The 121,896-nt window shown below is 43.2% G+C and overlaps 1 protein-coding gene across 6 annotated transcripts; it reads right to left on the reverse strand.

Annotated features, from left to right (window-relative positions):
- Positions 1 to 8,187: 8,187 nt before the first annotated feature.
- LOC115154714 (kelch-like protein 13) lies at positions 8,188 to 115,364 on the reverse strand. Of its 6 annotated transcripts, none has more exons than XM_029701218.1 (9): positions 85,864 to 85,923; positions 57,161 to 57,232; positions 54,060 to 54,105; positions 53,767 to 53,908; positions 48,231 to 48,363; positions 33,404 to 33,600; positions 31,476 to 32,271; positions 16,012 to 16,125; positions 8,188 to 9,271 (listed from the first exon to the last, which is right to left on the reverse strand). In XM_029701218.1, exons 4-9 carry the CDS (start codon positions 53,878 to 53,880, stop codon positions 8,784 to 8,786), a joined length of 1,842 nt encoding a protein of 613 aa, XP_029557078.1. In that variant the 5' UTR covers positions 53,881 to 53,908; positions 54,060 to 54,105; positions 57,161 to 57,232; positions 85,864 to 85,923; the 3' UTR covers positions 8,188 to 8,783. The 6 variants fall into 6 exon arrangements, with proteins under 6 accessions (XP_029557078.1, XP_029557075.1, XP_029557079.1 ...); XM_029701219.1 differs by lacking the exon at positions 57,161 to 57,232 and adding an exon at positions 115,275 to 115,292 and having other exon boundaries at positions 8,784 to 9,271; positions 85,864 to 85,949; XM_029701217.1 differs by lacking the exons at positions 54,060 to 54,105; positions 57,161 to 57,232 and adding an exon at positions 115,275 to 115,364 and having other exon boundaries at positions 8,784 to 9,271; positions 85,876 to 85,949.
- Positions 115,365 to 121,896: the final 6,532 nt, after the last annotated feature.

Below are 121,896 nucleotides of genomic sequence, written 5' to 3' on the forward strand. Positions count from 1 at the left end.
ACAAAGCATTGTGTCATAGAAAGAGAGACAAAAAGCACTCTCTGACCCTTTTTCCCATACAATCTTGGGTCATTTAGTGATTCTGAGCCTCATTACATCCCTGTGCCCTCATCTGCTTTAGCTGATCAATAACATAGTCAACCTTTTACTGTAGTCTTCAGTGTAATGTGGAACTGTGCAGGTGCTTGTGGCTTTTACCGGTTACAATGCTCATCAACCTCATGCCCAGTTAACCATTGAATAATTAACCACAATTTTGTCACGGAAGAGGGTTGGCAGCCAAGAGCCGGGTGGCCCAGAGGAAGGAGTCACGGCAACGTTTTATTCTGAGAAGTGTTGACTAACTGCACTGCCCTAGATCCACAGCTGAACACAGCGAGACAGGTCCAGGAGGCTGTGCTGCACTGCACCCAGGCTGCCACAGTTTACTCCCAGGGCTAGGGAGCAGTGAAACAGGTCTGAGTGGGCCCCGGCACGGTCCAAGTCATGTCAAAGAGATTTCAACACTAAATATTAAACTCTGAATATTTAGCATGTAGTTCTCCTGACTCTTGTTATTGTCTAAAACATAATTAAGTGATAATGCCAGAACAAACCCTGCTAATATCCTCCAAACATCGGCTTTGAGGGCATTATCACTTTTATGCAATGGGTTACCAGCATATTCAAATAATGATTGGGGTATTTTCATTAACAAAATGTTGGCTGAATTTATTCATACTATTTCATCCTTCCACGAGATATAGGCCGAGACAAATCTAGGGTTGCTACCCAAGCCGGCTGGTTGTTCGTTCTATCGGTTCGGTTGCCAGAGACGCGACCCAGTCGTTCAGTCTTTTTGTTCTGTATCTATGGACGCGACCCAGTCGTTTGTTCTAAATGTTCTATTGCCGTACTGGCTGGCAACGTTCTTATCCGTTGCTTGCTAGCTAGCCAACTACGGCCAACTTAAAGATTTCACCTGGCATAGAAAATGTGCTCTCTCGTCAGGACACTGTTGTTCAGAGAAGCTAGCCAACAACACAGCTAACACAACCGCTTCAAACTGAAGCTAGAAAGACTGACATCTGCAACATTGTTTCAATATTGAAATTGGATCTCCAGCTGTCCCATAGTAATGAACGTGTAGGAGTCGGTACGAGACAGACAAAATCATGAATCGGCATCCTTTTTATGGACATATACAAGAAAACAGGTAAAACGAAGCGAAATGCAGACAGCAAGGTTTATACAAAGCTCTGCTGTTGAAAACCACATGCTAGTCTCAAAGAAATGGGAGATAATGTCTAGATGCTTTTTATAGTGGAGATCAAATTCATTAATGTTCTGGCTGGGCTGATGAGACAGTGGACTGCACAGTGAGATGGAACAGAGTAAATAGGCATTTCGACGTTATAGCTTTAGCCGGTGGTAACTTGTGGAATAGACACCGCCTTGAATGCGGTTTTAACCAATCAGCGTCCAGGATTGGACTCACCCGTTGTGTAACTTCTTATAAATCATATGCCGGACGCATTTTCCGATTGGAACAAAATGGAAGGAAGAGATAGAACTGTGTCAGATGGGTCTTTGAAATATGATGGAATGAGACAAAAACTGCTTTTGACTGAACAGAGATGCCAGTTGGAGAGGTAGAAAATCATGACATATGGAGAAATGTGGGTGACACTTGTCAGAATGATTGAAAATCACAAGAAACCCCATTTGATTTTGTCATAACATTAGCGCAGCAGGGAAAATGGTCCCAATGGTTGATGAAAATGTCAAGCAGAGTAATCATCCAGAAATCATGGATTGCAGTCGATCGTCCTACATGCCCTTTTTTCCCCCAGGTACAAGAACGATTAAGCAATACAGACGTGGCATTGAACTGTCACTGTAAGACCCCTGCTGGTTCCTGTGATTCAAATAATTGTCCAAATAGCTACCAGCATGAGCTGTGTTGTCTGTCAGGGGTACCGCTTACTGGCTGACCCAGAGTGAGGTATCATTGTCAATAACAGTCTCTCTGTAAATATATAGTTAACCCCTGGTTGTTTATTTAGTTATTCAGACACTGTTCTGCAATCGTCAACTAGCGATCATTGCCACGTTTGCACACATTACTAAACTCATATAGTCACACTGTATGGGTTGGTGAGTGTACAAAGGCTCATTACATGGTGTGACGTGAGTGTCGTGATGTGGGTACTGTACTGGGACTCAGTGATGGGGATGATAAATGACTTGGAATAGGTGTTGTACAGCAGGGAGAGACAGTGCTGACGTGTGCAGTAGCTCAGGTTGCTGCTGAAACAGACATGACACAGACAGTGGTGGGTACAGACTACAGACAGCGCTGATAGGGGAGGTAGTGTGAGTGGATGCGGACGGATGTGGACGGATGCGGACGCGGGGGTGGGTTGTACTCTAGGTCGGACTTGGAACCGTGTCCGAGGCAACCCTGTTCCAGGCTTAATCACCACTCAGCTGCAGTGCTGCCTCCCTCCCCCAGGTGCTCTGGCCTTACGGTCCACTAGTCTAGAACACAGATGAGCCAAAATGATATACACAAGACCACACTGGCCTTTTCCCTGAGCATGTCTGGGTCTCTTAAAGAGAGAAGAGAACTTCCATCAATTGGCAAGTCATAACACTTTTATGCTTTATACATGAGTGAACTATTTAGTGAAAACATAATTGAGGCATTGTGTTATTTCTGTTTTGTATTATGCATGATAAAATTGTGAAAACATTTGTTTTTGAGCAAATTCAAGGTCATTGTGTAGACTGCAGTGAAAAATAATGAAGACGTTCGGGTTTAGATATTAACATGCATTCATTTCTGTCCAAGAGGAACATTCCATTAGCATAGCAGCAGTGCAGTGCACAACTTGCTTTGAAGTTTCAGTGCAAGTGGACTTTTTATTGATTAAGCATATTATATTGGGAATGAATTGCTACAAGTTCATTTTGTGTGTTTGTCCAAGAGCAGTACGTGTAAATGCACTCAAAGTCCATAACTACTTCTCAAGATTAGAATCAAATGAGGAAAAAGTCTTGTGCTTTGTCTCATAGGCCTGGAATAACATCCAAACTAGCCCACACTCTCATGTATAAAAATGATTCTAGGTAACAACTTCTATAGGAATGATTTTTGTACTGTTTGTAAATTGTCATTTAAACTGCCTTGTCCAGAAATTCTCTTTCTCATGAAGACCTTAGTGAAATACATCCAGCCAAGACTACAATATTTAAGGAACATTTTTGCCTCAATCCGTTTATTTCACATCAAGTGTACGTGTGATTAATCCATGAGTCTGCAGCCTGGTCTCTGCTGTAAAATAAAGCCTGAACAGTATGTACCCCTGAGATATGAGTTCACAGAGCGACTAAGTTTTCACTGAGTTATCCCAGTGTTCTCGCTCCTTTGTTGCCCAGGCAGGGTGGCTTCTTCTCATGCCAGGAGACAGTAGATATGAGATTAATCAGATGCTTCCTTTGAGGTGACAGAGAGGAGTCTCGTAGGTTAAAACAAAAAGAGCAAAGCCACTGAGGGAAACAGAACAGCCCTGTGTGTGCGTTGGTTTGCTTAGCCAATAGCCACAGGGGTCTGCTCCTCTCACAGCAGCACCTCCACCTGGCCCAGTGTCACACTATACACCAGTGGAGGCTGGTGGGTGGAGCTGTAGGAGGACATGCTTATTGTAATGGCTTGAATGGAATAATTGGAACAGCATGGAAACCACGTTTGACTTCGTTCCATTTATTCCACTCCAGTCATACAATGAGCCTGTCCTCCTACAGCTCCACCCACCAGCCTCCTCTGCTATACACCCTCTGGGGGTTCTCTGATACATTAGCATGGCGACCTCAGAGGACAGCGACATCATACCCCAGCCCCCATCCTACCCATGGGCGGGAAACCCTCCCCTGGACAATTGTCATGCAAACAGGAACAAAACCACTCTAATACGAGATAACCAGAAATCTGACAGAGCAGAGTAGTAGGGATTGGAGTGCTGCAGAAGATTTGTGCATGGCTAAAACCCATTTCAGGAGTATTCAGGCTATAAGTGCACAAGGCGAGACCCAAATGCAGACACAGGAGGCGGATGGTTGAGCGCCGATATTTATTATAACAAAAAGGGTAGGGAAAAGGCAGGTCGGGGACAGGCGAGAGTTCATAAACCAGGTCAGAGTCCAAACAGTACCAGGCGATAGGCAGGCTCGAGGTCAGGACAGGCAGAGTGGTCAGTGATCAGGTCCGAGTCCAAACAATACAAGGGGATAGGCAGGCTCGAGGTCAGAACAGGCAGAGTGGTCTGGCAGGCGGATTCGGCGTCAGGACAGGCAAGGGTCAAAACCAGGAGGGCTAGGGAAAAAACAGGGACTGGGAAAAATAGGAGCTAGGAAAACCGCTGATGAACTGGCACAGAGAGACAGGAAACACAGGGATAAATACACCGGGGACTAATGGGGAAAACAGGTGACACCTGGAGGTGGAACAGATCAGGGACACAGGCTAAGATATTGAGAGAAATATTTCCCCACATGTATGAAACGGCATGGTATGAGGAAACTGATAAATGAAACACGTTTTCCAATAATATATAATAATTGGAGGATGTGGCAGGAATACAGACAAGAAAATCCACTGAAATACTGTTTATATCCAACTAGATGTGGTAAGGAACTCCGTACTTGTTTTGGGTCTGTTGAGTTACATGGTTGGGGTTAATTATTTTGGCGCTGGTATCGCTGTGCACTTTATCACAAATGGCATAGCTGCGTCAAGCAAAGACACAAAACTGAATTGAAATAAACAGTCTTTGTTCAGATTAAATGAAATTGGTCAGATAATTGAAAATTATTCATAATGGGGTGTATTCCAAGTGTGTGTGTGTGTGTGTAAATTGGCTTGTGTGTGTCATGGAATCTGTGTAAAAGACCGTGCCCTTTGATTTAGTACCAGAAAAAAAGCATTCAGCTCAACATTGAAATGGCCTTGGAGTCAATCACCATCAGGAGGAGTGTACTGATGTGTTAAGAGTATTAATGTGACAGTAGAGTGCTGGGCCCTTCATCACATTACTACAGCTATCAACACAGACCCCCAGGATCAATGTTTATTCCCATTTCCTCCACACCTCCCAGTCAGCTGGCTGAGGCTGCTGCTAGCTACAGTATGTGATACGCTCCCTTTTCAGTTAGACAAAGGAAGGAGAACTGTCAGCTTTAAAGTCAAGATTCCACGAGAAACCCCCCCAACCTCCTTTACTTAATCCAACACAAGCAATATTTTGACATACACTGTAAAAAAAAAAAAAAATACATTCTTAATATTGAGTTGCTTAAAAATCCTTCGTTAACTTGTCTACTCCCCATCTACACTGATTAAAGTGGATTTAACAAGTGACATCAATAAGGGATCATAGCTTTCACTTTGTCAGCCTATGTCATGGAAACAGCAGGTGTACTTAACGTTTTGCAGATATGAAAGCTGTGCTGTAAAAACGTATACACTTCCCTCCATCTCCTCTTAAAGGGAGTGAACATGCTGACAGTGGTGTTGAAATGACTGCAAGAGAGGTGAGTATAAAAAGCTGAGGGATAAATGGGAGAAACTGGCAGTGTAATTTCCAACTCCGAGGCACTCCACTTCTCGTTGCGTTTTGTTCCCTTAACGTGGGATTAGCATTTGGGGCACAGCAGCACTCATTAACAAACCAAAGCTACAGAGTGAAGGATGTGTCTAGCCAGGCTCTAGATGCTGTTGCATTGACTGACTAATAAGAAGCTCAAGATAACGTGACTCTAATTATACTGTGATAACGAGATCTAATATCTCACATTGGAGATTGATATGTTGAAATCACATACACCCCATTTACCTTTCCATGTAACTCTAAAGTAAGCAGCCTTTCTGATCCTGTCTGTTGTACCCGCAGATACAAAGTAGGGAAGGCAGCACTGAGGGTTTGGGGAGTCAGAACACATCTCCCAACAGCCGCTCCCTGCTCCACTCCTCCTTCCCGCTCTCCATGACACCGTGGCAACAGCTCATCACGGTCGAACTCTTTTGAACTTTTCACAATCAGTTGTTTAAGAACACTGAGTATACAGGGATAATGGAGGGAGACAGATGACAGCTGTAATGGATTAGAGACCCTGGCTGGCTTGGCATACAGGAGGGTCATTTTCACCGGGCTGGATGGACAAACCGGGAGCTATTGACAAAGACAAAGGAGAACAAGACTGAAAGATTTCCACTAAAGCGCTGTAATTTCATTGTTTAATTTATGGAAAAAATGTTTACGTTAGCATATCATTAATACTGTATTTAACTTTGCCTATTCTCCTTGGAGTAGGATAAATAGCCCCGAAACAATTATATTAATCTCAGCTTAATTCTTATCACTGCAAAAAAACATCTCCGCTCGCAGCCACTCATAATCAATTAAGGCATTACCATATCCAGGTCCGCAGAGAATACAAAAGTATAATGCTCAAGCCTGCCTGGCCTCCTCTCTGTCACCTTGGCCCATTTTAACACCATGCAGGGGGGGGGGGGGGGGGGGCAAAGCAAAGAAACAGCCACAAATAACCAGGATGAGCAAACATTAATACATACAACATTACCATCGGATGACACACCTACATGCTGCTGTTGCAAAAGTGAAGTAGGCCTCCTGGAGCAGCCCTCAAGGAAACACTCTGAACAGAACAAATTGGAGACATAGCTGATCTTAAAGATACAGTTAAATGAATACAAACAATGGGCTTCCTCTCTCCTCTTGGTTGACATTATGAATACATTTTCCCATTCATGAAGGTCACATCTCATCACACTATGTAACAGTAAAACAAGGCCAGAGCATGTTACCATACAGCTGCTAAGTGATGGGTTAGGATTTTTATTGTTCATCTCAAATATAATGAAAGGATCAAACGAATTTCACAGTCAAGTGAGAGAGTCAAGTGAGTCTTCTCTCGCAGGGACCTCTGTGCCCCTCATATTAGTGACAGATGAACATTGCCGTTAAGGGTAGGTCATTCAAGCGTAGTGTAATAGAGCACATAATTCCTGAGTAAAGACGACAGGCAATGGCCCTATCGACATCTCTCAGTGAACAACTGCCGGCGCTTCAGCTCGAAGAGTCCCATATGAGTATTCAGAGTGCAGCTGTCGATAAGCGGAAACAACATCTATCAGGAAGGCCAATCCCTCCAGTCCCCCCATCACTTTCCCTCAGACCTCCTTCCCATCTCTCCTCGTCCCCGGCAGCACCAGCACCTTGCCCTGGTCCCCCAGGGCTCCCAGTCGCCTGCCCTTGAACTGGATGTTGTGTTAAAACATCCGCGCACACTACTGGCTTGGAGGTTCAGGAGATGGAGGAGACATGAGTGAACAGGACGAGGGTAGGTGGTTGAGATGGAGCACATCCACTGGAGGCTGCTGCTCAGATGCACAGCCTGAGGCACCACTGGATCTTACAGCACTGACATGTTCTCAGTCATACATTTCTACATGAACAATGGTTTTGTATGATTCTGTGCCCAATCATGAATCCTTACACGCTCCATCATAAACAAAAAACACCCACTCACCTGAAATTACATTTCATTGCCTTCATTTTCTTGCTCCAGCTTGTAGCCGATTTGTTTGTGTCGCACACCATATGCTGCCACTGAGGTTTTAAATGGGCCAGACGCAGGTGGCCAGGTTGTGGGTGACCTTACCGTCTGTCTGTGTGCCAGGTGAGAGGAGCCAGTGGAAGTGGACAACAGTGTGCCCTGAAGCACTGGGCACAGCGGGCAGGAGTCAGCTCAGTGTAGATTAGAATACTGGTTATGATTAGGACTGAGACAGCAGGACACTGCGTTTTAACTTTGTGTGTACACCTACAGTTCATCCCATGCCTCTTGAGAACAATAAAAGCTTTTCTATTTAAATCAGAACATAGAAAATGGTTCATTCTGAGGACAACAATAGCTCAGAGGGAGGTCTGAGTTTACAGCTGCTACTAAAGCAGCATAATACATGATGTGAGAGATTACTTTCAACCAGTAAAAGAGAGAAATCAACTAAGTGTTTTTTTCATATGGAAAAGACACTTTGCAGGAGGTTCTAAAACAGATATTTATACCTCACGTCAGTTGACATTAAGCTCGATATGAAGAGAATGCATCAACCATGTGAACAAGTAAATAGCAAGATACTTTGGAAAAACTATTCTTTTTTCCAAAACCTTGTTTATTAAATTTAGAAAACACAATTTTGTTAACGGTTTCATAGCAATAGCAGGAAAGAACTGAAACTGAAAGAAGAGAGGGGGTGAAGGGCTGACCCCTGAGTTTAAATCCATATCTGTGTGGAGCTCAGCTGCCCCTATCTTGCCCCTCTGCGGGGTCAACTGCCCCTAACCTGGCACAGACTAAGAGCGTCAGTATGGTCATCAACAGCATGGTTTTTACCCGGTAACACATCTAAAGAAACAGGACATAGTAAAACTCCAAAGACATCAGGTAGAAAAGTTGAATTGCAAAGTCACTCTTCAAGTCAAGGTATTTCCTGCCAAAATATACCGAATATGCAACATTAACATTTAATTAGGTTGCCAAACCATATCGGTATGTGGATTTCATCACTAGGGAGGAGGGTTCTGCACAGCTTTGGGGGAGGAAGGGGCGTATCGGGATGCAGTACAGATGTAGTCCAAAAGTGCAAACAATGTCTATGTAGTGTGGGGGGTTGTGGGGGTGTGAGCGGAGCGGGGTGGGCTCCCCCCCACCCCCATTCTTCAAGGTGCTGAGAGGGGTGACTCTCTGGAGGGGGAGCCCATCATGTCCTCTGGAGGAAACACGGTCAGTGTGCAGGCTCGGATCCCGCCCAGCGACTCAGGCAGGTCAAACACTTTGTGCCACTCGTCCTTCTCCGGGTCGTACTTCTGCACTATCTCCACCATGCAGCGGTTGTTCCATGAGTAGCCACCCACCACGTAGATCTTGTTCTCGAACACGGCCACGCCCACGTCGCTCTGGCCCCGCAGCATGGCGGCGATGGGCGTCCACAGGTCCAGGGCCGGGGAGTAGTACTCACAGCTTAACACGTCATCGTAGTCGCTGGTGCCCCGGAAGTGATTCCCCCCGATGACGTAGAGGCGGTCGCCCACCGTGCACATACAGTGCAGGCCACGCACCGTGGTCATGGGCGCTTTCTGAGTCCACTTGTCTGCATCCGGGTCAAAGCACATCAGCTCTTTCTGAAACGTGTCGTGAGTGATTCCCCCTGCAACACAGAACAAAACAGGACCATGTTAAATAAGGTTGAAAACAGCCCTGGGGTCTAATCAAAAGCATTTAACGGACTGATCCAATGGTACTGTACCTAATGGTAACCCAACCTCGACCTACATTCTAGCCCTGCCACGTTGGGGAGCATGGAGGTGTCGGGTCGGCCTTGACCAGACCCTGTTCTGTCCTGACAGTCTCATGACCAGACCACAGCACTGCGACTGGCCACGCAGAGCATGTTGTAATCCTGAACCCCCAGTTCACTCCCCCCAACCCATCCTCAGAAACATCAGCCTGCTCTGCCCAGCAACACACAATTATCCCCATGCTTAGCACCACTAATATAACGGGCACACATTTTCTCAGCCACATACTTGCAATATAAGATAGATGCGATTATTTGTAACATAAATTCAAAACACTATTGCAGTGCATGTGTACACACATAGGTACTGTATTGGTAGAAAAAGAGAAATAGACAGGACACACAAAGCTGAGGAAAAGTGGGGAGAAAAAAAAAAAAAAACAGGACATGTCCACAGGGAAGGCTCAAAATAAAGAGGAACACAATCCCAGCATGCATCTGGGTGGGAGCCAGGCAGCCCACCCCTCCCTATGCTGTGCAGAGTGGCTGGGAGTGTACGCAGCGCAGTGAGGATCTGAAGTACATGCCAAATGGCGCCCGAATCCCTCCACAGCTTCTGCTGCTGCCCACTGATCCCGCTCGCTCTCTCTTTACCCATTTCTTTCTTTTTCGTTCTACCTCCCTCCCTCATTAATCTACACCGGGCTATTTTTAAATCAGTGGCCCAGACTAATCAGAAGTCTATAACATCAACCTCCTCCTCCTCGACCAAAAGATTAAACTCTGAGATAGACAAAGTTAGGTGCATTATCTTTATTCAAGTATGTGTGTGCGTGTGAGTCATTAAAACAATCTCTGAGACAAGAAAGACATATCAAACCCACTGATAGAATAGCAGCTTGATATGGGGTGTGGTTATTTTCTTGTTGAGCTGCATCTCACTGCCCAAGGTTAGTAGCATCTTAGAGTAACTGATGTCTCTGGCCAGCAACCTCCAGGGCTTATAATGGCTGAAGGATTGGTGTACTGCAGATACATATTTGCAGTGGTGGAAAAAGTACCCAATTGTCGTACTTGAGTAAAGGTAAAGATACCTTAATAGAAAATGACTCAAGTAAAAGTGAAAATCACCCAGTAAAATACTACTTGAGTAAAAGTAAAGATATCTTAATAGAAAATGACTCAAGTAAAAGTCACCCAGTAAAAATGACTTGAGTAAAATTCTAAAAGTATTTGTTTTGAAATATACTTAAGTATCAAAAGTAAATTATATTGCTAAAATATACTTAAGTATCAAAGTATAAATCATTTCAAATTCCGAATATTAAGCAAACCGGATGGCACCATTTTCTTGTTTTTTAAATTTACGGATGGATAGCTAGGGGCACGCTCCAACACTCAGACTTCATTTACAAATGAAGCATGTGTTTAGTGAGTCCGCCAGATCAGAGGAAGTAGGGATGACCAGGGATGTTCTCTTGATAAGTGTGCGAATTAGACCATTTTCCTAGGTAAGCATTCAAATTGTAACGAGTACTTTTGGGTGTCAGGGAAAATATACGGAGTAAAAAGTACATAATTTCCTTTAGGAATGTAGTGAAAAAAAAAAGTTAAGTACAGATACCTCAAAAAACTACTTAAGTAGTACTTTCAAGTATTTTTACTTAATTACTTTACACAACTGCATATTTGTACAGCAAATGTGGAGAGAGGGTAGATTTTGTTTCCATAGACGGGTTGGTTGTTGAGCCACAAAACCGACACGTGCGCAACTATGGGGCAAAACAGACGGGGTTGGCTTAGATTGTTAACAACAGATTTTTTTGTTGTTGCCATATTAGCATTGACATGAAATCAGTCCAAACACCTCAGAACAAGACATGGTATCAAGAACAAGATGAAACTAGCTGAATCGAGTCACTTACGTTTCCCCACATGGCAGTTTCTTGTCATTATTGGTAGCCATCTGGCCACCCAGAATCACAACAACTAACGGACTTCTGCCCCATTGAAGCGTGCGCATTGTTGGTGACGTTGTCAGCTAACCCATCTATACATTTGCCAAAAGACTCAGAGACAATGTTCCGTTTCTTTTCTTTCTTTTTTAGGGTGAAGATCAGCTTTAAAATTGCAGATAGATTGTAGCTTCCATCAATGTAATTGTCTTTGTTATAATTAAACATTTATCATTACAATTAATTACTGCCGTCAATTAAGTTACTCTTATGATCTCAGTTTAACGATAGTAGCTTTAATTTAGAACAAAGACAAAAGAGTTGTCAAAAGACAATTGCAAGCATTTTGAGAGACTTTAAAATATACTTTTTTGTATCTCGAAGACAGTAAATGGTTGTCCTTTCAGAGACCCTTTCAGAGCTCATTGGTCGCGCTGCCTGGCCCGCTAGATAATATCTCACATGATTGCCATACACTGGCACATTTATCGATCAATTTGTGGAGATAAAATTGTGCCGGGGCTTTGACTCGTCGTAAAAATGTATGACCTGTTTAGAGGAAGCACAGTGCTGGCACAAATGAGACCCAAACAACCGAGGCAGGGGAACACAGAGGAGCTAGACAAAACCAAGGGGTCAGCAAGTTCCAAAAATGATGATAAATAGAAAGGATGGCCAGATGTGAGCTTTAATGTCATTCCCCGGAAGATCTAGCCCTGGTCTTTGAACAAGGGCTGGGTGATATGGTCCAAATATCTTATCATGATATTTTTTAAAACTGGATGGTATTTTATGTTTTGGATAATAAAAGGTTTGACATGTGCTTTATGAGTTGTGAGACCCTAGGGTGGCAAATCATACATTCTAAGTGATTTCAATGGGTCTTTCTCCATTCTGATGGTTTTATACTGTTCAAATTCAACTCAAAATAATTTTTAGCCTTTTCATAAATGTCTGCATTTCTTGCACTTCTTTGAGATCATCTCCACGTAGGGCTGGGCAAACAATCTAGGCCTTATTTTTAACCAAATGTTGCAATTGCGATTTCACTTGTGATTTAGAGTGAAACACTTGGAAATAGAATGATTATTCTATAGTTAGAATATAATAGTGGGCACTTTGAATACAGTGTTTGACATGAAAATATGCAGTGGTTAGAGCATTAGACTAGTAACTGAAAGGTTGCAAGATCGAATCCCCGAGCTGACAAGGTAAAAATCTGTTGTTCTGCCCCTGAACAAGGCAGTTAACCCACTGTTCCTAGGCCGTCATTGAAAACAAGATTTAGGCCCAACATGGTAAGACAAACTAGCTATTTGCAGATGTAAGAAACACAAACTAATAGTGTAATTATAGAACGCTAGTTGATTTATATTAAGAAGCAAAGTGAGAACTGCATCGGTGTCATCAACATTGTTGCACGTGCTGCATTGACCATGCAGACTGAACGCAAGTTGTCTTGTGGTTGAGGAACAAAAAAAGCGCTCCTTGAGTAACAGGCGGGACTAGGTCTTTGTGGAAAGCGGCATGGAGAGAGACAGAGCGGAGAGAGATGACTCAAGTATCTAAGTAAACTAGAACAATGGACATTACACACGGCGTATCACATTTAACAAACCAAACATTCAAATATTGTTAAAGAAGGTAAAGCAAAAACCCAAACCGGTCCGTGCATCAATAGCGGTATATCGTAAAATACGGTACTACGCCCAGCACTACTTTGAACACGCCAGTACAGTAGGTTCTGGGCAGTATACCGTATAAGGGTATTTATTGTTTGATTTGTTAAATGTGATATTCCGTGTGTAACGTCCATTTTTAGAGTTTACACCGCTACTTGAGTCATCCCTCTCTAGGCTCTCTCGCCCTCTCTCCATGCCACTTTCCACACAGACAAAACCCCGCCACGTCACTCAAGGAGCGCATTTGTTGTTGCTTGACCATGAGATACTTGCGTTCAGTCAACATGGTTGTGTGACAGTAGTGGTAGTGTGAAGTGGGTGGCTGGGTGTCTGAGCCCCACTCTGGGAGTGGGAGCAGAGCTGTGATGGCCTGTGGCTTGACTCAATGTGTCAGCTCCATTCACCTGACAGGATGCCTTCAGACAACACGGCAGCACAGCCACCGCCAAGCACCTGATCTGGAATGACAGCAAGACACGGCCTGCATCCCCACGTGGACCACCTTGCACAGTGAGGTCGTGACCCCTGAGACATGGGGTGGAGCAGGAGGGCCGCTCCTCAACAGAGACATGCTGGCTGATGATGTTTCCGCTCCACCTGACTTCCATCACTAGTGAGAGTTTATAAAACATGCGGGCTGTCATGAAAGCTAATCTCGGCATGTGTCCAGTTTCCTTGTAGGAATGCAGCTTGCCCCGATGCTTGAGGGGAGCTTGTTTAATTAATAAGCTCTACAGTACAGACCTCTATCTGGAATGGTGGAGATACACTACATTCGGAAATTGATTAAATAAAAAAAATCCTCATCAATCTACACACAATAATGACAAAACGAAAACAGGTTTTTAGACATGTTAGCAAATGTATTACAAATTAAAAACAGAAATACCCAATTTACATAAGTATTCAGACCCTTTGCTATGAGACTCGAAATTGAGCTCAGGTGCATCCTGTTTCCATTGATCATCCTTGAGATGTTTATACAACTTGATTGGAATCCACCTGTGGTAAATTCAATTGATTGGACATGATTTGGAAAGGCACACACCTGTCTATATAAGGTCCCACAGTTGACAGCGCATGTCAGAGCAAAAACCAAGCCATGAGGTCGAAGGAATTGTCCTTAGAGCTCAGAGACAGGATTGTGTCAAGGCACAGATCTGGGGAAGGATACCAACATTCTTTTGCAGCATTGAAGGCCCCCAAGAACACAGTAGGCTCCATCCTTCTTAAATGGAAGAAGTTTGGAACCAAAGACTCTTCCTAGAGCTGGCAACCAGGCCAAACTGAGCAATCGGGGAAGAAGGGCCTTGGTCGGGGAGGTGACCAAGAAACGGATGGTCACTCTGACAGAGCTCCATAGTTCCTCTGTGGATATGGGAGAACCTTCCAGAAGGACAACCATTCTCTGCAGCACCTCACCAATCAGACCTTTGTGGCCAGACAGAAGTCACTCCTCAGTAAAAGGCACATGACAGCCCGCTTAGAGTTTGTCAAAAGGCACCTAAAGGACTCTGACCATTCTCTGGTCTGATGAAACCAAGATGTCTTTAGCCTCAATGCCAAGCGTCACCTCTGGAGGAATCCTGGCACCATCCCTACGGTGAAGCATGGTGGTGGCAGCATCATGCTGTGGGGATGTTTTTCAGCGGCAGGGACTGGGAGACTAGTCAGGATTGAGGGAAAGATGAACGGAGATGAACGCTCCAGAGCGCTCAGGACCTCAGATTGTTGCGAAGGTTTACATTATGGGGTATTGAGCGTAGATTTGATGAGGGAAAAAACTATTTAATCAATTATAGAACAAGGCTGTAATGTAACAAAATGTGGAAAAAGTCAAGGGGTCTGAATAATTTCCGAATGCACTGTATCTAAGCCTAACCATTGCCCAGTGCCTCCAGGCAGACTCTTGCCATTTTAGACAGGTGCATGTGCAGTGAAGCCTCCTCATTCCACTCAGGATGACACTAAGAGATGCTCCATCACAAGGAGGGAAGTTGACCTTTTAGTGTGATAATTGTTCAAACACACCATGTAAAGGAAAGGAACCCAGAAGTGCCAGTCTGACCATAAGCCACATGCCAACCATGGACAGAAATACATAAAGGTTGAGGCAGTAAGCACCATCAGCCGGGAAGCTAAAATGCCAAAGCTAGAGCCACCAGGCCCATGTTGTTCCTCTACTGGAGTCTGAGGCTGGATCAGAGCAGGTGAGGTGCCACTGGGTGAAGGAGGGTTACGATGTTAGTAGTAGGCTATGAGGTGTCTGGGTTATGCTTATTACCACTGTGCCCAGAGGCTGGGGGAGATTAACATAACCTCACCTGTGTGTTGGAGCTCCACCTCCTGCACAGTCATCAACCCCTCCCTCTTTTCCTCTCACTCCCTCCCTCTCTTTCTCTCTGTACAGCATCACTTTGTATTAGTCACACATTGGGAAACTGGGGCTCATCTCCATAAGGCAGGATTTGTTTTCAATCCTATGAAGTGAACAAGCACTGGGCTGACTCCTACAGAGAGACAGGGGATTAGTCGCACCCAAGTCTACCACACAATCACTACTTCCAGCCATCTTTACAATACCCCCCCGAAATAGCACAGAGAACTGGACCCCACTGATGTGGGAGGGAGGGAGGGGTGAGAAGAAGCAGGGTCTGCAGGATTCCACTGTATGACCTTGTAATGAAGGATGCTTTACTGACATCACAGCCCGCTGTTTGGCGAAGGATGGATGGCCCACTCTCTGCTCCATCTTATGGCTAATGTGGGACTGAAACGATTAGGAAGCGTGACTGTCAAACATGTGAGGCTTTAGTCACCCACAGAAAACCCACACATCTATCTTGTAGGATACCAGTCACTCTCTCAAAGAGAGCACTGCCATCTGGTACAGTCAGTGGCTCTAAAATATAAGTACAGTCAAATGGGAAAAGAGCCTCCCTCCAAGCCCTGGATCTAATAGGACTAAACTACCCACTGGCATTAGTAACTTGATTTGGAGCCACGTACGTACCCGAAATATACATGTAACCGCCGTACACCGTCCCTGCGTGGCCGTAGTGTGGCTCGTTCATTTTGGCAACGTACGTCCACTCGTTTGTCCTCGGGTTGTAGCACTCCACCGTGGCTGCATGGGGGAGAAAGAGATAGCAGAAAAAAAAACGGAGTATTAGAGGAGAAAGTAGGTCAAGAGAGAACTAAGGAAAACAAACAGCTGCAAATGAGGCCTTGGAGGGTCTCAGCGTGGGAGCTGCTGAACTAGAGACTTAAATAGAGATCCCCCCCACCAACCACCACTCCATTCCCAAGCCCTTCAGTGTTCACTGCAGTAACTCTAGTCTACACACAGACTAGAGAGGTTGTGGGGCATATTCACTCCCCATTACACAATTAAGGCCTATACTGTACCAATAGTTTTGTATTATGGATCCCCATTAGCTCTTCCAGGGATCCAGCAAGAACTAGTAGTAACATAAGGCAGTAATACACAATATTCAAACGTTTGGACACACCTACTCATTCAAGGGCTTTTCTTTATTTTTACTATTTTCTACATTGCAGAAAACAATGAAATAACACATATGGAATCATGTAGTAACCAAAAATGGTTAAACAACTCAAAATATATTTTATATTTGAGATTCTTCAAAGTAGCCACCCTTTGCCTCGATGACAGCTTTGCACACTCATGGCATTCTCTCAACCAGCTTCATGAAGTAGTCACCTGGAATGCAATTTTCACTAATGCTCTTGTGGCTGAATGGAAACAACTACCCACAGCAATGTTCCAACATCTAGTGGAAAGCCTTCCCAGAAGAGTGGAGGCTGTTATAGCAGCAAAGGGGGGACCAACTCCATATTAATGCCCATGATTTTGACGAGCAGGTGTCCACATACTTTTAGCCATGCAGTGTATCTATATACACTGCTCAAAAAAATAAAGGGAACACTTAAACAACACAATGTAACTCCAAGTCAATCACACTTCTGTGAAATCAAACTGTCCACTTAGGAAGCAACACTGATTGACAATAAATTTCACATGCTGTTGTGCAAATGGAATAGACAACAGGTGGAAATTATAAGCAATTAGCAAGACACCCCCAATAAAGGAGTGGTTCTGCAGGTGGGGACCACAGACCACTTCTCAGTTCCTATGCTTCCTGGCTGATGTTTTGGTCACTTTTGAATGCTGGTGGTGCTTTCACTCTAGTGGTAGCATGAGACGGAGTCTACAACCCACACAAGTGGCTCAGGTAGTGCAGCTCATCCAGGATGGCACATCAATGCGAGCTGTGGCAAGAAGGTTTGCTGTGTCTGTCAGCGTAGTGTCCAGAGCATGGAGGCGCTACCAGGAGACAGGCCAGTACATCAGGAGACGTGGAGGAGGCCGTAGGAGGGCAACAACCCAGCAGCAGGACCGCTACCTCCGCCTTTGTGCAAGGAGGAGCAGGAGAAGCACTGCCAGAGCCCTGCAAAATGACCTCCAGCAGGCCACAAATGTGCATGTGTCTGCTCAAACGGTCAGAAACAGACTCCATGAGGGTGGTATGAGGGCCCGACGTCCACAGATGGGGGTTGTGCTTACAGCCCAACACCGTGCAGGACGTTTGGCATTTGCCAGAGAACACCAAGATTGGCAAATTCGCCACTGGCGCCCTGTGCTCTTCACAGATGAAAGCAGGTTCACACTGAGCACATGTGACAGACGTGACAGAGTCTGGAGACGCCGTGGAGAACGTTCTGCTGCTTGCAACATCCTCCAGCATGACCAGTTTGGCGGTGGGTCAGTCATGGTGTGGGGTGGCATTTCTTTGGGGGGCCGCACAGACTTCCATGTGCTCGCCAGAGGTAGCCTGACTGCCATTAGGTACCGAGATGAGATCCTCAGACCCCTTGTGAGACCATATGCTGGTGCGGTTGGCCCTGGGTTCCTCCTAATGCAAGACAATGCTAGACCTCATGTGGCTGGAGTGTGTCAGCAGTTCCTGCAAGAGGAAGGCATTGATGCTATGGACTGGACCGCCCGTTCCCCAGACCTGAATCCAATTGAGCACATCTGGGACATCATGTCTTGCCCCATCCACCAACGCCACGTTGCACCACAGACCATCCGCCACCTCATCAGGAGCATGCCCAGGCGTTGTAGGGAGGTCATACAGGCACGTGGAGGCCACACACACTTATTTTTGTGTGATTTTGTTGTCAGCACATTCAACTATGTAAAGAAAAAAGTATTTCATAAGATTATTTCATTCATTCAGATCTAGGATGTGTTATTTTAGTGTTCCCTTTATTTTTTTGAGCAGTGTATATATATATACATTTTTTAATCTGATTTTACTGCTTGCGTGAGCTACTTGATGGGTAATAGTTCCATGTAGCCATGGCTCTGTGTAGTACTGTGCACCTCCCATAGTCTATTCTGGACTGTGAAGAGACCTCTGGTGGCATGTCTTGTGGGGTATACATGGGTGTTCGAGCTGTGTGCTAGTAGTTTAAACAGACAGCTCGGGCATTCAACGTCAATACTTACAAAAACAAATAGTGTTGAAGTCAATTTCTCCTCTACTTTGAGCCATGAGAGATTGGCATGCATATGATTAATGTTAGCTCTACGCAAACATTTAAGGGCCAGCCGTGGTCTGGGCCAGTTGTAATTTTCCCAAATCCATCTGTGTGGCATCTGACCACACGTCTGGGCAGTAGTCTAGGTGCGACAAAACTAGAGCCTGCAGGACGTGCCTTGTTGATATTGTTGTTAAGGCAGAGCAGCGCTTTATTATGGACAGACCTCTCCCCATCTTAGCTACTGATACATCAATATGTTTTGACCATAACAGTTTACAATCCAGGGTTACTCCAAACAGTTTAGGCTCCTCAATTTCCACATTATTCATTACAGGATTTAGTTGAGGTTTAGGGTTTAGTGTATGATTTGTCCCAAATGGTTTAGTTTTTGAAATATTTAGAACTAATATTTCTTGCCACCCATTCTGAAACTGACTGCAGCTCTTTGTTAAGTGTTGCAGTGGTTTCACTCGGTGTAGTAGCTGATGTGTATAGTGTTGAGTCATCCTCACACATAGACACACAGGCTTTCCTCAGAGCCAGGTCATTAGTAAAGATTGAAAGAACTAAGGTGCCTAGATAGCTACCCAGGGGAATTCCTGATTCTGTTGTAGAGGCTACCATTAAAGAATACCCTCTGTTTTCTGTTAGACAGGTAATCCACAACATAGCAGTGGGTATAAAGCCATAACATCTACGTTTTTCAAGCAGCATACTATAAATTGATAATGTCAAAATCCGCACTGAAGTCTAACAAAACAGCTCCCACAATCTTTATATAATCAATTTCTCTCAGCCAATCATCAGTCATTTGTGTAAGTATCGTGCATGTTTAATGCCCTTCTCTATAAGCGTGCTGAAAGTTTGTTGTTAATTTATTTACTGTAAAATAGCATTGTATCTGGTCAAACACAATTTTTCCCAAATGTTTACTAATGGTTGGTAACAGGCTGATTGGTCGGCTATTTGAGCCAGTAAAGGGCGCTGTACTATTCTTGCGGAACGTAATGACTTGCTTCTCTCCAGGCTTAAGGGCACGCTTCTTTGTAAGATTAAATTGAAGAGGTGGCAATATCGTCCGCTATCATCCTCAGTCATTTTACATCCAAGTTGTCAGAACCAGGTGGCTTGTCATTGTTGATAGACAACTATTTTTACATTACGGAATTCAAAATTACAATGCTTTTGTTTCATAATTTGGTCAATTATACTTGGATGTGTAGGTTTGGCATTTCTTGCTGGCATGTCATGACAAAGTTTGCTAATCTTGCCAGTGAACAAAATCATTAAAGTAGTTGGCAATATCAGTGGGTTTTGTGATGAATGAGCCATTAATGAACGATGGAGCTGAGTTTGCCTTTTTGCCCAAAATTTAATATAAGGTGCTCTAAAGATTTTTACTATCATTCTTTATATAATGTATCTTTGTTTCATTCTTCCTTTTGTTCTGTTTAGTCACATGATTTCTCAATTGGCAGTAGGTTTGCCAATCAATTATGCAGCCAGACGTATTTGCCATACCTTTTGCCTCATCCCTCTCGACCATAACATTTTTCAATTCCTCATTAATCTACAGGAATTCAACAGTTTTTACAGTCATTTTCTTAATGGGTGCATCCTTATTAGTAACTGGAATAAGCAATATCATAAACTTGTCAAGTGCAGCTACTGGTTGTTCCTCATTACACACCACAAACCATCAAATATGCTTTACATCAACAACATAGGAATCACTACAAAACCTCTTGTAGGACCTCTTATATACAATATTAGGTCCAGCCTTGGGAACTTGGGTTTTCCAAGATATGTCTACCATATTGTGATCATTACAGGATGGAGCCGACAGAGATGGTCACCTCGCTTCGGGTCCTATGCAGTAATTTGTTTTTTTTATGTATTATTTCTTACATTGTTAACCCAGAAAATCTCAAGTCTTATTACATATAGCCGGGAAGAACTATTGGATATAAAAGCGATGTCAACTTAACAACATTACGACCAGGAATACGTCTGCCCCGAAGCGGATCCTTTGTTCAAGACCGCCACCCTAGACATGAGATCTTATCCCAGAGGCCGACTCAAAACAACGCGGTCGCCGCAGGAGAGGCAGACGTAGCAGCCTACTGGTAAGACTCAGAAGGCGAGCACACCATCCACCACTTCCGAGCATATTACTCGCCAATGTCCAATCTCTAGATAACAAGGTGGACGAAATTAGGGCATGAATTTCCTTCCAGAGAGACGACAGAGATTGTAACATTCTCTGTTTCACGGAAACATGACTCACTCTGGATATGTTGTCAGAGTCGGTACAGCCACCCGGTTTCTTCACGCATCGCGCCGACAGAAACAAACATCTCTCTGGTAAGAAGAAGGGGCTGTATGCCTTATGATTAACGACTCATGGTGTAATCACAACAACATACAGGAACTCAAGTCCTTATGGTCACCTGACCTAGAATTCCTTACACCCAAATGCCGACCGCATTATCTTCCAAGAGAATTCTCTTCGATTATAGTCACACCCGTGTATATCCCTCCCAAGCAGATACCTCGTCGGCCCTGAAAGAACTTCACTGGACTCTTTGTAAACTGGAAACCATACATCCTGAGGCTGCATTTATTGTAGCTGGGGATTTTAACAAAGCTAACCTGAGAACAAGTCTTCCTAAATTCTATCAGCATATTGAATGCGCGACACGAGCTGGTTGCATTCTGGATCATTGCTACTCTAACTTCCGTGATGCATACAAAGCCCTCCCCCGCCCTGCTTCGGCAAATCTGACCATGACTCCATTTTGTTGCTTCCAGCCTATAGACGGAAACTAAAATAGGAAACGCCTGTGCTCAGGACTATTCAACGCTGATCTGACCAATTGGATTCCACGCTTCAAGATTGCTTTGATCACGTGGACTAGGATATGTTCCAGATAGCCTCAGACAACAACGATGTATACGCTGACTCGTGAGCGAGTTTATTAGCAAGTGCATCGGAGATGTCGTACCCACTGTGACTATTAAAACCTTTCCTAACCAGAATCCATGGGTTGATGGCAGCATTCGTGCAAAAATGAAAGCGCAAACCACCACTTTTAATCATGGCAAGGTGACTGGAAACATGACCGAATACAAACAGTGCAGCTATTCCCTCTGCAAGGCAATCAAACAAGCAAAGCGTCAGTATAGAGACAAAGTAGTCGCAATTCAACGGCTGAAACACGAGATGTATGTGGCAGAGTCTACAGTCAATCACGGATTACAAAAAAAACAGACCCGTCGCGGACATAGACATCCTGCTCCCAGACAAATTAAACAACTTCTTTGCTCGCTTTGAGGACAATACAATGCCACCGACAAGGCCCCCTACCAAAGCCTGTGGGCTCTCCTCCTCCGTGGCCAACATGAGTAAAACATTTAAACATGTTAACCCTCGCAAGGCTGCCGCGTCCTCAGAGAATGAGCAGACCAGCTGGCTGGTGTGTTTACGGACATATTCAATCAATCCCTATCCCAGTCTGCTGTCCCTACATGCTTCAAGATGGCCACCTTGGGTCTCGACCCCGCTCTGTGCAACTGGGTCCTGGACTTTCTGACGGGCCACCCCAGGTGGTGAAGGTAGGAAACAACATCTCCAACCCGCTGATCCTCAACACTGGGGCCCCACAAGGGTGCGTTCTCAGCCCTCTCCTGTACTCCCTGTTCACCCATGACTGCGTGGCCATGCACGCTTCCAATTCAATCATCAAGTTTGCAGACGACACTACAGTGGTAGGCTTGATTACCAACAATGACAAGACGGCCTACAGGGAGGAGGTGAGGGCCCTCAGAGTGTGGTGTCAGGAAAATAACCTCTCACTCAACGTCAACAAAACACAGGAGATGATCGTGGACTTCAGGAAACAGTAGAGGGAGCACCCCCCCATCCACATCGACGGGACAGTAGTGGAGAAGGTGGAAAGTTTTAAGTTCCTCTGCGTACACATCACGGATAAACTGAAATGGTCCACCCACACAGACAGCAACCTCAGGAGGCTGAAGAAATTTGGCTTGTCACCAAAAACACTCAAACTTTTACAGACGCACAATCGAGAGCATCCTGTCGGGCTGTATCACCGCCTGGTACGGCAACGGCACCTCCCTCAACCGCAAGACTCTCCAGAGGGTAGTGTGGTCCACACAACACATCCCCGAGGGCAAACTACTTGCCCTCCAGGACACCTACAACACCCGATGTCACAGGAAGGCCAAAAAGATCATTAAGGATAACCACCACCCGAGCCACTGCCCGTTCACCCCACTATCATCCAGAAGGCAAGGATAGTACAGGTGCATCAAAGCTGGAACCGAGAGACTGAAAAACAGCTTCTATCTCAAGGCCATCAGACTGTTAAACAGTCATCCCTAACATAGAGAGGATGCTGCCAACATAGACTCAAATCTCTAGCCACTTTAATAAATTGACTTAATGGTATCACTAGTCACTTTAAATAACACCACTTTAAATGTTTACATATCCTACATTATTCATCTCATATGTATATACGGCCAACGCCCATACATATATTTATATGTACATATTCTTATTCATCCGTTTACATGTGTGTATAAGGTAGCTGTTGTGAATTTGTTAGATTACTTGTTAGATATTACTGCATTGTCGGAACTAGAAGCACAAGCATTTCGCTACAGTCGCATTAGCAGATGTTAACCATGTGTATGTGATCAATAACATTTGATTTGATTTACATCCAATGGATTTGGATATCGCTTTAAAGCAGATTTCAGCAGCGTTAGTAAAGATGTGCTCAGTACATGTGGATGATTTCATTCCTGTGCTGTTTGTAAATTCCCTGGTAGATTGACTGATAACCTAAAGCAGGTTGCAGGAACTGGTTACAGTTTGAAGCTTTTTCATGAGTGAGCAGCTTGATGAAAGCCAGTCAATATTTAGGTCACCCAGAAAATATACCTCTCAGTTGATATCACATACATTATCCAGATACTGACTGTTAGCACTCGGTGGTCTATAGCAGCTTCCTACAAGAATGGGCTTTAGGTGAGGCAGATTAACCTGTAGCCATATTACTTCAACAGTATTCAACGTACAAGAGATCCTCTCGAAGATTTACTGGAATGTGGCTCTGAATATAAACCGGAACACCACCCCCATTGGCATTTCTGTCTTTTCTGTAGATGTTATAACAATGCATTGTGTCATGACGTTGCCCTCTTTGGGTACAACAAGCACAGTTGTGCACCAGCCTTTTCTATGTACCATCCCCCTACCTCTGTCTCCCACACCCAGGCTGCCGTGGTCAGAAGAGGTCGTAAATTCCTATGAGGAGACCCTCTCACAGTATATAGAGAGAGTGAGTTTCATAGAGAACACAAAGGAGTTCTTCCACCTCACAGAACTGGAGAACCAAACAACATTTATGTTCTGGAGAAGGTATAAAAGATCGGTGAAGAATCCAGCTACGAACTGGTCCTTTTGGTACAATTTTGTGAAACTCATGAGAGACAATACGGCCACATTACCATAATCATGTTTATACAATAGCCTCAGCTATGAGACTTACATCTAATGGTTGTATAAAATGAATGAATAAGGATGAAACTGTTTGTGAAATTGTGTAATGTGATTTTGGACTGTTTAATGAAGGAAACTCCCATTCCCTTTGGAGTCTTAACTAAATCAGAGGACCGCCCATGAGCACAGTTATGGTCTGGCGTCATGGGACAGGCCCTTTTCTGCTCTTCCGAATAAAACCCCCAACCTAGGTTTCCTATCACCAGACCGAGCTTACCTCAATTACGAGATGGCTAAAGGTTGGAGACCAGCTTACCTCGATAACGAGAGGGCCAAGGTTTGACCATGCATTTCTCTTGATGAACTTTTAACCATACCACGTGGTTAAACTCTTAGACTATCGATACCGACAGAATAAGAACAAGTCTTTGATATTAATTACTAGTCTGCTGCTAGGAATTCGGTATCATTGAACGCGAAGACTGACAACCGCCGAAACATCTGTCCTCTAACGACATTAATGAATGTCACTCTGAACTACCCATTCTAACCACGACAGAGAGAGAGAGGGCGGACAGACTCTCCACCAGAAACAAACTTTTCAACAGAGATCCCGACGACACACTGAGCGTAAATATATATATTGATTGCAATTGTTCCCGAATGAGTGAGCGTTCATGTGCAAAGGATTAGTATTTCAATTGTTATAATTATCAACTCTGTAGTGCCTTCTAAGCTGACCCCCCCACTCCCCTTTTGTCTAACAAGCCGCCATGCCGGTTTAGCCCACTAGGGCACATTCCCTTATCATTTCTTTGTAACAATATCTACTGTTTGTTATGCATTTCTGTGAATTACCTAGTTAGTAAATAAATGATTTTAAGACAATTGATGTATGGATGACTCATAGTGAAGACTGGGTTCGTGCAGATAACCAACAATTTACGACGTTTGGAATGAGACTGACGTGAGGTAAAGAATACGTCATTAATCAGAAGACCAAGTGATCAGATATTAAAATATCTGAAAGTTATATTAGGAAAATTATAACTTTGTAATCTGAATATTTTCCTTGGTGCCCCGACTTTCTAGTTAATTACAGTTACACGATTAATCAGTTTAATCGCGTAATAATAATTAGAGAGTTATTTGATAAATATGTCTTCAGTTTTAATGATGCCAAAGACACGACAATAGCTACCACTATATCATCAACGATATTATCTAAGTGAGCTTCAGAGATCAGTCAGGCTATTTTTAACACTTTTCTGGGATGGTTGACTGTTTTGATTGTATTACTGAGCAGCTTATCAGAAGTAGACATGACAGTGATAATTATGTTTGAGCTGATAGTGTAGGGTGAGCAGCACACAGCAAACTTCCTATTAGGGCACACCGCCTCAGCACTTAAAATTGGGGGCAAAAGGCACTTAAAATTATTCAGTGGTGGTGTAGGCTAGCCTGAGGGCCAGACTGGGATGTTCACTCTACACCGTCTGGGCACTCAATTATGCAGTGATTTGTTAGGTCAGAAAAAGATTTGTCCAATCAAGTTTCCAGACAGAGTGCAAAGCTGATTTCTCAAGCTGGCTGGCACACAGGAAGACTGGTAGAGGAGTCTCCATATGTCAGTTAGAAGTAGGATACCATCATGTAGCCTAAAGGAGAAACTGGGCTGTCCAGGCGATGAGGTCAAACACTCAATCCTCCTGTTTCTTGGTCACAAGATGCAATAACCTTGACCTCGCAGTATTGATCGGTTGGCCCAGTTAGTGAGTGTGTTCCTGCCTGTGGGAAATGGCCCATCTTTCGTGAGGGCCCCAGGTCTAAGACAAACACAGGTCTCCATAGGTGATCTCATAATGCTCTGATTATATCATAGTCAAGAGGATCTTCCTGGACCCTCCACTCTCTTTACTGATGTGCTTTGTGTGCCGAATGTGAGAGTAAACAGATCCCAAGAGTCAAATCAGCACCATTTTGGCACAAATAGACAAATTCCTGGCTGAGACTCAATATGGGCTTACTTTGGGTCTAATCCAGGCCCAAATAGAAAGAGCTCTGGCTACAGCTCTGACATAGAAGTCCCAGTGAACCAAATGGATGTACTCCAATTCAAAGCATCACTAACGTAGGGCCACAGCGGTCACACTCACATTAGACCTACATCACGTTTCATCGTTCTCACGTCACAGATATTTGATATGAGAACTTGTCAAAGGGGAGGCAACCTAGGCCTTATTAACAGTCCAAATCATTCTAAGAAGAATACATATATTTGAAGAAATTTTACTGGGAGACTACAATAGCAGCAGCAGGCATTAGTGATTCATTAGAACAACAGTAATTAGTCTTCTGTTCTTTCTCTATCCCCCACTAAACAATAACTGATGATTTGCAAGAATGCATTCTGAAAAATATCCAAACCTAATAAATTAAATAATAGGTCTGTCTCGCTACCAAGTACATTTACACTCGTCTCCAGAGTGCTTGGTGCTTTAAGGTATAAATGCAAATGAGTGCTCAAGAGCTTTGGTTGCATGCTGCTATATTTACAAGAGCTTCCTACATTATTGAAACAGAGATAGCAGTGCTGTCATTGTTCCTCCAATGTTTGTACTCTGGCTGTCCTAGTAGATTGGATTAATATGACAAGCTTCCACATGGAAAGTTATGGAGAGTGGCCATAGAGGTATAAACAGGATGGTTGGCCCGTAAACCTGCAAATATAACCATGTCATCCATCATAACTTAGGTTTAACACATCTGTTTGTGTGTGTGTCACAGCACTGACCGAGAGGAGCCTTTCATGTTCTTTAAATCTTTTCAAATAAGATGACAGAACCTGTCGCAAATCAAGGTTTCAAAACCCTCCCTCCTCCGCATGGTTACATCATAAGGATGTACAAAAGGCTGAAATCTGGGCTGCGTCTGAAACAATTGATAGAATGTCTGAGTGCCAGACTGGCTTCCTGAGGATAACAGGCAGTGACCAGCACAGGACACTGGTGCTGCTTTTCACTAGTACACACCCCTGGGAAATGAGTGTTTCATAGGTAGACATTGAGGACTTGTGAAGAGCAGAATCAACAACCTCTACATAATCAAAACTGTTGCTTTGTGAGATGTTAACCATCGAAGACGTAAACCCGTGTTCACAGTTAGTCATTGTTATGTAAGTGCAACCCTAAAAGTAGGTTAACCGATAAATCGGTCAGGTTCTACCAAAAAGCCCCAGCGGTCTTACTTTGACGCCAAGTCAGAGCAGGTCCACTGAGGCTATGACACAGTGAGTCCCAGGAGCCAGGCCGTGGAGGTGGACACACTAAACTCTGAGGATTTTTGGTAAAGCACCGGTGTAAATCCTCAAGGAAATGGGGCATGGGTGAGTTCTACCCATTCAGAGTGAACTAGTGCACATACACACACACAGGAGGGCCATGACCATGAGAAGCCTCGCCCACTGTGGTAATTATAGACCAGAGCCCAGAGGACAAGAACGGATAGCATGACCTGGCCAGCCTGCCCCATGGGCTCTACAATTAGAGGGTGGCACCACTCTGTGGTCTGCACTCTGCAATTAGGTGCTGACTAGGTGCTGGGCTGGGCACTGACATCAGCTCAGTGTTCTGGAATGCTACTTACAAACATTCCACTTGGCCGTCTCCCTGGCTCTGACCACCTCCTTTCTCCTCTCCTCTCCCTGTTGTTGCGTCTGCTGCTGTTGTTCACAGGGTCTGGCTGCAGCTGGTCCTCCCTCATCTCATACTACACTCTGGTTCAGGGCTATAATCATAATCACACAGCCATGCTATATGTGCACCTGTGCTACACCATTATGCTGTGAATTGGTTGGCATCTATGCTGATACAATGCTACATTGTTACAGTGTGCACCTTGTGCTTGCCTTTGACCATTTCCCATGAAATGTCCTTTCCGAACATATCCAGATACCTATACAAAAATATGTGGACACGCCTACAAATTAGTGGATATGGCTATTTCAGCCACAACCGTTGCTGACAGGTGTATAAAATCTAGCACACAGCCATGCAATCTCCATAGACAAAAATTGCCAGAAGAATGGGCTTATTGAAGAGCTCAGTGACTTTCAATGTGGCACTGTCATAGGATACCACCTTTCAACAAGTCAGTTTGTCAAATTTCTGCCCTGCTAGAGCTGCCCCGGTCAACTGTAAGTGCTGTTATTGTGAAGTGGAAACATCTAGGAGCAACAATGGCTCAGGTAGGCCAAACAAGCTCACAGAACGGGACCACCGAGTGCTAAAGCGTGTAATGTGTAAAAATTGTCTGTCCTCGGTTGCAACCTCACTATCGAGTTCCAAACTGCCTCTGGAAGCAACGTCAGCACAAGAACTATTAGTCGGAGCTTCATGAAATGGGTTTCCATGGATGAGCAGCCGCACACAAGTCTAAGATCACAATGCGCAATGCCAAGTGTTGGCTGGAGTGCTGTAAAGCTCGCCGTCATTGGACTCCGGAGCAGTGGAAACACCTTCTCTGTAGTGATGAATCACGCTTCACCATCTGGCATTCCAACGGACTAATCTGGGTTGGGTGGATGCCAGGAGCAGTGGCGGTTCTAGCTTGTATGGCTCCCTGGGCGAACCCCCCTTCAGCGACCCCCCCCAAAAAAGCCCCATTCCGCACTAACTGTAATTTTTATTCAGACATTTGGAACAACACAAATAAATAATCATAACACATAAAACTATTTAACTACAAAAATAAACTCAGCAAAAAGGAAACATACCTTTTTCAGAACCCTGTCTTTCAAAGATAATTCGTAAAAATCCAAATAACTTCACAGATCTTCATTGTAAAGGGTTTAAACACTGTTTCCCATGCTTGTTCTATGAACCATAAACAATTGGGGCGGCAGGGTAGCCTAGTGGTTAGAGCTTTGGACTAGTAACCGAAAGGTTGCAAGTTCGAATCCCCGAGCTGACAAGGTACAAATCTGTCGTTCTGCCCCTGAACAGGCAGTTAAACCACTGTTCCTAGGCCGTCATTGAAAATAAGAATTTGTTCTTAACTGACTTGCCTAGTTAAATAAAGGTCACAGTTATGAAAACTCTGAAAAACATCTGTGTGAACGTGCCTTAGGCATGCTGCAAGGAGGCATGAGGACTGCAGATATGGCCAGGGCAATAAATTGCAATGTCCGTACTGTGAGACACCTAAGACAGGGAGACAGGACAGACAGCTGATCGTCCTTGCAGTGGCAGACCACGTGTAACACCTGCACAGGATCGGTACATCCGAACATCACACCTGCGGGACAGATACAAGATAGCAACAACAACTGCCCAAGTTACACCAGGAACGCACAATCCCTCCATCAGTGCTCAGACGGTCCATATTAGGCTGAGAGAGGCTGGACTAAGGGCTTGTAGGCCTGTTAGGCAGACATCACAGGCAACAACGTCGCCTATGGGCACAAACCCACTGTCGCTGGACCAGGACAGGCAAAAAGTGCTGAGAGGGTGACGAGTCACAGTTTTGTCTCACCAGGGGTGATGGTCGGATTCGCGTTTATCAAAGGAATGAGCGTTACACCAAGGCCTGGGCTCATCCTGACATGACCCTCCAGCATGACAATACCACCAGCCATACCGCTCATTCTATGCGTGATTTTCTGCAATCAGGAATGTCAGTGTTCTGCCATGGCCAGCGAAGAGCCTGGATCTCAATCCCATTGAGCACATCTGGGACCTGTTGGATGAGAGGGTGAGGGCTAGGGCCATTCCCCCCAGAAATGTCCACGAACTTGTAGGTGCCTTGGTGGAAGAGTGGGGTAACATCTCACAGCAAGAACGGGCAAATCTGGTGCAGTCCATGAGGAGGAGATGTACTGCAGTACTTAATGCAGCTGGTGGCCACACCAGATACCGACTGTTACTTTTGATTTTGACCCACCCTTTGTTCAGGGACACATTATTCCACTTCTGTTAGTCACATGTCTGTGGAACTTGTTCAGTGTATGTCTCAGTTGTTGAATCGTGTTATGTTCATACAAATGTTAAGTTTGCTGAAATTAAGTTTGCTGAGTTTATATACAAAAATAAGACTCAGAAATATCAAAAATAATTTGGCACTCGAGAATTTAGCACTCGAGCATCAATACATTACTCATCCCCCAACACTGTCAACCAAGAGTCAAGACTAAACCAATTCACCTTGGTGGTGTGCAGACTGCTTTTATATTATTCTTAACGATTTCGCACAAACCAGAAAAAAATGCAACAATATGTCTGTGAAATTATATCTTCACAGTATTACAAATTAACTGTGGTTTATTTGGTAGCATTTCGTAGTGTGACTGATTTTACTAATTGCAATAGTACTGTACAAAGTTAGGGGTGCGCTATTTGATAGATTCCCCCAACTCTACCCTACCTCGGGCTTCCAGTGGGGAGACCTGTGGTCAACCTACTCCCGCCTCCCTCCTTATCTCGTACTTCTGAGTGGGAGACCTTCCCAGGCAGTAGCCTGCCTAGCTCACAAACTAGAATCAGGGTGTCCACTCCAACAAGGTTAATTGACCCACAGTCCCACAAGGTGACATGACGTGCAAATGAGCAATAGAAAATCGATCGCACAAATGTCACCATTACTAATTTTTTTGTGCAGGCGTCCCGTGCCGCCCTTGGCAAGATGCCGCCCTGGGCAGCTGCCCATGTCGCCTATACCCAAATCCGCCACTGGCCAGGAGAACGCAACATCCCCGAATGCATAGTGCCAACTGTAAAGTTTGGTGGAGGAGGAATAATTGTCTGGGGCTGTTTTTCATTGTTCGGGCTAGGCCCCTTCATTCCAGGGAAGGGAAATCTTAACGCTACAGCATATAATGACCTTCTAAATGATTCTGTGCTTCCAACTTTGTGGCAACAGTTTGGGGAAGGCATTTTCCTGTTTCAGCATGACAATGCCCAGCATGCACAAAGCAAGGTCCATACAGAAATGGTTTATCGAGATCGGTGAGGAAGAACTTGACTGGCCTGCACAAAGCCCTGTCCTCAACTCCCTCAAACACCTTTGGGATGAATTGGAACCCTGACTGTGAGCCAGGCCTAATCGCCCAACATCAATGCCCAACCTCACTAATGCTCTTTTGGCTGAATGGAAGCAAGTCCCCGCAGCAATGTTCCAGCATCTAGTGGAAAGCCTTCCCAGAAGAGTGGAGGCTGTTACAGCAGCGAAGGGAGGATCACTTCCATATTAATGCCCATGATTTTGGAATGAGATGTTCGAACAGCAGTTGTCCACATACTTTTAGCCATGTAGTGTATGTTGCAGCATTAGAGCAGGACTAAAAGCAGAGTAATAAGCTGTGCGTAATTAATTAAACTCACCCAGCTCTCCCGCAGCGTTGCGGCCGCCCACAGCGTAGAGGTGTCCTTTGAGAGCGCTGAGGTGGAAGAAGGTGCGTTTCTCGTTAAGGCACGCCACCTGCATCCACTTATTGTAGCGCGGATCGTACCGGAACACCGTGTCCACCGCCGTCTTGCCTTTGGTGTCATAGTTGCTCTGGCCTCCCACCACGTAGAGGAAGTTTCCGATGACGGCAATTCCGTGCTGGTAGCGCGGGGCGTCCATGGGTGCCAGCGCCTTCCACTCGTGGGCCTTCTCGTCAAACAGACGCAGCTCCTTACTGACCACCAGCTGCTGGCGCAGGACGCCGCCCAGGGTGACCAGGTGGCCGCTGTCTGAGCGGATGGCCGTCCTCTCTGACTGCATGACTGGCTGCATGTAGGGCATCATCTGGTAGTTACTGGCCTCCAAGAGGAGGTTGACGCATGTGTTGTCGGTGCGCATAAAGTCCACAGTCTGCACGTGGTTGATGAGCTCCTGCGGGTTCATGAGGGGGAAGCGGATGTTCTTCATAAGCTTGGGGGCATGGTCCATGCGTCCGTCCTCATAGCGGAGCCAGCGGCATGCAGCCTTGAACAGGTCCAGCTCGCTGCAGTGCTTCAGACTGTTACTGGACAGAACGAAGGCCAGCCGCTCAAAGGGCAGCTTGACAAAGTCCCCCGTGCCCAGCAACGAGGGGAAGTTCTTGAGGATGAAGTTGTTGACGTATTTGTCTACCTCAGTGAGGTTGTATGCGTTAGCGATGCGCCCCACCTCCACACAGTTATCCAGGGACACCTGCAGCCAAGAAAGGGAAAGCAGTGAGAAGCAACCACTTGTAATCACACACAAACTTTTGCTTTGACCCATGGTTTTTACCTGTGGTCTAAAATGGCTAGCAGCTAGCTTTTCTCAAAGGCCAACCTGGCACAATTAGCCTTGATACTGAGGACTACCAGCGGAGCACATAATTCTATCTGGTAACAGAATCAACCTATCAGAGACCTTACACGGCAGAGCCACCATCCAATCACATTTGTTAAACTGGTCAACTTGGCCACCAGAGTGATACTAGGGCTGGGTAATTGCTAGGGACCTCACAAATCCAATTCGGGGTACTTTTTTTTTTAAGGAGAAAAAGCTCCACTGCAGGTCCCCACAAGCGAAATAGGGCAAATGTGACAAAGTAGCAGATTATAAAAATGCATCTAAAACCTTTTTTAGGTGTACACGTTCATTTATGCTAACAATATGCAATATATGATTATTAGTACATAGCAGTGTGTTTGTGGACAAGACTGAAAAGTTGCTCCTTATTGAATTAATTCTTAATCTTTATTGTCAATGTGTTGACTGTACTTCCCTTCTCAACACACTAACCCAATTAATATTTAGAATGAAAACATGTTTTTACATCCAACGGGGGATTCAAACCTACGCTGCAAGTTATGTAAATTGTCAGGAACTAGGCACTCTACAACGACAACTATTTGCCCAGACACATTTCCATACGTGATCTACTATGATCATCAGAACGTGTCGGTGGACTTCTGGTACGGGCGCTTTCCTGAAAACCTGTTGGATCAAGTCCAACTACATCTAAGAATTGAATTGGCTGATATGGAATCTGTTACAGGATATAATTATGTGCTCAGATGGTCATCCTCAGCATCGTGGATTATGCTAGGTTGGCCTATGAGAAAAGCTAGCCACTAGCCATTTTAGACCAGGTATAATAAATCTCAGGTCTAACAAAAGTTCACGAGTGTGGTCCCAGTGCATTTATCCCAATGCAAGTCCAAATGTAGACATTAAAGAAAGCAGTTGAGTACAGTAGCCGGGGGCATCTTAAACTGCTGTGTATAATTCCCCTGGCTGGTTCTGGGGGGGCTGAGCAGGCTGTATGAGCAGGCTGTGTTAGGCTCCTTACCCCAGATATGAGAAAGACCTTGCAGAAGTCGAGCACGGGGAGGATCTGGAGGAAGCTGGCAGCCTCCAGAGTGTCCTGCAGGTTCTCCATGTTGAGAGACAGCTTGGCCGTGTAGATGAAGTCTATGATCTTCTTCAGGCCTATTCGGTTGACACCATGAAGTTTGATGCACATTAAATCCTGTTCCTTCATTCCACCTGCGTGATGAGAGAAAAGACTTAACATATTACATAAAGTAGGGATGTGCATCTATCCCTTTCAAGATGATTTGATACGTATCTAGATGCATGGGCTCCGATACAGGAATGATACGTTATAGTTTGAAATTATTAGGTGCGATTTGATTTGTTGCATAAACACATTCATTTTCCCATTCTAAATTCGAGCTCATGAGCTGGGCCTCTCTGAGGTGGATGTGTCTGAGCCGACTTCTCTGTGTGCGTGTTTAAATGATGTATGTCTATGGTGTATACTATGTAGGCACATGATCTGAGCTGTAAGGGAGGCTAGGCATCTACCACCCCACTACCACTATCAGATTGGGGTGCCTACAATTCAAATGACAGTTATCTCCGGTAGCTTACTTTTATTCCGGTAAAGCACCGTTTTTAACAGTGCATACAGTGCCTTCAGAAAGCACTCACACCCCTTGCCTTTTTACACATTTTGTTGTGTTACAGCCTGAATTGAAACTTTATTAAATGTAGATGTTTAGTCACTATACCCCATAATGTCAAAGTGGAATTGTTTTTTGAAATGTTTACAAATTAATACAAAAATTAAAGCTGAAATGTCTTGAGTCAGTAAGTATTCAACCCCTTTGTTATGGCAAGCCTAAATGAGTTCAGGAGTAAATATGTGCTTAACAAGTCACAATAAGTTGCATGGACTCTGTGTGCAATAACAGTGTTTAACATGATTTTTGAATGACTACCTCGTCTCTGTACCACACACATACAATTATCTCTGTAAGCTGCATTAGTTGAGCAGTGAATTTTAAAAACAACCCTCGCAAAGAAGGGCAACTACTGGTAGATGGGTAAAAGTGAAATAAAAAGCAGACATTGAATATCCCTTTGAGCATGGTGAAGTTATTAATTACACTTTGGACGGTGTATCAATACACCCAGTCACTACAAAGACACAGGCGTCCTTCCTAATTCAGTTGCTGGAGAGGAAGGAAACTGCTCAGGGATTTCACCATGTCTTTAACGACTACAAGCATACCCATAACATGATGCAGCCACCACTACGCTTGAAAATATGGAGACTGGTACTCAGTCATGTGTTGTATTGGATTTGCCTTGTTGCTCCAAGATGGCGTAGCAGTTCAGACGTCCTGTCGTGTCCCGTGTATATATATATATATTTACATATTTTTTTCTTCACTTATCTTTTTACATTTTTTTATTCTAAATACTCAACCTCAAAGCACTCTCCTGCAACCCGCCTCATCAATTTAAAAAAAAAAAAGAAAGTATTATTTACCTCATCTGAATTCCACGACAGAAGCTAGCCAGAGGTTAGCCATTTTCACTGGCTAACGTTGAAGTTCAGCTAGCTACGGTTAGCTGTCCTCAGCTATCCATTAGCTCGAAAAGCTATCGCCAGTTTTTGTACAGCGCGACTCAGACCAGAGCATATCGGACCTATTCTCTCTCCTTTCCTCGATTTCTACCGCAGGCTCTGGACATTTACACCTGGATCTTGCAGCTAACTAGCTGCTACCTGAGTGACTATTGGCAACGTCGGTCTCGGAATTAACACACACTATTACGGAGCTAGCTAGCTAGCCAGCTGAAGAATTCCGTCAGCCACTCGTGGGCTACTCCTGAGCTAGCCAGCTGAAGTGTCTCCTGGGCTACAACTCACCTATCCTGACCCGTTTTACTGCCGATGCGGAGCCCCATTGGGTCTTCACGACTGGATCACCGACGTTATCTGCCCGAGGGAGTTGTCCAACTGGCCCCTCCGTCGCGACGTAACCTGATCGCCCATCTGCGGCCAGCTAATCGTTAGCTGTCTTTTCGGCTGCGATCTGAATAGGTCTGTCGGACACTTTTCTTGGGCCACTATAACTAACTATCTTGCCAACTTGGACAGGTCCCCCCTTCCACACGGAACCCCACTAACCCACAGACGGAAACGCACGAGGCGGCTAAAAACAGACCTCCCTCCCATCTTCCACCAGCTTGCTACCTATGGCCCGGCTAGCTGTCTGATTCTCACTGGACCCTCTGATCACTCGGCTAAGCATGCCTCTCCTTAATGTCAATATGCCTTGTCCATTGCTGTTCTGGTTAGTGTTTATTGGCTTATTTCACTGTAGAGCCTCTAGCCCTGCTCATTATACCTTATCCAACCTCTCAGTTCCTCCACCCACACATGCTATGACATCTTCTGGTTTCAATGATATTTCTAGAGACAATATCTCTCTCATAATCACTAAATGCCTAGGTTTACCTCCTCTGTACTCACATCCCACCATACCTTTGTCTGTACATTATACCTTGAAGCTATTTTATCGCCCCCAGATACCTGCTCCTTTTTCTCTCTATTCTGGACGTCACAGACGACCAATTCTTATAGCTTTTAGCCGTACCCTCATACTTATCCTTCTCTGCTCCGCTGGGGATGTAGAGGTGAATCCAGGCCCTTCAGTGCCTGGCTCCACACCTACTCCCCAGGCGCTCTCTTTTGATGACTTCTGTAACCGTAATAGCCTTGGTTTCATGCATGTTAACATTAGAAGCCTCCTCCCTAAGTTTGTTTTATTCACTGCTTTAGCACACTCTGCCAACCCGGATGTCCTAGCTGTGTCTGAATCTTGGCTTAGGAAGTCCACCAAAAACTGTGAAATCTTCATCCCTAACTACAACGTTTTCAGACAAGATAGAACGACCAAAGGGGGCGGTGTTGCAATCTACTGCAGAGATAGCTTGCAGAGTTCTGTCCTGCTATCCAGGTCTGTACCCAAACAATTTGAACTTCTACTTTTAAAAATCCACCTCTCCAAAAACAAGTCTCTCACCGTTGCCGCCTGCTATAGACCCCCCTCGGCCCCTAGCTGTGCTCTGGACACCATATGTGAACTGATTGCCCCCCATCTATCTTTAGAGCTCGTGCTACTAGGCGACCTAAACTGGGACATGCTTAACACCCCAGCCATTCTACAATCCAAGCTTGATGCCCTCAATCTCACACAAATTATTAATGAACCCACCAGGTACAACCCCAAAGCCGCAAACACTGGCACCCTCATAGATATCATCCTAACCAATGTGCCCTCTAATTACACCTCTGCTGTTTTCAACCAAGATCTCAGCGATCACTGCCTCATTGCCTGCACCCGTAATGGGTCAGCGGTCAAACGACCTCCACTCATCACTGTCAAACGCTCCCTGAAACATTTCAACGAGCAAGCCTTTCTAATCGACCTGGCCCTGGTATCCTGGAAGGATATTGACCTCATCCCGTCAGTAGAGGATGCCTGGTTATTTTAAATAAGCATGCCCCTTTCAAGAAATTTAGAACCAGGAACAGATATAGCCCTTGGTTCTCCCCAGACCTGACTGCCCTTAACCAACACAAAAATATCCTGTGGCGTTCTGCATTAGCATCGAACTGCCCCCGCGATATGCAACTTTTTAGGGAAGTTAGAAACCAATACACACAGGCAGTTAGAAACGCCAAGGCTAGCTTTTTCAAACAGAAATTTGCTTCGTGCAACTCCAACTCTAAAAAGTTCTGGGACATTGTAAAGTCCATGGAGAATAAGAACACCTCCTCCCAACTGCCCACTGCACTGAGGATAGGAAACTCTGTCACCACCGATAAGCCCACTATAATTGAGAATTTCAATAAGCATTTTTCTACGGCTGGCCATGCTTTCCACCTAACTACCCCTACTGCATTCAACAGCACTGCACCCCCCACAGCTACTCGCCCAAGCCTCCCCCATTTCTCCTTCTCCCAAATCCATTCAGCTGATGTCCTGAAAGAGCTGCAAAATCTGGACCCCTACAAATCAGCTGGGCTTGACAATCTGGACCCTTTCTTTCTAAAATTATCTGCCGAAATTATTGCAACCCCTATTACTAGCCTGTTCAACCTCTCTTTCGTGTCGTCTGAGATTCCCATAGATTGGAAAGCAGCTGCTGTCATCCCCCTCTTCAAAGGAGGTGACACTCTTGACCCAAGTTGCTACAGACCTATATCCATCCTACCCTGCCTTTCTAAGGTCTTCGAAAGCCAAGTCAACAAACAGATTACCGACTATTTTGAATCCCACCGCACCCTCTCCGCTATGCAATCTGGTTTCAGAGCTGGTCATGGGTGCACCTCAGCCACGCTCAAGGTCCTAAACGACATCGTAACCGCCATCGATAAGAAACATTACTGTGCTGCCGTATTCATTGACCTGGCCAAAGCTTTTGACTCTGTTAATCACCACATCCTCATCGGCAGACTTAGTAGCCTTGGTTTCTCAAACGATTGCGTCGCCTGGTTCACCAACTACTTCTCTGACAGAGTTCAGTGTGTCAAATCGGAGGGCCTACTGTCTGGACCTCTGGCAGTCTCTATGGGGGTACCACAGGGTTCAATTCTTGGGCCAACTCTTTTCTCTGTATACATAAATGATGTCGCTCTTGCTGCTGGTGAATCTCTGATCCACCTCTACGCAGACGACACCATTCTGTATACTTCTGGCCCTTCTTTGGACACTGTGTTAACAACCCTCCAGACGAGCTTCAATGCCATTCAACTCTCCTTCCGTGGTCTCCAACTGCTCCTAAACACAAGTAAAACTAAATGCATGCTCTTCAACCGATCGCTGCCTGCACCTGCCCGCCCATCCAGCATAACTTCTCTGGACGGTTCTAACTTAGAATTTGTGGACAACTACAAATACCTAGGTGTCTGGTTAGACTGTAAACTCTCCTTCCAGACTCACATCAATCATCTCCAATCCAAAGTGAAATCTAGAATTGGCTTCCTATTTCGCAACAAAGCATCCTTCACTCATGCTGCCAAACATACCCTCGTAAAACTGACCATCCTACCAATCCTCGACTTTGGCGATGTCATTTACAAAATAGCCTCCAATACCCTACTCAGCAAGCTGGATGCAGTCTATCACAGTGCCATCCGTTTTGTCACCAAAGCCCCATATACAACCCACCACTGTGACCTATATGCTCTCGTTGGCTGGCCTTCACTTCATCATCGTCGCCAAACACATTGGCTCCAGGTCATCTACAAGACCCTGCTAGGTAAAGTCCCCCCTTATCTCCGCTCACTGGTCACCATAGCAGCACCCACCTGTAGCACGCGCTCCAGCAGGTATATCTCTCTGGTCACCCCTAAAGCCAACTCCTCCTTTGGTCGTCTCTCCTTCCAGTTCTCAGCTGCCAATGATTGGAATGAACTACAAAAATCTCTAAAACTGGAAACACTTATCTCCCTCACTAGCTTTAAGCACCAGCTGTCAGAGCAGCTCACAGATCTCTGCACCTGTACATAGCCCATCTTTAATTGAGCCCAAACTACTACCTTTTCCCCTACTGTATTTATTTATTTTATTTATTTTGCTCCTTTGCACCATATTATTTATATTTTAACTTTTAACTTTCTTCAAACTACAAATCTACCATTCCAGTGTTTTTTCTTGCCATACTTTATTTACTTTGCCACCATGGCATTTTTTTGCCTTTACCTCCATTATCTCACATCATTTGCTCACATTGTATATAGTCTTATTTTTTTCTACTGCATCATTGATTGTATGTTGTTTTACTCCATGTGTAACTCTGTGTTTTTGTATGTTGTCGAACTGCTTTGCTTTATCTTGGCCAGGTCGCAATTGTAAATGAGAACTTGTTCTCAACTTGCCTACCTGGTTAAATAAAGGTGAAATAAATAAATAAATAAAAAATAACAGGATGCATTTTATTCTGTACAGGCTTCCTTTTCACTTTGAAACAGTTACAGAGTTTAATGGCTGTGATAGGCGAAAACTGAAGATGGATCAACAACATTGTAGGTACTCCACAATACTAACCTAATTAACAAAGTGAAATGAAGGAAGCCTGTACAGAATAAAAATGCATCCTGTTTGCAACAAGGCACTAATGTAATACTGCAAGAATTGTGGCAAAGCAATTCACTTTTTGTCTTGAATACAAAGTGTAATGTTTGGGGCAAATCCAATACATCACATGACTGAGTACCAGTCTCCATATTTTTAAGCATAGTGGTGGCTGCATCATGTTATGGGTATGCTTGTAATCGATAAGGACTGGGGAGTTTTCAGGATAAAAAAGAAACTGAAAGGAGCTAAGCACAGGCAAAATCTTAGAGGAAAACCTGATTCAGTCTGCTTTCCACCAGACACTGGGAGAATTCACCTTTCAGCAGGACAGTAACCTAAAACACAAGGTCAAATCTACACTGGAGTTGCTTACCAAGAAGATGTACATACCCCAACCAGAAGCCATGGATTACAGGCAACATTCGCACTGAGCTAAAGGGTAGAGCTGACGCTTTCAAGGTGCGGGACTCTAACCCGGAAGCTTACAAGAAATCCCGCTATACACTGCGACGAACCATCAAACAGGCAAAGCGTCAATACAGGGCTAAGATTGAATCGTACTACACCGGCTCCGACGCACGTCGGATGTGGCAGGGCTTGCAAACTATTACAGACTACAAAGAGAAGCACAGCCGCGAGCTGCCCAGTGACACGAGTCTACCAGACGAGCTAAATCCCTTCTATTCTCGCTTCGAGGCAAGCAACACTGAGGCATGCATGAGAGCATCAGCTGTTCCGGACGACTGTGTGATCACGCTCTCCGTAGCCGACGTGAGTAAACGTTTAAACAGGTCAACATTCACAAGGCTGCGGGGCCAGACGGATTACCAGGACGTGTGCTCCGGGCATGTGCTGACCAACTGGCAGGCGTCTTCACTGACATTTTCAACATGTCCCTGATTGAGTCTGTAATACCAACATGCTTCAAGCAGACCACCATAGTCCCTGTACCAAAGAACACAAAGGCAACCTGCCTAAATGACTACAGACCCTTAGCACTCATGTCCGTAGCCATGAAGTGCTTTGAAAGGCTGGTAATGGCTCACATCAACACCATTATCGCAGAAACCCTAGACCCACTCCAATTTGCATACCGCCCAAACAGATCCACAGATGATGCAATCTCTATTGCACTCCACACTGCCCTTTCCCACCTGGACAAAAGGAACACTTATGTGAGAATGCTATTCATTGACTACAGCTCAGCATTCAACACCATAGTACCCTCAAAGCTCATCACTAAGCTAAGGAACCTGGGTCTAAACACCTCCCTCTGCAACTGTATCCTGGACTTCCTGATGGGTCGCCCCCAGGTGGTGAGGGTAGGTAGCAACACATCTGCCACACTGATCCTCAACACTGGAGCTCCCCAGGGGTGCGTGCTCAGTCCCCTCCTGTACTCCCTGTTCACCCACGCCTGCATGGCCAGGCACGAGTCCAACACTATCATTAAGTTTGCAAACGACACAACAGTGGTAGGTAGGCCTGATCACCGACAACGACGAGACAGCCTATAGGGAGGTCAGAGACCTGGCCGGGAGGTGCCAGAATAACAACCTGTCCCTCAACGTAACCAAGACTAAGGAGATGATTGTGGACTACAGGAAAAGGAGCACCGAGCACGTCCCCATTCTCATCGACGGGGCTGCAGTGGAGCAGGTTGAGAGCTTCAAATTCCTTGGTGTCCACATCAAAAACAAACTAGAATGGTCCAAAGACAGTCGTGAAGAGGGCACGACAAAGCCTATTCTGGGTCCTGAGATCCTCAAAAGGTTCTACAGCTGCAACATCGAGAGCATCCTGACCAGTTGCATCACTGCCTGGTACGGCAATTGCTCGGCCTCTGACCGCAAGGCACTTCAGAGGGTAGTGCGTACGGCCCAATACATCACTGGGGCAAAGCTGCCTGCCATCCAGGACCTCTACACCAGGCGGTGTCAGAGGAAGGCCCTAAAAATTGTCAAAGACCCCAGCCACCCAAGTCATAGACTGTTCTCTTTACTACCGCATGGCAAGCGGTACCGGAGTGCCAAGTCTAGGACAAAAAGGCTTCTCAACAGTTTTTACCCCCAAGCCATAAGACTTCTGAACAGGTAACCAATGGTTACCCAGACTATTTGCATTGTGTGCCCCCCCAACCCCTCTTTTACGCTGCTGCTACTCTCTGTTTATCTTATATGCATAGTCACTTTAACCATACATCCATGTACATACTACCTCAATTGGCCACGCCAACCAGTGCTCCTGCACATTGGCTAACTGGGCTATCTGCATTGTGTCCCACCTCCCGCCAACCCCTCCTTTTACGCTACTGCTACTCTCTGTTCATCATATATGCATAGTCACTTTAACCATACCTACATACTACCTCAATAAGCCTGACTAACCGGTGTCTGTATATAGCCTTGCTACTCTTATTTTCAAATGTATTTTTTACTGTTGTTTTATTTCTTTACACACACACACACACACACACACACACACACACACACACACACACACACACACACACACACACACACACACACACACACACACACACACACACCTACCTTTTTTTCACACTATTGGTTAGAGCCTGTAAGTAAGCATTTCACCTGTTGTATTCGGCGATTGAATGTTCCTGAGTGGCCAAGTCACCATTTTGACTTCAATCTACTTGAAAATCTGTGGCAAGACCTGAAAATTGTTGTCTAGCAATGATTAAGAACCAGTTTGACAGCTTGAAGAATTTTGAAAATAATCAATGCTAAACAATCCAGGTGTGGAAAGCTCTTAGAGACTTACAGGTACAATCACTGCCAAAGGTGATTCTAGCATGTATTGAACTCAAGGGTGTGAATACTTATGTAAATTGATTATGTCCGTTTCATTTTCAATACATATGCAGACATTTCTAAAAACATGTTTTCACTGTCATTATGGGGTATTGTGTCAATTTAATTATTTTTGAATTCAGGCTGGAACACAACAAAATGTGGAATAAGTTAAGGGGTATTAATACTTTTTGAAGGCACCGTAGATAACATTAACCTAACAAATTACATCAACTTTAAAACCCCAGTATCATGCAAGCCATTTTAGCATGCTGAAGGTGCCGCACAGATGTGCAAAATCAGGAACAACGCGCCAAGCTGTGGACAGTGCGCACTTTGACTAGGCTACTGATATTCCATAGGGTTGTTCGGCATGCAAAATGACTTGTGAATCAGTGACTGTCAACACAGTTACATACTTAGTTCAACACGGAAGGAGAGGACGCATCAGTTGTCACTATAGAGGTATTTTCAGAAGGTAGAAAGAAAGTAATATGAGTAGAAATAAAATGTGGATCGGCAATTCGTAACGTTTGAATACATTTTCTGACCGTTGCATGCTACATTTGGATCAGTTTGGGATCCGCGAACCGATGCAGTCGTGTCTAAAACATCAAATCACATTTTATTTGTCACATACACATGGTTAGCAGATGTTAGTTAATGCGAGTGTAGCGAAATGCTTGTGCTTCTACTTCCGACAACGCAGTAATATCTAACAAGTAATCTACCCTAACAATTTCACAACAATTATCTTATACACACAAGTGTAAAGGAATGAATAAGAATATGTACATTAAAAATATATATGAACATTTGAATCGGGGAACGATGTGTATTGGTGAAATGTTTACGTCCTTAATATAAAGGCACCAGTCAGATAAAAATGTAATAGCATTCCATAACGGAATGAACAGACACCATTCCACTGAGCTTTCACATACCTACCCTTATGGCTGCATGTAAAGGAAATGTATTCACCAAAGCCTGGAGACTATTGTATAATTTAACCAGAGAGGGCTGTGGGTTGCAGTGAAAAGCCTTTGCTCAGCATCTGCAGTAGAACATTATTACCGGCTTAAAACAGTGACCTCACTTCCCTCTTAATAAGGCTAGGGGGCACTATTTTCCCGTCTGGATGAAAAGTGTGCCCAAAGTAAACTGCCTGCTACTCAGGCCCAGAAGCTAGGGTATGGATATAATTTGTAGATTTGGATAGAAAACACTCTAAAGTTTCTAAAACTGTTTGAATAATGTCTGAGTATAACAGAACTGATTTGGCATGCGAAACCCCGAGCACAATCCATCCAGGGAATTTTTTTTGTTGAGGTCAATCTGTTTTCCATTGGTTTTCTATGGTAAGCCCGTTTTAATAGAAATATGCTTGCAGTTCCTATAGCTTTCACTAGATGTCAACAGTCTTTAGAAATTGGTTGATGTTTTTCTTTAGAGAAATGAAAAAGTACGGTTATTCAGAACGAGGGTCCAGCCTAGTGCACTCTAATGTTTTGTGTGCGCGACCTGGAACGTGCTTCACTTTGTTTTCATCCGGTATTGAACGCAGTTTATCCCATCTTAAATTGTATCGATTATTTACATTTTAAAATACCTAAAGTTGGATTAGGAAAGTTGTTTGAAATGTTTGGATCAAGATTACAGGTAACTTAAATACAGGTAACTTAAGACCCTAAGGATTGATTGTAAACATCGTTTGACATGTTTCTATGAACGGTAATGGAACTATTTGACTTTTTGTCTCTGGTTCTGCGCTCTTGCGTTATGCCTTTGGATTAGTGACCTGAACGCGCGAACAAAACGGAGGTATTTGGACATAAATATGGAGGATTTCGAACAAAAATAACATTTCTTGTGGAAGTGGGAGAAGTGGGAGACCTGGGAGTGCATTCCGACGAAGATCAGCAAAGGTAAGGGAAGATTTATAATACTAATTCTGAGTTCAGTTGACTCCAGAACTTGGCGGGTAACTGTATAGCTTGCTTTGATGGCTGAGCTCTGTACTCAGAATATTGAAAAATGTGCTTTTGCCAAAAAGCTATTTTAAAATCTGACACAGTGGTTGCATTAAGGAGTAGTATATCTATAATTATTTCAATAACTGTTGTAAAGTTTATCAACGTTTATGATGAGTATTTTTGTAAATTGATGTGCTCATTCACCGTGAGTTTTGGTGGGAAAACATTTTCTGAACATCACGCGCCAATGTAAAATGGGGTTTATGGATATAAATATTAACTTTATCGAACAAAACATACATGTATTTTGTAACATTGAGTCCTGGGAGTGTCATCTGATGAAGATCATCAAAGGTTAGTGATTCATTTTAGCTGTCTTTCTGCTTTTTGTGACGCCTCTCCTTGCTTGGAAAATGGCTGTGTGGTTTTGGTGTCACTACAGACCCCGGTTCGATTCCAGGCTGTATCACAACCGGCCATGATTGGGAGTCCCATAGGGCGGCGCAGAATTGGCCCAGCGTCGTCTAGGTTTGGGTTTGGCCGTTGTAGGCCGTCATTGTAAATAAGAATTTGTTCTTAAATGACTTGCCTAGTTAAATAAAGGTTAAATAAATAAAACATTTAAACCAAAAGTGCATCTGGGTTGAATAAATCACAATTAAAGCAGATATCTGAATTGGAAATGTTAACTGCGTTAGAGCGTTCTCAACAAACACTCTTCAGACCAGGTAGCTATTACTCTTTCCAAAGTCAAGACAGAACTTAAGTTATTGATAAGACAGAGAGCAGAGTTTGCCATCCATCAAATTAGACTCAACCATTACTTCCATAGTAATTGCCCCAGTTGTTTATTGGCCAACAAGATACGCAGTAATGTTCAATTAGCTGACATAGCGACTATTGAATATGAAACAGGGGAATTACAATCAGAACCCATAGTAATCAAAGATTCTCCCGCTTCTATAAAGAGCTGTACACCTCTGATTGTAAATCCACACCATGCCAGACTAAGCCCTTTCTAAAATATTAAGAAATCCTCTTTTCTCAACAGAGAGAGCGAGAGCGAGAGCGAGAGAGAGAGAGAGAGAGAGAGAGAGAGAGAGAGAGAGAGAGAGAGAGAGAGAGAGAGAGAGAGAGAGAGAGAGAGAGAGAGAGATTACACACATACATAAAAAATATATTTTTGACTTTCTTTGCTTTCAGGCCCACGAGGGAGGGGTTGTATGTGGAGGGTTTTCTTTGGCCGTCGGGAGGCTAGCAGGACGGTGGGGGGTTTGGATGACTGAAAAGCAACCCAAGTTACTATGGGGGTGGGAAGGGGTGTAAAACATGGTTTCTTGGAGTTGGGGGGGTTGGATGGAGACATGTTGGCTGGGTGGGGTTGGGGGAATGGGATGGGAGGTTAAACAGAATTGCTTTAGTTTTTATTTTGAGTGACAGTCCATGGGTACATGTTATTTAAACTGAATATATTAATTGAAATGGTTAATTTTCATGAACTGAAGTTTAATTTCAATAGGCGAACAACAAGTGGCAACCTAGCTAATACTTACTCACAAGGATTCCTAAATCATTGCTAAGAATAATGAAAATGACTGCAGTTTCTACTGGTCATTGTTTTCAGGCTGGTTGTATTGGTGATAGCTAGGTACCAAGCTAAAGCTAGCTACCCCAGAAGTTGCGGTTGAACAAATTATGCTTTATTACCAACGCGGTATTGTAAACACCTTGTTCGTGGCCGGTATTTGCTCGTTTGCAGACTTTTTGTACAGCTTTGACAGTGCTACTGTATCTTTTTTGTCACGCAAAGACCCAAACGGCGTTCCATAGTATGTATGTCGTGAAGCTATTAATGTTTAACTCCGGTAGGGCAACCTCTGAAAAATAGCACACTTGGTAGTGTGTACCGGTGCTCGACCAGTCAGCAAAAGCCAACATCACCCACGACAGAGAACGATTGATTGTCAAGGGCAATGAATTCCATTATCTTGGTTTTAACGGATGTTGTCTCGCTGAAACGTTCTTACTCTTTCAAATGACTGCTCGATCCACACAGCAGACATTGTGGGCTAGGTTAGGAATGCTGTGTTGCACGTGTAGTGCAACATTTTACGTGGCGTCATTGCGTCATATATAGATATGCACGGTAGCTTTGACATCGGTTTTTAACATCGGCATTAAACTAGACATCGGGCCGATACCGATGTTGGCATTTTTAGCTAATATCGTCCGATTCCGATATGTTCACCGATATATCGTGCATCCCTACTTTACACACTCGTACCTGTACACGGGCTGAAAATTGCAGAATCGGACACTAATAAATGCTTAAATTGGAACGCAGCGGCTGTACAGTAACATGCTATACATGACGTCAGAGCTCAGTGGCTGTACAGTAACATGCTATACATGACGTCAGAGCTCAGTGGCTGTACAGTAACATGCTATACATGACGTCAGAGCTCAGTGGCTGTACAGTAACATGCTATACATGACGTCAGAGCTCAGTGGCTGTACAGTAACATGCTATACATGACGTCAGAGCTCAGTGGCTGTACAGTAACATGCTATACATGACGTCAGAGCTCAGTGGCTGTACAGTAACATGCTATACATGACGTCAGAGCTCTCGCTCTGCGCTCCACAGCGCTGTATGGGTTTTGACTGACGGCCGTTTGAACTTGAGCACCACACGCGACAAGAAATTTCCCGCATCCCTCCCGCTAATTGGGCAAGTTTAGCTAATTGTTTTTTGTCCCTTTCAATTGCTACCATGATTATGCATACACTTTTCATATTTCTTCTGTAAGAAACATTTCAATTTAGCCCTATACATTTAGGCCAATTCCCACGAGTGTAAAAGGTTAAATCAACCATAAATCCCCCTGTGACGGGGAATGGAAGCTTGTTGTGTGCAACAGGGAATGGCAATTGAACCCAAGCTTCACCCCAAAAAATGTACTGCTAAAACATTTCTTTATCCATGGGTAACAGGGTTTACGTGTTATGCTTGACCCGCTCAGTTTTCCACCACAAAGCACTACAAAATGTTCCAAAAGAGTAGAACCAGCTTTTCACTTAGCTGTTGAATCTTCCCAGAAGTGACACAGGGTTGATGGTGGGACATGTCAAAATGCTGATTTATTGAATTCTCTATGTTGTCTATATTAAAGGGCACTTCATTTAATATAACAGGCTTTTATTAAAATTCAATATTCGTGCAGAATTTCTCTTAAAATATAAAAGGGTCGCAAAAGGCACTCTTTTCGTGGAACGACCCATCCATTTAATCTCAACAACACATCTGAACCTCCCAGATAGGCTACATGCTAGTGGAATATTTGTTTAATAACCACTTACAGGCATTGAGGCTGTCCTATTTTAGATTGTTAAGAAGAGGACATATGAAACTGCCTAACAGTTGAAGGATATTTACCCTCACTGCATCTATCCAAGTCGTTTCTATTTGCATCAGGCAGTTACTAAGCAACAACAAGATGAAATACAGAAATGCATTCTGGGAATAAAAAAAGCATAGTTGTGATGTCTTATGAAAAACAAAACTTATTTTTTTTTTTAAATGTAAAAGCACAAGGCAAATCAAAACCTTAACCCCTTGGGAAAATGACCATGTCTAATTCAAGTTATGGTAGCTTATCAGAATGTAGAGATGACAGGGAAAGTAAAAAGCAGCATCTCAAATCATGGAGGATTCACGCTGTGCTTCAAGAAAAGGAGCACTTTGGGAGAAGACAACCAGACAACACAATGCTATCAGCTGCAGAGCCACAGAGTAGAGATTGATTGATGGACGCGTGACAAGCAGGCTAATCCTCTGATTACTCAGTCTGTTAATCAACATTAAACACAGTATGCGGACGTCTCATATGGGATGCTGCTGTGGGTCAGTGAGAGGTGGTGAGAGAGATGGAGGCATAACAGCTTACCTGTGAACATGGCTTTGAAGTAGTCGCTGGAGGAGGCCATCATGGCGCGATGCACTGGGAAGGCTTCGTCTCCGTCCCCCGCCACCAGCGTGACATCACACAGTAATCCCTCTATCCTCAGCTGGTCAAATCCCTGGGAGGGGGAGAGAGAGAAAGAGGAGAGACCAGCCTGTTAGAGAGCTGCTCTGTGAGGCCTCCCGAGTGGCGCAGCGGTCTAAGGCACATATGGGAGGGTTTGGCCAGACGGGACTTCCTTGTCCCATCCTGCTCTAGCGATTCCTTGTGGCGGGCCGGGCGACTGCAAGCTGACTTCGGTCGCCAGCTGGATGGTGTTTCCTCCAACACATTGATGCAGCTGGCTTCCGGAAGCAGTGCGGCTTGGCAGGGTCGTGTTTCAGAGGACGCGTGGCTTTCGACCTTCACCTCTCCCGAGTCCATAGGGGAGTTGCAGCGATGGGACAAGACTGTAAACTTCTAATTGGATTCGTACGAAATTGGGGAGAAAAAGGGGTAAAAAAAGAGAAAAATATACAAATATAAAATAACAAAATAAATGTTTTAAAGAGAGCTGCTCTGTATACTGTGTGGAGAGACCATGTCTGTCCTGAACCAGATTGGTATAAGGCCTGCCCAGACTGGTACACTGAGTGAGAGGTCAAAAATGTATACCAAAAAGTAATTATTTGTCTATCTTTATACAAAGAAAAATGTATACCCCAAAATGTTTTTTTTTTGGTGTCTATCTTTATACAGAGAATGTTACAATATGTTTAAGTTCATATTCTGGTTTAATAAAAATAATTGGTAGAATAATTTTGGGTAAAACCAGCCAAATACATACATCTTAAATTAATTTCCCGCAGAACTATAATGCTCACCAGCCTTAAAAGCAATATGTAGCAATGCTATTACATTTTCCACTTGTGTTTTTAAGCCCAGTGTTCAGTCACAGACTGAGGTCCCTATAAAGAACACAGTGGAGTCCAACAATGGCATCACTTTATGTGCATTGACGACCCTCACTGCTTAATTAGCATTCACTTAAAATGGTCAACAGTCGGTGTTTCCCACACATTTGAATGATGTTTTGCTCCCATGCAGCAACCGCCCGATGAGCATGTTAGCAGATGTAGCACTGAAAGTTGAGTCTTCTCTTGGCAAAATCATTTGTAGAATCCTATCCAGGCGTAGTTACAATATGTCCAGAGAACAACAGAAAATAGATGGGCTATAATAGATGACCGCTAACAAGGGATAGCAAGATGTGCTTTTTTCTAATGATCCAACAAGCTTTCAAATCATAACTTTGAATTTACCTCAGTGATAGTTGTTGTTAAACTCTGAAAATGTTCAGCCACGGACAGTTGGTAGCAAGCCGACAGCTGTCAATGTTGTCAATCGATAGAGAAACCTTGCAGCGACGACAGAGATTGTGCCAATCCTATTTTCTGACTTGAGCAATGTGCTGAATCACACCTATACACCCACCCAGTGCTGTGTTCCTAAAAACAAAATTCAATACACTCTTCAACAGCAGGTATAAAAACTATTCACCAGTTAAAAGGCTATTACACTGTTGAATCAAGACCTTAGAAGCACTCTGCCTAACAACACGTCCACACAACACACCTCCATCATACTAACAGGTTGTGGAGTACACACAGTGTGAACAGGTCGCACATTGATGAGTCCTGTAGCTTTCTGCCAGCTCCTGCCTGGCAGCCCCCATCTCTGTGACGACCTTCACGTGTGGACAGAGACTGGCATGGGCCAAGCAGGCCAGGCAGGGCACGGAGCCTGACTCACTGGTGCTGATGCTTCATCAAACAGCTGGAGCCCAACATGCTGAGCCACTGTCTGTCTGCACTGAAGGAGTCACTACCATCGCTCTGTCATCCCCTTCAAAATCACAGCTAACTAGCCTACATAAATAATAAGGGATTTCATCTCCATTTCAATTGTCATCACATTTTCTTTTTATCTTCTTATATGCCGAAGACATCTTGTTCTATGCTTGCGATGAAAAAAGTAGGCCATTTCAACTAGAGGGAACAACAGTCATTTCCAATATTTTCATTCAACTTCATGAAAGATATCCGTTTGACAACTCTTTGTCGAGAACATAACAGTTTTCAATGTTCTTAGAACATAATTATCTTCCTCCGCAGTGAATCAATTGAATAATTCACTGATCATTTTCCTCAACAAATGCAGCGGATAGGTTTGAAAGACAAGTCTTATCTCTTAGACAGCTTGCACACACGACCCTGATTCATTTCACTGTTTACGTGCTTTGCCCTCCACGCGCATCGCATCCTGACTTTAGATGTGCCAGTGATTAGAGTGGGAGAGACCTTAATTTTTATAACATTGGTTGGTTTTTAAATGGGATAGTGAAGGCTAAAGCCTGATGTGCTTATAACAAGTTAGACATTAGTTGTAAGAATTCCATAATATTAGGTAGAGCAAAGGAAGAAATGTGTGCAGTGTTTGAAGATTGCAAGTGAGAAGGAGAAACGAGTTGCACACAATAGCCTAGACGAGATTGTTTGAGACAGATGCGCATGACTGGTGCTGCACATCGTTGAAGATCTGCACAGGAACAACTTTTATGTGTTTTAAAATAGAATTTTGAACAGAAAACCTGATTGAAACAAAAGCAGGGTAATTTGTGTAATTTTTTTGTTGTGTTCAGAAATGTCTAGATATTTTTTTGAGTTGGGTACAGGCCCTTAGTATCTTTGTCTGGCAAAGTTTCAGACGCCCTACAGACATATTCAGGTCCATAATTATCAGATGAGCAAAAATGACTGCATAAAATAAATACAACTACTGAGCTATATTATATGCAAATTATTTTATACTAATACAATTGCTCAGAGAAAGCAATTTTGTTTAACAAGTAATTTTAGAAAAATCGAAAAAAGATAGAGGTCAAAATTATTGGCACCCCTATCTTCATTACTCTAGCACCCTTCCATTGCGAGGAGAATGCCCTCTTCAAACCACAGGTTTCAATGGGGTTCAAAGTCTGGACACAGAGATGCATTATTTTTTGTTGTTGTCAATTAACCATTTCTTGGTGGATTTTGATGTGCGCTTGGGGTTATTGTCTTGCTGGAAGATCCACTTGCGGCCAAGTGTCAGCCTCCTGGTTATCTTGTCTAGTGTCAGCAACAAACGCTGACACTAGACATCCAAGTATATCGGACCAAATTATGAAAGACAAGAATTGTACTTTTGAAGTCAGCGTGGAAGAGGTGAAAAAATTAATGTCTATCAACAATGACAAGCCACCGGGGTCTAACAATCTGGATGGAAAATTACTGAGGATAATAGCAGACGATATTGCCACTCCTATTTGCCACATTTTCAATTTAAGCCTACAAAAGAGCGTGTGTCCTCAGGCCTGGAGGGAAGCTAAAGTCATTCCGCTACCAAAGAATAGTAAAGCACCCTTTACTGGCTCAAATAGCCGACCAATCAGCCTGTTACCAACCCTTACTAAACGTCATGGAAAAAACTGTGTTTGACCAGATACAATGCTATTTCACAGTAAACAGAATTTCAGCATGCTTATAGGGAAGGACACTCAAAAAGCACAGCACTTACACAAATGACTGATGATTGGCTGAGAGAAATTGATGTTATGGCTTTACACTCACTGCTATAATGTGGATAAAGCGTTACGTGTCTAACAGAACACAGAGGGTGTTCTTTAATGGAAGCCTCTCAAATATAATCCAGTTAGAATCAGGAATTCCCCAGGGTAGCTGTTTAGGGTCTTTGCTTTTTTACTAATGACTTTGAGTAAAGCCAGAGTTTCTATGTATGCGGATGACTCAACACTATACACGTCAGCTTCTACAGCAACTGAAATGACTGCAACACTCAACAAAGAGCTGCTGTTAGTTTCAGAGTGGGTGGCAAGGAATAAGTTAGCCCTAAATATTTCTAAAACTAAAAGCATTGTATTTGGAACAAAACACTCACTAAACCTTAAACCTCAACTAAATCTTGTAATAAATAATGTGGAAATTGAGCAAGTTGAGATGACTAAACTGCTTGGAGTAACACTAGATTGTAAACTGTCATGGTCAAAACATATTGATGCAGTAGTAGCTAAGATGGGGAGAAGTTTGTCTATAATAAAGCGATTCTCTGCCTTCTTAACACTATCAACAAGGCAGGTCCTACAGGCCCTAGTTTTGTCACACCTGTTCAGTAGTGTGGTCAGGTGCCACAAAAAAGGACTTAGGAAAATTGCACAGCTGGCCCTTGGATGTACACAGAGAGCTAATATAAATAATTTCTCCTCGCTGAAAGTGGAGGAGAGATTGACTTCATCACTACTTTTATTTATGAGAGGTATTGACATGTTGAATGCACTGAGCTGTCCGTCTCAACTACTGGCACACAGCTCGGACACCCATGCATACCCCACAAGACATGCCACAAGAGGTCTCTTCACAGTCCCCAAGTCCAGAACAGACTATGGGAGGCACACAGTACTACATAGAGCCATGACTACATGGAACTCTATTCCACATGAAGTAACTCATGCCAGCAGTAAAATTAGATTTAAAAAAAAAAACAGATAAAAAAACACCTTATGGAACAGTGGGGACTGTGAAGCAACACAAACATTGGCACAGACACACACACACACAATAACATACGCACTATACATACACATGGATTTAGTACTGGAGTAGGGGCCTGAGGGCACACAGTGTGTTGTGAAATCTGTGAATGTATTGTAATGTTTTTAAAATTGTATCAACTGCTTTAATTGCTGGACCCCAGGAAGAGTAATGGGGATCCATAATAAATACAAATTCAGGTGGAATTGTATGAATTTTTTTATTGTTTTAATGTAAAACGGATTTAAACATTAAGACATTCTTCCCATAAAATTTGGACAAATCCCTAGTCATTAACTTTACCCAGTAACAGGACATTTTAGCCAAAAACCTGGTTGCAAATGCCAGGAGGCTGACACTTGGCCGCAAGTGGATCTTCCAGCAAGACAATTGCCCCAAGCATTAAAAATAAACATTTTGCAATGGCCATCTCAGTCTTCGGACTTGAACACCATTGAAAATCTGTAGTTTGAATTGAAGAGTGCAGTCCATAAGAGGAGACAAATGATATCAAGGACCAAGAAAGATTTTGTATCTCATAAAACATTTTAGAAAAAGGTGCCAATAATTCTGACCCCTCTCTTTGAGATTTTGTTTTCTTACTTGTTAATAAAATCTTTCACTGAGCAATTGTAATAGTATAAAATAATAATATATCTATAATTTACAACTCAGTATTTTAATTACTTTATTCAGGCTTTTTTGCCCATTTTTATAAAGGCTGACAATATTTATGGACCTGCCTGTATAGCTATCATTTCAATCAATCACAGGACCTCTGAAGGCATATTAAAAATACCCTGGCATATTTCATTATGGCTTTTAAGAGGTTCATCAATCTGTCCATCCTTCCCAGCAGCACCATCTCTCAGTCTCTCTCCACTACTACTCACCTGAAGGACCACTGAGCTGTGCGTGTTGCTCGTAAAGAAGCGAGTGTTTCCGGTTTTTGAAGCCTGTAGGTGGGCAGAGATGCCCATGTCACCACACCCCAGCGACACTTTCATGTGAGGGTCGTCGTCCTCCACGAGGGATCTTTAGGGGAGGCAGAGGGAGGGGAAAAGAGAAAGGGGAAAAGAGGGAGAGGGGAAAACGGACGTTTAGCTTACAATCATGCAGTACAAGCACGGATATACATTAAAATCAACTCATTGAGTGTGTTTTGTATGCAGATTCACTAGCCTACATGATGAGAGAATCTTGAGATTTTCCTGATGATTCATGCACAGCGGCTGAGGAAAGGGGTTTTAGGAAAAAGGTCAATAAATACACAGCACAACAAGGGGAGAGCTTAGCTAAGACATTTGCATTCTCCTAATCAGGCACATAGAACATGAATTAAAATGTCTACATTAACACCAAACAATACACATGTATGCTCACACACACCTGAAAATGGTGCTTATATACAGGGATGTAAGGACAGGCAGTCACACTACAAGGCAAAGGTAACTACGAACTAAGAGTAAACATCCCCAGCCGGGCCCCTCCCTGCAGCAGACCTCATCATGCTCTCATTGGGACTGTGAGAGAATGACACGACTCAGGCCAATCATAGCAGTGTTCTCACCTCCTCCTCTGCCACATTACACTGGTGCTCTATGACAGGGGTTCCCAAACTCTTTTTAATTTGGGACCTACCAATTGAGGTGTCTTGAGTCGCGACCCACAATAAGGTTTGAGCGGTGAAAAAAACATACACAGACCAAAGAATAAGTAAACAATATCATCATGGCACCAGAGAGAAGGTTTTGTAGTTTTAAAGCACATCTTTCTACAATTCTATACATTTTGCAGTGGCTAATACTGTGTTTTTATGCATAAATATTATAAAATCAATAGGGGCCTCATTGTCTAGCTTTTTTGTTGTTGATTGTAAGTTCTCAAAGAGCTATAGCTAAGCTATTATAAAAATATATATATATTATAAGTATTTATTTAACTAGGCAAGCCAGTTAAGAACAAATTCTTATTAACAATGACAGCCTATATATAGGTCCATTATCATTTCTACATACTTTAGATTTGGTTTTAGTTCTAAGTTTACACTGAAAATGTTTTTTTCCCTCCCGAAAATGTGTGTGTGTGTGATATATACACACACACACACACTACCAGTACCAGTACCAGTCAAAAGTTTGGACACATATTCAAGGGTTTTTCTTTATTTTTACTATTTTTTACATTGTAGAATAATAGTGAAGACATCAAAACTATGAAATAACACATAGAATCTTGAAGTAAAAAAAAAGTGTTAAACAAAATATATTTTATATTTGAGATTCTTCAAAGTAGCCACCCTTTGCCTTGATGACAGCTTTGCAAACTCTTGGCATTCTCTCAACCAGTTTGGCCAAATTGAGCAATCGGGAGAGAACAGCCTTAGTCAAGGAGGTGACCAATAACCCGATGGTCACTCTGACAGAGCTCTAGCGTTCCTCTGTGGAGATGGGAGAACCTTCCAGAAGGACAACCATCTCCGCACCAATCAGGCTTTTATGGTAGAGTGGCCAGACGGAAGCCACTCCTCAGTAAAAGGCACATGATGTCCCGCTTACAGTTTGCCAAAAAGAGTTTGCACCTAAAAGACTCTCAGACTATAAAACACAAGATTCTCTGGTCTGATGAAACCAAGATTGAACTCTTTGGCCTGAATGCCAAGTGTCACGTCTGGAGAAAACCTGGCACGATCTCTATGGTGAATCATGGTGGTGGCAGCATCATGCTGTGGGGATGTTTTTCAGTGGTAGGGACTGGGAGACTAGTCAGGATCGAGGGAAAGCTGAACGGAGCAGAGTACAGAAAGATCCTTGATGAAAATCTGCTCCAGAATGCTCAGGACCTCAGAATGGGGTGAAGGTTCACCTTCCAACAGGACAAAGACCCTAAGCACGGACGCACACGCACACAGTGCATTCAGAAAGTATTCAGACAACTTGAAAATGTTTATATATTTTTTTATGCATACAAAAAAGTCATCCCGCGACACACCTGGACACCTGCCATAACCTACAAGTGGGCCCGTCCCACAGATTGGGAACTATTGCTCTATGCAACACCAACGCAACATCTTGTTAACTACAGCAACTTTAATTAAGCCTACAATTACTGGAGACCAGTGTTTTCCACTGGTTATTAGGGTACGGCTGCTAACTGACCATGAGGGTCATATTAACTTCAGAGTTAAGGCAGAGTTGCAAAGAAAAAGCCATCTCTCACACTGCCAATAAAAGGAAAAGATTAAGATGGGCAAAAGAACACAGACACTGGACAGAGGAAGTCTGCCTTGAAGGCCAGCATCCCGGAGTTGCCTCTTCACTGTTGACGTTGAGACTGGTGTTTGCGGGTACTATTTTGTGAAGCTGCCAGTTGAGGACTTGTGAGGCGTCTGTTTCTCAAATTAGACACTTATGTACTTGTCCTCATGCTCAGTTGTGCACCGGGGCCTCCCACTCCTCTTTCTATTCTGGTTAGAGTCAGTATGCACTGTTCTGTGAAGGGAGTAGTACACAGCGTTGTACGAGATCTTCAGTTTCTTGGCAATTTCTCACATGGAATAGCCTTCATTTCTCAGAACAAGAATAGACTGATGAGTTTCAGAAGAAAGGTCTTTCTTTCTGGCCATTTCGAGCCTCTAACCGAACCCACAAATGCTGATGCTCCAGATACTCAACTAGTCTAAATAAGGCCAGTTTTATTGCTTCTTTAATCAGAACAGTTTTCAGCTGTGCTAACAATTGCAAAAGGGTTTTCTAATGATCAATTAGCCTTTTAAAATTATAAACTTGAATTAGCTAACACAACGTGACATTGGAACACAGGAGTGATGGTTGCTGATAATGGGCCTCTGTATGCCTACATAGATATTCCATAAAAAAATAAATCTGTGGTTTCCAGCTACAATAGTCATTTACAGCATTAACTGTCTACACTGTATTTCTGATCAATTTGATGTTATTTTAATGGACAGAAAATGTGATTCTCTTTCAAAAACAAGAACATTTCTAAGTGACCCCAAACCTTTGAACAGTAGTGTAAAAAAATATATATATACACGTGAAAAAAGTGATGTAATCAACAGCCAATGTTTACTTTTTTAATGTGGGCTATGAAAGTCTACAGTAGTTTTGACAGCAGTGGCAGCCACTGATTGGCTGATGGATGGCCTAGTGGGCTCTAGATAGCGGTTGTTCAGGGTCAACACCACCACAACTAGATGTGGAGGAGTATTCATGGCTACAGGATCAGGAGCAATCACACTGACACACAGCGTACTGGTACATTTACCCTGTCAGGTGGTAAGTCGGAGAGGGAGCGAGGAGAGAGTGGGTTGTCCAAACCACAAAGGAGTGTTGGTGGCTGCCGGAACGAAACAAAGAGAACAGATAGAGCAACCCAGTCATAAAATACATAACTCGGACTCCAACCAACAGCACGAAACAAACACAGACGTCATCGGAAGTTTCATCCATCAACAGCAGATTTGTAGTGAAAACACCAAAACACACACACACTGACACACTATGCTACAAACACGTCTGTATGTGACTACAAATATGCACTGACTAGGCTACACACATTTTTCACACAAATAAATACACAAAAGTCAGTTAGGCCTATATCAAATCTTCTGCTGTGTGTGTGGGTGGTGGATGGCAGTTTTCTTTTTTATTAACAAGATGCTTGAACATGCCAAGAATCATATGCTTTATGGAATGGAGACCGTGAACCATTTCTTAGTAATACATCAGGGAATAATTAATTCAATTGGTTAAATTGGATGGGGGTAGGCGTGCGATGCGTCTTAATTGCTTTTGTAAATTGGTTGATGACTATAATGAAAACTTGCATCTTAAAAGCCCAATGCAGAATGTTTTTATCTCAATAGTTAATCATTTCTGGGTAACAATTAAGTACCTTAACGTGATAGTTTTCAATTAAAATGATCAAAAGTAAAGAAAAATTGCTTCTTAGCAAGAGCAATTTCTCAAGTGAGAATTCTGCTAGGACTGTCTGAGCATGGTCTGAGTGGGGAGAGGGAAACTGAAAACTAGCTGTTATTGGCAAAGTGGTTTGGAACTCTTTCTTATTGGCCTATTAACTCATTTGTCACCAGGCAGGTAAAACCTCTATCCCAAGCCTCCCGAGTAGTGTAGCGGTCTAAGGCACTGCATCGCAGTGCCAGAGGCATCACTACAGATCTGGGTTTGATCACTGGCTGTGACGCAGCCGGCTGCGACTGGGAGACCCATGAGGCGGCGCACAATTGGTCCAGCGTCATCCGGGTTAGGCTGGCTGGGTTGTCCTTCACGCTCTATCTTACCAAAACAGGCTGAAATTTCGGGCAGTCTTTTCAAACAGCTCTTACACTACAAGGGCATTATCATTTTCACAGTATTATTCCAACCTCAGTGTGCTTAGAAAGATGGAAATCTGCACACTGGTGAAAATTGGAAATATCCAAAACCTCAGTGTGGAAAGTATATATAAAAACACAGGACAGCCATTTTAATCAAATGGCTGTTAGTAAACAGTGTCTATTTCCTCTCATTCACGCATCTGTTTGAGGGATACATTTTTTAGAAGTGGGATAGTATTGGATTAAAACTAAACCTACAGGAACAATGGCAGGGAAACAGAAAGTTGTCAAACTATAACTACTTAATGGGAATCTCCATCTACAATGAGGAAATAAAACAAATTGACAGACGCTCATTCATCAAACTGAATGTTTGGTAGGCCATTTCTACACTTCCTGTTGGTGAGACAATCATTAGAATTAAGAGCCTCTTCACACTTACTACACTTCTCGTAAAAATACCGTCGGCTACACATATTACTGAAATGTAAACATGAGTACTTGCTACGTGTCGACACTCGGACAACAGTCGCCCCCCTTGAGACAGGGCAGTGTAAACAGAATAATCTCGTTGAGCCAACACTCCTACAGTATAAATGCTAATAGCAGAGCAATGTTTTTAAAACAACTTAAATGTTTAGACATTTTCCTAATATTTGAGACTCCTTTTATTGAGTTTATACCTGAAATTGCAGTAACAGGCTGTTACATTCTGAAAATGTCGCAGTAGCTGCCAGCTGCACTGAGCCACATACAACTATGGAAGCCCATCTCCACAAACAAAAACTAAAAACATGTCAAATGCAGATCATACAAATAGATGTCTTTTCACTTGTAACATTGTGTGGTGACTTCAGAGGTGGCACCACAGGTCTCAGAGTGGTGGGTGGGTAATTGTTTTCCGGGGGGCACCAGAGTTTTCCTGGTCTGGTAGTAGGCTAACCTAACCAACTCCGGACCCTAGTTGTAGCGTATGACATAGTAATAAATCACTGTAAAATAAAATGATATGGGCTATGATGGGACCAGATTCTTTGTCTAATCAGGTCATATGTTTTTTTTTTTTTAACTCCTGGCCCTACTGAGGAAGAAAACATTAAAACCCTTTAATTTTATTTTTAACTAGGTAAGTCAGTTAAGAACACATTCTTATTTACAATGACGGCCTAGGAACAGTGGGTTAACTGCCTTGTTCAGGGGCAGAACAACAGACATTTTGCCTTGTCAGCTCGGGGATTCAATCTAGCAACCTTTCGGTCACTGGCTCAACGCTCTAACCACTAGGCTACTTGCTGCCCCTTTACACAGACAAAGAGACCATTTCGATTGGACAGTGAAACCAACAGGGCTGAGCTTGCTACATGCAGGGTTGCATTGTATATACTCACACAGTTATCAGAATGTTGTCGATTGAATACTTCCAGTCAATCATTTTGGATTAACCCCTAAGGTCGATCTCCGTGCCCCCACTGAAATCTATTTAGCGTAATAAAAAAAATACATCATAAAAATATGTCTGTTTAAAAAAGGCCACCAAGAAGTTTGAATATAAACCAAAAATAATTGCCTATTTTAGGCTATAAATACATAGCTTAGGCTATTAAAACATGACCTTGCGTTTTTCCCTGGCCAGGCCCAGAACGCATAGGCTTCTCTAGACTACCTGCAGCTGTGGTTGTTATCAGTAGGCTACAGTTGACCAGACTGAAGCACAGACTAATTGTGCACGTTGACAAATCATGAGGCACTTTATATGTTTTATGGCGGGTATGAGCTTCCATATCAAACAGCTCGTTGCAGTGAATTCAGTTATACCCACGTTTTCAGTCGCAACTGTTATAAGTGAATTCACTGCAACGAGCTGTTGTATATGGAAGCCCATGTTAGTCTGTGCTTCAGTCTGGTCAACTGTATCCTGGTGCTGCTTTTTTTCCCTTCGTTTTGATTTTATCTAATCGACCAACTTCATTCAATTATTTGAATTCCATTTGGTTTTTGGGGGAAGGAGTGAGCTCAATGCGCACATCCCATTTTCTCTAGAGATAAATCAGACCCAGCTTGAACTGTGCGACATAGGTGGGGAGTTGTTTCCATTACGTGGTAATTAACTACAATGACCATAATCCTTTGCGCATCTACTTGACCGGTCTTTGTTTCTTTTACGCCTGCTACAGAAGAGAGAAGAATGCGTGATCGTCCTGTGATATAGAGAGCCGCTGTTGCTTCGCGAGCTATCTCTAGCTGAAAATACATGATCTAAGTAATTAATAGTTGGTATTCAGCAGTCAAAAATATGCCTTATTTACTTTGAAGAACTACAAAATAGGGATTTTGCCAGAGAGCATAGGCAGCAGCTCTATAAAGATGAGATTACTTGGAATTAAATCATAAAGTAATCAAATAAAACAAAGGTAACATACACAACTGAAATACTGTATTACAGTTAAGTGAATAAATGATGGTTAATAAGTGATAAGCAGTAATGGACAGCCACGACCATCATGGGACTTGTATTAATTGTTTTAGTGTGTGTTGTTACAGCATTCAACCCACATAATGCATAGTCCCTTTAGTGTTTAAAGATAATCGAAACCAAAAACTGCGATTATTTTTGAGCCGAACCCAAACAACCTCAAAAAGCACTGATCGCTCAGCACTAGTCTCTATGCACACTCACAGGACCCTACACAGTCACGCACTCCAACACACACATTCATTTGCTCACACACACATTCATTTGCTCACACACGCAGAACATGCACACACATTTATACTGACTCTACACACACACACTCATTCACGATATACGCTGCTGCTACTCTGTATCATATATCCTGATGCCTAGTCACCTTACCCTATACATATCTACCTCTATCACTCCAGTAGCCCTGCACATTGTAAACATGCTACTGGAACTGACCCTGTGTATATAGCTTAATAACTTCCTTGTGTTCTTATTTTTAATGTATTTTTGTTCCACCTGGTGTTATTTTTACTATATTGACTACTGCAGCGTTGGGTTTAGCGCTTGCAAGAAAGGCATTTCACTGTACTTGTGCACGTGACATTAAAACGAGAAACTTACCACATGTAATGAATTGCATGATATTGATAAAGAAATGAAGCCTGTTTTGTTGCAATGTTCTAAGGTAGACCTACTGTACTTTTATATTTGTATGAGAGGGTCAGTCGTTCATTTTTGATAGGTTAATGTTACTTGATGGCGACGTGCTTTTAGCAACTCTGCGCTTTTGTCTTGAAGCTAAAATGTAATGAGTGTAGCCTACAGGTGAGAAAATAAACCCTTCAAGTGTCTGCACATGCTTGTGAATTATTGCTTTGTTCAAGAGTGTAATATGGTTTGGTTGCATTATTCAATAGCTTAGTGTAATATATTTCAGAAAAAACTGTCATTGTTGAATAGTTTGTGCTTGCTGGCTAGTGGCTACTGTGATATTTACGGTCATTTAGAGCTGCTGACCAAGAATGTCGCATTGCCAGCGACAACGACAGGTAAGGCAAGGATGTAATGTGAATTTAAAACTAGAAATCTTTCGCCACCCCGCTCCTCAGACTCTCCTTCATATCTCTTAGTGGGAATAGGGCCTTAGAATATCAAAATAGAGACAATCCCTTTATAGAACTGCAGCAAAGAAACACACAACTCCACTACCACCACAAACACCAACAAAAGATAGCTAATTGTCTCCCCCCAGGGACCTGGTTATCAGTATAATTAAATGGCTCGATACTGTGCAGCATACCACACCAACCAAAGCTGCAAGTTCAGTTTAACAAAGCTGTAGTTTGAGCATGGTTTCCCACAAACACCAAAACAGGCTGAAATCAAATCAAGCTTTCATTATCCAGCAGACATGGAACGCAATGTGCTTTACAGGAAAAAAAACAATGATACCATTTGCTACCTGGGCTGCACCTCATGGTGGAAAAAGCCAACAATTAAACCCTGCCTGTGTCATCCTGTGCCATATGACTTCCAGTCCAACAGTACCACAAAGGAGATGAAAAAGACCCTGGGAAACCCAAATCACCTCCGTTCTCCTCTACTGTATCAAAGTTACAGAGGCAGACAGTGCACCGCTTCATAAAACCAGGACTTTGTTTCAGACAGGTGAGAGAAACGAGCAGCACAGTACCCAAATAGAGAATTAACATATTTTTTCAATCATTCATAATGATGAACTACAGTGTGTTCCAGGTACTGGTGAGAGAAGCAGCTGTGATGTGATTTCATGTTGTGCCAGACCTTCTGCTCCCTGCGAATCAGATTCACTGAAGAACTTAGCACATCCCAGTCTTTGATTACCCAACATCCCTTTTAACTTTGTTGGACCCGTCGGTCGCCTCTTAATTAAGCTTTGAGGGAGTGGCCAGATCAAACAGAAAGGTGTCTTTTTACTTTTTTTTATCCAACTACCTATAAAACCAGGACGTTGCTGACTAGAAGAGAATATATGGTTGACGGCTGTTAGTGTTTGTATCCATATGCAAAGAAGGCACCAAGCACTCGAATTAAGACAAAAACAACATTGATTCACTTACAGAAAATGTTACGTGCCTTACAATACTAGCTTTGAAGTCGCTCCCAATTTTTCACTTAGAAAAAAGTAGCTATGATGTAATATAAACAGCAGACACGCTTACTAATAGGAGGGTTCATTTAGACCGCAAACAGATGCCACTCCATTGTTAGGACGACATAGCAGCTACAAACACTGTTTGATTGATCATGCAACCCTCTGGTATCATCACATGCTATTTCACTACATGCAATTTGAGTGAAGGTTGGTGAGTATCTATTGAGAAAGATTACGCAAAGACAATTGACATTTCTGATATGAAGGAGAACAGACTTCCTAAGGTTTTTCAGTCGCGCATTATGAGTCACCACATCATGCACCAAATGTGCTTCCTGTGAAACACTAAGTCTTCCAGCATTCATCCAGCAGTATTATCAGCAGATTCTGGCTTTCATAATTTAAAAAGTCAGGAAGAAAGATATGCTAATGAAGACACAGAGCTGCCATCCTATCTGAGCGGTGGGGACATAAATAAACCTTGGGGGTGAGTACAGATTATGAGCAGGAGCCACACAAAACACACAGCAGCATATATTCTTCACTGACTGTCTCAGCGGCAGACGGCGCTGCATGCGTTTGACAACATTTTCTCGTAAAAGGAAAATTCTATTAAGAGACTTACCAACACTAATAAAATACCCACCCTCTCCAATCTCCCCCACCTGCACAGGCCTATATCCATTCACATAGATAACACATTCCAACTTCAGCTAGACTTCTATTTATATTTATGTAGAAAAGGTTAATTGTGGCCGTTTTGTGAACAGAAAAGTATGACTCATCAGAAAACACTGTCAGGGCAAGAGAGCAAGGACTCTGAAATTTAGAGAAGCCTTTCAAGCATTATTACGATTGTGTTGAAGATCCTGAGTATTGTGTAATCACATTTAGATTGGGTTTTTGAGGATGTGCTGTTCTCATTGTATAACCGTACTGAATTGACAGGCAGGGGCACAGAACATCTAGGCTTAATGAGTATTGGAGTGTTGTGGAAAACATTGGACAATCAAACAGGTCAAACCAGGAGAAAATGTGGTACTATTGGGTTTAGCTGCCTATCACAGTAGACTGGGGCCTGGGGGGTCCTATGGCATTGATGGCATTGCTGTACCTGCCAGGGTAGATACACACTCCCCTAGATACAACATTAATGTAAATGCGAAGGAGGGCCGAAGGGATTTTGTGTTTGTCAAAATCAACGTGGGCCAGAAAAGGGGCAGCTATTTGATATACATACTTTCCATCTAGTTTTAGATGAGTTTATTTACTATTTTTCTTAAATAACTATTTTCCCTCAGATGCTATTATACAGGGCTTTTTCCTAACCAGGAAATCAGGGTGTTGTGCTTATCCATACATCATGAAAAAAATCCACTTCCGTTTCATTTCTTGTCAATCTCCTTATAATTAGGCCTAGTAATGAAACGTTAGGCCTATGATGTAATTTCCTGAGCAGACCGTACAGCTTATACTAATTCGTCTTCTGGCCTTGTCTTTCAGTGGTTAACACAGAATAATCCTATGGACATTGGCTGAGGAATACAGATGGGGAAATGTTTAAGAATGATTATATAGTGCAAGCGTAAACAACTGAATATCATTGCTGGTTTTACCAGTGTCCTTGAGGCGAGGATGAAATGAACTGTTAAGGACTTGGAATTGCCATTGAACTTCCAGTTATTTCATGGCTTCCGGGCAGTGCACCTTAGCCATTCCTCCCAAGCATGAAATCTGCACCACAGGCAGAGGCTATATTTAGGCCTGAGTGAGATCACTGCAGACAAACACACAGACCAGGCTCCATTATAATCTCCAGCTAACACACAATCACACATTAATACACACCAGCTCTTCCTAAAATACTACCCTGTCCCTGGATCTCTGGTTAGATGTTAGCATACAGACATCCCCACATGCTGCTCTCTCCGTGTTGAAAACGGCCATATCTAGTGAAAGGGGAGAAGCTACGCACACAGATGGAGGCCATTCCGCTCCGTTACAGTAGGCTACATGGAGGAACCACAGAGGAACCTATAATGAGAGGGCTAACGTCACATCGGGCCATCTAAAAACACATCACACAACGTATAAAAGTCTAAATAGCAGCTGGGTCGGGCTGGGCAGGGCATGGCTCAGTATTAAATGTTACAGTTCCACTCTTTTTGTTTGTAATTTTTACAGGGGAAAGGCTATTTTGCTGCCCTAACGGAAGAGACAAAGAGCTATATGCAATGGTAAAATATGTTGGTTTATAGTCCTAGCCTAGGCCTGTACTTTAATGATAATTGAAAACCTAAATATATCATGTGAGAATTGGTGGCTTCAGCTTAATTTAAGCTTATAACCAGCACCCCATCAGGACTGGGGTCAAGTCCATCTCAATTCAAATCAATGTAGAAAATAAACTGTTTTATATACCATTACGGACACAGATATTGGTAGAAGTTTTTTGAAGAAAATGTTGAAAATTCATTTTTCCCATGCTGTCATTTTGGTTTAGTCTCGAGTCAGTGCACGTGAGAGTGCATTTATGTTCTGGAATGATTATCCTGAACATATCTCAGGCAGAGAATTGTTGTAACTGTACAACTGTGCACATTCAGACTAAATACATTTTCCTTTTACAGATTTACCTGCCATGCTATTTACCTCAAACACTGAATACTAGAACACTGAAGGTATATTCAGAATTTTGGGTACTGTGGGAATTTCTCAGTGTTCTATATGTTAATATAATTGTGTGGGTGGGAAAATTCATACATTCCATGCGTCTGTTTACTTAAGGGAGTTTACTCAAACAGGGCATGGACAACTGGAATTTCAACAAAAGGTACAGTATGCATCCACTCAGAAGGCATCTCTCTGGTTATAGAAAGGGAAGGTTAACTCATGATGTGCTTTGCTAGTCATGTAGGCTACATACTGCATTCAGAATTGAGACATTTTATGGTAATAAGCAGCAATGAATGATACAGAATGCACCTTTCAATATCTAATATAAATGGTCTATCTACTGTATGGTAAAGCATACGGAGACCGTCTCAATTCTTCTTGCTATAAAGAACTACAAACAGAGCCTGAAATTCCATTCAAAATATTCTGATAAAATGAAGCCAAAAATCACACACATTCATCAACAACCATGAGCCTTTCAATCTTGCCTGAAGTACGAAGCAATGTACCAACGTTAGTTTTCCCTTGACACTAGCCAGAATTGGCAGCATTGATATGGTCTTTGCTCCTGAGGATGCCAGTCCTCCAAACCAAATTAAGCCAGGTTACTGTTCACTAGTGAGGAGATAACCTGATCCCCCACCATTTACGTTCAGCTAGCCTAGCAGGGTGACTAACAGAGGACATGATAGGGTGGTATCTCTCACACAGTAGGGGGAGATGGAAGGAGGAGAGTCTGGATGCACCTTCCCTACTCTGCCCTCCCCCCTCCAGAGCAGCAGCAGCAGCAATAACTCCTAAACCAGGGTGCGCCAGGCACCCTGACAAAGGCATGCAGCCTCCTCCCAAGCTTGTTGTTGGCGGCCAGCAGTCTTTGCAGGCGGATAAACACAGCCCCAAGGAGGGCGGAGGGTGGCGGACGTGGTCCTGGCTCCTGAAAAATCTAAATGGGCCACGGCCATGGATAATGAGCCACACTGCTCTAGAGGACAGTGTTCCGCTAGTTGGCCAGGCACAAAGGAGGGTATTAAATCGACCGCTCTCGACACGCAACAATGCTCCCATCATATTCTGCCCAATTAGGCTGCAATGAGAGAGGGGGACACAACAACTGAAAAAGAAAGCAGAAAATACACCACCACCATAGCATGATGTGCATAACAAATGGTTATTTATTATGATGTGATTTTTGTCTTTACTCACATGTAGGCAGGAGAGAGCGGCGAGGACCTGGATGTCTTAAGAACTGGCACTGGGAATTTCCAGCTGACAGGAGAACCGCTTTTCCATTTCAACGGCATTTTGTTGTCACCAGCACGGAGCTACAGCGCTAACAACGGCAAAGAGCATTTCCACGAACAGGCTTCCAGCGAGGGCTTCCATCCCACTCTGCCCACTCGGATCAGAGGGAGGGACAGCAGCAGCGACAGGGGTGGAGTGATACAGGCAGCAGCAGTGCAGGCTACACACAGGTTTATGACACTAGTGGCAGCAGTGAGAAGACGCCAACGGATCCTATCTCCTGTGCCTACTGGGCCAACTCACAGTCATCTCCTGTTAGAGGGGGAAAAGCTCTCCGGTCCCGTTGCCCTTTGAGGCTGTGCCGACTCTAGCCCAGCAGCTCAACAACAGTGCCACCTTGTTAAAGGAGCGGCGACTGCAGTGCTGGGCTTGTTATAGGGAGAGGTGGAGGGAGGAGTAGATAAAGGGAGGGGGGAAAAACGCTAGCATCTGCCCACCCTTAGAGAGCAGTGCCTAAAATAACACTAGTTTACACTGGGATATAAAAAGGAAATTTAAAAAAATGACATTTGGATTTCTTTGAGAAATATCAAAGTAAATTTGGAGTCACGTGATGAAATGTGTCCTTGTCCTACTACGACTGGTCGGGAAAGCATGCAGTTTATTAGGCTACAGATTAAATAAATGGTGAACGTCACAGGGTGGTGAAAGTGCAAGGTGATGAACTTGACGCTCCTTTCCAATAAATATCGAGGTTCTTATTCTGGTGACATGATCATCGATGTTTGGCTGCCGTTAAATAAAAGATAATCTCTCTCTTTTGTCCATAATAATGTCATCATGAAAGCTATAGTTGGTCTCTAGCTAATGGCGCGGTGGCTAACAGTCTCTAGCTAACAGATAGCACTGGTGGCTAAGAGTCTCTAGCTAACAGATAGCGCTGGTGGCTAAGAGTCTCTAGCTAACAGATAGCGCTGGTGGCTAAGAGTCTCTAGCTAACAGATAGCGCTGGTGGCTAACAGTCTCTAGCTAACAGATAGCGCTGGTGGCTAACAGTCTCTAGCTAATGGCGTGGTGGCTAACAGTCTCTAGCTAATGGCGCGGTGGCTAACAGTCTCTAGCTAACAGATAGCGCTGGTGGCTAACAGTCTCTAGCTAATGGCACGGTGGCTAACAGTCTCTAGCTAACAGATAGCGCTGGTGGCTAACAGTCTCTAGCTAACAGATAGCGCTGGTGGCTAACAAATAGCGCTGGTTGCTAACAGTCTCTAGCTAACAGATAGCGCTGGTGGCTAACCGTCTCTAGCTAACAGATAGCGCTGGTGGCTAACCGTCTCTAGCTAACAGATAGCGCTGGTGGCTAACAGTCTCTAGCTAACAGATAGCGCTGGTGGCTAACAGTCTCTAGCTAACAGATAGCGCTGGTGGCTAGAACTCACGTGCCACTACAAGAGTGGGCACACTCGCTATAAAACGCAAACATTTCATAGTTAAAAACTCAGTAGAGTTCAAATAAGATGGAAACCCATTTAACTTGTATATATTTAACAGCAAAAGGTATTTCTATGTGCACTACGTTATCACACACAGCCTTTTATCTGCAACAAGTCAATTTGATGGAAACATCTCTGGTGGGAGAAAAAATAAATCATATTGTCTTTATGCGGATTTTTGAATATTTCCATGAAAATCTGTTGCCAATTGGATGGAAACCTAGCTAGTGTGACTTCACACACACCTGCATAGGTGTAATTCCAAGTGGGACAGAGAGTATATCATAAAAATATCATTACAGTTCTATGGACTTGAGGGAATGTATATTCCCCACTCCGATGAGCCTAATATGCAAGCATGGCAGATTGTACACTGGTATACACAATGAACATTTCATCTCTCATTCCATTGGACTCATCCAGTTAGAGTGCCCCCTCAAAATGTGTCCCCTGCATGGCTGTCATCCACCGAGCCCTCTAGCAGGAACACAGTGTGCAGTCAGGCTTGGCCTTGCCTGAGGCAGCCAGCTGATCAAGATGAAACACTGAAACTCCTCTCCTCTTAAGATCAACATCCACCCAAGCACTGTGAGCAAAATAAAAGCCAAGAATAGAGCGCTGTGCAGCTCATTTCCACGATTACAGTTCCTCTTGTCTGAAGAGCTCTGAAGGCCCTGTCAAGAAATCTATAGCAATGTCAATTCCTGTGCGCCAGTTCCTCTTAGCCCGCTCTCTATCCCTTTGTTTCAACACACTTCTCAAATCTCTTCTACTCACAACGTCGTGAAAAATGACCCCTTGTGGAGCTGGGACCCCTATAGTCACTCCTCTCCTGCTTTCTAACTCTGAAGCCTTAGGGAATGTCTTCCAACCTGCCCTTAATCCCTCCCTCTAGGTTGACTCACTATCCCGTCCCATAACGAGGGAGAATATCACAAGTAGAACCACTGCAGGTATTTTCACAGGAGCCATGATGTCTTGGGCCACTTATTCACTGTGGAGATCATTCAACAAAGGACACAGCCAGGTCTGTCAGGCAGGGTGGTCATGTGCTCGGTTTCGGCCTGTGGTTTCAAAGGATGGCAGGGAGAATCTTTTTTTAATCTTTTTACAGACAAAGGAAACCAGGAGATTAAAAAGCCTTTTGTCAGATGAGTGGGGATGGTGCTGAGCCAGATGTCAGCACATAAAAAAAAGATATAATAATTAATGGTGTCTGAGTGAACAAAGCATGGTTGAAGATGTTCATTCTTACCTGCTCTGTCTCCATACACAAACCAATTAATAACAGAGAGTGAACAAACACACCAAGACTGCCTCCGGATCAGAAAACTGAGCTCCACGTGCAGGTTACAGGAAACTGCACTACAGCCTGTTTCTAGAGCGCTTAAGCTGCAACTCTTTATGTAGGCGCATACCTAAATCAAATTGGAGAGGAGAGGGAAAACATCTCAACATGGATCTGTCATGACACCAGATAGCCCTAAATGCAGAGTTGCACATTTAAAAAGACTGAGCTAATTATTTCACAATCATTGTAATGTTTCATCATGGAACCTATACCTTTTACAAAAACAGAATGTCATCCGAACATCGATTGAAGAAACTGCATCATTATTACCACCACAAAGCAACTGTTTGACTTCTGCCCTGCCAGCCACAACTGAGCAGCACTATAAAGCACAAGATAGGCTGGGAACAAAGAGGGGAGGAGGCAGCACTGATAGCCTGATCCTCCATAACCAAACTGCTCCAGTTATTAGAGTAAAGCCTGACAATGGCTGCATTTATCAGAGCCACGATGAGCATCGATCTGTGGGCTTCTTTCAGAGGCCATTAGGGCCGCGGCGAGAGCGATAGAGTGCGCGCGAGAGCGAAACTCCTGAGCTCTGCAGACACACCAACCCAACAGCCCTGGAAGACAGGCCAAAAGTCAGGAACACACCCTCACTGTGCTGGAACACAGCTGTACTCTCTCGGAGTCACACTATAACACACACCCCATCACAGTTCTGGCAGGAACACACTGTACTAAAATAACACATACACTGTATTGAAGGTGTTGACCATCCACACATTTGCTTGCCCATAAGATTGTTTTGCATTGCTTTTTGTGCACCATGCCTATGTCTGACATTTGTACTGGCCAGTAGGTGTGTGTACACGCCTGTATGAGCATAAAAGGAACAGACAAGACGGCCCTCAAGATTCTGACTCTAGAACAGACGAACGTATACCATCTACTGGATGCAGAAGGAACTGTGCCCGTCTAAATACCAGACACACCCTCAAGCAGCTGACTGCACATGCTGTCACCACCACACAAAGTGGTTCCTCATCCCATCTTTTACATTTTAGTCATTTAGCAGACACTCTTACCCAGAGTGACTTACAGTAGTGAGTGCTGTGAGAGAAATTACAAGGTTATGTTATAATATTGTTATTGCATCAAATGGTTGTTTTATGGAATAGAATAGTGGGTTCTTAGAACACTTTCATCTGTGTGTGTTCTACTGAGGATGGGCCTCTGGGAGATTTAACACTGACCGGAGATTTACCAGGTCTTTGTTTGATAAGCCTAACAACACTGCATTCCAGAACATGAGTTAATGTTTCTGTACTGGGGTATCAGGGGGAAATGGCTCCCGTATGGAGTTGGGGGGCCAGGTGGAAATGGCTCCAGTATGGAGTTGGGGGGCCAGACCCTGGTCTCTACACAACAACAACTGTTTTATACAGCAGATACTGTCTGCTGTGAATTATAAGTATCTTTTATACAAATCTTAGTCTTGTGACCCATTCCATACATCTGTTGTTTGTCATGTAGACTGGAGGGGGTGTATCTTGGCTATAAAAGACCTTTGAACCTTTGTCTCAGGGCTCTCAACGAATCACCTGAGAGTGATTTGTCGACCAGCCATCATTATCGTAGAACACTCAATCGATTCACTTTGTGTGTGTGTGTGTTGTATTGACCTGCTCCCTTATTAATAAGTGAATAGAGATTTAGTTTAAGTATGACTCTGACTTTTGTGATAGGTTTTTCTCTCCTAATTTGATAGTAAAGAAATTAACCACCACAGTGCATACATTTTTTGTACTGGTCCCCCGCGGGAATCAAACCCACAACCATGGTTATTACAATCGCCATGCTCTACCAACAGCCAAATGGGTTCATCACATCTGACAGTCTATCCAGCTGTCACAGGAATGGAAAAACATTGATGACACCAAAGTGAAGAGCCCAGAGGGCACAGCAGATCAAATCAATCAAAATGTCAGTTATAAGTGACTTAGAATCGCTCTCCCTCAACAACAACACTCTGCTGTCTACATTTGGATAGATTCAACTAAGAAGAATCATGTAAAAAACAAAAAGCAAAGGCCCTAAACATCATTGATCAGAAAATAATCTGCATTAGGCATTATCAAAGCATTTCTGGGGTGAGAAATAGTTCTGCTGAAAGTGCTAGTTGAGAGAAACTCACCCAGCGTAGAAAATCTCAGACTGTGGTAGCGAAAGCAGAAAAGGGGCGTTAGCCTGGCATCAGAGGGATCGGTGATGAAAGCAGAGGCCCAGCAGGTGCTGAAGACGGAGGAGCTCTGCTGAGGGGTGCAGCAGCAGCAGGCAGCTTAGAACCAAGCTAAAGGAGCCTGCCTCTACCCCAGGAACACACTATGAATGCCTTCTCACATTCTCTGTTTTGGAACATCTCCTTTTTAGTCATGATCCACTTTTAGCCAAACAACACAAACTCTGGCGAGGCCCGAATAAAACAAACCAAGGAGTAGTGAAATAGTACTGGTACTAGTATTAGGTGTAACTGGTTAGTGTTTCACTGATTGTTTTACCTTTCACATTAATGGTCGATGAGATTTATCTTTCTTAAACATCTTTTAAGTGGGATGTAGGGATGCTATTGGTTAACCGTTAGTTGTTGAAAATAAATTTGACCAGTCATGCTTTTCAGACTATAGGTTCATTTGCATAATAATTAAATTGGTGCCAGAATTCAACAACTGGAAAAGTGTCGGAGTCAACTGGAATTAGTATTTAGCTGAAAACAGTCATGTACAGTGAGTGAGTTTATTGAGTTAGAAAGTAGCTTTCTTACGTCAACGAATGACTGTCTCTAGCCACGAGCAAGACAGAGCGGAGACTCGTCGCTTGGCTACTCACAGACACAGGCTGCAGGGAGCAATGTGAGAGAGGAGCAGCATGAAGCAGCTAACAAGAACAGCTACAGTATTAAGCTAGCAACCAAAAAAAAGTTTCACAGCTTTTCTCTCCTGTTCTACTGGTTTTCATATCAACTTTCTTTCGTTGTCCAGAGGCCAAAGGCACAATCCTAGTCATATTAACAACCCATCCAAGTTGTGGCATATTTACATTATCCCTCTTTCTACGTTTCAAACGGATATCTTCATCTGTCACATAAAACGGCTCGAATCAGGTGCTTCTTTGAGAACAGCGTTTCCCTGCATATTCCATTTTCGCAAATGTTTGAAAATGATATATCACATTGAAGTATTACATTGACTGATTCATTACAATAGTTCCATGTTCAATAATATGAGACGATAGGCTTGCTATTGTCGCACATTTTTTACTTACTAACTTAAAAATGGCCATTCCTTGTACACATGCACAGCTAATTCAACATCAGACACACCATAACTTCAAATACTAGCGATTGGAGGACCAAATCCCCTCTAGCTCTAAATTGAAATGGACTGGAAAATAGTGTAAGTTTTGCAAATAAATACACCCTTCTAGCTAGCTGACCACCGATTTTCATTACAATTTAAATAAGTAAAGTTACTTTATGAGAGTTTTCGAAATAATTATATAAACATGTTGTGGGACACGCGGTATATTATAAAATTCGACTGCGCGACAGACCACACTATTTAATATCCAACTTTTAACCCCTGAAATATAGCGAACGGATTTGCTAATGTTGCTAGCTTACAGTACTATGATGGACACCTTCTTCACTTCTTATGAAAAGCACTTGGAGGAGAGTGGGTTGAGGGAGAAACCCAGACAAATCTATAACTACAATGAGTCTCGGTTTTGTAGCGACCAGATCAGGCACAAAGTGCTGGCTCCCCTGTACCAGCAGGCTCCAGGGACCAAGGGGCACATTACAGAGCTGGCCTGCTTCAATGCAGCTGGGGAGGACGTCCCCTAAGTGTTTCCTTGGCGGCCACTACACACTGGGAGGCCCCCCCGAGCCTTGTATGGACGGTCAAACTGTGGTTACATTGACATGGACCTGTTCAAGAAGTGGTTTCAACACTTCATTAAGCATGTTGTCTAGGAGGGTCCTCTCCGATGGGCACAAGAGCCACATGGACCCGGAGGTGCTCGAGGCGGCACTAAGGGAGAGGGTTATACTTCTTTGTCTTCCACCACACTGTACCCATGTCCTGCAGCCGCTGGACTTGGCATATTTTGGCCCTTTAAAGGCTGAGTTCTTCAAGGTAGCTGGAGTCCTCAGCCATTTTGACCACTCCTACATGGTAAACAAATCAGAATTTGCCAGAGTATTCCGCTACCCTACCAGGACAGCAAGGACATGCGCTATGTAGTGGAAGGGTTTAAGAAGTGTGGCCTCTTCCCTTTTGTCCCTTCAGCCATAGAAGGGTCCCGTTGGATGTAGTCTTGGTCCCAACAGTGTCCTAGCACCGCCTCTCCTGGAACCAGTAGCCCTGTGCCGTCCAGCAGCACCTCCTCCCCAATGACCACAGAGGGACCCTCAGCCCCTGCTCCAGTCCCAGCCATAAGAGAGGTCAGGCTGATAGGGAAGGACATAGGGAAAATTCTTACCTTCCTAAAGCATCGGCCAGACTGATACAGAAGACTTCCTGTGGTCGCCACATGCCTCACCGGGGAGGAATACAAGCACCAGTGGAGAGGGGTGAGTAGGAAAGGGCAGAGGAGAAAGAGTGTCGGGCAGTCTTCAGAACACAAAGGGCACAGGAGAGGGCTGCCATGGATGAGAGCGTCAACGCCATTGCCTCTGCTGGACCCACCACTGGAACCACTCCTGACAGCTGCATCACCACCGCCAGTGCTTCCCAGTGTGCAACACCTGTAGGAGCCGCCGGAGTCCCCAGCTGCAGAAGGCGGCCAGGGTATGCTCCCTCAGCCACATCGTCGTCAGCCCATCAACCCCAGCATTACAAACACCAGCTCTTCCAAGCCATCGTCGGCGGTTTGATCCACCACCAGCCCCCGTCTGTCACCACCGAAGCGGCCTCCTCTGGACCAACTACCTCCTCAATCTCCCCTGGTCAAACCGTCACAGCAGCCTTGTCTGGTGTCCTGGCCCCTGCAATTCGAATACAGCCACCTCCACAGGTAAACACACGTAATTTTTTTTGAAAATGTTTTAAATAATCTCTTTACATATCTACAGTCCACAACACCAGCCCACAAGGCATGTCCACCTCCTCCAAAACGTCTGCAGCTTCCTCCAGAGGAGGTATTCACAAACTGGGGTATGCGCAATGCCGTCGGGGGTACGCCAAATAAAAACATGATTCACCGTTATATTTTCCAATGGGGCTATACATTTGGGTGAGGTTTTTTATTCCCTGAGTACTCTTGTTTCACTGCCAAAAATACAATTAAATATATTGTGTTCAGTGAAATAACAACAATGTCAAATAAAGGTAGCCTAGACAAATAATTAACATCCAATCACATTAACCGTTACTCTCTTGTGGGAATTCCACTAACGGTCCGTATGTAGTTAAACTTAGCTGCTGCTCATTTAGTTTCCTTGAAAATTGATAGATGGTTAAAAAAAGTAAGGCCCGCGTCCATAGACACACATACCAGCAGTACTACACCTGCACCTGTCGACGAAACAAGTTGTTCTGCTTCCACGAGCACATCCAACGCTAGCATCAGTAATTCTACATTTGTTGTTAGCCCAGCTAGCATGGACACCGACAGTTGTGAATCTGATGCAGCCGAAGAGCTACTGCCCCCTTACCCGGGAAAGCACCGAACAGACAGGGACGTTGGACCATCGAAGAGGCGCAAATATGATGAGAACTACATTGATTTGGGGTTCACTTATTTTGGGAGTAGTGCCTTTCCTCAGCCACAGTGTGTTAAATGTGCAAAAGTACTATCTCACAACTCGATGAAACCTTGCGCAGACATTTAGAAACAAAACAATGCAATTTGAAAAATAAGCCACGGGAGTTTTTTGAGCGAGAATTAAGATGACTTTCGAGTAGTAAGACATGTATAAAAGCAACAGATACCATTAATAAGAAGGGGCTAGAAGCGTCTAATATGGTGAGCTTCTCTGTCCTGCCGATGCATGGAAAATCCCGCTATAAGCTCTACATTATCTGTGTCGTCGTTCAGTCACGACTCATGAAAGATAAGATGTTACAGATTTGAATGTTCCGTTGGCCAATAGTACGGATGGTAGTGGAATTTTACTCACTCGCCTACGAATTCTCAGAAGGCAGCCCGACCTCCGCCACCTCCTCCAGCGCAGCCATCTCCTCCAGCGCCATTCTTCAAATTAAAGTTTAATTTGATGTAAATTAGACATTTTAAGAGTCCAAGGAGTGCGCACCAGGCTACGCAATGAAAAGATGACAGGCAAGTTAATTGTTTTCAATCGGAAGGCTAGCAAACTAGTCAACTATCTAGTAAACACTTCAGATACAAGGTTGGCGTCTATTTTTTTAACAGAACTAAATAGATATATCTTGTAATTGAACAAAGTATTAAGGTGGCCAATAATTGGGGAGTGTATGCCGATAATATGGGATGTATTTTTTAGCTAAACCACTTATCAAAAAGCTGATAGTATTTCCACTGAAATGTCAAACATGCTAATTGCTAACCCATTAGCGAACATTTTTACAACACCAATAATGACAAAAACATTGACGTCTTGATCACAGGATAATACATTTCTTAAACGCTGTTGAATATGGCGATAATATGGGATTCCACGCTAGTATTTTCTGTTGGTCATGTCATTTTACTGTTTGGAACAAATTTAACCTTAGCAAAATTGACCGAAATGTGTATCCCTAGTGTGATGAGATTAGCCTCATCTGCATAATCACTAGGTAGTTGCCTCTAATTTGGACAGCCTCAGTCAGAGTATAAAGCATACGGACATAGGCTAGGTCAAAGTGATCACTGCCTCATTGCCTGCATCCGTAATGGGTCAGCGGTCAAACAACCTCCACTCATCACTGTCAAACGCTCCCTGAAACACTTCAGCGAGCAAGCCTCTCTTATCGACCTGGCCCGGGTATCCTGGAAGGATATTGACCTCATCCCGTCAGTAGAGGATGCCTGGTTATTTTTTTTAAATGCCTTCCTCACCATCTTAAATAAGCATGGCCCATTCAAGAAATGTAGAACCAGGAACAAATATAGCCCTTGGTTCTCTCCAGACCTGACTGCCCTTAACCAACACAAAAACATCCTGTGTCGTTCTGCATTAGCATCGAACAGCCCCCATGATATGCAACTTTTCAGGAAAGTTAGAAACCAATATACACAGGCAGTTAGAAAAGCCAAGGCTAGCTTTTTCAAGCAGAAATTTGCTTCCTGCAACACAAAAACAAAAAAGTTCTGGGACACTGTAAAGTCCATGGAGAATAAGAACACCTCCTCCCAGTTGCCCACTGCACTGAGGATAGGAAACTCTGTCACCACCGATAAATCCACTATAATTGAGAATTTCAATAAGCATTTTTCTACGGCTGGCCTTGCTTTCTACCTGGCTACCCCTACCGCGGTCAACAGCATTGCACCCCCCACAGCTACTCACCCAAGCCTTCCCCATTTCTTCTTCTCCCAAATCCAGTCAGCTGATGCTCTGAAAGAGCTGCAAAATCTGGACCCCTACAAATCAGCCGGGCTAGAAAATCTGGACCCTTTCTTTCTAAAATTATCTGCCGAAATTGTTGCAACCCCTATTACTAGCATGTTCAACCTCTCTTTCGTGTCATCTGAGATTCCCAAAGATTGGAAAGCAGCTGCGGTCATCCTCCTCTTCAAAGGGGGGGACACTCTTGACCCAAACTGCTACAGACCTATATCTATCCTACCCTGCCTTTCTAAGGTCTTCGAAAGCCAAGTCAACAAACAGATTACCGACCATTTCGAATCCCACCGCACCTTCTCTGCTATGCAATCTGGTTTCAGAGCTGGTCATGGGTGCACCTCAGCCACGCTCAAGGTCCTAAACAATATCGTAACCGCCATCGATAAGAAACAATACTGTGCTGCCGTATTCATCGACCTGGCCAAGGCTTTCGACTCTGTCAATCACCACATCCTCATCGGCAGACTCAACAGCCTTGGTTTCTCAAATGATTGCCTCGCCTGGTTCACCTACTACTTCTCTGATAGAGTTCAATGTGTCAAATCGGTTGGCCTGTTGTTCGGGCCTCTGGCAGTCTCTATGGGGGTGCCACAGGGTTCAATTCTTGGGCCAATTATTTTCTCTGTATACATAAATGATGTCGCTCTCGCTGCTGGTGAGTCTCTGATCCACCTCTATGCAGACAACACCATTCTGTATACTTCTGGCCCTTCTTTGGACACTGTGTTAATAACCCTCCAGACGAGCTTCAATGCCATACAACTCTCCTTCCGTGGCCTCCAACTGCTCTTAAATACAAGTAAAACTAAATGCATGCTCTTCAACCGATCGCTGCCTGCACCTGCACGCCCGTCCAGCATCACTACTCTGGACGGTTCTGACTTAGAATATGTGGACAACTACAAATACCTAGGAGTCTGGTTAGACTGTAAACTCCCCTTCCAGACTCACATCAAACATCTCCAATCCAAAGTTAAATCTAGAATTGGCTTCCTATTTCGCAACAAAGCATCCTTCACTCATGCTGCCAAACATACCCTCGTAAAACTGACCATCCTACCGATCCTCGACTTCGGCGATGTCATTTACAAAATAGCCTCCAATACCCTACTCAATAAACTGGATGCAGTCTATCACAGTGCCATCCGTTTTGTCACCAAAGCCCCATATACTACCCACCACTGCGACCTGTACGCTCTCGTTGGCTGGCCCTCGCTTCATACTCGTCGCCAAACCCACTGGCTCCAGGTCATCTACAAGACCCTGCTAGGTAAAATCCCCCTCATCTCAGCTCACTGGTCACCATAGCAGAACCCACCTGTAGCACGCGCTCCAGCAGGTATATCTCTCTGGTCACCCCCAAAGCCAATTCCTCCTTTGGCCATCTCTCCTTCCAGTTCTCTGCTGCCAATGAATGGAACGAACTACAAAAATCTCTGAAACTGGAAACACTTATCTCCCTCACTAGTTTTAAGCACCAGCTGTCAGAGCAGCTCACAGATCACTGCACCTGTACATAGCCAATCTATAATTTAGCCCAAACAACTACCTCTTCCCCTACTGTATATATTTATTTATTTAGTTCCTTTGCACCCCATTAATTCTACTTTGCACTTTCTTCCACTACAAATCTACCATTCCAGTGTTTTACTTGCTATATTGTATTTACTTTGCCACCATGGCCTTTTTTGCTTTACCTCCCTTATCTCACCTAATTTGCTCACATTGTATATAGACTTATTTTTCTACTGTATTATTGACTGTATGTTTGTTTTACTCCATGTGTAACTCTGTGTTGCCTACCTGGTTAAATAAAGGTGGAGAGAAAAAAAAGGGGAAAAAAAGAAATTCAGGGCAATACAACAACAAAAAACATTACATAAAGAACATTGACAAATTGACCATACCCATCATCACACCATATGTGGTTGAGGACAGAAGGGTCTGCTTTAGAAAATACACATTTACCCCTGTGTTACAGGGTTGAGTAGACACCCGATTTAGGTCCTTGAAAGTTCATGTGTGGTCAGCCGAAGAACTGCATACGGATGTAGATATGCCCATTGGCGTGCATCAACGCAAGAGCTTAACGGACACGGGGGAACAAACCTTGCCAACGGCACACTTTCCCGTGCCTAGAAGAGTCAACTGTCCGTCTTAATAGAAGGTTTGCAGCAGTCTAGTGTTTGCTGGCAAAAAACTGTGGCATCAGGAGTATCAACTTGCCAAGTGACACACTGAAATGTTTCCCCCTTTCAGGTACATTGTTACTACCTCAATCAAGACATAAAATGTCAATTTTAGTGAACCTGCTTACATCCAAAATATACTTTGCTCAGCACAGCATAAAAGAGAGAAATATATAACGCCTCAACTCCCACAACATACCCCTCTAAAACCCAGTCATGGAGCTAACAAGCTGGTGTATGATTTATTCATTACCATAGCATTCAAAATAGTGATGCTATAGAGCTGAAACTACTGTTGGTTGGGAGGGGGAATGACGACAAACCCATTATATCGTGTCAATAATAATTGGCAATCTGTGTGTTTGATTAAGCCATCAACCTCCTCCCCTCAGCTTATAGCCTTTCCTCTTGCTTCACTACACCACGTAGTACAGTCCAGAAGCATGCACTCTGGTCAAAGACTGCCATTGCCTAGCAACCACTTTCATGATGCTCGTTAGGAGGCGGCTAGCTGCGTGACAGCAGAGGGACATGCTGTTCCAGCAGACAAACTACTGCTAAGCTTCAAAAGTACTGGGGACAATATAAATAAGGGAAGACAATACATCTACATGCCTGAAGCACTGCCCTTAAATACAACAGATATTATGGTCGTGAAAATGGCTGGAGGCAGGATTAGGTTAGACGTAACACCTACTGTTATTTTTTTTTTTTAAAACAGTATACTTCAGTAGTCAGAGCTCACCGTCCTAATATACCATAGGCCTAAATGCACTGGTGCAGTTAGAGCAGAACCTGTAACATAAAAAGCATTTCCAGTTGAGGCACTCCACTAAGATGTTCATGAAGTGCTCTGAGAAGACAAAAATCACTGAACAGCTGCAGCAACACACAAAAAGGCACAAAGGACAGGGGCTTAGAGAAATCTTGCTGACACTACAGCAGCACCAGAGAGGACACAGAGAAAAGATAGTCAAGAGAGCAGCATAATTTATGCAAAAAGATTGTCAACAGTCATTGTGAGTAATCTCCCCTGGCGCTCCACAATCACACAACTTCCTACTTCATTAGCGTTACCGATGGTTGCTGACTTGCGGAGAAAAACCCACTCACAGCTTAAGGCATTAGTCACCTGGTACAAAAACAACACGTCCTATACAGGGAGCAAAGTTAGCCCACACACACACACACACACACACACACACACACACACTGAGCTGCATGAACACTGCGTACTTAGTCCACGTCTTTGACTCAGTTTGAAACGTAATTATTAGTTCAAATACAGAAACTGTATATTGCAAATTATGTAACAGGTAGTAATTCCAATGATCAAAATAAAATATATTATTTTTAGTTTATAACTAAAATGTCCATCTCTGTCCTTGAGAGAAAGAGAGCAAACCTGACAGAAAAAGGAGAGAATAAAAAAAAAAGTCATGTTAGTCTAACTTCACATTAGGGTTGGGGCGGCATCCACATTTTCATACCGTTTCTGTACCATGACGGGGTATACGGTATTACCCCATGTGTGCACAAGGGGCACCATTTAAAAAAATATCTACATAATTCTTTGGGGGCGCACAAAACAATTGAGGCAACATGGATCTTGATCCAGGAGGGGATTGAATGAGTCTGCTGTAACCAAGAAGCTTGATCTTGACAGTTAGCAAACCAAATGCATAGCTGGAGCCCTGAACTGGATATACACGACCAGTCAAAAGTTTTATAACACCTACTCATTCAAGGGTTTTTCTTTATTTTTGACCATTTTCTACATTGTGGAATAATAGTGAAGTCATCAAAACAATGAAACAACACATATGGAAGCATGCAGTTACCAAAAAAAAATCTAAAATATATTATATATTTGAGATTCTTCAAATAGCCACCCTTTGCCTTGATGACAGCTTTGCACACTCTTGGTGTTCTCTCAACTGGCTTCATGAGGTAGTCACCTGGAATGCATTTCATTTAACAGGTGCCTTCCTAAAAAGTTAATTTGTGGAATTTCTTTCCTTAATGCTTTTAGCCAATCAGTTGTGATGTGACAAGGTAGACAGAAGATAGCCCTATTTGGTAAAAGACCAAGTCCATGTATGGCAAGAACAGCTCAAGCAAAGAGAAAAGCAGTCCATCATTACTTTAAGACAGGAAGGTCAGTCAATCCGGAAAATTTCAAGAACTTTGAAAGTTTCTTCAAGTGCAGTCACAAAAACCATCAAACACTATGATGAAACTGGCTCTCATGAGGACCGCCACAGGAATAGAAGACCCAGAGTTACCTCTGCTGCAGAGGATAAGTTCATTAGAGCTACCAGCCTCAGAAATTGCAGCTCAAATAAATGCTTCACAGAGTTCAAGTAACAGACATCTCAAAATCAACTGTTCAGAGGAGACTACGTGAATCAAGCCTTCATGGTCAAATTGCTGCAAAGAAACGACTACTAATGGACACCAATAATAAGAAGAGACTTGCTTGGGCCAAGAAACACAAGCAATGGACATTAGACCGGTGGAAATGTGTCCTTTGGTCTGGAGTCCAAATTGGAGATTTTGGTTCCAACCTCTGTATCTTTGTGAGACACGGTGTGGGTAAACAGATGATCTCCTCATGTGTATTTCCCACCGTAAAGCATGGAGGAGGTGGTGTTATGGTGTGGGGGTACTTTGCTGGTGACAGTGTCTGTGATTTCTTTAGAATTTAAGGCACACTTCACTAGCATGGCAACCACAGCATCCTGCAGCGATACACCATCCCATCTGGTTTGGGCTTAGTGGGACTATCATTTGTTTTTCAACAGGACAATGACGCAACACACCTCCAGGCTGTGTTAGGGCTATTTTACCAAGAAGGAGAGTGATGGAGTGCTGCATCGGATGACCTGGCCACCACAATCCCCCGACCTCAACCAAATTGAGATGGTTTGGGATGAGTTGGATAACAGAGTGAAGGAAAAGCAGCCAACAAGTGCTCAGCATCTGTGGGAACTCCTCAACACTGTTGGAAAATAATTCCAGGGGAAGCTGGTTGAGAGAATGCCAAGAGTGTGCAAAGTTGTCATCAAGGCAAAGGGTGGCTATTTGAAGAATCTCAACTATAAAATATATTTTGATTTGTTTAACACTTTTTTTGTTACTGCATGATTCCATGTGTTATTTCATGGTTGATGTCTAAACTATTATTCTACAATGTAGAAAATAGTTAAAATAAAGAAAAACTCTTGAGTAGGTGTTCTAAAACTTTTGACCAGAAGTGTAATTTATTTAACAATTTAGATTTCTTAGTTATTGTCACGTCCTGGCCAGTATATAAGGTTAATTGTTTTGTAGTTTGGTCAGGGCGTGGCAGGGGGTATTCGTTTTATGTAGTTCGGGGTGGTGTGTTTTGGTGAAGGGTCATTTGGTTTAAGTATTCCGGGGTTTTTGGGCACTGTTTGGTTTTCAGTTATTCTATGTCTAGTCTAGTATGTCTGTTTCTATGTCTGGTTAATTGGGGTTGGGACTCTCAGTCGAAGGCAGGTGTTGTCTATCTGCCTTTGATTGAGAGTCCCATATATGAGGGTGTGTTTGTGTTTGTTAGGTGTGGGTGATTGTTCTGTGTTCAGCCCTAGGCTTTGCCAGACTGTTTGTGGTTGTTAGCTCGTTCTCGTTTCGTTTCGTTATTTTTTGTATGTTCATTGTTGATAGTAAATAAAAGTCAAAATGAGCATACACGTACCTGCTGCGTATTGGTCTACCTTTTCTGATGACGATTTCGCACTATCGTCAGAAGACGAAGACAACCGTGACAGAATCACCCACCACCAAAGGACCAAGCAGCAGAGGAAGGAGCAGACGGCGTTCGAGCTGGACTGGCGGGAGAAGTGGACTTGGGAGGAAGTTCTGGACGGGGCCGGACCTTGGCATCAGGCTGGGGAGTATCGCCGCCCGCAGTGGGAAATAGAAGCAGCCAAGGCAGAGAGGCGGTGGTACGAGGCCAGAGACGCGCTGAGGGAGAAGCACGAGAGGCACCCCCAATAATTTTTTTGGGGGGGGCACACGGGTAGTTTGGCTAGGCGAAGGAAGAGCCGGAAGCCAGCTACCCGTGGTTATATGGAGGAGCGTATGAGGTGGGGAGCGCCATGTTTTGCTGAGAAGCGCACTCTCACCCATACGCACGCACAGTCCGGTGCGAGTTATTCCAGCCCCTCGCAGGTGCCGTGCTAGAGCGGGCATCCAGCCTGGTAGGAGGATGCCTGCGCAGCGCATCTGGTCGCCGGTACGCCTCCGAGGACCAGGCTACCCAACTCCCGCTCTACGCACGGCTACCATCAGGCCCCTGCACAGCCCAGTCTGCCCTGTACGAGCACTCCGCTCATGCAGGGCTACTAGTTCCATCGAGCCAAGGCGGGTTGTGCAGGAGGTAAGATCTAGACCGGCTGTGCGCCTCCATAGCCCTGGGTTTCCAGCTCCTGTCTCTCGTGCGGACCCGGAAGTGCGTCCACCCAGTCCGACTCGTCCTGTTCCCGCTCCCCGCACTAAACTGCAAGTGCGTAAACCCAGCCTCGCCAGTCAACAGTCGTCGGAGCTGCCCGCCAGTCAACAGTCGTCGGAGCTGCCCGCCAGTCAACAGTCGTCGGAGCTGCCCGTCAGTCAACAGTCGTCGGAGCTGCCCGTCAGTCAACAGTCGTCGGAGCTGCCCGTCAGTCAACAGTCGTCGGAGCTGCCCGTCAGTCAACAGTCGTCGGAGCTGCCCGTCAGTCAACAGTCGTCGGAGCTGCCCGTCAGTCAACAGTCGTCGGAGCTGCCCGTCAGTCAACAGTCGTCGGAGCTGCCCGTCAGTCAACAGTCGTCGGAGGTGCCCGTCAGTCAACAGTCGTCGGAGGTGCCCGTCAGTCAACAGTCGTCGGAGTGGCCAGACTGCGCTGAACTGCCGGAGTGGCCAGACTGCGCTGAACTGCCGGAGTGGCCAGACTGCCCTGAACTGCCGGAGTGGCCAGACTGCCCTGAACTGCCGGAGTGGCCAGACTGCCCTGAACTGCCGGAGTGGCCAGACTGCCCTGAACTGCCGGAGTGGCCAGACTGCCCTGAACTGCCGGAGTGGCCAGACTGCCCTGAACTGCCGGAGTGGCCAGACTGCCCTGAACTGCCGGAGTGGCCAGACTGCCCTGAACTGCCGGAGTGGCCAGACTGCCCTGAACTGCCGGAGTGGCCAGACTGCCCTGAACTGCCGGAGTGGCCAGACTGCCCTGAACTGCCGGAGTGGCCAGACTGCCCAGACTGTCCCGAGTGGCCAGACTGCCCAGACTGTCCCGAGTGGCCAGACTGCCCAGACTGTCCCGAGTGGCCAGACTGCCCAGACTGTCCCGAGTGGCCAGACTGCTCAGACTGCCCCGAGTTGCCAGACTGCCCCGAGTTGCCAGACTGCCCCGAGTTGCCAGACTGCCCCGAGTTGCCAGACTGTCCCAAGCTGCCAGACTGCCCAGACTGTCCCGAGCTGCCAGACTGCCCAGACAGCCTGGAACGGCCTGAGCCGAAGCCACCTCCAGAAATAGGTGGGTTGGGGAGGGGGGGTGTAGCACAGTGCCGTCGTTGACGGCAGCCACCCTCCCTTCCCTCCCTTTAGTAAGGGGGAATTTTTCTTTTGGGTGTTGTTTGGGGTTATTTTTTGTTAAGGTGCTTCCGGGGTAGCACCTTTAAGGGGGGGGTACTGTCACGTCCTGGCCAGTATATAAGGTTAATTGTTTTGTAGTTTGGTCAGGGCGTGGCAGGGGGTATTCGTTTTATGTAGTTCGGGGTGGTGTGTTTTGGTGAAGGGTCATTTGGTTTAAGTATTCCGGGGTTTTTGGGCACTGTTTGGTTTTCAGTTATTCTATGTCTAGTCTAGTATGTCTGTTTCTATGTCTGGTTAATTGGGGTTGGGACTCAGTCGAAGGCAGGTGTTGTCTATCTGCCTTTGATTGAGAGTCCCATATGAGGGTGTGTTTGTGTTTGTTAGGTGTGGGTGATTGTTCTGTGTTCAGCCCTAGGCTTTGCCAGACTGTTTGTGGTTGTTAGCTCGTTCTCGTTTCGTTTTGTTATTTTTTGTACGTTCATTGTTGATAGTAAATAAAAGTCAAAATGAGCATACACGTACCTGCTGCGTATTGGTCTACCTTTTCTGATGACGATTTCGCACTATCGTCAGAAGACGAAGACAACCGTGACAGTTATATTTAACTTATAGTTATAAGCAGTGGCGCCACTGCAAGGTGGGAGTGTCCCAACACCAAAATAACATTTTAAACGGTATTGAAAATCATACCGTTGGTATTTCGAAATATACCGTATACCAGGGTATCGCCAAAGCCTACTTCACATACTACTTAGGAGATGAGAGAGGATTATAATGGGTTGCAGAAATTGCGCAGTGAAGTCCTTTAGTGAGTTGAGCTGAAAAGCAAGTGTTTGAAGTTACACATTCACACATAACATGAGAAAAGCAGAAACTCCTAAGATGAGGCACTTCAGACGAAAGTGAGGAATGTTGATTGATCGTGTATAGATGCAGAAAAAAAAGTTGGACATACATTGCACAGTACCTGTCGTGCAGTCCGAGGGACATCGTCTCCCCTCTGTGTACAGGGTGCTCCATGCCCTCGCCAAAACCACACCCCTGAAAAACAGGTGAACAATACATTAATGATACTGTTCAAAAGGAGGGTTAGTGTACCTATTAAGCCCACCAAAATCTAAGTTTAGACATTTCTAACATATACTGCCCTAAGTCCTGTAAGAAAAGTGGAGAATTAAAAAAAGAAAATGAAAGATGAATCTCTCATGTGAAGTTTTATGACTTGACTTACACCGTTTGTTTATGTACAATAAATATATTTGATAAAATATGTATAAAGTCCGGACTGGGCTTAATGGGTACTGAATGCACCCTTTAAGCCCACCTTTTAAAAATCCATTTTAATTCATTTCCAAATAATGCAAACTTAACCTGACATTTCTTATGTAAACTTAAATTATAATAATCTCCCCTAAAGTGATTGTTCATGCCAACCAGTACACACCTGATTCTACTAATCATAGACTTCAATCAAGACTTGAATAGATGAACAAGGTGTGTTACTGCTTGGTTTGAACAAAAACCTGCAACCGCACCGCCCTCTGTAGATAAGACGCCATGGACAAAGACCACACAAACAACTTTTAATTAATTATCTTAAAGCTGGCTTACATTTGATGGAGTCATACTCTTGCTAATTAGTTCAACGTGTCTTCCTAAAGCCTGTCTGAAGACAGTTTCACATCTCCCTCTCCACTGTTGTATTACAAAGGTACATGTGGTGAACCAAATAATAGAAACACCTGCATGAATGAGGGACAACGTCCCGGACCTAACTGCTTGAGTAGTCGTCCAATAGTCATCTGTTCCCATTTTTGCCAACTACTTGTATGTCTTCTATCTCCGACATCCTTCAACTTTGGTCTTACTCTTCTCTAGGGTTGCAAAGGGTCGGAAACTTACCGGGAAATTTCCGGACATTTTTCATTGGAAGTTAAATTACTCAAAATTCATCAGAAAAGTTAGCTTATAATAGTGAACCTTTTTTGTGGGACACACATAAGGCAATTCTAGGTCTAGGCATATTTTGGATTAACTATCCCCATTCAATGGAATTCAATGGAATTGCATCCCTCTGCATGCACAGTGCATTCTTCCATCACATGAACAGCAGATTCTCAAGATCTTGCACACTAATGAGATGCTATTGAGCCCAAACTACTACACTGTGAGCCAAGGACTACATGCTTTCTGGTAAGTTTTGAATATATTTTATATGACATACATTATTTTTTGTTAACTAGTAAATAGTAGCCTACAGCAAAGTATGTTTAAATAATTTCTAACTTAACAATTTCTGCTAGTTACTTTTTGCTACCATGTGGGTTTACCTTGCTTGAGCCTGCTAACCGAGGAGTGTTAATTCTCCTGTTTCCATACATTTAAAAAAATATATCTTACAAAGGAGTTGTTTAAACTAACTGCTTAACTATTTATCTGTACATGGAATTGTATTAGGGGTTTAAATCTTTTTTTTCTAATCTTTAAAGGAAAATGCCACGGGCACTATCTGATGTGTGGAGACATTTCACTGCAGCTAATGTAGAAGGAAAAGCTGTGTACATTTGCAAATACTGTGCCAAATCATATGTGAAGAATGCAACAAAGATGCAGAATCATCTGGCCAAGTGCATAAAGTTCCCTCAGCCCTCACAACAAGCAACCTCTGACAAAAAGTCCCTGTACTTCTTTTCGAGGTGAAAATGATAAATCAGACACCTTATCAATAGCAACAGCTCATGGTCCTCCTGGAATCAGAAGTTTTTTTGACTCAATGGAGGAACGTAGTCAGAGAAATGCTGATGAATGTCTTGCTCGAGCTGTGTACGCAACTGGTTCACCTCTGACGCTCACAGGCAATATGTATTGGAAGTAGGGTTTCACATTTTGGGGAATATTCAGAGGTGTAAACTTTCTGTGGGAATTAACGGGAATTAATGGAAATATATGCAAATGTAATATTAATACCATTTAAATGTAGATGTTTTTTGCATTGGATATATTTACCATATCATATGGAGACCGAAACATAAACCTTTTACCTTATCATAAGTAGACATAATTGCAAATGATTAAATCATTCCAATAGAAATAAAAAAACGAATTTAGTTATGAATTGAACTTTAATTAAATGAATTGACTCTTCACATGGGATGAATTCACTGAACAACAAATGGGAATATTGAATGATCCACAATGATCCATCGCATCTCCCAAAAACATTTTCAACATACTTCTGTCAAATGATAGTCTAGAAACTAAAGCTTTGGTTGTCTTCCACTCAGGCTTCCATATCTTCTCCCTGGACCTCCTCAATGTCCACCTCTTGAACATCAGACTCTGAGGCCTCATCTTCACTGTCACTTTCCAACCTTGTTGAGGATGGCTCGTTGTCAGGCTCAAAAAGCCTCAAATTTGCCCGGATGGCCACCAATTGTGCAACCCTTGTATTGGTCAGCCTGTTGCGTGCTTTGGTGTGTGTGTTCCCAAACAAGGACCAGTTGCGCTCTGAGGCGGCTGATGTTGGTGGGATTTGGAGGATGAAGGAGGCCACAAGGGAAAGAGCCTCAGATCCACAAAGTCCCTTCCACCAGGTGACTGATGAGATATGTTGGCACAACTGCCATATTGTATCTATCTCCATCCCAAAGCCCTTGCTTGGAAGTGTACTTCGCCAGACTGGCAAGAACCTTGCCCTCATCCAGGCCAAGGTGGCGAGACATGGTAGTGATAACACCATAGGCCTTGTTGATCTCTGCACCAGACAGGATGCTCTTGCCAGCATACTTGGGGTCCAACATGTACGCATGTCATAAAATGTATGCACTCTACTGTAAGTCACTCTGGATAAGAGCGTCTGCTAAATGACTAAAATGTAAATGTTAATGTGTATGGGCTTCAGGCAGAAGTCTTGACGCTTTTTGATGTATTTCAGAACTGCAGATTCCTCTGCTTGGAGCAACAGTGAAATGGGCAGGGCAGTACAGATGTATCTTACATCTGCAAGCAGAGTCTGAACATCAGACAGGATGGCATTGTCTCCCTCAAATCAGTGCAATGGCTACTCCTATAGGTTTCAGGAGTTTCAGGCTGCTTACCACTCTCTCCCAAAATACATCATCCAGGAGAATCCTCTTGATGGGGCTGTCCATATCGGCAGACTGTGATATGGCCATTTCTTGGAGAGACTCCTTCCCCTCCAGGAGACTGTCAAACATGATGACAACACCACCCCAACGGGTGTTGCTGGGCAGCTTCAATGTGGTGCTCTTATTCTTCTCACTTTGCTTGGTGAGGTAGATTGTTGCTGTAACTTGATGACCCTTCACATACCTAACCACTTCCTTGGCTCGCTTGTAGAATGTATCCATTGTTTTCAGTACCATGATGTCCTCGAGGAGCAGATTCAATGCATGAGCAGCACAGCCAATGTGTGATGTCAGGGTAGGACTCCTCCACTTCAGACCAAGCAGCCTTCATGTTCGCAGCATTGCCTGTCACCAGTGCGAATACCTTCTGTGGTCCAAGGTCATTGATGACTGCCTTCAGCTCATCTGCAATGTAGAGACCGGTGTGTCTGCGGAGGATGTGAAAAAGAAACTTGAAGTGGGCGTATGTTTATTGGTTGCTGAGGAGGTAAAGAGGAAGTCAGATCTATGGAAGACATTTGACTTAGTGGTGGAAACTACTGGGGATACAGATAAAGGAGGGTATACTGTAGGAGCAAGCATTGTGTATTATGTGGGCCCAACAGTTGCTGTTAGATTACAAATAAAACATCTGACCATTTGGAACAGTGTCAACACAAAATAAGTGTACCAGGGAGTCTGTTCTAACAAAAAGAGATATAAAGCCTTTATTACAGCAGACTAAAAACATTTGCGTGCATTATTTATTGCTTAGGCTAATCAAGAAAAGGGGAGGCTATAGGAGCGAGAGCTGCGTGCATATTACGTGTGACAAACAGGTGCTGTTAGATTACATTTTTCTGTCTGTTTGGAACAGTGTAAACACTAAATAAATAAAACCAGTCTGTTCTAATCATTTTTTTTATTTTTTATAAAGCCTTTATTTATATTTATTTAACCTGTTTGGGGTAGGGGGCAGTATTGAGAATTGAAAAAATATGTTCCCATTTTTAACTGCCTCCTACACCAACTCAGAAGCTAGAATATGCATATTATTGTTCAGGTTTGGATAGAAAACACTCTGAATTTTCTAAAACTGTTTGAATGGTGTCTGTGAGTATAACAGAACTCCTATGGCAGGCAAAAACCTGACAAGGTTTCAAGCAGGAAGTACCCTGTCTGACAAGGAGTCGTGCGTCTTGCATCTTTTTATTGAAAAGTAAGGATCTTAGCTGTAACGTGACAATTCCCAGGGCTCCAATAGGCTCTCAGAGCCCGCGAAATAACTGAAGGTTTACGAGGGAGCCTCAGGTTGAAACAGATTATCGCCTTTTGTAAGTGGATGCTCAGAGGACCTTTGAATGATGCGCGTGCATGAGTCGCTTCTGAGGAGAAATTTTATTCGGCTGTTTAGGCTCAATGCATACTCCCGGTCGGAATATTATCACTAATCTACGAGTTGAATGGCATAAAAATTGGTTTTAAACAGCGGTTGACATGCTTCGAAGTACGGTAATGGAATATTTAGACATTTTTGACACGCCAATGCGCCATGCGCGAGACCGTGAAGAAGCATTCTAGAACTCACGAACAAAACGTCGCTGTTTGGATATAACGATGGATTATTTGGGACCAAACCAACATTTGTTATTGAAGTAGAAGTCCTGGCAGTGTATTCTGATGAAGAACAAGCAAGGTAAGAACATTTTTCTTATAGGAAATGTGATTTTGGTGGATGCTGACCTGGGTGGGTATCTAAATAGCTAGCCCTGTAATGCCGGGCTATGTACTTAGATTATTGCAAAATGTGCTTCATCCGAAAAGCTATTTTAAAATCGGACATATCGAGTGCATAGAGGAGTAATGTATCTATAATTCTTAAAATAATTGTTATGCTTTTTGTGAACGTTTATCGTGAGTAATTTAGCAAACTGTTAGTAAATTCAACGGAAGTTTGCCGGGGGTTATGCGTTTTCTGAACGTCACATGCTAATGCAAAAAGCTGTTTTTTGATATAAATATGAACTTGATTGAACAGACATGCATGTATTGTATAACACAATGTCCTAGGTGTGTCATCTGATGAAGATCATCAAAGGTTAGTGCTGCATTTAGCTGTGGTTTGGGTTTTTGTGACATTATATGCTAGCTTGAAAAATGGCTGTCTGATTTTTTCTGGCTGGGCACTCTGCTGACATAATCTAATGTTTTGCTTTCGTTGTAAAGCCTTTTTGAAATCGGACAGTGGGGTTAGATTAACGAGATTCTTGTCTTTAAATAGCTGTAAAATAGTCATATGTTTGAGAAATTGAAGTAATAGTATTTCTAACGATTCAAAAATCGCGCCACTGGAATTTCAGTAGCTGTTACGTAGGTGGGACGAAATCGTCCCACATACCCGAGAGAGGTTAACTAGGCAAGTCAGTTAAGAACACATTCTTATTTACAATGACGGCCTACCAAAAGGCCTCCTGCGGGGACGGGGGCTGGGATTAAAAATAAATAAAAAATATAAGACAACACACACATCACGACAAGAGAGACACCACAACACTATATAAAGAAAGACCTAATACAACAACATAGCATGGCAGCAACACATGACAACAACATGGTAGCAACACAAAATGGCAGCAGAACAACATGGTAGCAGCACAAAACATGGTACAAACGTTATTGGGCACAGACAACAGCACAAAGGGCAAGGTGGTAGAGACAACCATACATCACACAAAGAAGCCACAACTGTCAGTAACACTGTCCATGACTGAGTCTTTGAATCAAGAGATTGAGATGAAACTGTCCAGTTTGAGTGTTTGTTGCAGTTCGTTCCAGTCGCTAGCTGCAGCGAACTGAAAACAGGAGCGACCCATGGATGTGTGCGCTTTGGGGACCTTTAACAGAATGTGGCTGGCAGAACATGTTTTGTATGTGGAGGATGAGGGCTGCAGTAGATATCTCAGATAGGAGGGAGTGAGGCCTAAGAGGGTTTTATAAATAAGCATCAACCAGTGGGTCTTGCGACGGGTTTACAGAGAAGTATAGAGTGCAGTGATGCATCCTATAAGGAGCATTGGTGGCAAATCTGATGGCTGAATGGTAAAGAACATCTAGCCGCTCGAGAGCACCCTTACCTGCCGATCTATACATTACGTCTTTATTACAGCATAGCAAAGATTAAAAACTGCCAAATATGTGAAGTTGCTTTAACCTCACTAGAGTAGGGTGCAGCATTCAGAATTTTGGATGAAAAGCGTGCCCAAAGTAATCTGCCTGCTACTCAGGTCCAGAAGCTAGGATATGCATATGCATGGTAGTATTGGATAGAAAACACTCTAAAGTTTCCAAAACTGTTAAAATAATGTCTGTATAACAGAACTGATATGGCAGGCGAAAACCTGAGGAAAATCCATCCAGGATTTTGAAATGTCTGTTTTTCCATTGAAAGCCTATCCACCATACAAGACTTATGACGCAGTTCATGATCCCTATGGCTTCCACTACATGTGGCCAGTCTTTAGGCATTGTTTCAGGCTTTTACTCTGAAAAATGAGGGAGGAACACCACTTTCAATGAGAGGACAGTGGAAATTTCCAGACATGAGTCCTGCGCGTGACCGGGACCGTGTCTTGTTTGTTTTCCCTTTTCTAGTGACAAAGCTACTGTCCGGTTGAAATATGATCGATTATTTATGACAAACACAACCTGAGGATTGATTATAAACATCGTTTGACATGTTTCTACAAACTTCTATGATACTTTTTAGATTTTTCGTATGTCTGTTGTGACCGCGCTTTGTTCCAATGGATTACTGAGAAAAAAAATTGCAACAAACCGGAGGTTCTTGAATATAAAGAGGGAAATTATCGAACAAAACGAACATTTGTGTAACATGGAGTCTTGGGAGTGTAACCATCAAAGGTAAGTGATTAATCTTATTGCTATTTCTGACTTTTGTTACTAGTCTACTTGGCTGGTTACTGTTTGTAATGATTTGTCTCCTGGGCGCTGTTCTCAGATAACCACATGGTTTGCTTTCACCGTAAAGTCTTTTGAAATCTGACACCGTGGTTGTATTAACAAGAAGTTAATCTTTAAACCGATGTATAACACTTGTATGTTTGATTAATTTTTATAATGAGTATTTCTGTTTTTGAATTTGGCGCTCTGCAATTTCACTGGATGTTGGCCAGGTGGGACGGTAGCATCCCACACCCCCTAGAGAGGTTAACCAACATTTTGCCGTTGCATGAGGCTTGGTGCTCAGGGAATCAGTAGGCTATTAAACAAACACTCAACACAGGCAACAGAAGCAGGATCTGTCTTACTTATCTAGATATAAACTGCCTACAGAAAGTATTCAGACCTTGACTTTTTCCTTATTTTATTACGTTACAGCCTTATTCTAAAATTGATAAAATATTTCAAAAATCCTCAGCAATCTACACACAATAGCCCATAATGACAAAGCTAAAACGGGTTTGTAGAAATGTTTGCAAATTCATAAAATACTAAAACAGAAATACCTTATTTACATAATTATTCAGACCCTTTGCTATGAGATTGGAAATTGAGCTCAGGTGCATCCTGTTTCCATTGATCATCCTTGAGATTTTTCTACAAATTGATAGGAATCCACCTGTGGTAAATTCAATTGATTGGACATGATTTGGAAAGGCACACACCGGTCTAGATAAGGTCCCACAGTTGACAGCGCATGTCAGAGCAAAAACCAAGCCATGAGGTCGAAGGAATTGTCAGTAGAGCTCAGAGACAGAATTGTGTCGAGGCACAGATCTGGGGAAGGGTACCAAAACATTTATGCAGCATTGAAGGTCCCCAAGACAAGTCTGGATATAGGCAAAGATGAACGGAGCAAAGTAGAGCGATCCTTGAAGAAAACCTGCTCCAGAGCGCTCAGGTGCTCAGACTGGGGCGAAGGTTCACCTTCCAACAGGACAACGATCCTAAGCACACAGCCAAGACAATGCAGAAGTGGCTTCGGGACAGGTCTCTGAATGTCCTTGAGTGGCACAGCCAGAGCCCGGACTTGAACCCGATCTGACATCTCGAGAGACCTGAAAATAGCTGTGCAGCGACGCTCCCCATCCAACCTGACAAAGCTTGAGAGGATCTGCAGAGAATGGGAGAAATTCCCCAAATACAGGTGTGCCAAGCTTGTAGCGTCATACCCAAGAAGACTCAATGCTGTAATCGCTGCCAAAGGTGCTTCAACAAATTACTGAGTAAAGGGTCTGAATACTAAAGTAAATGTCATATTTCAGTTTACATTTTTATAAATTAGCAAACATTTCTAAAAACCTGTTTTTCCTTTGTCATTATGGGGTATTGTGTTGATGCGGAAACAACAATTTAATCAATTTTAGAATAAGGCTATAATGTAACAAAATGTGGAAAAAGTCAAGGGGTCTGAATACTTTCCGAAGGCACTGTATATGGCACATTTAATAGTTAGGCTATTGATTATAGACCTAATTAAGTTGGGATTTCCTCGCTCTCAATTAGGCTAAGGCAAGGGCTGTTTCCTCGTCTCTGCTGCCTCCCACGCATTGTTCTCAATCCCAATATGCTGGTTAATTTTCCTATTATGCACATACCAACATAGGAAAAGGTGCCAATTCTACGGCGCACTGAAGATTGTTTCAAAACCACGGACAACAACGGTATCCAACACAGGAGAAAGATAATTTGTTATAAAATATTACATTTATTATTGTTGCATCATTATTTTGACATAATATAACCATATGCAATTTCACTATCACGTGTCTTAGAGTGATGGACTGTGCCACCCCCACGGCCTCCCCAATGAGACAGACGCGAATCAGACAGGTGTCTTGCGCTCCATGAAAATGTTTTGCGACTGCTCGACTAAAGAAATCTCGGTCGGCCAACAGCCTATCAACCAAACAATTGACTAGTCAACTAAATGGGGTCAGCCCTAACTTAAATCTGAAGAAAAAACATTTATGCTCATGTTCATTATATCCCTAATATTCAAACACACAATCCCCATGTGTTTCAATGCAAACTGAGCTTGATAGGAGCATACTTTCACTGCTATGCAGATGGCACACAGCTGTACATTTCAATGAAACATGGTGAAGCCCCAAAATTGCCCTCGCTGGAAGCCTGTGTTTCAGACATAAGGAAGTGGATGGCTGCAACTTTCTACTTTTAAACTCGGACAAAACAGAGATGCTTGTTCTAGGTCCCAAGAAACAAAGATCTTCTGTTGAATCTGACAATTAATCTTGATGGTTGTACAGTCATCTCAAATAAAACTGAAGGTCCTCGGCGTTACTCTGGACCCTGATCTCTCTTTTGACGAACATATCAAGACTGTTTCAAGGGCAGCTTTTTTCCATCTACGTAACATTGCAAAAATCTGAAACTTTCTGCCCAAAAATGATGCAGAAAAATGTATCCATGCTTTTGTTACTTCTAGGTTAGACTACTGCAATGCTCTACTTTCCGGCTACCCGGATAAAGCACAAAATAAACTTCAGTTAGTGCTAAATACAGCTGTTAGAATCCTGACTAGAACCAAAAGATTTGATCATATTACTCCAGTGCTAGCCTCCTGTCTCCTGCCTCCTGGCTTCCTGTTAAGGCAACGTCTGATTTCAAGGTTTTACTGCTAACCTACAAAGCATTACATGGGCTTGCTCCTACCCATCTTTCCGATTTGGTCCTGCCGTACATACCTACACGTACGCTACAGTCACAAGACGCAGGCCTCCTTATTGTCCCCAGAATTTCTAAGCAAACAGCTGGAGGCAGGGCTTTCTCCTATAGACCTCCATTTTTATGGAATGGTCTGCCTACCCATGTGAGAGACGCAGACTCGGTCTCAACTTTTAAGTCTTTATTGAAGGCTCATCTCTTCAGTAGGTCCTATGATTGAGTGTAGTCTGGCCCAGGAGTGTGAAGGTGAACGGAAAGGCACTGGAGCAACGAACCGCCCTTGCTGTCTCTGCCTGGACAGTTCCCCTCTCTCCACTGGGATTCTCTGCCTCTAACCCTATTACAGGGGCTGAGTCACTGGCTTACTTGTGCTCTTCCATGCCGTCCCTAGGAGGGGTGCGTCACTTGAGTGGGTTGAGTCACTGACGTGGTCTTCCTGTCTGGGTTGGCGCCCCCCCTTGGGTTGTGCCGTGGCAGAGATCTTTGTGGGCTATACTCGGCCTTGTCTCAGGATGGTAGGTTGGTGGTTGAAGATATCCCTATAGTGGTGTGGGGCTGTGCTTTGGCAATGTGGGTGGGGTTATATCCTGTCTGTTTGGCCTCTGTCCGGGGGTATCATCGGATGGAGCCACAGTGTCTCCTGTCAGGTCAGGACCCCTCCTGTCTCAGCCTCCAGTATTTATGCTGCAGTAGTTTGTGTCGGGGGGCTAGGGTCAGTCTGTTATATCTGGAGTATTTCTCCTGTCTTATCCGGTGTCCTGTGTGAATTTAAGTATGCTCTCTCTAATTATCTCTTTCTTTCTTTGTCTCAGAGGACCTGAGCCCTAGGACCATGCCTCAGGACTACCTGGGATGATGACTCCTTGCTGTCCCCAGTCCACCTGGCCGTGCTGCTGCTCCAGTTTCAACTGTTCTGCCTGTGGCTATGGAACCCTGACCTGTTCACCGGACGTGCTACCTGTCCCAGACCTGCTGTTTTCAACTCTCTAGAGACAGCAGGAGCGGTAGAGATACTCTCAATGATCGGCTATGAAAAGCCAACTGACATTTACTCCTGAGGTGCTGACCTGTTGCACCCTCAACAACTACTGTGAGTATTATTATTTGACCATGCTGGTCATTTATGAACATTTGAACATCTTGGCCATGTTCTGTTATAATCTCCACCCGGCACAGCCAGAAGAGGACCGGCCACCCCTCATAGCCTGGTTCCTCTCTAGGTTTCTGCCTAGGTTTTGTCCTTTCTAGGGTGTTTTTCCTAGCCACCGTGCTTCTACACCTGCATTGCTTGCTGTTTGGGGTTTTAGGCTGGGTTTCTATACAGCACTTTGAGATATCAGCTGATTAAGAAGGGCTATATAAATACATTTGATTTAATACTTGGCTTAAGTAGAACAATAATGATACGGTAGGAAAAGACAGAACAGCTCATTTTACACAAAATATTTGGAAACCAATGTTCTAGGGTATCAATACACACTATAGACTACAATAGTATTGATTCTATTGAACAATATTTATTTCCATTATGTATAGAAGGGATGCTTTTTGTGCTACTGTACCCTTTAAGCCCACCTGAGATAGTCAAATTTTCAAAAAAGGCATATGTATAACAATGCAAGGTTAATTTAACAGTAAAATAACAAAGGAAAATGTGAGCTGTGAGTGCTTGAGATCTGTTATATTGTTGTGGTTTGCCAAGTGATGTTGCTACTGTGACGTGGTACGACTGCTAGCATGAAAAACCCATTTTTCCAATTGGCACGAAATAGCATATTACATGGGTATTAATTACTATCGTGTGCATATATCAACACAGGTATCTCTTCATTTTACATTAAGTATGATCAGTTATCTATGAAGGTAAAAAAATATATATTTTAATATTTTGTTTATCTGAGTCGCCTCCACAGCAAAAGTGTTTCTGTAGCTTTGAAAGGGGCCTTCAGAAAGTATTCATACCCCTTGACTTATTCCACATTTTGTTATGTTACAGAATGAATTCCAAATGGTTTAAATCAACTACAAAAAAACATATCCATCTACACACAATACCCCATAATGACTAAGTGAAAACATGTTTTTAGAAATGTTTTCAAATGTATTGAAAATGAAACAGGCATATCTCATTTACACTAAGTATTCACACCCGAGTAAATACATGTTAGAATCACCTTTGGCAGCAATTTCACTCTGTCCTTTAGGTTAGTATTGTGGAGTAACTACAATGTTGTTGATCAATCCTCCATTTTCTCCTATTCACAGCCATTAAACTCTGTTTTTAAGTCACTATTGGCCCCTGAGTGGTTTCCTTAATCTCCAGCAACTGAGTTATGAAGAACGCCTGTATCTTTGTAGTGACTGGGTGTATTGATACACCATCCAAAGTGTAATGAATAACTTCACCATGCTCAAAGGGATATTCAATGTCTGCTTCTTTTCTAACCATAAACATCAATGCCCTTCTTAAAATCAATACACAAGTATACATTTTTAAACCTGCATATTTAGTTAATATTGCCTGCTAACATGAATTTCTTTTAACTAGGGAAAATGTGTCACTTTTCCTGCGTTCTGTGCAAGCAGAGTCAGGGTATATGCAGCAGTTTGGGCCGCCTGGCTCGTTGCGAACTGTGTAAAGACCATTTCTTCCTAACAAAGACTAATTAATTTGCCAGAATTGTACATAATTATGACATAACATTGAAGGTTGTGCAATGTAACAGCAATATTTAGACTTAGGGATGGCACCCGTTAGATAAAATATGGAATGGTTCCGTATTTCACTGAAAGAATAAACGTTTTGTTTCGAAATTATAGATCATTAATATGGACAAATCCGGAAACTAAGGATCGTATTTCTGTGTGTTTATTATATTATAATTAAGTCTATGATTGGATATTTGATAGAGCAATCTGACTGAGTGGTGGTAGGCAGCAGCAGGCTCGTAAGCATTCATTCAAACAGCACTTTCCTGCGTTTGCCAGCAGCTCTTTGCAATGCTTGAAGCACAGCGCTGTTTATGACTTCAAGCCTTTCAACTCCCGAGATTAGGCTGGCAATACTATAGTGCCTATAAAAACATCCAATAGTCAAAGGTATATGAAATACAAATGGTATTGAGAGAAATAGTCCTATAATAACTACAACCTAAAACTTCTTACCTGGGAATATTGAAGACTCATGTTAAAAAGGAACCACCAGCTTTCATATGTTCTCATGTTCTGAGCAAGGAACTTAAATGTATGCTTTTTTACATGGCACATATTGCACTTTTACTTTCTTCTCCAACACTTTGTTTTTGCATTATTTAAACCAAATTGAACATGTTTCATTATTTATTTGAGACTAAATACATTTTATTGATGTATTATATTAAGTTAAAATAAGTGTTCATTCAGTATTGTTGTAATCGTCATTATTACAAATATATATATACATACATATACACATATACATATACATACATATATACATATACATATATACATATACATATACATACATATATACATATACATATATATATATACACACACACACACACACACACACACACACACACACACACACACACACACAGGCCGATTAATTGGTATCGGCTTTTTTAGGTCCTCCATTTTTATCGGCGTTGAAAAATCATAATCGGTTGACCTCTAATATATAGTCCCAAAATGTTTCACATGTCAGCAATCAAGTTTTCCAGATATGTAACAAATACACAAATCTGACCCGTATGATGCATTTTGTTTTTAATTATTCCAAAGATGGAAGTGTGTATAATGGGTATGCTTACCCGATATTAAGACGACAATACAATCATCATACATTGTATAGACTACATGACCCCCTTCGCCTATACGAATAGCCGAAAGAAAGTTAGTGGAGTGTTTGGAACATGAAAGACAGGTTCAGTCCTATCCCACTTCTCCAAGCTAAAGCAGAAGCTCAGGACAACGAGATTGCAAACTGGAAATGACCAATATACACTACTTTAATAGTTGTCACAGTGTTAACCCCCTTGCCAACACTGACTGACTCCAATCCAAACCCTGTTCCCCTGTTGAGTTTCAAAGTCATAAAAGCAACAGGCTAGCTACTCCGCTCCTGCAGTGCATTTGTTTCAAAACATAAAAATAGTCTGTCGAAAGTCTACATTTAAGACCTTGTTTCATTTTATTTCACCTTTATCTATCCTAGTTAATCTCATAAAATATCTTCAATAAGAGAGATATGGTCAATCATCAATACAACACTTGAGGATGAAATGCTTGACAATGAATACAAACATCTCTCTACCAACTTTCCACCAGGCCAGGTTAACAGAGCTCAGCTCTGCCTCGCTTGCATCCTCTCTTTTTCCATTTATTAGCGGCGTGAACATATGGCCTTTCTATTAATATTTCAGACTCATATTTTGGGGCGTTGTCTGCCATCTGTCCTCCCTGCACCCCACTGTTCAGCGTGGTCATGATTACAGTGGATATCAGATGGGGTGATAATTGCAGCACAGCCTGTGTGGGTAGAGTTCACAGCCCACAGAACCACAGGACTACACCTGGGGACTACACACAGACAGTGGGACATATGAAGAGAGGAGAAAGTGAAGCGCTAGTAACTAGCACTAATAATACAGCTGCTAGTCTGCAACCTAAATACTAAAAGGTGACGACACCTGTGGCCTCCAAGCCCTCCTAGCTAATTTTAGGTGATCAAAGTAGCAGTCAAATTTTACAATTATGTAACTATCCTGACCAGCCTGATGACTTTAAAGGCCCAGTGCAGTCACAATTCTTTTTTTCCTGTGATTTATATCAAATTGTATAGGACCAGGATGATACCAGTATTGCAATATTCTTTCCATGGCAAAAATGAAAACGCAAAGCAGACCAAACTCTATGATCCTTTAAAAACCTGCTGTATGTAAAATATTGTGTTCTATATCTTGGAAAACAAATACATGTGACTCTGGAGGACAACATAATGATGTTTGTTTCCAACATTAGGGCTGTTTTCATAAAGAAGTTAAATCTGCTTCGTGTATTGTTTCCTTCCTATGATACTAACAAGTATCCCGATACTGGTATCGTCCCGGAACTAATTGTACAACAGCTGATGAAAGTAACACTGTAAAAGTGTGAAAAATGTGATCAGTGACATCTGATAGTTGTTGGTTGAAAATATATTTTAAAATCAGCAGGTTTGCATGGGTGGGAGTGTTGGCTTTCGATGGTGACATCACCATGCAGCAAATTGGTTAATAGACCAATAACAAAGAGTTCCAAACCTCTGCCAATAACAGCTAGTTTTCAGTTGTTTTCCCCTCCCCACTCAGACCAGTCCCAGACAGTCCAAGCAAAATTCTTGATTGAGAAAGTGTATTGCTAAAAAGCTATTTTTGACCATTCTTTTAGCCCATTTTAATGGAAATATTTTACAGTAATGTACTTACAGTGCATTCAGAAAGTAATCAGACCCCTTGACTTTTTCCACATTTTGTTACATTACAGCCTTATTCTAAAATTGATGAATCCCCCCCAATCAATCTACACACAATAACCCACAACGACAAAGCAAGACAGCAAAACAGCAAAAAAACAGCAAAACAGCAAAACAATAATCCATTTACATAAGAATTCAGACCCTTTCCTCAGTACTTTGTTGAAGCACCTTTGGCAGAGATTACAGCATCGAGACTTCTTGAGTATGACACTACAAGCTTGGCACACCTGTATTTGGGGAGTTTCTCCCAGTCTTCTCTGCAGATCCTATCAAGCTCTGTCAGGCTGCATGGGGAGCATTGCTGCACAGCTATTTTCAGGTCTTTCCAGAGATGTTCAATGGTGTTCAATTCCAGGCTCTGGCTGAGCCACTCAAGGACATTCAGAGACTTGTTACGAAGCCACTCCTGCATTGTCTTGGCTGTGTGCTTAGAGTTGTTGTCCTGATGGAAGGTGAACCTTCATCCCATTCTGAGGTCCTGAGCAGGTTTTCATTAAGGATCTCTGTACTTTGCTCCGTTCATCTTTGCCTCGATCCTGACTAGACTCCCTGCCGCTGAAAAACATCCCCACAGCTTGATGCTGCCACCACCATGCTTCACCGTAGGGATGATGCCAGGATTCCTCCAGAGGTGACACTTGGCATTGAGGCTAAAGACATCTTGGTTTCATCAGACCAGAGAATGGTCAGAGTTCTTTAGGTGACTTTTGACAAACTCCAAGCGGGCTGTCATGTGCCTTTTAGTGAGGAGTGGCTTCCTTCTGGCCACTCTACCACAAAGGTCTGATTGGTGGAGTGCTGCAGAGATGTTTGTCCTTCTGGAAGGTTCTCCCATCTCCACAGAGGAACTCTGTCAGAGAGACCATTGGGTTCTTGGTCATCTCCTTGACCAAGGCCCTTCTCCCCCGATTGCTAAGTTTGGCCAGGCTGCCAGCTCTAGGAAGAGTCTTGGTGGTTCCAAACTTCTTCCATTTAAGAATGATGGAGGCCACTGTGTCCTTCGGAACCTTCAATGCTGCAGAAATGTTTTGGTACCCTTCCCCAGATCCAATGTTTTGGTTTATTGTGTTACTGGCTTGTTTATTGTTTACTCCATGTGTAACTCTGTTGTTGTCTGTGTCACACAGCTTTTCTTTATCTTGGCCAGGTCGCAGTTGTAAATGAGAACTTGTTCTCAACTAGCCTACCTGGTTAACTAAAGGTGAAATAAAAATACATTTAAAAAAAGCTGTGTCCCGACACAATCCTGTCTCTGAGCTCTACTGACAATTCCATTGACCTCATGGCTTGGTTTTTGCTCTGACGGGCACTGTCAACTGTGGGACCTTATATAGACAGGTGTGTGCCTTTCCAAATCATGTCCAATCAATTGAATTTGCCACATGTGGACTCCAATCAAGTTGTAGAAACATCTCAAGGCTGATCAATGGAAACAGGATGCACCTGTGCTCAATTTTGAGTCTCATAGCAAAGGGTCTGAATACTGATGTTAATATGGTATCTGTTTATTATACATTTGCAAACATTTTTTTTAAACTGTTTTTGCTTTGTCATTGTGGGGTAGTGTGTAGAATGACGAGGAAAACATTTTATTTAATACATTTTAGAATAAGGCTGTAACGCAACAAAAGGGGTCTGAACACTTTCCGAATGCACTGTAATTGTAACCCAGAAATTATTTTATATAAAAACAGCTGCATTTGGGTCTTCAATGAGTTACAGAACTCTTCTTACTACTAGTCAGGAGTATATCAAAGTAGGCATTGTCATACCCGCAGTGAAATAGGGCTGGGTCATGACTGTACTCTAGTCTACCCTAAATGCAATTGATTGGAAAAGACTCGGGACTTTATTCGCCTAAATAAAATATTCAAGCATGACTGAAAGTTAATTCTCTGGCATCTTGCAAAGAAAATTAAATGCCTCCTGATCTTGAAAGTTTCTATCTGACGACATGCTTATAAGTAAGGCTAAGAGAGGAATGGACAACCTTGTAACACTAAACTACTAGGCCATCAATGAGAACAAAGTAAACAAGGTTCAACCAAGACAAAAAAAAAAGCCAAGCAGTGGCCCTCTTTAAAACATGGCCTTCAGTATCCTGACAACATAGTCACTAATGGCACATTACTTGTTATTTGTAGCAGGTAAGTGCCAAGGGCCCTTTGTTTAGCTGTGAACACTGTGTAGCCTATTTCCTCCAGTCACACAAGACAGTAGTCCCAAAAAAACATTCAATATGGCCAACATAGAGGGGAAAAAAGATTACGTCTGGTTAGACTTTAACCTGCCCCAGTATCTGTGCATTAGAGATGTCGACTATGACGTGTCTTTTCTCTAACACCCTCGGCCCGGTTTCTCAATAGCGATGGAACTTAGGCTCACAAGTGTTTAGGATGCATCTTTCCTACAACAGCCAGGATGTAACACGTGTTTAACAAAACACTATGCAGGGAGAACAGTCGCTAAGTGCGTTGTTGGAGCAAGTGTCCATACTGATAGGATCCAAAGAAAGGAAGCGCTGCTCTCGGATCAGCATTCTCCATTCAAATCTTTACTTAACATTATAATTAATTCACAATACTGATGACGGATTAGCTCTAAGAAATATATGACCATCTAAATCAGCAAATATTGAGGCGGCTTATTCCCAAAAAATAATAATCGCTAAATCACCAATTTAGGCTACACATCATGAAATGTACTGAGACAAATTGCAGTATCAAAATATAACTCGATTGAACATTAAATATATTTCAATATAATTGAAATATGCCTATAGCCTACTGTTTATATTTTAATGCAGTCATCTCGATTTTTATTTTAAGCATATTTTTGGACACGTTGCTATTGGGTATCAATTGCACAGACATTTACAACTTAGTATTTGTAGTCACCTTTGTTCTGAAGTTATCGCCGGTTACAAAGAGACGAATAAACCATGTGATTCTATGTTTAGCGGGGATCTTCAGTGTATAAAGTGACGTGAGAGAGAAAAAAGCACCTAACGATGGATGCTAATTGGAGGTGTACCTGTGGATGTATTTCAAGGCCTACCTTCAAACTCAGCGCCTCTTTGCTTGACAACATGGGAAAATCTAAAGAAATCAGCCAAAACCTCAGAAAAAAATGGGTAGACCTCCACATGTCTGGTTCATCCTTGGGAGAAATTTCCAAATGCCTGAAGGTACCATGTTCATCTGTACAAACAATAGCACGCAAGTATAAACACCATAGGACCACGTAGCCGTCATACCGCCCAGGATGGAGACATGTTCTGTCTCCTAGAGATGAACGTACTTTGTGTGCTAAAAGTGCAAATCAATCCCAGAACAGCAGCAACGGACCTTGTGAAGATGCTGGAGGAAACCGGTAAAAAAGTATCTATAACCACAGTTAAACGAGTCCTATATCGACATAACCTGAAAGCCCACTCAGCAAGGAAGAAACCACTGTTCCAAAACTGCTGTGGGAAGCTTGTGGAAGGCTACCCGAAATGATTGACCCAAGTTAAACAATTTAAAGGCAATGCTACCAAATACTAATTGAGTGCATGTAAACTTCTGACCCACTGGGAATGAGATGAAAGAAATAAAAGCTGAAAGAAATAATTCTCTCTACTATTATTCTGATATTTCACATTCTTAAAATAAAGTGGTGATCCTAACTGACCTAAGACTGGAAATTTTTACTAGGACTAAATGTCAGGAATTGCGAGAAACTGAGTTTAAATGTATTTGGCTAAGGTGTATGTAAACTTCCGACTTCAATTGTATCTGTTCAACGAGTGGTCTGTGGCAGGCGTTAAATTGCAAGTGTTTTCAAATGCAATGTTAATAAAAATGGCTTTGGGAAACAGCTCGGAGATATAATTTTGCCCCTACGAAGGTTCTAAAGATGAACTTAGTTCTAAGATGTATTTGGGAAACCAGTTGTCTGGTATGTAATAGAGGTCAACCGATTATGATTTTTCAATGCCGGTACCGATTATTGGAGGACCAAAAAACCTGATACCGATTAATCGGACTATTTTTTTATTTTTATTTTATTTATTTGTAATAATGACAATTACAATAATAAATGAACACTTATTTTAACTTAAAATAATACATCAATAAAATCAATTTAGCCTCAAATAAATAATGAAACATGTTCAATTTGGTTTAAATAATGCAAAAACAAAGTGTTGGAGAAGAAAGTAAAAGTGCATTATGTGCCATGTAAAAAAGCTAACGTTTAAGTTCCTTGCTCAGAACATATGAAAGCTGGTGGTTCCTTTTAACATGAGTCTTCAATATTACCAGGTAAGAAGTTTTAGGTTGTAGTTATTATAGGAATTATAGGACTATTTCATATACCTTTGACTATTGGATGTTCTTATAGGCACTTTAGTATTGCCAGTGTAACAGTATAGCTGCCGTCCCTCTCCTCGCCTCTACCTGGGCTCGAACCAGGAACACATCGACAACAGCCACCCTCGAAGCATCGTTACCCATCGCTCCACAAAAGCAGAGCAAGGGGAACAACTACTTTAAGATCTCAGAGCGAGTGACAACACCGATTGAAACTCTATTAGCGCGCACCCCGCTAACTAGCTAGCCATTTCACATCGGTTACACCAGCCTAATCTCGGGAGTTGATAGGCTTGAAGTCATAAACAGTGCTGTGCTTCAAGCATTGCGAAGAGCTGCTGGCAAATGCAGGAAAGTGCTGTTTGAATGAATGGTTACGAGCCTGCTGCTGCCTACCACCGCTCAGTCAGACTGCTCTATCAAATCATAGACTTAATTATAACATATTAACACAGAAATAGGAGCCTTAGGTCATTAACATGGTCAAATCCGAAAACTATCATTTCGAAAACAAAATGTTTATTCTTTCAGTGAAATACGGAACCGTATTTTATCTAACGGTGGCATACTTAAGTCTAAATATTGCTGTTACATTGCACAACCTTCAATGTTGTCATAATTATATACAACTCTGGCAAATTAATTACGGTCTTTGTTAGGAATAAATGGTCTTCACACAGTTCGCAACGAGCCAGGCGGCCCAAATTGCTGCATATACCCTGACTGCTTGCACGGAACGCAAGAGAAGTGACACAATTTCGCTAGAGCGCGATGGGACAAGGACATGCCGGCCAGCCAAACCCTCCCCTAACCCAGACGACGCTGGGTCAATTGTGCGCCGCATAATGGGTCTCCCGGTTGCGACACAGCCTGGAATCGAACCCGGGTCTGTAGTATGGAATCGAACCCGGGTCTGTAGTTACGTCTCAAGCACTGCATTGCCTTAGACCGCTGCACCCCACTCGGGAGGATTTGTAATTCAACGGCCCAGACGTGAGACCTATGTGGCAGGGACTCCAGAAATCACGTATTAGAAAGGGAAAACCAGCCACGTAGTGGACACCGACATCTTGCTCCCAGACAAGCTAAAAATCTTCTTTGCCCGCTTTGAGAATAACAGTGCCACAGACTGCCCGCTCCCGAGGCTGGGGGCTCTCGTTCTCCTTGGCCGATGTGAGTAATACATTTAACCATGTTAACCCTCATAAGGCTTATTTATTTACAAATTTACAAATTTATTTATTTATTGCCTTACCTCCGTTATCCTACCTCATTTGCACACACTGTATATAAACTTTTTCTATTGTACTATTGACTGTATGTTTGTGTATTCCATGTGTAACTCCGTGTTGTTGTTTGTTGCACTGCTTTGCTTTATCTTGGCCAGGTCGCAGTTGTAAATGAGAACTTGTTCTCAACTAGCCTACCTGGTTAAATAAAGGTGAAACATTTTTTTTTAAAGGCTGCCGGCCCAGACGGCATCTCTAACCACGTACTCTGAGCATGCGCAGACCAGCTGGCTGGAGTGTTTACGGACATATTCAAACTCTACCTATCCAACTCTGCTATCTCCACATGCTTCAAGATGTCCACCATTGTTCATGTACCCAAGAAAGCAAAAGGAAACTGAACTAAATGAATATCGCCTCATAGCACTCACTTCTGTCTTCATGAAGTTCTTAGCGAGGTTAGTTAAGGATCATATCACCTCCACCTTAACTGATACCCTAGACCCACCAAAAATGGCGCCGGAAGAAATGGCAGCAGTTTTACAGGCGCCCAACCAATTGTGCTATTATGTGGGGTTTTTTCGCGTTATTTGTAACTTATTTTGTAGATAATGTTTCTGCCACTGTATCTTACGGCAAAAAAAGAGCTTCTGGATATCAGGACAGTGATCACTCACCTCGGATTAGACAAAGATTTTTTCTACAACAAAGGACTTGTTGTATGAATGTGCGTACAAGATATTCTCCAAACACCCCACAGGGCCGACATCCCCGTTATTTGAAAGAGGAAGCAATGCAGGTACAGAGGACAAAGAGCCGGATGCCTGGTCAAGACCCGGAGAAGGAAAGCTGCCGTTACCGTCAATACTACTCGCCAACATGCAATCATTGGACAATAAATTAGACGAGGTACGATCACGAATATTCTACCAACGGGACATCAAAAACTGTAATATCCTATGTTTCACGGAATTGTGGCTGAATGATGACATGGATATTCAGCTAGCGGGATACACGCTGCACCGGCAGGATAGAACAGCACACTCTGGTAAGACGAAGGGGGGGGGGGGGGCGGTCTGTGAATGTTTGTAAACAACATCTGGTGCACAAAATCTAAGGAAGTCTCTAGACTTTGCTCTCCTGAAGTAGAGTATATTGTGATAAATTGCAGGCCACACTACTTGCATAGAGAGTTTTCAGCTATACTTTTCCTGGCTGTTTATTTACCACCACAGACAGATGCTGGCACTAAGACCGCAGTATGAGGAAATAAGCAAACAGGAAACCACTCACCCAGAGGCGGCGCTCCTAGTGGCCGGAGACTTTTATGCAGGGAAACTTAAATCAGTTCTACCAAAATGTTAAATGTGCAACCAGAGGGAAAACAATTCTAGATCACCTGTACTCCACACACAGAAACGCGTACAAAGCTCTCCCTCTCCCTCCATTTGGTAAATCCGACCACAACTCTATCCTCCTGATTCCTGCTAACAAGCAAAAATGAAAGCAGGAAGCACCAGTGACTCGGTCTATAAAAAGTGGTCAGATGAAGCAGATGCTAAACTACAGGACTGTTTTGCTATCACAGACTGGAACATGTTCCGGGATTCTTCCGATGGCATTGAGTAGTACACCACATCAGTTACTGGCTTCATCAATAAGTGCATCGAGGACGTCGTCCCCACAGTGACTGTACGTACATACCCCAACCAGAAGCCATGGATTATAGGCAACATTTGCACTGAGCTAAAGGGTAGAGCTGCCGCTTTCAAGGTGCGGGACTCTAACCCGGAAGCTTACAAGAAATCCTGCTATGCCCTGCGACAAACCATCAAACAGGCAAAGCGTCAATACAGGGCTAAGATTGAATCATACTATACTGGTGCCGACGCTCGTCTTACGTGGCAGGGCTTGCAAACGATTACAGACTACAAAGGGAAGCACAGCCAACAGCTGCCCAGTGATACGAGCCTACCAGACGAGCTAAATCACTTCTATGCTCGCTTCAAGGCAAGCAACACTGAGGCATGCATGAGAGCATCCGCTATTCTGGACGACTGTGTGATCACGCTCTCCATAGCCGACGTGAGTAAGACCTTTAAACAGCTCAACGTTCACAAGGCTGCAGGGCCGGACGGATTACCAGGACGTGTGCTCCGGGCATGTGCTGACCAACTGGCAGGTGTCTTCACTGACATTTTCAACATGTCCCTGATTGAGTCTGTAATACCAACATGCTTCAAGCAGACCACCATAGTCCCTGTGCCCAAGAACACAAAGGCAACCTGCCTAAATGACTACAGACCCGTAGCACTCAAGTCCGTAGCCATGAAGTGCTTTGAAAGGTTGGTAATGGCTCACAATAAGACCATTATCCCAGAAACCCTATAACCACACCAATTTGCATACCGCCCAAACAGATCCACAGATGATGCAATCTCTATTGCACTCCACACTACCCTTTCCCACCTGGACAAAAGGAACACTTATGAGCGAATTAGAGGTCGACCGATTATGATTTTTCAACGCCGATACCGATACCAATTATTGGAGGGCCAAAACAGCCGATACCAATTAAATCGGCCGATTATTATTATTTTTTTTTTTTTTGTGTGTGTATATATATATACACACACACACACACAGCTCTGAAGTGACAACGATACTGAAGAGTCTGCTTAGGAGACAAATACTCTCAACTGTTTGAATAATAAAAATAGAGTTTAAGTTACCTGTGATGAATGCTGAAAACAAAAACTGTAATTTCTATATGCAGGAAATCCTATTTTAATAATGGGCATGGTAAGAATTGACTACCAAAGTGCGAGTCACAATTCCCATGACACCTTCTAGCAAAATCTGAAAAGCGGTTCCTTCATTTATTCCATAGGATATTTTTAGATTAACTTAAAATAAGGTCTGTGTTTGGTTTAGGCTTACACCACCTTGCCAATTGTATAACTGTGTAGATATCCATAGGATATAACTCTGATCAATATAAGCGAAGATACATTTATGAAAATATGTTGACAAACGTTACCTAGTGAGATTTACACGGGTATCAAAACGCCGAGGCGGTTTAAGCACAAAACACAGACCTTATTTGAAGTAGATCAAGACATTCTCTATGGAAGACATGAACGGTAAAATAACGAAGGAACCCCTTTCAAGTTCAGCCGCAAGTTATTACAGGAATTATGACGCGTTGACTATTTCTCTCTAAACCATATATCTTTGACTATTACGAGCCTGCTGCTGCCTACCACCGCTCAGTCAGACTGCTCTATCAAATATCAAATCATAGACTTAACTATAATATAATAAACCTTAGGTCATTAATATGGTCAAATCCGGAAACTATCATCTCAAAAACATTATTCTTTCAGTGACATACGGAACCGTTCCGTATTTTATCTAACGGGTGGCATCCATAAGTCTAAATATTCCTGTTACATCGCACAACCTACAATGTTATTTCATAGTTCCGTAAAAATCTGGCAAATTAATTCGCAACGAGCCAGATTCTGTATACCCTGATTCTGCGTGCAACGAACGCAAGAGAACTGACACAATTTCACCTGGTTAATATTGCCTGCTAACCTGGATTTCTTTTAGCTAAATATGCAGGTTTAAAAATATATACTTCTGTGTATTGATTTTAAGAAAGGCATTGATGTTTATGGTTAGGTACAGTCCTACAACAATTGTGCTTTTTTTCGCAAATGCGCTTTTGTTAAATCATCCCCGTTTGGCGAAGTCTGCTGTCTTTGTTAGGAAGAAGTCTTCACAGTTCGCAACAAGCCAGGCGGCCCAAACTGCTGCATATACCCTGACTCTGTTTGCAAGAGAAGTGACACATTTTCCCTAGTTAAAAGAAATTCATGTTAGCAGGCAATATTAACTAAATATGCAGGTTTAAAAATATATACTTGTGTATTGATTTTAAGAAAGACATTGATGTTTATGGTTAGGTACACGTCGGCGCAAAGACAGTCCTTTTTCGCGAATGCGCACCACATCGATTATATGCAAAGCAGGACAGGCTAGATAAACTAGTAATATCATCAACCATGTGTAGTTAACTAGTGTTGATGATTGATTGCTTGTTTTTTTATAAGATAAGTTTAATGCTAGCTAGCAACTTACCTTGGCAAAGTAAAGCAGGTGGTTAGAGCGTTGGGCTAGTTAACGTAAGGTTGCATCCCCAAGCTGACAAGGTAAAAATCTGTCGTTCTGCCCCTGAACATAGCAGTTAACCCACCGTTCCTAGGCCGTCATTGAAAATAAGAATGTGTTCTTAACTGACTTGCCTAGTTAAATAAAGGTTTTTAAAAATATATAAATAAATAAATATCGGCAAATCGGTGGCCAAAAATACCTATTACCGATTGTTATGAAAACTTGAAATCGGCCCTAATTAATCGGCCATTCCGATTAATCGGTCGACCTCTAGTGAGAATGCTATTCATTGGCAACAGCTCAGCGTTCAACACCATAGTACCCTCAAAGCTCATCACTAAGCTAAGGATCCTGGGACTAAACACCTCCCTCTGCAACTGGATCCTGGACTTCCTGACGGGCCGCCCCCTGGTGGTGAGGGTAGGTAGCAACATATCTGCCACGCTGATCCTCAACACTGGAGCTCCACAGGGGTGCGTGCTCAGTCCCCTCCTGTACTCCCTGTTCACCCATGACTGCATGGCCAGGCACAACTCCAACACCATCATTAAGTTTGCAGACGACACAACAGTGGTAGACCTGATCACCGACGAGACAGCCTATAGGGAGGTGGTCAGAGACCTGGCTGGGTGGTGCCAGAATAACAACCTATCCCTCAACGTAACCAAGACTAAGGAGATGATTGTGGACTACAGGAAAAGGAGGACCGAGCACGCCCCCATTCTCATCAACAGGGCTGTAGTGGAGCAGGTTGAGAGCTTCAAGTTCCTTGGTGTCCACATCAACAACAAACTTCATGGTCCAAACACACCAAGACAGTCGTGAAGAGGGTACGACAAAGCCTATTCCCCCTCAGGATCCTAAAAAAATTTGGCATGGGTCCTGAGATCCTCAAAAGGTTCTATAAATGCAACATTGAGAGCATCCTGACTGGCTGCATCACTGCCTGGTATGGCAATTGCTCAGCCACTGACCGCAAGGCACTACAGAGGGTAGTGCGTACGGACCAGTATATCACTGGGGCTAAGCTGCCTGCCATCCAGGACCTCTACACCTGGCAGTGTGAGGGAAAGGCCCTAAAAATTGTCAAAGACCCCAGCCACCCCAGTCATAAACTGTTCGCTCTACTACCACAAGGCAAGCGGTACCGGAGTGCCAAGTCTAGGACGAAAAGGCTTCTCAACAGTTTTTACTCCCAAGCCATAAGACTCCTGAACAGGTAATCAAATGGCTACCCGGACTATTTGCATTGTGTGCCCACCCAGCACCTCTTTTTACGCTGCTGCTATTCTCTGTTTATCATATATGCATAGTTACTTTAACTATACATTCACGTACATACTACCCCAATTGGGCCGACCAACCAGTGCTCCCGCATATTGGCTAACCGGGCTATCTGCATTGTGTCCCGCCACCCCCTCTTTTACGCTACTGCTACTCTCTGTTCATCATATATGCATAGTCACTTTAACCATATCTACATACTACCTCAATCAGCCTGACTAACCGGTGTCTGTATGTAGCCTCGCTACTTTTATAGCCTCGCTACTGTATATAGCCTGTTTTTTTACTGTTGTTTTATTTCTTTACTTACCTATTGTTCACCTAACACCTTTTTTGCACTATTGGTTAGAGCCTGTAAGTAAGCATTTCACTGTAAGGTGATACCTGTTGTATTCGGCGCACGTGACAAATAAGCTTTGATTTGACTTCAATTTGCATACGGCCCTAACAGATCCACAGACGATGCATTCGCCATCGCACTGCATACTGCCCTATCCCATCTGGACAAGAGGAATACCGATGTAAGAATGCTGTTCATTGACTAAAGCTCAGCCTTCAACACCATAGTACCCGCCAAGCTCATCGTTAAGCTTGGGCCCTGGATCTGAACGCCACCCTGTACAACTGGGTCCTGGACTTCCTGATGGGCCACCCTCCAGATTGTGAAGGAAACACCTTCACTACACTAATCCTCAACACAGGTGCCCCACAAGGGTCCATGCTCAGCCCCCTCCTGTACTCCCTGTTCACCCGTGACTGCGTGGCCATGCACGCCTCCAACTCAATCATCAAGTTCGCAGACGACAACAGTAGTAGGCCTGATAACCAACAATGATGAAACAGCCTACGGGGAGGTGGTGAGGGCCCTGGCGGAGTGGTGCCAGGAAAATAACCTCTCCATCAACAATGAAGGAGCTGATCATGGACTTTAGAAGACAGCAACGGGAGCACACCCTCATCCCAATCGACGGGACCGCAATGGAGAAGGTGAAACGCTTCAAGTTCCTCGGCGTACACATCACTGACAATCAATTGGTCCACCCACACGCCTCTTCAACCTGAGGAGGCTGAATAAATTTGGCTTGGCCCCTAAGACCCTCACAAACTTTGACAGATGCACCATTGAGAGCATCCTGTTTGGCTGTATCACTGTCTTGGTACGGCACCTGCACCAGACAGGGCAGACCGCACCAGAGGGTGGTGCGGTCTGCCCAACAAATCACCGGGGGCACACTGCCTGCCCTCCAGGACACCTACAGCACACGATGTCACAGGAAGGCCAAAAAGATAAAAGACATCAACCACCCGAGCCACAGCCTGTTCATCCCACTATCATCCAGAAGGCGAGGTAAGTACATGTGCATCAAAGCTGGGACTGAGAGACTGAAAAACAGCTTCTATCTCAAGGCCATCAGACTGTTAAATAGCCATCACTAGCCAGCCTCCACCCAGTACCCTGCCCTGAACTTAGTCACTGTCACTAGCCAGCTACCGCCCGGTTACTCAACCCTGCACCTTAGAGGCTGCTGCCCTATGTACATAAACATGTAGTCACTTTAATAATGTTTACATACAGTTTTACTCATTTCGTATGTATATACTGTATTCAAAATTGCTCCTAATATTAATACATTTCTTAATTCCATTATTTTACTTTGAGGTGTGTGTATTGTTAAATACTACTACACTATTGGAGCTAGGAAAACAAGCATTTCTCTTCACCCGAAATAACATCTGCTAAATATGTGCATGTGACCAATAAAAATTGGATTTTGATTTGAATCCCCATGACATCATCTATTTCAGTAAATACATCCACTTCCTAGATGCACCACCTAGACCCAACATTAAATTACATACAAATCATTAACATGACAAGGCCTTCTGACGGATGCTGTACAAACAGTGCATAGCAATTGAGTGGGCCACATTTCAGATGTTCAAGATCATTAGCTAAATGTGTCAGTCAATTCCAGAGATGAGGAGCAGCGAGGTGTCTAACTAGACTGTCATCTGAAACTGGAGAAATGAAAGGACAGCGCCCACTCGATATCCTAGTTTCAATTGTATATTCTTATCCACAGCTTGTTTCTCAAATCTCACGCTTCTTCGTGACTGGGTAAATCTCATCATTCTCCATGCTATGCTTCACTGGCGTTTATACTAGCGAACCAAATAGATAACATTAACTAGCTAGCTGCTGTACAGTCCAATGTTAACTCTTACCCGCAAATGAACCCCATACATTTTTTTTTTAAATCTTTATTTTAACAGGGAGTTATGTTGAGACCAACGTCTCTTTCACAGCTGAGCCCTGTATACACAGGATAGTCCGGATAGCCATGCATGTAGGACATTTATTGTAAACTTTTGAAATTTAGCAGACTAACGTTTGCTTGCTAATTGTTTAACTACCTAGCAAGACCGCCACTGTTCTGAAAAGCTGAGCGTTAGTCGCTCTGGATAAGAGCGTCTGCTAAATGACGTAAATGTAAATGTTAGCTAGCTAACGTTATAGCTACAGGCTGGCTAGCTAGCATTAGCTAGTTACAACAAATATGTATTAAACATTCATGGTCAAGCAAGTGAAAAGCTTGCTAACGTTCAAATCAAATGTATTCGTCACATAACGTTACTTCGTAAACAACAGGTGAAATGTTTACGTTAGGGCAATAAGAAAAACATGTGGAACGTATTTTAACTTAGCTAGCTATATATCGTGGTTTGTTTAAACCCGTTACGCAGTATCAATTTATACCAAGTCGCCGGGAGAGATAATTTGATGGAAAGACAACCCAAACCATACAGCATGGCTACCAGTCAACACAGCTAGCTAGCGAGCTTCATCTGAAGCTACTTACTTCTCTAGCGAACGTTAGTTTACCATAATTGGCAACTTTGGGTTGCGTTTTATGTTATATTCAACAGCTTACATATAAATACTAAATAAAACACACTCAGCTATTAAATGGCGAAATTCCTACCTGCAACTACGGGATACGTCCTTATTTTTCTTCTTAAACCCTCAAATCCACTCATGGATCTCACTAAGGTCCGCCTCCAGCATAACAAATGAGGGGATTCGATTAATCTGGCCTCGGTAGACGAATTTTGCACCGGGAAAATGGATTGCATTCGTTTTGGAACCGGGCTGCCTCCCGGGAGTGAGCCAGGTACCAGTTTAAATGAAAACTATACTGAACAAAAGTATAAAGGCAACAAATTCAAAGATTTTGCTGAGTTACAGTTCATATAAGAAAATCAGTCAATTGAAATAAATAAATTAGGCTGTGTAAAGCATATGCCCACCCACATGGGAGCCAGGTCCACCCACTGTAGAGCCAGGCCCAGCCAATCAGAATGAGTTTTTCCCCACAAAAGGACTTCATTACAAACAGAAATACTAAAATCCCGGGCTGGTGTGGTTACACGTGGTCTGTGGTTGTGAGTCCGGTTGGACATACTGCCAAATTCTCTAAAACAACGTTGGAGGCGACATATGGTAGAGAAATGAAAATTACATTTTCTGGCAACAGCTCTGGTGGACATTCCTGCAGTCAGCATGCCCATTGCACACTCCTTCAAAACTTGAGATATCTGTGGCATTGTGTTGTGTGACAAAACTGCACATTTTAGAGTGGTCTTTTGTCCCCAGCACAAGGTGCACATGTGTAATGATCATGCTGTTTAATCAGCTTCTTGATATACCACATCTGTCACGTGGATGGATTATCTTGGCAAAGGAGAAATGCTCACTAACAGGGATGTAAACAAATATGTGCACCATTTTTTTGAGAAATAAGCTTTTTGTGCATATGAACAATTTCTGTGAACTTTTATTTCAGCTCATGAAACCAACACTTCACATGTTACCTTTATATCTTTGTTCAGTATATTTAATGGAAAAGAGATTGTATGTTTCTGGAGGATGCACCTTGCTGCCTTGTCAGCCTGGTCTCATAGACAAGACGTAACATAGTGAAGTTAAATCCGGGAAACTTAAATTAGTGTGAAATGTTATGTTTGGAATGGTTACATAAGACAGATGGTTATTTAAAGGACAACTCCACTCAAAACTATATTGTTGATAGTCCCCAAATGTTTTGCATGTCTGCAATCAAGTGTTCAAGATATGTATTGGTATTTTATTAGGATCCCCATTAGCTGTTGCAAAAGCAGCAGATACTCATCCTGGGGTCCACACAAAACATGAAACATTACATAATACAGAGCATTAATAGACAAGAACACGTCAAGGACAGAACTACATCGATTAAAAAAAGGCACATGTAGACTACATATCAATACATACACACAAACTATATTGGTCAAATACGGGAGAGGCGTTGCTTTATCTGTTTTTTGAAACCGGGCTTGCTGTTCAATTGAGCAATATGAGATGGAACGGAGTTCCATGCAGTAATGGCTCTATATAGTACTGTATCCTTTCTTGAATTTGTTCTAGATTTGGGGACAGTGAAAAAAGCCCTGGTGGCATGTCTGGTGGGGGAAGTGTGTGTGTCAGAGCTGTGTCTAAGTTGGCTATGCAAACTATTTGGGATTTTCAACACATTAATGTTTCTTATAAAAAGAAGAAGTGATGCAGTCAGTCTCTCCTCGACTCTTAGCCAAGAGAGACTGGAATGCATAGTCTTTATATCAGCCCTCTGATTACAATGAAGAGCAAGACGTGCTGCTCTGTTCTGGGCCAGCTGCAGTTTAGCTAGGTCTTTCCTTGCAGCACTCGACCACACGACTGGACAATAATCAAGATAAGACATAACTGGAGATGACAGGACTTGCTTTTTGGAGTGTGGTTTCAAAAAGCAGAGCATCTCTTTATTACGGACAGACCTCTCCCCTTCTTTAGAACCATTCAATCTATATGTTTTGACCATGATAGTTTACAATCTAAGGTAACGCCAAGTAATTTAGTCTCCTTAACTTGTTCAAAAGCCACACCATTCATTACCAGATTCAGCTGAGGTCTAGAACTTATAGAATGATTTGAACCAAATGCAATGCTCTTAGTTTTAGAGATGTTCAGGACCAGTTTACTACTGGCCACCCTTTCCAAAACAGACTGCAACTCTTTGTTAAGGGTTTCAGTGACTTTATTAGCTGTGGTTGCTGCTGCGGTTGAATCATCAGCATACATGGACACACATGCTTTGTTTAATGCCAGTGGCAGGTCATTGGTAAAAATAAAAAAGAGTAGAGGGCCTAGAGAGCTGCCCTGCGGTACATCACACTTTACATGTTTGACATTAGAGAAGCTTCCATTTAAAAAACAACAACATTTGAGTTCTATTAGATAGATTGCTCCAAATCCATGATATGGCAGAGGTTGAAAAGCCATAACACATACATTTTTTCAACAACAGGTTATGGTCAATAATAACAAAGGCTGCACAGAAATCTAACAGTACAGCTCCACAATCTTTCTTTCAACCAATCATCAGTCCTTTGTGTCAGTGCAGTACATGTTGAGTGCCCTTCTCAATAAGCATGCTGAAAGTCTGTTGTTAATTTGTTTACAGAGAAATAGCATTGCAAATCAAATCAAATTGCATCTGTCACATGCGCCAAATACAACAGGTCTAGACCTAACAGTGAAATGCTTACTTACAAGCCCTTAACCAACAATGCTTTAAGAAGTTAAGAAGAAAACACGTTAAGTAAAAAATAGATAAGTAAAAAAAAAAAAACTATTTTTAAAGTAACAAATAATTAAACAGCAGCAGTAAAATAACAATAGCAATAGCGAGGCTATATACAGGGGGTAACAGTACAGAGTCAATGTGCGGGGTCACCGGTTAGTCGAGGTAATTGAGGTAATATGTACATGTAGATAAAGTTAAAGTGACCATGCATAGATAATAAACAGAGAGTAGCAGCAGTGTAAAAGAGGGGTCTGGGTAGCCCTTTGATTAGCTGTTCAAGAGTCTTATGGCTTGGGGTTACAAGCTGTTAAGAAGCCTTTTGGACCTAGACTTGGCGCTCCGGTACCGCTTGCTGTGCGGTAGCAGAGAGAACAGTCTATGACTAGGGTGGCTGGAGTCTTTGACAAATTTTAGGGCCTTCCTCTGACACCGCCTGGTATATAGGTCCTGGATGGCGGGAAGCTTGGCCCCAGTGATGTACTGGGCCATACGCACTACCCTCTGTAGTGCCTTGCGGTCGGAGTCCGAGCAGTTGCCATACCAGGCAGTGATGCAACCAGTCAGGATGCTCTCGATGGTGCAGCTGTAGGACCTTTTGAGGGTCTGAGGACCCATGCCAAATCTTTTCAGTCTCCTGAGGGGGAATAGGTTTTGTCGTGCCCTCTTCACGACTGTCTTGGTGTGTTTGGACCATTGGTGATGTGGACACCAAGGAACTTGACGTTCTCAACCTGCTCCACTGCAGCCCCGTCGATGAGAGTGGGGACGTGCTCGGTCCTCCTTTTCCTGTAGTCCACAATCATCTCCTTTGTCGTGATCACGTTGAGGGAGAGCTTGTAGTCCTGGCACCCTAAACCTCCTCCCTATAGGCTGTCTCATCGTTGTTGGTGATCAGGCCTACCACTGTTGTGTCATCGGCAAACTTGATGATGGTGTTGGAGTCGTGCATGGCCATGCAGTCATGAGTGAATGAGGAGTACAGGAGGAGACTGAGCACGCACCCCTGAGGGGAATCCTGTTGAGGATCAGCATGGCGGATGTGTTGTTACCTTGTTACCTGCATTTGGTCAAACAATATTTTCCAACAGTTTGCTAAGAGCTGGCAGCAAGCTGATAGGTCTGCTGTTGGAACCAGGCCGCTTTACCACTCTTGGTTAGCGGAATTATTTTGGCTTCCCTCCAGGCCTGAGGACAACGATGTTCCTCTAGGCTCAGATTCAAGATATGACAGATAGATAGAAAGCTACTGAGGATGGTAACTGACTCTATAGCCACTCGTAAGTTGTCAATACCAGGAGGTTTGTCATTATTGATCAATAACAATAATTTTCCGCCTCTCCCACATTAACTTTACAAAATTCAAACTTGCAATGCTTTTCTTTAATTATTTGGTTTTTTTTATGCATGAATACGGTGGATCACTGTTCGCTGTTGGCATTTCCTGCCTAAGTTTGCCCACTTTGCCAATAAAGTAATTATTAAAATAATTGGCAACATCAAATGGTTTTGTGATGAATAAGCCATCGGATTCGATGAAAGATGGAGTTGAATTTGTCTTTCTGCCCATAATTTCATTTAAAGTACTATAAAGTTGTATATCATTGATCTAGGCTTCATAATACACTTTCTTCTTCTTTTTGTTGAGTTTAGTCACATAATTTCTCTATTTGCAGTAAGTCAGATGTGCAGCCAGACTTTTTAGCCACTCCTTTTGCCCCATCTCTTTCAACCATACAGTTTTTCTATTCTTCATCAATCCATGGAGCCTTAACAGTTCTAACAGTCAGTTTCTTAACAGGTGCATGTTTATCAATAATTGGAAGAAGCAATTTCATAAATTCATCAAGTGCAGATCTCTTATACACTATTTTAGGCCCAGATTTTGGAACTTCGGCTTTCCTGGATATAGCCACTATATTGTGATCACTGCATCCAGTGGGTAGGGATACAGCTTTAGAACAAAGTTCTACAGAATTAGTACAAATTTGATCGATACATGTGGATGATATTGTTCCTGTAGTGTTTGTAAACACCCTGGTAGGTTGATTAATAACATGAACCAGATTACAGGCACTGGTTACAGTGAGAAGCTTCCTCTTGAGCGGACAGCTTGATGAAAACCAGTCAATATTCAGGTCCCCAAGAAAGTAGACCTCTCTGTTTACATCACATACACTATCAAGCATTTCACACATATTATTTAGATACTGACTGTTAGCACTTGGTGGCCTATATCAACACCCCAAAAGAAAAGGCTTTAGATGTGCCAAGTGAACCTGCAACCACAATAATTCAATAACACTTGACATAAGATCTTATCTAAGCATTACAGGGATATGGCTCTGAATATATACAGCAACACCTCCCCATAATAATTTCTGTCTCTTCTATAGATGTTATATATTTGTATTGCTACTGCTGTATCATCAAATGAATGATCTAATTGAGTCTCAGAAATGCTTAATATATGAATGTTATCTGACGTTTGCAAGTTATTGATTTCATGAACCTTATTTCTAAGGCTACATATATTAATATGGGCCATTTTCAGCCCTTTCCTGGGTAGGTTATCAGAGATAGACATAATATGGAAAAGAGCAAGACAAAAAAGCAAGACAAAAAAATATAAGACAAAAAAATACATTCAGCAGTCCGTTAATCAATTAGTGTGTGTGTGTGTGTGTTGCAGGGTTGAAGCTACGAACCCATAGGCTTGGCTCTCTCATCCCTTCCAAGCTTCTGGGAGGGAGGGTGGACAATGAGCCTGTCATAGCGGATGTAATGAATCTCCCAACGCGCTCTGACAGCTTTCATGGCTGGGATAAGTTCTCGTTGAGGAAGATATACGTTCCTCTCAAGTTCTTGGCTCTTTCCAGAACAGCTACCTTGTGCTTCTACCTCAGGAACTTGACTTCTTGTCACGTCCTGGCCAGTATAAGGGTTAATTGTTATTGTAGTTTGGTCAGGACGTGGCAGAGGGTATTTGTTTTATGTGGTTCAGGGTGGTGTGTTAGTTAGGAGGGTGTTTGATTTATTATTTCAGGGTTTTGAGTTGTGGTCTATGTTTATGTATTTCTATGTGTAGTCTAGTGAGTGTGTTTCTATGTTGGATTAATTGGGGTGGACTTCCAATTGAAGGCAGCTGTTTGGTGTTGCCTTTGATTGGAAGTCCTATATTAGTTGGGTGTGTTTGTCTGTGCATTTGTGGGAGATTGTTTCTTGTTTTGCTGAGTGAGCCTTTCAAGACTGTTTCGTCTTGTTATTTTTGTATGTTCATTTTGAGTAAATAAATGTCAAGATGAGTGTACACATACCTGCTGCGTTTTGGTCCTCCATTTCCAACGACAAGCGTGACACTTCTATCTATCTGGGCCTGTCACCTGGGCCGGTGGTGGGTTTTCCAGTCCTGTAGACTCACTCCACCACAAATATTTCCGTGGTCCATCTTCAATTTCTCAGAAATCATTTCCCTCACTTTGTCCTCATACTCTGTCCATGGTTTCATGTGGAGATTCAGAACTTCCGTCCACAACCATGTTGTGCCGCCTTGATTGTCCCTCGAGATTTCTCCGTCATTGATATCATGGATTCACACACAGAACTGATGTCCTCTCTCAATGACATAGGGGCGGCAGACCGCCGCAAACCCAGGACAATCCACTGTCTCAGCCACAATGGCCTAACGCGTTGCGGGCTGCGTTCAAGCCCTCAAGAAAACCCTGATAGCTTGATAGGCAGCTAGCTAGCAGCTAGGCTAGGCTAGATGCTATGCCAAATAGATCCTCAGACCCGGCCTTGATCAGCAGAATCACTGGACAGAGAATAGCAGTCCCAGCAACTGATTCCAACTACGTCGCGGGATCCAAACTCAAAAGTTAGCTAGCTACTAAGAAACTTTTCAAAACGACAAACTTTCCAAAACAACAAACCGAGCTCTCCCTCG

Source organism: Salmo trutta, chromosome 19 (genome assembly GCF_901001165.1).
Source record: "Salmo trutta chromosome 19, fSalTru1.1, whole genome shotgun sequence".
NCBI lineage: Eukaryota > Metazoa > Chordata > Actinopteri > Salmoniformes > Salmonidae > Salmo > Salmo trutta.

Excerpts from the sequence above, each read along its gene's own strand:
- LOC115154714 (XM_029701215.1), bottom strand. The coding sequence starts at position 66,807 with ATGCCGTTGAAATGGAAAAGCGGTTCTCCTGTCAGCTGGAAATTCCCA. Across the intron at positions 33,601-48,230 it reads CTTCAAAGCCATGTTCACAG|GTGGAATGAAGGAACAGGAT; the intron begins GTAAGCTGTTAT and ends CTCATCACGCAG. Across the intron at positions 16,126-31,475 it reads CAACGCTGCGGGAGAGCTGG|CCACGGTGGAGTGCTACAAC; the intron begins GTGAGTTTAATT and ends TCCCCCATGCAG.